Source organism: Marmota monax, unplaced genomic scaffold (assembly GCF_021218885.2).
Source record: "Marmota monax isolate L192 unplaced genomic scaffold, Marmota_monax_Labrador192_F-V1.1 WCK01_AAM20220418_F8-fsc00124, whole genome shotgun sequence".
Lineage (NCBI taxonomy): Eukaryota > Metazoa > Chordata > Mammalia > Rodentia > Sciuridae > Marmota > Marmota monax.
Genome location: NW_026692505.1, coordinates 2,411,837 through 2,556,015, shown reverse-complemented (window position 1 = coordinate 2,556,015; position 144,179 = coordinate 2,411,837).

Genomic DNA, 144,179 nt, shown 5'->3' with positions numbered 1-144,179 from the left:
TTCCATGCAATTTCCCTTTTCTCTCCCTTTCCCTCCCACCTCTCATCTCTGTTTAATGTTAATCTTCTTCTCATGCTCTTCGTCCCTACTCTGTTCTTAGTTACTCTCCTTATATCAAAGGAGACATTTGGCATTTGCTTTTTAGGGATTGGCTAGCTTCACTTAGCATAATCTGCTCTAGTGCCATCCATTTCCCTGCAAATTCTATGATTTTGTCATTTTTTAATGCAGAGTAATACTCCATTGTGTATAAATGCCACATTTTTTTAATCCATTCGTCTATTGAAGGGCATCTGGGTTGGTTCCAAAGTCTTGCTATTGTGAATTGAGCTGCTATGAACATCGATGTAGCAGTGTCCCTGTAGCATGCTCTTTTTAGGTCTTTAGGGAATAGACCAAGAAGGGGAATAGCTGGGTCAAATTGTGGCTCCATTCCCAGCTTTCCAAGAAATCTCCATACTGCTTTCCAAATTGGCTGCACCAATTTGCAGTCCCACCAGCAATGTACAAGTGTACCCTTTTCCCCACATCCTCGCCAGCACTTGTTGTTGTTTGACTTCATGATGGCTGCCAATCTTACTGGAGTGAGATGGTATCTTAGGGTGGTTTTGATTTGCATTTCTCTGACTGCTAGAGATGGTGAGCATTTTTTCATGTACTTGTTGATTGATTGTATGTCCTCCTCTGAGAAGTGTCTGTTCAGGTCCTTGGCCCATTTGTTGATTGGGTTGTTTGTTCTCTTATTGTCTAATTTTTGGAGTTCTTTGTATACTCTGGATATTAGGGCTCTGTCTGAAGTGTGAGGAGTAAAGATTTGTTCCCAGGATGTAGGCTCTCTATTTACCTCTCTTATTGTTTCTTTAGCTGAGAAAAAACTTTTTAGTTTGAGTAAGTCCCATTTGTTGATTCTAGTTATTAACTTTTGTGCTATGGGTGTCCTATTGAGGAATTTGGAGCCAGACCCCACAGTATGTAGATCGTAGCCAACTTTTTCTTCTATCAGACGGCGTGTCTCTGATTTGATATCAAGCTCCTTGATCCATTTTGAATTCACTTTTGTGCATGGCGAGAGAAAGGGATTCAGTTTCATTTTGTTGCATATGGATTTCCAGTTTTCCCAGCACCATTTGTTGAAGATGCTATCCTTCCTCCATTGCATGCTTTTAGCCCCTTTATCAAATATAAGATAGTTGTAGTTTTGTGGATTGGTTTCTGTGTCCTCTATTCTGTACCATTGGTCCACCCGCCTGTTTTGGTACCAGTACCATGCTGTTTTTGTTACTATTGCTCTGTAGTATAGTTTGAAGTCTGGTATCGCTATACCGCCTGATTCACACTTCCTGCTTAGCATTGTTTTTGCTATTCTAGGTCTTTTATTTTTCCATATGAATTTCATGATTGCTTTCTCTATTTCTACAAGAAATGCCTTTGGGATTTTGATTGGCATTGCATTAAACCTATAGAGAACTTTTGGTAATATCGCCATTTTGATGATGTTAGTTCTGCCTATCCATGAACAGGGTATATTTTTCCATCTTCTAAGATCTTCTTCTATTTCTCTCTTTAGGGTTCTGTAGTTTTCATTGTATAAGTCTTTCACCTCTTTTGTTAGGTTGATTCCCAAGTATTTTATTTTTTTTGAAGATATTTTGAATGGAGTGGTTTTCCTCACTTCCATTTCAGAGGATTTGTCGCTGATATACAGGAATGCCTTTGATTTATGCGTGTTGATTTTATATCCTGCCACTTTGCTGAATTCATTTATTAGCTCTAATAGTTTCTTTGTAGAGCCTTTTGGGTCTGCTAGGTATAGAATCATATCATCTGCAAATAGTGATAATTTAAGTTCTTCTTTTCCTATTTTTATGCCTTTAATTTCTTTCGTCTGTCTAATTGCTGTGGCCAGTGTTTCGAGAACTATGTTGAACAGAAGTGGTGAGAGAGGGCATCCCTGTCTTGTTCCAGATTTTAGAGGGAATGCCTTCAATTTTTCTCCATTCAGAGTGATGCTAGCCTGAGGCTTAGCATAGATTGCTTTTACAATATTGAGGTATGTTCCTGTTATCCCTAGTTTTTCTAGAGTTTTGAACATAAAGGGATGCTGTACTTTGTCGAATGCTTTTTCCGCATCTATCGAGATGATCATATGGTTCTTATTTTTAAGTCTATTGATGTGGTGAATAACATTTATTGATTTCCGTATATTGAACCAGCCTTGCATCCCAGGGATGAATCCTACTTGATCATGGTGCACAATTTTTTTGATATGTTTTTGTATCCGATTCGCCAGAATTTTATTGAGGATTTTTGCATCTAGGTTCATTAGAGATATTGGTCTGAAGTTTTCTTTCTTTGAAGTGTCTTTGTCTGGTTTAGGTATCAGGGTGATGTTGGCCTCGTAGAATGAATTTGGAAGTTCTCCCTCTTTTTCTATTTCCTGAAGTAGCTTGAAAAGTATTGGTATTAGTTCCTCTTTAAAGGTTTTGTAAAATTCTGCTGTATACCCATCCGGTCCTGGGCTTTTCTTAGTTGGTAGTCTTTTGATGGTTTCTTCTATTTCCTTGATTGATATTGGTCTGTTTAGGTTGTCTATATCCTCCTGACTCAATCTGGGCAGATCATATGACTTCAGAAATTTATCGATGCCTTCACTATCTTCTAATTTATTGGAGTATAAGGATTCAAAATAATTTTTGATTATCTTCTGTATTTCTGAAGTGTCTGTTGTGATATTGCCTTTTTCATCCCGTATGCTAGTAATTTGAGTTCTCTCTCTTCTTCTCTTCGCTAGCATCGCTAAGGGTCTGTCGATTTTGTTTATTTTTTCAAAGAACCAACTTTTAGTTTTGTCAATTTTTTCAATTGTTTCTTTTGTTTCGATTTCATTAATTTCAGCTCTGATTTTAATTATTTCTTGCCTTCTACTTCTTTTGCTGTTGTTTTGCTCTTCTTTTTCTAGGATTTTGAGATGAAGCATGAGATCATTTATTTGTTGGTTTTTTCTTTTTTTAAGGAATGAACTCCAAGCAATGAATTTTCCTCTTAGAACTGCTTTCAATGTGTCCCACAGATTCCGATATGTTGTGTCTGTGTTTTCATTAATCTCTAAGAATTTTTTAATTTCCTCCTTGATGTCTTCTATAACCCATTGATCATTCAGTAACCTATTGTTCATTCTCCAAGTGATGTATGCTTTTTCCTTCCTTCTTTTATCGTTGATTTTCAGTTTCATTCCATTATGGTCAGATAGGATGCATGGTATTATCTCTACTCCTTTATATTGTCTAAGCGTTGCCCTGTGACATAATATATGATCTATTTTTGAGAAGGATCCATGTGCTGCTGAGAAAAAAGTGTAACTGCTTGATGTTGGGTGGTATATTCTATATATGTCAATTAAGTCTAGGTTATTAATTGTGTTATTGAGTTCTATAGTTTCCTTATTCAACTTTTGTTTGGAAGATCTGTCCAGTGGCGAGAGAGGTGTGTTGAAGTCTCCCATGATTATTGTATGGTGGTCTATTAGACTCTTGAACTTGAGAAGAGTTTGTTTGATGAACATAGCTGCGCCATTGTTTGGGGCATATATATTTATGATTGTTATGTCTTGTTGGTGTATGGTTCCCTTAAGCAGTATGTAGTGTCCCTCTTTATCCCTTTTGATTAACTTTGGCTTGAAATCTATTTTATTTGATATGAGTATGGACACTCCTGCTTTTTTCCGAAGTCCATATGAGTGATATGATTTTTCCCAACCTTTCACCTTCAGCCTATGTATGTCTTTTCCTATCAAATGCGTCTCCTGTAGGCAGCATATTGTTGGGTCTTGTTTTGAGATCCATTCTACTAGCCTGTGTCTCTTAATTGGTGAGTTTAAGCCATTAACATTTAGGGTTATTATTGAGATATGGGTTGTTGTTCCAGCCATATTTGTTTATTTATGTTACTAAACATGGTTTGTTTTCCTCTTTGATTATTCCCCCCCCTTTACTGTCCTACCTCCCACTGTTGGTTTTCATTGTTATTTTCCATTTCCTCTTCCTGTAATGTTTTGCTGAGGATGTTTTGAAGAGATGGTTTTCTAGCTGCATATTCTTTTAACTTTTGTTTGTCGTGGAAGGTTTTAATTTCATCTTCCATCCTGAAGCTTAATTTCGCTGGATACACAATTCTTGGTTGGAACCCATTTTCTTTCAGTGTTTGAAATATGTTATTCCAGGATCTTCTAGCTTTCAGAGTCTGTGTTGAAAGATCAGCTGTTATCCTGATTGGCTTGCCCCTAAATGTAATCTGCTTCCTTTCTCTTGTAGCTTTTAAAATTCTCTCCTTATTCTGTATGTTGGGCATCTTCATTATAATGTGTCTAGGTGTGGATCTCTTATAATTTTGCACATTCGGCGTCCTGTAGGCTTCTAGAATTTGGGATTCTGTCTCATTCTTCATGTCTGGGAAGTTTTCTCGTATTATTTCATTAAATAAATTGCTCATTCCTTTGGTATGGAGTTCTATACCTTCCTGTATCCCAATGACTCTTAAGTTTGGTCTCTTAATGTTATCCCATATTTCTTGGATGTTCTGCTCATGGTTTCTTAACAGTCTTGCTGAGCTGTCTATGTTCTTTTCAAGTTGAAATACTTTGTCTTCATTGTCTGATGTTCTATCTTCTAAGTGTTCTACTCTGCTGGTAGTACTCTCAATTGAGTTTTTAAGTTGGTTTATTGCTTCCTGCATTTCTAGGATTTCTGTTTGTTTGTTTTTTATAACCTCTATCTCCCTGTATAGTTGATCCTTTGCTTCCTGGATTTGTTTGTGTAATTCCTTGTCGAAGTGATCTTTCATTGTCTGATTTTGCTGTCTAATTTCTTCCTTGATACTCCAGATCATCTGAAGCATATATATCCTGAATTCTTTATCTGACATTCCATCTGCTGCAGCTGTTACCTCTTCTAAAGTTGAGCTGACCTGCATTGCTTGTAGTCCTTTCTTTCCTTGTCTTTTCATACTGCTTGCGTTTCTTTCTTCTTGGTGAAACTGTTGTGTTTTTGAAATTTTCCCCCCCCCTATATATTTATGTTGCTCTTGTATAGTTGAAAATTCTCCCTTGCAGGTGCGGGCAGGGGCTCTGCTCTGCCCCTCCTCCAATTGGTGTGAGGTGTCTACCATGCCCGCGGACCCCTGGGCCTGATCCGCTGTTCTGTCGCAGGTCTGCCTACCTTGCAGGTGGGGGCGAAGGCTCTGCCCTGCCCCTCCTACCACGCCCGGGGACCGCTAGGCCTGATCTGCAGGTTGGTCGCAGGTCTGCCCACCTTGTGGGCAAGGGTGTCAGTTCCGCTCCGCCCCCACTCCAATTGGGGTCACTTGACCACCACACAGGCGAGCCGCTGGGCCTGATCTGGGCGCGGGCTAAGGCTCTGCTCTGCCCCTACTCCAGTTGGGGTGGAGTGTGTACCACGCTGGCAGGCCGCTGGGCCTGATCCACAGGTCTGTCGCAGGTCTGCTTACCTTGCCAGCGCGGGCGGTGGCTCTGCCCTGTCCCTCTTTTTTTTTTTTTTTTTTTTTTTTTCGACTTAAACTTTTTTTTTTTTTTTTTTTTTTTTTTTTTTAATTTTTTATTGTGGGTTGTTCAAAACATTACAAATTTCTTGACATATCATACCACGCCTGCAGACCGCTGGGCCTGATCTGCAGGTTGGTCGCAGGTCTTCCTACCTTGCGGGAGTGGGCGGCGGCCCCTCTCCTCGCCTCTGGCTCAACGACAAAGCGAGAGAGACTCGGGTATCTGTGACTCACCCTCCCTACCAGGGGACCAGCTGTTTCCGTCGCCGCTGGCACCGATGAAGTTTTCTCCTCGGCCGCTCTCCGATGACATCAGATCTCTGCCATGCTGGCATCCCCTGTTCTATGGCTGAATCCCATTTTCTTCTCTTCCAATAGGCGGAGCTGTGCCCTCTGAGCTGAGCTTCTGCCCTCTATGTGCTGACAGAAATCCCTGTACGGTGGCTCCTGGGAGTCTCTCAATCCTGCTAATGTGGATTCCGCTGGGAAGGAATTCTGTCGGCGGAACTCTGGTGATGTCACCACTCTGCTATGGCAGGCCCCAGGCTCCTTGCCAGAGTGTCCGAAGGGAGGGGTGGGACTGGTCTGTCTCTGGTTGGTTTCAGCTCCCGGTTTGCTATTTCATGAAGGCTTGGCGAGAGACCTCTTCCTAGAGTCCCTACACCACTCCTGCTGCGCTGCGCCTCGGAGGCTATCCGCCCTGACGCAGGGGCGGCGTGCAGGCAGCCGACAGTCGCCGAGTCGCGCGGGCAGCGGCTGGCGGGTCTGGACCTCTGCGCTGCGTGGCGGAGATTCACTCGTCTAGCGCAGACTGTCACCTCCAAAAATCCTTCCAATTCCCGGCCGGTCTCTCTTTAGTGGAATTTTGCTAGGAGTTTCTCAGCAGGTCATATCTAAGCGTATCCATGCGTCTCTCTGACCCCTTTGTTGAGGAGGTACTGAAAGCGCTGCCTCCCCTCTCGCCGCCATGTTGGATCCTCTATTCTCGGTTAATAGTAGTTTTATTATTAGAATCTAAGTCTGATATACCCATTAATTCGTTCAGGGAGAACCAAAATAACTGCCAATCCATTCATATATTTAATCTATAAGTATCAAGTATCTATTATGATCCAGAGTATGGACAATTCTAAAGATAACAATGGCTAATGCTCTTAATAGCATGCTAAGCCTTGAACATGTTACATAATTTATCTCTTTTAATCATTTAATTCTTGAGCTAGGCACTATTTATAAAGGGAGAAACTCTGTGAGGCTAAGTAACCCACTCAATGTCACACAGTTAATAAGTGACTGACTACAGATTTCATCCGTTTCCAACTTACAAACCCTTACTCTTGACTCTTGTGTTTTTTTTGTTTGTTTGTTTTTTGTTTTTTTGCATATTTCTTTCTTTAGTGACAGGCTCATTGGATTCACCAGGCTGCAAGTGGAGTGAGAGCAGGAATTACTGGAATTTAGCTTGACCAAAAAGACTCAAAAGCTGGAAGGGAAGGAATCAGATAGACAAAAAAGCAAAATATAGTGTGGTTCATTCCATAGAAGGATATGTTCAAGTTTCTCAAGGTGCCCAGGGAAAGTAGATTGTCTTTCTGCTTCCCCAGTCTTTTCCATCTCAGTAAATGGCACCACACATCCATCCATTTGAACCTGAGCATTATCCTGGATTGCTCCCCTTAGCCACCCTGATGGCCCTTGTCAGTTCTCTCCACTGTGCATCTTCGTGGCTCTGGTTCCCTTCACCTGCACTGATACTGCTGTCACCACTTTCCCACCTTCCCAACACAACCATGATTCTGTGAGTAGAATATTAAAATGCCTTCTAATTAGCTGTGGATCATCTTTTGTTCTCTGTACCTAAACCTTTCTCTGCCAAGCAACCAGAGTGATCTTTCTAAATTACAAGTTGGGTTATGCCTTTCCCTTGAGTCAAACCTGTAAATGGTTTTATACCAACCTTAGAATAAAAGCCATCTTCAGTACGTGGCCCACTGGCCCCTGCTTGCCTCCCTACTTCCCATCCATGCCTCTTTTGCCTGTTCACCTTGACTCAGCTACATTGGCTGCTTTGGAGTCCCCAGATCAAGCTAAGCTTTTTCACTTCTGGAGACTTCACATGTGCTGCTCACTGTCCTGATCTTGGCTTTTTACGTGGCTGACCCCAACTCATCTAGTAGTGTCAGTTTAAACATGAAGTCTACTGAGGGACCTTTGCTGGCACCTCAAAAAAAAAGTGGCCACTGTCCCTTATCCTCAGCATTTTTGTTAATTTGAAAACATATCTTTCTTTCTTTAGTGACAGGCTCATTGGATTCACCAGGCTGCAAGTGCCCTGAGAGCAGGAATTTCAGGAATTTATCTGCCCTCTGAATACCCAATACTTAGCCTGAGGACTGGAACATAGTAGATGTTCAGTAAATATTTGCCGTCTAAGTGAATGATGATTAATTTTTATTGGAAGGATGGAGAAGATGTCAGTCATTCTCACTTCTCTGCATTTAAATAGCTATGCATCTTTTGCTTTCATGCCCCTGCAAGAAAAATTATAGGTAGCTCATCATGCAGTTTCCTAGAATTGGAAAAGGCAAAGCGCAATGCTTGTAATGCTCACAGTTTGGGTGATTTGCCTTCTATATAGTCCTGCGGCCATGCATTATGGATGGTTCTCTTAAGTAAAAACTGCTGGAGAAATGAATCAGCAAGAGCTGGAAGCGTGCTGCCTCCATCCAGACACAGCTGTTTTCCTGGCTCTATTCAATTCCTACTCCCTGGCCACCTAATTCAACCAATCATTTTCTGGAGAGAATAGCACAGTAGTTGGTATTTAATAAGACACACAATTCTCTCCCAGAAACAAACAGGATCTGAGTGTCTGAACTAGATTTTTACTTCACTATAGTTGTTTATTATGAATCTAGGAATTATATGCTAACTATGTTGCCAAAACTCTAGCACAGTAAAAATCTAGAGCTGTCGATTGCTATTGTTGAATAACACATAACTCTCCACATTTATTATCTACTTCCTAGACTCTCCTCCAGGATACTGGGTATGGATGGGAAGAAGTAGAAGGGAAACCAACATTTGGGTACCTGTTGGTACAAGAAATTTACAAAAATACTTTACCTACACATTCTTTCTTTCATCTTCATAAGGAAAGCCTGTCATTATCATTTTATCCCCATCTTGTGTTAACAAAGCTGAGAACTTAATTATCTCACCCAAAGTCACACAACTGGTCAAAACAGATCTGGAATTTAAAATCCTGTCTATCTTCCTTGAACATGTATTCTCTCTGAGAAGAAAGTAAAATTTGTGTTTATTTTTAATTTTCTGGTTATTTAACTCAGTTCAAATTTTGTCAAGGAGAAACTGAAATTATGCCCCTAAGTGGTATTTCTAGAACATCTGAGTAGCAGCTGGAAAACATCCATGCTTGTCTTCATTCAGGAATGAAATAAATCAGGTAGATCTTAATATGGAAGTGAGTTTGAAAGAAAAATGACATGTTTTATCCTTTTTTTATTCAGGACTTTGGATTTTTTCAAAAGTGCTGATTTGTCAGGGAGCAATATATAATGGATGATTGGCCCAGGAAGAAGAGAAGAGAACTACAGGTGAAGTCAACCAGCACAGGGCAACAGTGACAGAGGATTGGTACACATTTTTTTTTTTTTTTTACCTTGAGACAAGTTGCAGAACAAATATAAACACCGTCCTATAGATTTTATGTACTACAAACACTTCTTTGTTCCAGTCGCTCCCAAACAGTCACCCAGCAGGGGAACCCTTTAACAACTGGCATGGTTCTTACTTCTGACCAGACACCATGTGTCTCCTAGCATGAGAGAGGTGGAAGTGGCCGTTCCTCAAGAGAAAGTCTTGTTAGGCATTTACTCTTATAGACAATGGGTATTAAAAAAATATGGGTGCTCAAGACAGGCAATATTAGGTTCCAACCTACTCATACACTTTCAAAGTTTGGAATGTGGTTTATCCCCTTTGAAACTCATGTTGACATTTAATCCCCATTATGAAGTATTAAGAGTATGGACCAGGTGGGACCTTTAAGAAGAGACTAGGGTTCTGCCCTTATAAAGGGATTCTGAAATTTATGCTATTAATGGATAAATGGGTTATTTCATGACCAGGTCTACTATTGAAGCCAGTTTGGCTAGGTCTCTGGAGTGTTACCAATCTCTTTCTGTTTGGTGCCCTGTGCCACTTCAGGTCTCCACCAGCAAGAAGATTTTTATAGATAGATGGGGCCCCTCAACCCTGAATCAGAACCATGGGCCAAAATAAACTTTATAATTTGCCTCCTCTATGCTGTTGTTATTAGCAACCATAAATGGACTAAGATATGGAATATTACTATGTTTAATTTCTCAGAACCCAGATTTCCTCACCTCTAAAATGAAAATGGCAGGTACTTCTTATCATTGTGGTGAAGGTCAAAAAGAATAGGGGCTGGGGATGTGGCTCAAGCCGTAAGGCGCTTTCCTGGCATGCGGCGGGCGCTGGGTTGAAGCCTCAGCACCACATAAAAATAAAATAAAGATGTTGTGTCCACCGAAAACTAAAAAATAAATATTAAAAAATTCTCTCTCTCTCTCTCTCTCTCAAAAATAAAATAAAATAAAATTAAAAAGCATAGTGAAGGGGAAGTACCTGGCACAGAGGATAGACCAAGTCAACGTCCATTCGTTCACTCCTTACTTGGGTAAAACTTTTACCTCTCGCACTTCCAGTTCCATCTCCTTGTGCTACATCTCTGCCCCTTCTAAAGATTCCATCTCTTCATTATCTATATGATGACTCTGGGGACTAAAATAAATATCAAGAGTATTTTCTTTTAATCAAGTGCCACATCCAGACTACAATTACTATTTGAAGAACAGGGTACAACCTGTGGATCATGGCAGCTCACCACCTGCCTCTATCTTTATGCCTCTTTTCTTTGGTAAGAAACCCATCCAGGCTGGGGAGCTGAGCTTCTACAGGCCTAGAGTTCTCAGAGTTTTTAGATAATTCTGGGTCTTAACTCTCTCCCCACTATCTCTCGTTCAGTCTTGAAGTTCTGAGTTTCCTGTACTTCTTCCTGGCTGAAGCCATGGCTAGGTGACATGGGAGACATTTCCAATCACGACCTGAAAGTAGCTTTCCTGGACAGAAGCAGGGGTAATCGTGTGATCCACTGAACTCTACAATGTTCCTTGGGCAAGGAATAGTATACAACTCACCTCAACCACTCCTTGTCATCATTTACTCTGTTTGGTGCAATGAAGGCCCTGGGGATGCAACAATAAATGATATAGTGTCTTACAGAGGAAACACTTCAGTCCTTATCCCCCATGCTCCCTTCCTGACCTGGCTGGTCATTCATAAGCCCAGTATTAGTTTTAAGGCTGGCAGCTTGGTTCTTCTCAACCATTGCCTTCCTTCTCACCACGTTAAATTTACTTGTCCTTTGACCAATTCGATTGGCTTCTAACTAGTGTAGTAATTCTTTATTCTCTCACTAGTGGCTATCAATGGCTTCCTGGGTATGTTCTAATCTGGCCTTCTGATATTAGCCGAACAAAGCTAACCATATTTCTATTGGATTATTGAGTACCTGAGAGTAATGTATTTTAAATCTCTATTACTTTCCTTGTGGTGTTTCTCAAACAATTCAGCCACTCTTTTGCTTAATATACCTTGGGCTTTGGTTTATTGTGTGCCTTGAAATTCTTGTGGTGGAAACTGAATCTCCCAAATCATCTGTTCATGGTATCTGGAGGTAGGATCTTTGGGAATTGATTAGGATTAGATGAAATCATGAGGTTCAACACTCTTGAGAAGAGGAAAAGAGCCATGGGCAAGCAAACTTCCTTTGTCTCACCATGCCTAAGTAATGCCCTGCACTGCCTAAGGACTCTGCAGAGAGTCCTCATCAGCAAGAAGACCCTCACTAGATGCAATCCCTCAGCCCAGGGCCTCCAGAACCATATGCTGAATAAATTTTATTTCCTTATAAATTACTCAGTCTGTGATATTCAGTTATGACAACAGAAAACAGACCAGGGCACTTTGCCTATCAACATTTCCTAACATATTTTTTTTTCTGAAAATCCAGCTTTAGTAATGAAAATATATCAAAACAAAAAATGTCAGCCTCCACAATTGCACGGGGTTTTGTCTTATAAAATTCAGACTTTACTCCCCAGGGGCCTGCAGTGATGGTCTTGATGATACACTCTTATTTTAGCTCTTCCTCCTTCCTTCTCTTACTTTCCTACCCTCTTTTATCATAATTTATAAAATTACCTTGCTAAACCCTTGCCCCAGTCCCTAATTATGGGTAAGCCCAAATTAAGGCAAAGCATTAAACATCCTAATTGATACATAGCATAACCCAAACCTGTCATTACACCAAATAGCTAATGTGATTTAATATAGATATATTGTAAATTTGTTATCAAACAGTAAAATGATTTCAAAACTTTTTCCATTAAAAAATTGGGGGTATTAGTAAGTCCTACTTCACAGAGGTTTCTGAGGATTTAAGGAGATATTTTACATCTACCACGTTAAAAGCAATTTAAAATGTTACCAATTACTGCTTACTTTTCACTATGAGATTAAAATGAATGTGACATATGGGTCCTTATTAACCTTGTTGACTGGCTCAAATATTCTTTGTCCTTTCAGCCAATTTTCAGTACATATGCCCCCTTCCCACTCCACCACCCAGCCTACCACATACACAAGCAAAATATATTAAAACTCCAGATGTATGCCACATCGTGTTACTTGGATAAATTTCACTTTCTTTTATTCTTTTGCCCAACATTTTATTTGCATCTATTTTTGCAGGAAAAGAGAAAGTAGAGAGCTGAGCAATCTTCGTGAGTGCTGAACATCAAAAGGTTTTACAGAAAAGAAAAGTGTTGAGAAAGGATTTAAAGGAGAATCAGGTACTGAGTGGGTAAAAGATCAAGAAGAGAGGGTTCATCTAAGCTTAATGGATAGCAATGAAAAAGGGAACAAAAGTAAGACCTAGATAAGAAGATTAAGGAATAGCCAAAGTTGGATAAAAGGAAGGAAATTAAATCAGAAATACAGGAAATCAGAGAAGATTTATAGGTAACTCAGAATGTCAAGAAGGCCTAAAATTGAGTCCAGGAAGGCTGTTTTCTTGGTAAAAAGTCAGAAGCAGTCATAATAGCAGAGGACACCAGAGGGATTTTAAATGTTATCTAGCCCAGGCATTCCGTTTTCAAAACAAAGAAACTGAGGCCAGGATACAAAGGCACTGTTTTCTCAAGGCTACATAATCACAAACTGCCCGACAAGAGCGAACCCAGGACTTCTTACTTTTGGCTTAGCGATTGGTTCTACTCTATTATTTCTGATAAAAGACCTTAATGAAAGGGAGTGATTTGATCTAACTGACAAATGAGGCATATGATTAGCAAATTAGATCATCTGAGCATTTAAAAAGATAATTATTAATAAATCTTGTTATAAACAAAGGTTTACTTGGCATTATTTATAATCACATCACACAAAAATTGAAAACAGATCAATTATTCAATCATGGTGGTGTGGTTAAACAATAATGTTGCAACTATGAGAATAGTCCTTTAAAAATAAGATTCCTAAAGGATTTTTATGACCTCAGAAGTTTATATGATGCTAAGGAAAAAATGCTAAATAGAAAATTATAGATGACCATAATTTTAATTATGTAGAAAATATGAATGGAGAAAAACTAAGAATGAACACACCTGAATATGCTAATAGTGGTCATCAGTCTCTGTGTTTTTCTAATGTATGAATTTTAATTTTTTATTTACAACCTTTGTATTATCCACATTTTCCAGAATAAAAAATCTATTGCTTTATTAGTTAGGGGGGAAAAAAACCCTTTAACTTCCTTTGCTTTGAAAAGTTTGCTTGCAAATTATAATGCATTTTTGTATTAAGGTCATGTTCTGTTTCTAATTTTATGATAAGTATGACATTTAAATATTCCTTTTAAATTCTACAGACTTTCTTAGAAAAATGACTCCTCACTTATGCAATTTGGATGCTACAAACATCCTACAAAACGTGATGTAGGGCTTACACAATAGACCTAACACATTCATTCACAAACTCATTTATTCAACCAGTATTTGCTAAGTACCAGCTTCATACTGTTCTATGAAAATGCCTTTGTCCTCTTTTGGAGTGGAGAAAGCAAGTCATGAACAAATAGACAAATTAATTTTAGAAATAAATGATGTGATAGAATACAATAAAATAAATCCTATTTATTTTATTGTATGATAGAAAGCAGCATACATGAGTGGGTATGCTACTTGATATAGTGAGGTCAAGCATCCTCTGACTTGGATGATGTGGTGCATCACCCTGATCCCCACTCAAGATTGCCAGGTCTCATTCCTCCAGCTCCTGGGATGTTGGCTGTCATGAGCTCACAGCTGAGTCACTCTGGAAACTATTGTTGGCTGAAGGGATCTGCTTCATCCACATTATTTCCCCTTCCCGGGGGCTTCCTGACTGATATGGCTTTGGATACGGGTCACTTACCTCAATATGACAATTCTGTATAGCTTGCTGCAAAGCTTCTTATAAGATGGGCTGAGTCCTCTTCTTTGAGTGCATTGCAGCTCTACTTCTCTATCTGCCCGAGCCTGCTTCCTTCTTCCCTTTCACAGGTATTATTCCCAAGAACATTCCCGAAACTCATCAGCACATCAGAATCTATTGTCCAAGGACCATGCCTGAAAGCAGCTTGTCCATGAAGAGAAAATCTGATTTGAAATATAAAGAACAAGAAGTGAGAAACTGATGTGACTCCATTTTAAAAAATAAATAAATAACAGCAGCTTCTGCCTCAAGGCCTGTCCTAAGGAAGGGGGAGTGACCCTTGTCCTTGGAAAAACTCACAGAGCACTCCTAAGCACATACCCACCCTGCTGAGCTGTTTGTCTGTAAATAACAGGAGAGATCTGCAGAGCCAGGTGTCCCTGACTCACTTAGGCTAGGTTAGGACCCATAGCAACCCCCTAGCAACCACCAATCAGCATGAGACAGGGAAAATATCTGAGATGCCAGATGACCCCCCAGTAGTTTATGGTGGTTGATAACATATTGGGAAACCATGTAGTTTAGCACATACACCCCTAGTGGCTTAAACCAATCAGTTCAAACGAATCCCCCTCTGTACTAACCAATCACCCCTACCCAACTTGTTCCCACCAGAGAATGTGCTAATCAATGTTAAGAGTTGTTGTTTGACTTTCCCACAATGTGGAATGATTTGCTGTGTGATGTTGTGAGTCATAGAGTATCCCCCCCAAATCAATAAAATCTCACTGGATAAGGGACCAGGACTCACTCCCTGGGACTGCTGCATCAGAAATGGTTGTGAGTCCAGGCTCCAGCTTGCAATAAAGACTCTTGTGTGATTGCATCAGATTTGGCTCCTGGAGGTCTACTGGGGGTCCCATGAATCTGGCATTACAGAAGGAGCCAGCCAGAGACAAAAATCCTTGAAACAAGGGGAGTTTGCAAATTTCAAGGAAAAGAAATAAAGTCAATATGGCCTTTCTTGCCCGAATTCACACAGCCAGAGATGGAATGATGGAATCAGAATTCAAACTTGTGTTTACCTGACACTGAAGTCTGAGAAATTATGAGTTTCCTACAAATAATATGGGCCTTTATATTATGAAGTGCAGATATTCTACCTTAATCATGAAGCATTAGCTCTGCCAATATAATCACTGAGTTGTAAGTTCTTTGAATTAGCTCCTTAGATACCTGTGTGACTTTGTTCTTAAAGTATCATTATTATAAGTATCTTAGTAGTTTAAGTATATTCAATTAAATGTTCTTTCATATTGTCTGCATGTATCAGTAGAAAGCATTTGAAAAATCATGAACACACCACTAATTCTACCTGCATATTGTTTGAACACATTCATATATAGATAATAACCACATTAGGTTCCTATTTTAGCCATGTTATTAATTTAAAAATTAACCCCGAATTTTATTTTCTCTTCCTAGGAAATACATTTTATAAATATTTTCATGGTGTACCAGGAATAATTAAGCTCCTTTGTTGTTCATGCTTATCAAAAGGCCACTTTTCAAAACTTAAAAAAAAACAATATACTAAGACCTGTTGTAATTTTGAGCCTTCACAGTTTTCTCTTTGCCTTCAGCAGCCTGGCATACTTCACATGAATTTATTAATTCATTCATTCACCAGTTGTTATGGTTTGACTACAAAGTGTTCCCCAAAAGCTTATGCGTACAACAATGCAGAAATGTTTATGATTAGATTCTGAGAGCTATACCTAATCAGTGGATTAGCCCATTTGATGGATTAAATATTTGAATGGATTAATAGATGGTGACCATAAGCTGGTAAAATATGACTGGAAGAAGTAAGTGACTGGAGTCATACCCTAGGGGGTTATGTTATCCCTGGCTTCTTCTATTCAAGCTTTCTCTCTGTTTCCTGGCTGTCATGAACTGAACATCTTTTCTCTACAATGCCCTTCTGCCATGAGGTTCTGCCTCACTTCATACTCAGAGCTATGTAATTGGCTGACTATGGACTGAACCCTTGAAATCATCAGACAACATACACTTTTCTTGCCTTAAGTTGTTCTTATTGGGTATTTTGGTAACAGCATGCAATGCTGACCAATGCATCCATTCATTAAACATTTTATTTATTCCATAATATTGGTATGGAATATTCCATATACCAGGCATAATACTTGGACAACAAATTCTAATGTGCTGATGAGTTTCCAGAAAGTTGATTGTGGAATGTTCTTGGGAATAATATCTGTGAAATGGATAAGGGAAGCAGGCTGGGGCAGGTAGAGAAATAGAGCTGAAATGCACTCAAAGCAGAGAAAAGATGATGCCAATGGAAGTGAGTTATGGTATCCATCCTTCCTTGGGGACTGGCATTTGTTTGTTCAATCGATTGTTTTGTGTTTCAATTGAGATGAAGGGAAGAGGGAATGGGACCAAAACCAAAGATTTCTTTGGGCACAAGCCACACTGCTTCCAGACAGTTTCATTCTCAGTAAAGCTGGTATGAAATTGAGTTGGGAAAAAAAAGAGAATTTGTTACCAATACTTGTATTCCATTGTATGTCTCAGAGCTACAAAATTCCAAAGGGCTCAGGAGGACCACCAAGAAGGGCTCAGTCCAGTGAAACAGCAAGAGACTATGGAACCTAGAGCAGAGGGCCACAATCCTCAGAAATGCTTGGCAGGCAGTTTGCAAAGTTTGAAAGTCAAGAATGGACTTGACTCTACACATTAGTAATCAATCTCAATATCTCCTCTAACCCGCCCTTCAACCTCTCTCATTATCTTACAAATAACCAGTAGAGTCTTCTGGCGAGTACCAGTTAAGGTCCTGTGGTTATTCAGATGGATACTACAAGTAATCCAAATCTGAGAATTAGTGTTGGTATATCAGCATTTATACTGAAAAAAAGAAGTCTATAACATTGAATTTATTTCAGATAGGCTAATATAGAGCAAAGTTCTGGGGGAAGAAGAAAGAGACCAAATAAAGTATTATTGGACAACCTACTAGGTATCTTAGAACAAGTCATCTTGCCTTTTTGGGCTTTAGCATTCTCAAATATGAAATGGGATAGAAGATGGGGGGAAAAATCAATGATCTTTAACCCAGTAGGCAAAAGGCTCAGAGCAAAGGGTGCATGAAATTTTATTAAAGTATATTTGAGAACCATTGGATTAATCAAAGTCTGAAGCCTACTGTACCCCTAGGGTTCCAGGAAGTCATAACATTTCTTTATTATCTATGCCCCATTTATCTGCCTTTGTTTCTATAAGATTCCCTAGAATCCACTATCTTCTGTTTCTTTCCTCTTCCCTATAGCAGTTTGAAGCCTTTAGTGTGCTGAAAATAAATTGTTAAATACTGATTTAACCATGTCACACTTTGACTCTGAACTCTCCAAGGCACCTGGGTTAATTGTGTTTCCATAAGTTTAAAAGTATGGATTTGCAAGGTGTATTGAAGTTGTTCTAGACACCAGAGAGGAAAGAAACAATGGAGCTTGGTGACTGAAGGGATCTGGTGACAAGGAGAGGGATGAGTCTAGGAAGTGAGTTTATTAATTGAGAAAATGCTGCTGCTACTTGTGGGTGGAAGTTGAGAGGGACAGCTGGTAAGGAAGGAAAAAGACTTATACCTACTGAGTCTTAAATGCCAACAACACAGATAAAGATGTGGGAGTTTTCTACAACTGAGGCATTGGAAAAAGCCAATGATTTATGGGGAAAGCAAAAGAACAGAATATTATTTACCGATTTATTTATGCTGTTCCTTAACCAGGTATGTTACATCAGTATTCTCAGTTAATGTTCACAGTAAGCTAATTGTTCTCATTGTCATTTTATAAATGGAGAAATCAAAGTTTGGAGAAATTCAATCATCTACCCAATGCAAAAGACCTAAATCATCTTGACATCAAGAAGTATACTTTTTCCATTTTTTACATTCTGCCCCTTGTTAGGGGCAGAATATATATAGTCATGTATATTTAAAAAGATATATATATATATATATATATATATATATATATATAGTCATGTATATTTAAAAAGAACTATATATATATAGTTCTTTTTAAATATACATGACAATAAATTGTATTTTGACATACCATACATATGTGGAGTATAATATATTCATATATTAACATAGGAAAATTATGCCCAATTCATTCTACTGTCTTTAATATTCCCATCCCCCCTCCCTTACCTTCATTCCCCTTTGTCTAACCCAAAGAACTTCTATTCTCTCCCCACCCTATTATGTGTTAGGATCACACATCAGGGAGAACATTCGGCCTTTGGTTTTTGGAGATTAACTCACAGATCTTAATAATTTTTGTATGTGTGATATTTGATTTGCATTTTAACAACTAGTTCTGTGTTCTAAATTATGCATTAAAATACTATTTATTTTTTATCTTGACACAGAGCTAGAAGCCACATTACAGTTTTGATTCACAAAAGGTTTAGCACTCTTTGGGAGATAGGATCTTTTTTCCATTTGGGATCCAATAAGATATAGAAATTGAGGCCTGTGTATACACGTGAAGATGGCTGGCTCCACCTATATATTCATCTATATATTCTTTAGAATACTTTTATACCGAGCATTCAGACTAGTGACCAAGGGCAGAAAACCAGGAAGGGTCCAAGGTACAAGGACCAGGAAGACTGTTAGGTTGGGGCTGCGACTTGGTGGCGACTTAGAACAAAGGAAAAGAACATCAATCAGGCACCAGAGGAAACGCCTGTCAATCAGTGAGATCTCCTGACTAACGCCTGTCAATCAGCAGGACCCCCTGGCCAATCCTGGAGTTCAGCCAACTCCGCTGACCAACTCCAACGGGATAAGGGACCCTTAAAACACCTTTTCCTGTCCCAAGCCCTTCCCTTCCTGCTGTAAGCCCCATAAAAGTCCAATCCAGTCAAGCTCCCACGTGGTTTCTCCTCAGACCCTTCTCCTGTCCCCTCTGTGGGTCTGATGGAGTTCCGCCCAGGAGTGATATCTCAATAAAGCCTCCTTCAGTGGCCTTTTTAAATTTGCCTCCTTTGGTCGCTGCCCGCCTCGCCTGATCTGACAGTTCCTGTGGCATTGGTTGCCAGAAAGGGCACACTAGTGCAGGGACAGCCAGAACCCACACCCTTGTCCTCCTCTAGTGTGAGAGTTTGAGGATAATTAAATTGCTTTTGAGTTTGTGCTTCCCTCCAGGACACCAATGCCTGGGACAGAACTGCTTGAGCCACTATTGCTGGCGGTAGCTTCTTGGGGCCCTGATTTATTTTTTATGAATTAAAACTGTAATCAAAATAGACCGTAATGGTGAATGTGCATAAATCTGTTTTCATGGCTTTGGCCAGTGGAACAGCAGCTACTGGGGCCTATATAAAAATCTACTTTGGGACCAATTGGGTGATACTTCACAAAGTACAGTACAAAAGGCTCCATTTTCTGATGGTGTCCCTAAAAGGAGCTCTGTAAACTAGACAGTAGAACTGAAGAGGATGCTCTCTTCCTGCTCCAGCAGCCATTTGTCTCATGTATCATAGGTTAAATAACCCCAAGAGAGTCTCATCCCACCCCCATGCAGTCTGTCAATCCTCTCTGGGCTGAGTCCCTACAACTTTATTGATTTATTTATTGATTTTTATTTTGTGGGTGTGTGTTCCTTTCAATATCCTCTCCACTTTGTCAGGTTAAAATCGTCTTCATAGACTCAGCTTGGTTATTGCGTTCTTTGGAAATTTCCTTTGACCTCTCTAGCTGAGGCTGCTTCAGTATTCTTTATGGTATTCCTTTAGCATCTCCTGTATCTCTCTAATATTAATTTTACTTGCTATGTTGTTTTACAAGTGTCTGTCTTTCTCCCAGCGTAGAGATCAATTAGTTGTTACCTGAAGTTTCCTTTTTTCTTCCTGGACATATCAGGGAAACTATATGTCCCAGTTTCCCTCATAGTAGATATGACCATAAGGGGAAATGGGTCAAGCCAACAGTGGCACCATCCATATCCACATTTATCTGCAGGCCAGATGCAGAGAGAGGGAGAACCCCAAGGTGCTAAGGATGATGAAGTCATTAAAGAGGAGAATCCTAGGGCTAGGATTCAGTGGTTGAGTGCTTGCTTAGCATTCATGAGACCCTGGTTTCATCCCCAGTGCCAGAGCAGGGAGCGGGGGGAGTCTGGGGTCCCTAAAATCTTAATTAAAAGACTGTTTCTCACTCTTTTCCATATTATGCTGGGAGTTGGACAAGAAACAAACTTCTAAAAATTTGGGTGTGATAGGATTTGCAGTAGCTAGTCTTCCCTGAATTATATGACCTTACAGGTACCTGGAGGGACCACAACATCTTTATGTGTTCACCAGCTAGCACAGTCTTGCAAATAGGGGCCATTTGATTAACAAGTGAGAAATGAGAGCATCTTAGTTTCATTTTCTTGATCAACTTTTTCACAATAAAAGATATCAAGTTAAATATTTCCAATTTGCATTGATGGTTTTTTGATAAACTAAACCGAAAACATTGTTTTTATTCTTATAACATGGTCTCTTAGACTCATTTTATGCACTTGGGACTTAAATAGTAAGTTAAATTGGAATAAAGAATAGAATATTGACCTAAAATATGATTGTTGAGGTCTCCTTCCAGATTGGCGTTCAACCCATTAATGAACACTACTTGGACATTCAGCAATTCAACCAGCAGTTAAACTAGTTAGCCAAACTATTGTCCCACTCCACATTTTTTTTTTCATTTAGTTAGCCAAAAAAAAAATGTCTGTGATACCTTGATTAGTTCAACTTTCTCATCTCTATAGTTTTCCCCTCATTTCCTAGCCTGGAAATTGCATACAAAATGCAAATTATGTTTGGTTTTGTTAACTCTATCTAGGGAATCCATTTTGGTTCCTGCACGTAACCTTTTATAAACTGCCCATGTAATGCTGCTTACTTTCCAATTTGGATTTATTTTCTTTCTTTTCCTGATTAATTACTCTGGTTAAAACCTCTAGTGCAATTTAGCAATGGTTAAAAGTGGACATCCGGACCTGCGACCGACAGGGAGAACAGGCCCAGGGGCCCGCCAGCGTGGTAGACAGATCACCCCAATTGGAGGAGGGGCAGAGCCGCAGCCCGCGCCTGCAAGGTAGGCAGACCTGCGACCAACCAGGAGAAAAGGCCCAGCAGCCAGATGGTGTGGTAGACAGATCACCCCAATTGGAGAAAGGGCCCAGCCACCGACCACAAGGTAGGCAGACCACGCTTAACGGAGAAGGGGTCCAGCGGCCCACCAGCATGATAGACAGATCACCCCAATTGGAGGAGGAGCACAGCTGCTGCCCGCGCCTGCAAGGTAGGCAGACCTGCGACCTGGAGAACAGGCCCAGCGGTCCCCCCCCACACCTGTGCAGTAGACAGATCACCCCTATTGGACGAGGGGCTCAGCCGCCGCCTGCAAGGTAGGCAGGCTGCGTGTCCTGGAGAAGGAGCCCAGCAGCCTGCCGGTGTGGTAGACAGAGCAGCCCAATCGGAGGAGGGGCCCAGCTGCCGCCTGCGCCTGTATGGTAGGCAGACCTGCGACCTGGAGAACAGGCCCAGCGACTCACCTGAGTGGTAGACAGACCTCCCCAGTTGGAGGAGCCCAGCCTCCCACCGGTGAGGTAGACAGACCACTCCAACTGGAGGAGGGGCCCTGCCGCCCGCCCATGCAGTCACCTGACCGAGCTCTTGACAAACATAAGACAAACATAAGGTTTCCCCAACACCCCAACCTCATCAAACACCTTATGAGAAAAACTGATGGAACTCATCTTGGAAAATCCCACCAACCCTTAAAACCCACCAACTGGTTGACTGGCGTGGCTACCAGTGCGGTTCTGCAGCGGATCACGCACCTGGCTTACATCTCAGAGAATAAGAGTAGAGAGGCCACAGGTGGAAGCTCAAGTCCTCTCACACTGACCACCACCACCATCCTGAACCCAGAGAGGAATAGACAACTCCACCAACTGGAAGAAATGAAAACAGTTCTGAGAGACATTTTTTTTCTTTCTTTTCCTCTCTTCTCTCTCTCTTTTCAGCCATTCACCCAGTCTCCTCTACCATTCCCCCTCGGGTCTTCGCAACCTCAACATATGTGAAACCAAAAATTGTACAGGAAAAAGGTCTTTAACAACTGAAACACCAGAATAATATACTATAGAGGAATTGCATATGCCCTACCTCCCTTCCCCCTTTTTTATTCCTTTTCATTTTTCTCGTATTTTCTTTTTCCTGTTCTCTTTTTTCTCTCGCTTTCCTTGTTATTTGATTTCCTCCCTCTTCCTCCCTCTATCCCACTTGCAACCCCCTAAATTTTACTATTCATAAGTAGGGTAATCGAATAAATATATATAGGAATTTTAATCATTACATTCTTCTATAAATTAGCCATCTATTGGTTAGAGCTATCCAAAGTTACTGTTAGATTAACCCCATACCCTCACTCCTTTCCCCATAAACATAACATCCTACACCTGAAATCCAGTTTTCTTCAAGCTACCAGAAATGGTATGCCTTTCATGAAACTAATGACTATATTTGTAAACGATAATCAAAACCAACATTTGTAGACATAGAGTCTAGCTATAAATGTAGTAATAAGGAAAAAGTGTGCTTAGAGGATGTATTATTGATATTGAGAACTGTTAACATTGTCTTTCTCCACAAAAGGGAGACTTTGCAACTATACAAGAGCAATATAAATATATAGGGGGAAAATTCAATAACACAACAGTTTCAACAAGCAGAAAGAAACGCAAGCAGTATGAAAAGACAAGGAAAGAAAGGACCACAAGCAATGCAGTTCAACTCAACTTTAGAAGAGGTAATATCTGCAGCAGATGGAATGTCAGATAAAGAACTCAGGATATACATGCTTCAGATGATCTGGAGTCTCAAGGAAGACATTAGACAGCAAAATCAGACAATGAAAGATCACTTCGACAATGAATTACATAAACAAATCCAAGAAGCAAAAGATTAACTATACAGGGAGATAGAGGTTATAAAAAACAAACAGAAATCCTAGAAATGCAGGAAGCAATAAACGAAATTAAAAACTCAAATGAGAATACTACCAGCAGAGTAGAACACTTAGAAGATAGAACATCAGACAATGAAGACAAAGTATTTCAACTTGAAAAGAACATAGACAGCTCAGCGAGACTGTTAAGAAACCATGAGCAGAACATCCAAGAAATATGGGATAACATTAAGAGACCAAACTTAAGTCATTGGGATACAGGAAGGTATAGAGGTCCAAACCAAAGGAATGAGCAATCAGTTCAACGAAATAATATGAGAAAACTTCCCAGACTTGAAGAATGAGACAGAATCCCAAATCCTAGAAGCCCACAGGACGCCGAATGTGCAAAATCATAAGAGATCCACATCTAGACACATTATAATGAAGATGCCCAACATACAGAATAAGGAGAGAATTTTAAAAGCTACAAGAGAAAGGAAGCAGATTACATTTAGGGGTAAACCAATCAGGATAGCAGCTGATCTTTCAACACAGACTCTGAAAGCTATAAGATCCTGGAACAACATATTTCAAACACTGAAAGAAAATAGGTTCCAACCAAGAATTGTGTATCCAGTGAAATTAAGCTTCAGGATGGAAGATGAAATTAAAACCTTCCACGATAAACAAAAGTTAAAAGAATTTGCAGCTAGAAAACCATCTCTTCAAAACATCCTTGGCAAAACACTACAGGAAGAGGAAATGGAAAATAACAATGAAAACCAACAGTGGGAGGTAGTACAGTAAAGGGAAAAATAATCAAAGAGGAAAAACAAACCATGTTAAGTAACATAAATAAACAAATATGGCTGGAAGAACAATCCATATCTCATTAACAACCCTAAATGTTAATGGCTTAAACTCACCAATTAAGAGACACAGGCCAGTAGAATGGATAAAAAAAGATCCAACAATATGCTGCCTACAGGAGACGCATTTGATAGGAAAAGACATACATAGACTGAAGGTGAAAGGTTGGGAAAAATCATATCACTCATATGGACTTCGGAAACAAGCAGGAGTGTCCATACTCATATCAAATAAAATAGATTTCAAGCCAAAGTTAATCAAAAGGGATAAAGAGGGACACTACATACGGCTCAAGGGAACCATACACCAAAAAGACATAACAATCATAAATATATATGCCCCAAACAATGGTGCAGCTATGTTCATCAAACAAACTCTTCTCAAGTTCAAGAGTCTAATAGACCACCATACAATAATTATGGGAGACTTCAACACACCTCTCTCACCACTGGACAGATCTTCCAAACAAAAGTTGAATAAAGAAACTATAGAACTCAATAATACAATTAATAACCTAGACTTAATTGACATATATAGAATATACCACCCAACATCAAGCAGTAAAACTTTTTTCTCAGAAGCACATGGATCCTTCTCAAAAATAGATCATATATTATGTCACAGGGCAACTCTTAGACATTATAAAGGAGTAGAGATAATACCATGCATCTTATCTGATCATAATGGAATGAAACTGGAAATCAACGATAAAAGAAGGAAGGAAAAATCATGCATCACTTGGAGAATGAACAGTAGGTTACTGAATGATCAATGGGTTATAGAAGACATCAAGGAGGAAATTTTAAAAATTCTTAGAGATAAATGAAAACACAGACACAACATATCAGAATCTATGGGACACAATGAAAGCAGTTCTAAGAGGAAAATTCATTGCTTGGAGTTCATTCCTTAAAAAAAGAAAAAAAACAACAAATAAATGATCTCACACACTTCACCTCAAAATCCTAGAAACAGAAGAGCAAAACAACAGCAAAAGAAGTAGAAGGCAAGAAATAATTAAAATCAGAGCTGAAATTAATGAAATCAAAACAAAAGAAACAATTGAAAAAATTGACAAAACTAAAAGTTGGTTCTTTAAAAAAATAAATAAGATCGACAGACCCTTAGCCATGCTAACGAAGATAAGAAGAGAGAGAACTCAAATTACTAGCATACGGGATGAAAAAGGCAATATCACAACAGACACTTCAGAAATACAGAAGATAATTAGAAATTATGTTGAATCCTTATACTCCAATAAATTAGAAGCTAGTGAAGGCATCCATAAATTTCTTAAGTCATATGATCTGCCCAGATTGAGTCAGGAGGATATAGACAACCTAAACAGACCAATATCAATTGAGGAAATACAAGAAGCCATCAAAAGACTACCAACTAAGAAAAGCCCAGGACCGGATGGGTATACAGCAGGGTTTTACAAAACCTTTAAAGAAGAACTAATACCAATACTTTTCAAGCTATTTCAGGAGATTGAAAAAGAAGGAGCACTTCAAATTCATTCTACGAGGCCAACATCACCCTGATTCCTAAACCAGACAAAGACACTTCAAAGAAAGAATACTACAGACCAATATCTCTAATGAACCGAGATGCAAAAATCCTCAATAAAATTCTGGTGAATCGGATACAAAAACATATCAAAAAAATTGTACACCATGATCAAGTAGGATTCATCCCTGGGATGCAAGGCTGGTACAATATACGGAAATCAATAAATTCTATTCACCACATCAATAGACTTAAAGATAAGAACCATATGATCATCTTAATAGATGCAGAAAAAGCATTCAACAAAGTACAGCATCCCTTTATGTTCAAAACTCTAGAAAAACTAGGGATAACAGGAACATACCCCAATATTGTAAGAGCTATCTATGCTAAGCCTCAGGCTAGCATCATTCTGAATGGAGTAAAATTGAAGGCATTCCCTCTAAAATCTGGAACAAGACAGGGATGCCCTCTCTCACCACTTCTGTTCAACATAGTTCTTGAAGCACTGGCCAGAGCAATTAGACAGACGAAAGAAATTAAAGGCATTAGGATAGGAAAAGTAGAACTTAAATTATCACTATTTGTGGGTGATATGATTCTATACCTAGCAGACCCAAAAGGGTTTACAAAGAAACTGTTAGAGCTAATAAATGAATTCAGCAAAGTGGCAGGATATAAAATCAACACACATAAATCCAAGGCATTCCTGTATATCAGCGACAAATCTTCTGAAATGGAAATGAGGACAACCACTCCATTCACAATATCCTCAAAAAAAAAAAAATAAAATACTTGGGAATCAACCTAACAAAAGAGGTGAAAGACTTATACAATGAAAACTACAGAACCCTAAAGAGATAAATAGAAGAAGATCTTAGAAGATGGAAAAATATACCCTGTTCATGGATAGGCAGAACTAACATCATCAAAATGGCGATATTACCAAAAGTTCTCTATAGGTTTAATGCAATGCCAATCAAAATCCCAACGGCATTTCTTGTAGAAATAGAGAAAGCAATCATGAAATTCATATGGAAAAATAAAAGACCCAGAATAGCAAAAACAACTCTAAGCAGGAAGTGTGAATCAGGCGGTATAGCGATACCAGACTTCAAAGTATACTACAGAGCAATAGTAACAAAAACAGCATGGTACTGTTACCAAAACAGGCGGGTGGACCAAATAGTACAGAATAGAGGACACAGAGACCGATCCACAAAACTACAACTATCTTATATTTGATAAAGGGGCTAAAAGCATGCAATGGAGGAAGGATAGCATCTTCAACAAATGGTGCTGGGAAAACTGGAAATCCACATGCAAAAAAATGTAACTGAATCCCTTTCTCTCGCCATGCACAAAAGTTAATTCAAAATGGATCAAGGAGCTTGATATCAAATCAGAGACACGCCGTCTGATAGAAGAAAAAGTTGGCTCCGGTCTACATACTGTGGGGTCGGGCTCCAAATTCCTCAATAGGACACCCATGACACAAGAGTTAATAACTAGAATCAACAAATGAGACTTACTCAAACTAAAATGTTTTTTCTCAGCAAGAGAAACAATAAGAGAGGTAAATAGGGAGCCTACATCCTGGGAACAAATCTTTACACCTCACACTTCAGATAGAGCCCTAATATCCAGAGTATACAAAGAACTCAAAAAATTAAACAATAAGAATACAAATAACCCAATCAACAAATGGGCCAAGGACCTGAACAGACACTTCTCAGAGGAGGACATACAATCAATCAACAAGTACATGAAAAAATGCTCACCATTTCTAGCAGTCAGAGAAATGCAAATCAAAACCACCCTAAGATACCATCTCACTCCAGTAAGATTGGCAGCCATTATGAAGTCAAACAACAACAAGTGCTGGTGAGGATGTGGGGAAAAGGGTACACTTGTACATTGCTGGTGGGACTGCAAATTGGTGCAGCCAATTTGGAAAGCAGTATGGAGATTTCTTGGAAAGCTGGGAATGGAGCCACCATTTGACCCAGCTATTCCCCTTCTCGGTCTATTCCCTAAAGACCTAAAAAGAGCATGCTACAGGGACACTGCTACATCGATGTTCACATAGCAGCACAATTCACAATAGCAAGACTGTGGAACCAACCTAGATGCCTTTCAATAGACGAATGGATAAAAAAAAATGTGGCATTTATACACAATGGAGTATTACTCTGCATTAAAAAATGACAAAATCATGGAATTTGCAGGGAAATGGATGGCATTAGGGCAGATTATGCTAAGTGAAGCTAGCCAATCCCTAAAAAACAAATGCCAAATGTCTTCTTTGATATAAGGAGAGTAACTAAGAACAGAGTAGGGACGAAGAGCATGAGAAGAAGATTAACATTAACCAGGGATGAGAGGTGGGAGGGAAAGGGAGAGAGAAGGGAAATTGCATGGAAATGGAAGGAGACCCTCAGTGTTATACAAAAGTACATACAAGAGGAAATGATGGGAATGGGAAAAAAAACAAGGAGAGAAATGAATTACAGTAAATGGGGTAGAGAGAGAAGAGGGGAGGGGAGGGGAGGGGAGGGGAGGGGTTATAGTAGAGGATAGGAAAAGCAGCAGAATACAACAGACACTAGTATGGCAATATGTAAATCAGTGGATGTGTAACCGATGTGATTCTGCAATCTGTATACGGGGTAAAAATGGGAGTTCATAACCCACTTGAATCGAAGTGTGAAATATGATATGTCAAGAACTATGTAATGTTTTGAACAACCAACAATAAAAATTTTAAAAAAAGTGGACATCCTTCTCTTATTAATAATCATAGAGGAAAGATTTTAATCTTTCATCATTGAACATAATATTACCTATGGGTTTTTCAAAAATGCTAAGGAAATTCTCTTTAATATTTAGTTGCCTGAAAGGGTGTTGGATTTTGTCCAACTCTTTATCCATTTCTATTAAAATAATTATGTGGGTTTTTTCTTTTCATTTTGTGTTACATCAATTTTATGTTGGACCACCCTTGCTTTCTTGGGATACATTTCACTTGGTCATGATGTGTAATATCCTTTCAATGTACTGTTGGATTTGATTTGCTAGTATTTTATTGGGATTTTTTTCAGATATATTTATTAAGAATATTTACTCTCTACTTTTCTTTGTCATCTTTGCTGGTTTTGGTATCTGTTCTGTAGTTTACTTGGTCAATTTTTCATTCTGAATGTCAGTAAAGACCCCCTCAATTGTCTTTACAAGTTTTGTGACTCCTCCCTCTTTCTGGACTTCATCTTCCTTAAACATTTTCTTTATATATCTGCCTCTATGATGTGCACTTATCACTTCCTTCACACATGCATTACATTAACTCTATACATCTTTACACACATTAAGTCTTCAGAGAGCTCCCTGTGCAACTGCTTGATTGTCCCCATTTCTTTCTCCTCAGAATCAATCATGACTACTGTCAATATTTCTTATGTTAAAACTTATAGTTTCTCCCTACACTTTGTGAGGGTGCAAATAAATGTGCTTTGCTCAGCACTTGTATATGCATAGCACACGACAAACAACAAACAAATAACAGCATCAGTTAAAAATGTCAAGAACTGTTCTAAGCACTTCCCAAGAATTAGCTATTTTTTTTTCTTTCCAGTAACTGGGAATCAAGTATTATAACTTTCTACCTGAAAAATATGAAAGTTGAGGCATGGAGATGTTAAGTAACATAACCTCCAGTGCCAAGAGTTTAGGACATGTCAGATAGAGGCTACATGACACCAGAGTTATTCTTTTAATGACTGTTCTCTACTAAATATATTAAATAAATATAGAGATACAGACCATGTGTTTGTTCACATATATACTCTAAACATTTTAGGATCTAAATTCCTAAATAAAGTTAAAAGAATATTTCTGAATTTTCCTATTATTCTCTGCCATCACTATTACAAAATCATGTTCCTCCTTCATTTCCCATCTTTATTAATCATATCCTACACATCCAGGCACTTAGATTTGTAGAAACTCCTTTCTTTCCCTCTGTCCTCTCTCAAACTCTCAGGATTAGTTATCAAGTTCTGGGAATCAGTGGTTCCAAGGTGGCATGTAAGACTCTTCTGTCAATCACCTGCAAAATAATTCATTATTGTTAATAATAAAATGCCAAAGTTATAAATGATTTACCTTTTAACAAGTACATAAAATAGTGGGAAGTCAAAATCAACTCTATAATTCATCATTCTCACTGATATGAATTCTGATTTTTCTATAATGCTAAAGGAATGGATGAAAGTGAGGTTAGCAAGCTGGAATTTGTACATATCACTAAATATACCCACAGGATTGAGCAGTGCAGATGAACTTTATCAATCATGTGTGACAGCTGGACAAAAAGGGTAAGGAACTGCTTCTATAGAATGAAACTCCACAATCACTCTCCCGTTTATTTCCTTTCCCTTTCATTCTCTTTACCACCATGCCTGGTTTGACTTTAGATTGGTTAGCTTACTAGTTGACCTCCCTGCCCCCTGTCTCTGTCTTCCATCCTATCTGGCAATCCATTGTTGACCCTGCTATAGACAATGGGGATAGAGGACAACTTTGATGATCCATCACTTCTTTGTTTACTTTACAATATCCTTTCAGGATTTGCAGCATCGATGAGGTGTCTCCATCAGTCTTATCTCAGGTGACATCCATTCTCCTCCTCTGCACACCAGCTCAACAGAACAACTAGCTTGTCTCAACTTTTTAGGTCATTCTTCTAAAATGTTCTTTTTCTGCTTTTTTTTGTTGTTGTTGTTTTAAATAAGAATCTGTTTCTTACAAGAGCTGGCTTGAAAATAAACTCTAAAGTTCTGTCCGTACTGAAATGCAAAGGTCTCCACAATATACTGTTAAGTACAAACAGCAATGTGTATAAGTGTGTACAAATGCCATTTTGGATAATAAGGGAGAAAAATAAGAATATATGTGTCTGCAGTTTTGCTTAGATTTGCAGAAAGAAACTCTGGAAGGACATAAAAGACTACCTGGTTTAGGTTAGTGGTTTGGAGATGACAGAGAAAAGAGGTGAGAGTAAGGCTTTTTACCAGATACTGGATGTATCATTGTGATCCATGAATGTAGTGCCTAATCAGAAATGATAATTAATGATGTTCTGCTTAGTCAACAAAACTTAGTCAACTAAACCAATATTCTGCTTTGTGTTCTCAAAACACATCCTATGCAACCTTTTCATATGGCATTAGATTTAAATTATTTGCATTTCTTTCTTGACTCTTGAAATATGCTTTAAATTGTCTGAGTAGATATTCTGAATTGTCTGTTGGTTTATTCTTCAATAATGCCCAGTAAAAAGGCCTTACAAATAATCAATGACAAGATTATTTCTAAACTTGGAAAAAGCTGCTCCTTAGCCTCAGTTCTGATGGATGGAGAACTCAAAGGATTCATCTTCTTACTAGTTCTAAAGAAGCAATTGACTGGGTTTTCCTTCTCAGTATTCTCATGTTTAAGGGGTACCTTAACAAAAGATAAATGGATATCCTGATTCATTGACCCTTTCACGCTTATTAACTTCATTTGTTCATTCATTCCCTCACTTACTCATTCAATAAATCTATATTCAGTGCCCAATTTTTGCCAAGAACTATGCAAGATATTAAGCTTTCAATATTGATAGAAGAAATACGTAAAGAAGGAGCAAGTAAATATAAAATAAATTTAAATTGAAACAGGAAGGCAATAATGGGTAGCAGGAAAAACTAAAATTTTGTTTGCAGGCTTTCTAAGCCCCACCATGAGCTTCTTTCTCTGCAGTGCCCAGTATTTCATGATTACTTTTTAATTTTTTTTTCAGTTTGGATTAAGCAACAGAAAGCTGTTTCACAGTTTTAGAGGCTGGGAAGCCAAAAGAAATGTGTGGGACATGTATATCTTGTGTCTTGAGAGGGCACTCTTCCTGGTTTGCAGATGTCCATTTTCTTGTATTTTGTTTTGTTTTATTTTTGTTTTTCACATGTTAGAGAATAATGAACAAGCTCTAGCATTTCTTTTTATAAGGGCACCAACCTCATTCATGAGGGCCACATCCTAATACCATCACATTGAGGGTTTGGATTTCAACGAGTAATTTCAGATGGAAACAAACAACCCTGGCCTTCCAAAATTCATGTCCTTGCATGCAAAATAATTTCATCCTATCCTAACAACACCAGGAATTTTAACCTGTTCTAGAATCATCACTGAAGTCTAAAGACCACAATTGTGTCCAAATATCATCTAAATCAGATATGATTGACTTTCAAGGTATCCTCTTTCAGGCAAAGGATAGACATTCCCATTCCATAAGGGAGACAAAGGAAAAAAGGAAGGAAGGAAAATTCCAAGGACATTGAAAACAGCAAGACAAGTGTGTGTGAGCTTTTGAGGCTTAGGAATAATCCCCTCTGCCTTCCAAACCCACTGGGGCAGCAGTCCAACCCTCTGTGGATGATTGAAGATAGTGATGTTCCAGTCTCTGCAGCAGCAGGGTTCAAGTGTCCAGGCCATAGGTGGCCCTTCCCCATGCATGAGTACTTTTTGTTCCTTTCACAAGTTTATCTTAACCCATTTGGAAAAAAAAATTATTAATAGTTTTACTTTGCTGTTAATTCAAACGAGCCCATTAATGGTGAAATCTTAGGGAACATTCCTAATAAACAAATCTAGAGATCTAGAGAAACCCAGGTGGCAAAGTTTCAGATTGAGCAAATCCTCAGAGTGTTTTCCATTTCTCCCGATTCTCTAGCTAATCCTGGCATATTTATCATGATTGTATATAAGGAGTTCACGTTTCAAACTTTTACATTTATTTATCCTTTAATTATGCCCCAAACTGGTAAAGACTTGCTTCTTAAATTATGGGAACACTGTAGCTTTATAAGTGGTTGATAGGAATGGCAGCCACCTCCATAACGCTGAAATCTTCAACCTTGGCTGCACAGTAGAATTATCTGGGGGGATTTTAAAACATATGATATTTGAGATCCACCTCTTATTTATTCTAATTTAATTGGTCTGGAATAGAAGAAAGGGATGAATAATTTCTAAAGGATGCCCAACTGATTCTAAGTTTCTGTCAAATTCAGAATCACTGTTATAAAGCAATTTATAAGTGGAAGCATGTGTCCTTGAGAAATTTATGATCTGCCTCAAGAGAGAGTACAATAAGAAAACTAGAAAAAGAAAGAAAGAAAATTGGATGAATTATGTTAATTAGACATACTTGAATGAAGATCAGAAAGATTCTTAATAGCAACAATTGTCATTCATTGCATTTGCTATATAGGTAATGAAAACCTGAAATACAGGCTTAACTTCCCTGTTTTACAAGTGAAAAAACAGACTGTTCAAGTTCAATGACATGCCATACACCCCAACACTAATAAGTGAGAACTAAAGGAATTGATTTCAGATTTTAGTCTAATCCTCTAATCTCAACTTTTTCCATTTTTCTAGAATAAGGCAGGCATTCATTAAACCTTTTTACTTACATTGTTTTACTTAATTCTTAGATCAATTCCAGCATCTTGCTATTGCAAAACAAACTGAATCAAGAGAATAATTTTCTAAAATCAGAAAGCCAGTAAATAACCAATATGGAGGGAATGTTTGAATCCTCCCAAATTCATCTATTGAGAATATAACACTCAAAATGATGGTATTAGGAGATAGGGCCTTGAAAGCTAATTAGGTTTATGATGGGATTAGTGCCCTTGTAAGAAGAGAAGCAAGAGAGATTGCTCTTCTCTCATTCTGCCCTACTTGGACATAATGAGAAGATGGCTTTCTTCACACCAAAAAGAGGGTCCACAGCAGAACCCAACCATGCAGATCGTGACCTGGGACTTACAACCTCCAGAACTATGAGAAATAAATTTTTTTAAATTTTTTATTGTTGGTTGTTCAAAACATTACAAATTTCTTGATATATCATATTTCACACTTTGATTCAAGTGGGTTATGAACTCCCATTTTTACCCCGTATACAGATTGCAGAATTACATAAGTTACACATCCATTGATTTACATATTGCCATACTAGTGTCTGTTGTGTTCTGCTGCTTTTCCTATCCTCTACTATAACCCCTCCCCTCCCCTCCCCTCCCCTCCCCTCTTCTCTCTCTACCCCATCTACTGTCATTCATTTCTCCCCCTTGTATTATTTTTCCCTTTCCCCTCACTTCCTCTTGTATGTACTTTTGTATAACACTGAGGGTCTCCTTCCATTTCCATGCAATTTCCCTTCTCTCTCCCTTTCCCTCCCACCTCACATCCCTGGTTAATGTTAATATTCTTCTCATGCTCTTCGTCCCTACTCTGTTCTTAGTTACTCTCCTTATATCAAAGAAGACATTTGGCATTTGTTTTTTAGGAATTGGCTAGCTTCACTTAGCATAATCTGCCCTAATGCCATCCATTTCCCTGCAAATTCCATGATTTTGTCACTTTTTAATGCAGAGTAATACTCCATTGTGTATAAATGCCACATTTTTTTTTTATCCATTCGTCTATTGAAAGGCATCTAGGTTGGTTCCACAGTCTTGCTATTGTGAATTGTGCTGCTATGTGAACATTGATGTAGCAGTGTCCCTGTAACATGCTCTTTTTAGGTCTTTAGGGAATAGACCGAGAAGGGGAATAGCTGGGTCAAATGGTGGCTCCATTCCCAGCTTTCCAAGAAATCTCCATACTGCTTTCCAAATTGGCTGCACCAATTTGCAGTCCCACCAGCAATGTACAAGTGTACCCTTTTCCCACATCCTCGCCAGCACTTGTTGTTGTTTGACTTCATAATGGCTGCCAATCTTACTGGAGTGAGATGGTATCTTAGGGTGGTTTTGATTTGCATTTCTCTGACAGCTAGAGATGGTGAGCATTTTTTCATGTACTTGTTGATTGACTGTATGTCCTCCTCTGAGAAGTGTCTGTTCAGGTCCTTGGCCCATTTGTTGATTGGGTTGTTTGTTCTCTTATTGTCTAATTTTTTGAGTTCTTTGTATACTCTGGATATTAGGGCTCTATCTGAAGTGTGAGGTGTAAAGATTTGTTCCCAGGGTGTAGGCTCCCTATTTACCTCTCTTATTGTTTCTTTTGCTGAGAAAAAACTTTTTAGTTTGAGTAAGTCCCATTTGTTGATTCTAGTTATTAACTTTTGTGCTATGGGTGTCCTATTGAGGAATTTGGAGCCCGACCCCACCGAATGTAGATCGTAGCCAACTTTTTCTTCTATCAGACGGCGTGTCTCTGATTTGATATCAAGCTCCTTGATCCATTTTGAGTTAACTTTTGTGCATGGCGAGAGAAAGGGTTCAGTTTCATTTTGTTGCATGTGGATTTCCAGTTTTCCCAGCACCATTTGTTGAAGATGCTATCCTTCCTCCATTGCATGCTTTTAGCCCCTTTATCAAATATAAGATAGTTGTAGTTTTATGGATCGGTCTCTGTGTCCTCTATTCTGTACTATTTGGTCCACCCGCCTGTTTTGGTACCAGTACCATGCAGTTTTTGTTACTATTGCTCTGTAGTATAGTTTGAAGTCTGGTATCGCTATACCGTCTGATTCACACTTCCTGCTTAGCATTGTTTTTGCTATTCTGGGTCTTTTATTTTTCCATATGAATTTCATGATTGCTTTCTCTATTTCTACAAGAAATGCCGTTGGGATTTTGATTGGCATTGCATTAAACCGATAGAGAACTTTTGGTAATATCACCATTTTGATGATGTTAGTTCTGCCTATCCATGAACAGGGTATATTTTTCCATCTTCTAAGATCTTCTTCTATTTCTCTCTTTAGGGTTCTGTAGTTTTCATTGTATAAGTCTTTCACCTCTTTTGTTAGGTTGATTCCCAAGTATTTTATTTTTTTTGAAGATATTGTGAATGGAGTGGTTGTCCTCATTTCCATTTCAGAGGATTTGTCACTGATATACAGGAATGCCTTTGATTTATGCGTGTTGATTTTATAGCCTGCCACTTTGCTGAATTCATTTATTAGCTCTAATAGTTTCTTTGTAGAGCCTTTTGGGTCTGCTAGATATAGAATCATATCATCTGCAAATAGTGATAATTTAATTTCTTCTTTTCCTAGTTTTATGCCTTTAATTTCTTTCGTCTGTCTAATTGCTCTGGCCAGTGTTTCGAGAACTATGTTGAACAGAAGTGGAGAGAGAGGGCATCCCTGTCTTGTTCCAGATTTTAGAGGGAATGCCTTCAGTTTTTCTCCATTCAGAATGATGCTAGCCTGAGGCTTAGCATAGATTGCTTTTACAATATTGAGGTATGTTCCTGTTATCCCTAGTTTTTCTAGAGTTTTGAACATAAAGGGATGCTGTACTTTGTCGAATGCTTTTTCCGCATCTATCGAGATGATCATATGGTTCTTATCTTTAAGTCTATTGATGTGGTGAATAACATTTATTGATTTCCGTATATTGAACCAGCCTTGCATCCCAGGGATGAATCCTACTTGATCATGGTGTAAAATTTTTTTGATATGTTTTTATATCTGATTTGCCAGAATTTTATTGAGGATTTTTGCATCTAGGTTCATTAGAGATATTGGTCTGTAGTTTTCTTTCTTTGAAGTGTCTTTGTCTGGTTTAGGTATCAGGGTGATGTTGGCCTTATAGAATGAATTTGGAAGTTCTCCCTCTTTTTCTATTTCCTGAAGTAGCTTGAAAAGTATTGGTATTAGTTCCTCTTTAAAGGTTTTGTAAAACTCTGCTGTATACCCATCCGGTCCTGGGCTTTTCTTAGTTGGTAGTCTTTTGATGGTTTCTTCTATTTCTTCAATTGATATTGGTCTGTTTAGGTTGTCTATATCCTCCTGACTCAATCTGGGCAGATCATATGACTTAAGAAATTTATCGATGACTTCACTATCTTCTAATTTATTGGAGTATAAGGATTCAAAATAATTTTTGATTATCTTCTGTATTTCTGAAGTGTCTGTTGTGATATTGCCTTTTTCATCCAGTATGCTAGTAATTTGAGTTCTCTCTCCTCTTCACTAGCATCGATAAGGGTCTGTCGATTTTGTTTATTTTTTCAAAGAACCAACTTTTAGTTTTCTCAATTTTTTCAATTGTTTCTTTTGTTTCAATTTCATTAATTTCAGCTCTGATTTTAATTATTTCTTGCCTTCTACTTCTTTTTTTTTTTTTTTTTTTTTTTAATTTTTTATTGTGGGTTGTTCAAAACATTACAAATTTCTTGACATATCATATTCCACACTTTGATTCTAGTGGGTTATGAACTCCCACCTTCACCCCATACACAGATTGCAGATTCACATCAGTTACACATCCATTGATTTACAAATTGCCATACTAGTGTCTGTTGTGCTCCGCTGCCTTTCCCATCCTCCACCATCCCCCCTCCCCACCTCTCCCCTCCCCTCCCCTCCTCTCTCTCTACCCCCTCCACTGTATAACCCTGAGGGTCTCCTTCCATTACCGTGCAATTTACCTTCTCTCTCCCTTTCCCTCCCACCTCTCATCCCTGTTAAATGTTAATCTTCTTCTCCTGTTCTTCGTCCCTACTCTGTTCTTAGTTACTTTCCTTATATCAAAGAAGACATTTGGCATTTGTTTTTTAGGGATTGGCTAGCTTCACTTAGCATAATCTGCTCTAATGCCATCCATTTCCCTGTAAATTCTATGATTTTGTCATTTTTTAATGCAGAGTAATACTCCATTGTGTATAAATGCCACATTTTTTTTATCCATTCGTCTATTGAAGGGCATCTAGGTTGGTTCCACAGTCTTGCTATTGTGAACTGTGCTGCTATGAACATCGATGTAGCAGTGTCCCTGTAGCATGCTCTTTTTAGGTCTTTAGGGAATAGACCAAGAAGGGGAATAGCTGGGTCAAATGGTGGCTCCATTCCCAGCTTTCCAAGAAATCTCCATACTGCTTTCCAAATTGGCTGCACCAATCTGCAGTCCCACCAGCAATGTACAAGTGTACCCTTTTCCCCACATCCTCGCCAGCACTTGTTGTTGTTTGACTTCCTAATGGCTGCCAATCTTACTGGAGTGAGATGGTATCTTAGGGTGGTTTTGATTTGCATTTCTCTGACAGCTAGAGATGTTGAGCATTTTTTCATGTACTTGTTGATTGACTGTATGTCCTCCTCTGTGAAGTGTCTGTTCAGGTCCTTGGCCCATTTGTTGATTGGGTTGTTTGTTCTCTTATTGTCTAATTTTTTGAGTTCTTTGTATACTCTGGATATTAGGGCTCTATCTGAAGTGTGAGGAGTAAAGATTTGTTCCCAGGATGTAGGCTCCCTATTTACCTCTCTTATTGTTTCTTTTGCTGAGAAAAAACTTCTTAGTTTGAGTAAGTCCCATTTGTTGATTCTAGTTATTAACTTTTGTGCTATGGGTGTCCTATTGAGGAATTTGGAGCCCGACCCCACCGACTGTAGATCGTAGCCAACTTTTTCTTCTATCAGACGGCGCGTCTCTGATTTGATATCAAGTTCCTTGATCCATTTTGAATTCACTTTTGTGCATGGCGAGAGAAAGGGATTCAGTTTCATTTTGTTGCATATGGATTTCCAGTTTTCCCAGCACCATTTGTTGAAGATGCTATCCTTCCTCCATTGCATGCTTTTAGCCCCTTTATCAAATATAAGATAGTTGTAGTTTTGTGGATTGGTTTCTGTGTCCTCTATTCTGTACCATTGGTCCACACGCCTGTTTTGGTACCAGTACCATGCTGTTTTTGTTACTATTGCTCTGTAGTATAGTTTGAAGTCTGGTATCGCTATACCGCCTGATTCACACTTCTTGCTTAGCGTTGTTTTTGCTATTCTGGGTCTTTTATTTTTCCATATGAATTTCATGATTGCTTTCTCTATTTCTACAAGAAATGCCATTGGGATTTTGATTGGCATTGCATTAAACCTATAGAGAACTTTTGGTAATATCGCCATTTTGATGATGTTAGTTCTGCCTATCCATGAACAGGGTATATTTTTCCATCTTCTAAGATCTTCTTCTATTTCTCTCTTTAGGGTTCTGTAGTTTTCATTGTATAAGTCTTTCACCTCTTTTGTTAGGTTGATTCCCAAGTATTTTATTTTTTTGGAAGATATTTTGAATGGAGTGGTTGTCCTCATTTCCATTTCAGAGGATTTGTCGCTGATATACAGGAATGCCTTTGATTTATGCGTGTTGATTTTAAATCCTGCCACTTTGCTGAATTCATTTATTAGCTCTAATAGTTTCTTTGTAGAGCCTTTTGGGTCTGCTAGATATAGAATCATATCATCTGCAAATAGTGATAATTTAATTTCTTCTTTTCCTATTTTTATGCCTTTAATTTCTTTCGTCTGTCTAATTGCTCTGGCCAGTGTTTCGAGAACTATGTTGAAGAGAAGTGGAGAGAGAGGGCATCCCTGTCTTGTTCCAGATTTTAGAGGGAATGCCTTCAGTTTTTCTCCATTCAGAATAATGCTAGCCTGAGGCTTAGCATAGATTGCTTTTACAATATTGAGGTATGTTCCTGTTATCCCTAGTTTTTCTAGAGTTTTGAACATAAAGGGATGCTGTACTTTGTCAAATGCTTTTTCCGCATCTATCGAGATGATCATATGGTTCTTATTTTTAAGTCTATTGATGTGGTGAATAACATTTATTGATTTCCGTATATTGAACCAGCCTTGCATCCCAGGGATGAATCCTACTTGATCATGGTGTACAATTTTTTTTATATGTTTTTGTATCCGATTCGCCAGAATTTTATTGAGGATTTTTGCATCTAGGTTCATTAGAGATATTGGTCTGTAGTTTTCTTTCTTTGAAGTGTCTTTGTCTGGTTTAGGTATCAGGGTGATGTTGGCCTCATAGAATGAATTTGGAAGTTCTCCCTCCTTTTCTATTTCCTGAAGTAGCTTGAAAAGTATTGGTATTAGTTCTTCTTTAAAGGTTTTGTAAAATTCTGCTGTATACCCATCGGGACCTGGGCTTTTCTTAGTTGGTAGTCTTTTGATGGTTTCTTCTATCTCCTCAATTGATATTGGTCTGTTTAGGTTTTCTATATCCTCCTGACTCAATCTGGGCAGATCATATGACTTAAGAAATTTATCTATGCCTTCACTATCTTCTAATTTATTGGAGTATAAGGATTCAAAATAGTTTTTGATTATCTTCTGTATTTCTGAAGTGTCTGTTGTGATATTGCCTTTTTCATCCAGTATGCTAGTAATTTGAGTTCTCTCTCCTCTTCACTAGCATCGATAAGGGTCTGTCGATTTTGTTTATTTTTTCAAAGAACCAACTTTTAGTTTTCTCAATTTTTTCAATTGTTTCTTTTGTTTCAATTTCATTAATTTCAGCTCTGATTTTAATTATTTCTTGCCTTCTACTTCTTTTGCTGTTGTTTTGCTCTTCTTTTTCAAGGATTTTGAGATGAAGTATGAGATCATTTATTTGTTGTTTTTTTTTCTTTTTTTAAGGAATGAACTCCAAGCAATGAATTTTCCTCTTAGAACTGCTTTCAATGTGTCCCATAGATTCCGATATGTTGTGTCTGTGTTTTCATTTATCTCTAAGAATTTTTAAAATTTCCTCCTTGATGTCTTCTATAACCCATTGATCATTCAGTAACCTATTGTTCATTCTCCAATTGTTGTATGCTTTTTCCTTCCTTCTTTTATCATTGATTTTCAGTTTCATTCCATTATGATCAGATAAGATGCATGGTATTATCTCTACTCCTTTATATTGTCTAAGAGTTGCCCTGTGACGTAATATATGATCTATTTTTGAGAAGGATCCATGTGCTGCTGAGAAAAAAGTGTAACTGCTTGATGTTGGGTGGTATATTCTATATATGTCAATTAAGTCTAGGTTATTAATTGTGTTATTGAGTTCTATAGTTTCCTTATTCAACTTTTGTTTGGAAGATCTGTCCAGTGGCGAGAGAGGTGTGTTGAAGTCTCCCATGATTATTGTATGGTGGTCTATTAGACTCTTGAACTTGAGAAGAGTTTGTTTGATGAACATAGTTGTACCATTGTTTGGGGCATATATATTTATGATTGTTATGTCTTGTTGGTGTATGGTTCCCTTAAGCAGTATATAGTGTCCCTCTTTATCCCTTTTGATTAACTTTGGCTTGAAATCTATTTTATTTGATATGAGTGTGGACACTCCTGCTTGTTTCCGAAGTCCATATGAGTGATATGATTTTTCCCAACCTTTCACCTTCAGCCTATGTATGTCTTTTCCTATCAAATGCGTCTCCTGTAGGCAGCATATTGTTGGGTCTTGTTTTGTGATCCATTCTACTAGCCTGTGTCTCTTAATTGGTGAGTTTAAGCCATTAATATTTAGGGTTATTATTGAGATATGGGTTGTTCTTCCAGCCATATTTGTTTATTTATGTTACTAAACATGGTTTGTTTTCCTCTTTGATCATTTTCCCCCCCTTTACTGTCCTACCTCCCACTGTTGGTTTTCATTGTTATTTTCCATTTCCTCTTCCTGTAATGTTTTGCCAAGGATGTTTTGAAGAGATGGTTTTCTAGCTGAAAATTCTTTTAACTTTTGTTTATCGTGGAAGGTTTTAATTTCATCTTGCATCCTGAAGCTTAATTTCGCTGGATACACAATTCTTGGTTGGAACCCATTTTCTTTCAGTGTTTGAAATATGTTGTTCCAGGATCTTATAGCTTTCAGAGTCTGTGTTGAAAGATCAGCTGTTATCCTGATTGGCTTACCCCTAAATGTAATCTGCTTCCTTTCTCTTGTAGCTTTTAAAATTCTCTCCTTATTCTGTATGTTGGGCATCTTCATTATAATGTGTCTAGGTGTGGATCTCTTATGATTTTGCACATTCGGCATCCTGTAGGCCTCTAGGATTTGGCATTCTGTCTCATTCTTCAAGTCTGGGAAGTTTTCTCGTATTAATTCATTGAATAGATTGCTCATTCCTTTGGTTTGGAGTTCTGTACCTTCCTGTATCCCAATGACTCCTAAGTTTGGTCTCTTAATGTTATCCCATATTTCTTGGATGTTCTGCTCATGGTTTCTTAACAGTCTTGCTGAGCTGTCTATGTTCTTTTCAAGTTGAAATACTTTGTCTTCATTGCCTGATGTTCTATCTTCTAAGTGTTCTACTGTGCTGGTAGTATTCTCCATTGAGTTTTTAAGTTGGTTTATTGCTTCCTGCATTTCTAGGATTTCTGTTTGTTTGTTTTTTATAACCTCTATCTCCCTGTATAGTTGATCCTTTGCTTCCTGGATTTGTTTGTGTAATTCATTGTCGAAGTGATCTTTCATTGTCTGATTTTGCTGTCTAATGTCTTCCTTGATACTCCAGATCATCTGAAGCATGTATATCCTGAATTCTTTATCTGACATTCCATCTGCTGCAGCTGTTACCTCTTCTAAAGTTGCGTTGACCTGCATTGCTTGTGGTCCTTTCTTTCCTTGTCTTTTCATACTGCTTGCGTTTCTTTCTGCTTGTTGAAACTGTTTTGTTTTTGAAATGGTTTTTTTCTCCTATATATTTATATTGCTCTTGTATAGTTGAAAAGTCTCCCTTGCAGGGTCTGGCGGTGGTCTGCCTACCTTGCAGGCGCGGTGGGCGGCTCTGCTCTCTCCTTACTCCAATTGGGGTGTTGTGACTACCACGCCGGCAGGTCACTGGGCCTGTTTCGGGCGCGGGCGGCGGCTCCTTTCTACCCCTACTCCAATTGGGGTGACGAGTGTACCATGCTGGCATGCCACTGGGCCTGATCCGCCGGTCGGATGCAGGTCTGCCTACCCTGCAGGCGCGGGCGGCGGCTCTGCTCTGCCCCTACTCCAAAAGGGGTGACGTGTCTGTCGTACCGGCAGGCCACTGGGCCTGTCCCGCTAGTTGGTCGCAGGTCTGCCCACCTTTTGGGCACAGGTGGCGGCTCTGCTCTGCCCCTACTCCAATTGGGGTGACGTGTGTACCACGCCTGCAGGCTCCTGGGCCTGATCCGCCGGTCTGTTGCAGGTCTGCTTACCTTGCAGGCGCGGGCGGTGGCTCTGCCCTGCCCCTCCTAGCACGCCCGTGTACCACGGGGTCGCTGTTCTGCCCACCTTGTGGGCACAGGTGGCGGCTCCGCTCTGCTCCCTCTCCAATTGGGGTCACGCGATTACCACGCTGGTGAGCTGCTGGGCCTGCTCCGGGCGCGGGCGGCTGCCCAGCTCCTCCCCTCTGGCTCGACGACAAATCGATAGAGACTCGGGTGTCTGTGCCTCACCCCCCCTACCAGGAGACCAACTGTTTCTGTCGCCGCTGGTATTGATGAAGTTCTCTCCTCCCCCGCTTTCTGATGACATCAGATCTCTGCCATGTTGGTATCCTATGCGAATGGCAGCATTTCGTTCCCCTTGCCGGGCAACCAAAGCAATGGGTGAGTCCTGACCGGCCCTCAGCAGGACCCGGACCGAGAAGCAGTTTCCGCGGGCTCCTTAGCCCTGGGCCAGGGCAGTTCCAGGAGCCGGAACTCGGCCGCTCCGTGCTCGGTGTATGCTCTGATAAGAGCAGGCAGCCTGAAATTACCTGTTCTATGGCTGAATGAGCTGCGGTCAGTCGAAAACAGGGATGGTGACGTCAGCTCTCCAAGATGGTGGCTGCTGGCCTCCTCTGTGGTCTGACCGGTGTGGAGAACCGAAATGGACCACTTCCTTCCCCCGTCTCGAACCCAGAATTCAGCCCTGAGTACGGTGCTTGCACGGCTGGCAGAAACTGCAGCGCTGTATCCCTGCGCCACTATCTCCTCCTCGTTTCCCAGCGCGCGCTGCAGACTCTAGCCGCAGGGCGATTTGCTGAATAAGCAGTGTTACCCTCCGTGCGACAAATCTCTTGCGTTTGAGTCCCCGTAGCCGATCCTCCTGCGATGGAAATCCTTCCTCCAGGTTCCGGAGCACCCCACTATTGCTGGAAATTCCTAACAAGATAGCCTTTAGCCGTCCTGACTTGTCATACTCCCACACAGTGACGTGGCACACGGGGGCAATGCACTCCCCTCGCTGCCATCTTCCAGCCTCCGAGAAATAAATATTTATTTTCTAAGGCATCCAGCCTATGCTAATTTTTATACCAACCCAGGCTGATAGTAATAAAACTAAAATTTAATCTATCTCTCTGATTCCAAAATTATGCTCTTACGTCCATAAGAAACATAGAACTATAAAAGATCTTTAGAAGTTTTTGTTTATATCTTAAGTGCTCAATAAAAACTCAAATAAAGATGATGGTCTTGAAATTAGAATACCAGGAGTGAAGACAGATGATACTAATAATGAGGTAGGGTGGGCAAAAAAAAAAAAAAAGGTATTTAGAAAAAGCCAGGATTTGATTAGTGAAATCTAAATGTTTAAACCTTAGACACCTCTTATATTCAGGACAGTAATAAGAAAGAAAAAGTCAAAGTAAAAAAGTGAATATGTCAGATGGTAAAGAAAGAATAACCAGAACTTTAAATCCCTAACTTTGGGGGCCATAGAAGCCTTGTACTGTCCATGGGCACTGTAAGTCCACTTAGGCTTAAAAAATCAGAGGTGGGAATTTTATTATATTCTATCAAGTTTCCCCATACATATGAACATTTGTAGATGTTTTTATATTGCTTCTCAAACTGGCCTCCCAGTTTGGGAGAACATGAAGCCATAGATAAATATGACAATATCCTTGAAGCATTCTTGATATTCAAATATTGAATTGAGACACACATTGGACTGGGATATACACAACCAGAGATATGAAAAAATCTGCTCTATATGTGTAATAAGAATTGCAATGCATTCTGCTGTCATTTATTTTTAAAAAATCAATAAAAAGAAGCAATAAAATAAATAAATAAATAAATATAAAAACAATCAAGACTACATTTACAAATGTATATGTCAAAATAGCTTGGATTTACAAGAACTAGGAATTTTACTTAATTAGTTTTCTTGAAAGGGAACCACTTAGGTAAAAAGTATCAGGAAACACAGGGATACAAATTCACTTTTCTGTGGACAACACATAATGTGAAAAATTCGTAAAACATTACTGTTAAAGAGGCATGGAGATCTTATACAATTGCTAACCAAAATCCCAGGTCTAGAAAGCCTGAAAAACCTATAGAATACTTGTTAGCCATGACAAAGTCATAATAAGATGGGCCAAAATCAGACAGAGACTTGACTTATAAAGTTACAGAAAAACTCCAGGTGAAGTGCGTACAGGAAACTAAACATAATGGAACAGGCTTGTAATGAAGATGACAGGATTCCAACTTTGGTTCCTGAGTGAAAAACTTTGAAATCACTTCCTTTTAAGTTTCCCTATCCATAAAACAGAACTGGCAAAATATCAAGCCAAACTGTTTTCAAAGATTTTGTGATGATTAAGGAATAAACTATAAGGTACTAGTGAATACAAAATCCTGGAAAATACTAAACAATAAAATATTTAGGAAAGCTGTGGAATTGTGTTTGCTTTTATCAAACTTGAAACCTGTAGAGCACACTGCTAGATTTAACTCCTTCTGAAAGTGAGTAACTGGTAATTATACCAAGAAGCACATACATTTTCCATCCATTACAGCAGAAACTTGCTGTAATTTCTCCCCTGTACTTGTGCTTCTTTTTCAAGAAACTTTTGGGGTTGTGGGAGATTTCAGTCATTTTCTTGTCACTATTATACACAAAAAATTGGTGCTACTTTGTAGCTTAACATAATCCCTCCATGGACATACTCCTCAAGGCTATAAATGACAGCTCCTATTCCCTCAGAAATTACATCACTATTCTTCATGTACCTTGTTCTGTACTTTGACCTTGGGTGACAGGCCCAAGGTCAAAAGAACAATGGGAATGCTTATTGTCACAGGATTAGGCAGGGTTAGAATTAGTTAAATATTTGTGCAAAAAGTCTTTATTGTTTAAATAACAGATATATTATGAAATAGAAGGCAATTTCACATGTACTTCCAAGCTAATCTATGGGCTTTCAAAAGAATAAAGGAGAAATATTCCAATGTGCATATATGCCACATTTTTTAATCCATTCATTTACTGAAGGGCATCTAGGTTGGTTCCACAGTTTATCTATTGTTAATTGTGCTGCTATAAAAATTGATGTGGCTGTGTCCCTGTAGTATGCTGTTTTTAAGTCCTTTGGGTATAGACCAAGGAGAGGAATAGCTGGGTCAAATGGTGGTTCCATTCCCAATTTTCCAAGGAATCTCTATACTGCTTTCCATATTGGCTGCACCAATTTGCAGTCCCACCAGCAACGTATGAGTGTGCTTTTTTCCCCACATCCTCGCCAAAACTTACTGTTGTCTTCATAATAGCTTCCATTCTAACTGGAGTCAAATAATATCTTAGAGTAGTTTTGATTTACATTTCTCTAATTGCTAGAGATGATGAACATTTTTTCATATATTTGTTGATTGATTGTATATCCTCTTCTGAGAAGTATTTGTTCATGTCCTTGGCCCATTTATTGATTGGCATTATATACTATATAATACACACACACACACACACATACACAAAATGTGGCATATATACACAATGGAATATTACTCAGCAATAAAAGAGAATAAAATCATGGCATTTGAAGGTAAATGGATGGAGTTGGAGAAGATAATGCTAAGGGAAGTTAGCCAATCCCAAAAAAACAAATGCTGAATATTTTCTCTGCTAGAAGGTGACTGTCTCATAGTGGGGTATGGAGTGGGAGCATGGGAGGAATAGACGAATAGTGGCAGAGGGGTGGGAGGAGAAGGGAGAAGGCAGAGGGTTAGCAATAATGATGGAATATGATGGACATTATTATCTAAAGTACATGTATGAAGTCATAAATTGGTGTGAACATACTTTATATATAAACAGAGATATGAAAAAATGTGCTCTATAAGTGTAATAAGAATTGTAATGCATTTGCTGTCATGTATTTAAAAAATAAAATCAATTAAAAAAAAGAATAAAGGAGAGACCTCTTATGGCAGGCTACTTAGCTGTGCCTTCTGACTACCTGCAAACCTCTACTGTAGGAAGCATTTGAGGGCAGACCCTCACCAGAACAGATGAATACTAACAATCAGGATCATCAAACCAGTCCCTTCCATTTGCCTCCATTTTGGATTTCCATACCCCTACCTGCTCACCGTGTCTTCTTGAAAGAACTGCTGGGGGTTTAAATTTTCTTTTTCTGAAGGTAGTAAGAAGATATAATTCAAGGTGGAACTGTTAGTGGTCATTTTGTCACCACAAGGAGAAATTGTGCCAAAGTATGGAATGATTATAGAAGAGGGATGAAAAGAGTATTACTCAGAAACCCGACAGTGATCACTTTAAAATCAACTTTGGTAATACGTATAAAATGCTTTTAAAATAGGAAATTCTGGGAAAATAGTAGTCGCAAGTTTTAATTAGTATAGTAGACTATAGTGTCTTTATACCTTACTTAGCACTTAAGGATTTAAATTATATAACTTAATGCATATTAGAACTTCTTAGATTATTTCAATTGATCATATATTGTATTTAGAATAGACTCCAACTCCTTGGATCTTTTTCTTGATAGGTCAAAATAATACTCTGTAAAGAGATGCCATACAGTACCTTATAAAATGATTTTAGTTTAACTGATATTTAAAAGATATACAAGGGAAAATAAGTGAGAATAGAACATTGTATTTTTATATCACAAAATTTGGGGTAAGTGTAACTTTTACCTACCTTTTTTCCAGCCCTATCTAATGATTTTTTTTTCCAAATTTTTCTTCTAAAACCATTTTCTTTTCCAACTTTCTGTAATTTCATTGCAAATGATCACCTGATCACCCCATAGCTGTAGGCTGGTCGTGTGAGGTGACCCAGTTCTTAAGATACAAATTGGGCCCAGAATGTCTTTTGAACGGCTGGGGGTTTAAATTTTCTTTTTCTGAGGGTGGTGAGAAGATATAATTCAAGGTAGAACTGTTAGTGGTCGTTTTGTCACCACAAGGAGAAATTGTGCCCAAATATGGAACGATTTATAGAAGAAGGATGAGAAGAGTAGGCTCAAATCAGAAAATCTCTGAACCCTCTGTTTTTTGCCATGACCAATACCTTGGATCATTTTGACCTGTGAGCCAATCGTTCCTTCTTTAATTTATCTATCAGGTGTGTATGTGTGTGTGTCTGTGTGTGTGTGTCTGTCTGTCTGTCTTATACTCACAAAAGAATTATTACAAAAACATTTATATACTCTTTGAAATAACTTTTTGAATATTCATCTTCTTTGTGAGGCTCAAAACTGTAAAGATGGGGCAAGGGATCACATCTGTCTTTTGCATTTTGTATTCTTAGCATTTAGCTCAACACTTACCATGTAATAGTATCTCACTGAATATTTATTGAATAAGAAATACACATAATAGAATACCTGGACCCATTGAATAAAAATTATGAGGCCACTGTTTTGGGTTAAGGTCCAGAACTAGGTCCCAATAGATCAAATTAAAAATAAAAATGTATGGAGTTGCTCAGAGTCAGTGTCCAAAACCTTCAAGAAATCAGGAGAGAGACAACTACCAAATTTTCCAAACAGGCCAGTTTCAATCAGCATGACAATGAGGTTCCCTCTTTGCCCCCCCCCCAAAAAAAAAGAAAAGAAAAGAAAAAATTAACCTGGAATAGTTAGATGTTAACAAAACAACTAATTTTTAATTGTTTCATCTTCCTATTTCACTTCACAAAGAACTTACCTTTAAAGGACCAATTTGTTCTTTCTTCATTTCTGCTTTCTTCTTCTGCTTTCTATCCAGAAAACCAATCTCTTGTGCTTGGTTCACTGTAACACTTATTCTACTTTATCGAATGGAGGGTTGTCTGCTTCTAAAATTTCAAAACAAAGACAATCAATTTATTTAAACTAAGTTTGCTTAATTTTCTTTATATACCTAAAGAACTTTTGTTTTAGAATTGGATTAACTGTCTAGAATGTAATTGTAGTATGATACTGATTCCCACACATATGTTGGCATGATAAGTGAAAGGTTTTGAAAGAGCAGTTGTCTCCAAAACAGATGCACTTCTTGCCACGCTTGATCACTTTGCCACTTATTTTTAGCACATACCACCTTATTAAAATTTTTAAAAACTCAATATTTTCTAGTAGTTAACATTACATTTTTAACATATTTTTTCTCATAAAGATTACAAAAATAAATTTAAAAATGTATTCTCTACTTTTTTTGTTTGTTTTTTTAAGACTGTTCCTTTCTTCTTTCGGTTACAATCTGGAATTCTCAAAAGTCTGTTAAAGTTTTATTTGACCAGCAGTGTTTGCATGGGACCTCCCTACACATTCCTTACCCTATCATCAACCAAGGTCTACCCAGTGTGACATATGCCTTAGGCTAATTTGCATAGCTGTGCAGTAATTAATGTTTATTTATCAGAGATTATAACTAAGAAGCACCACTAACTTAAATGTATTTTTCTTTTTGTCCAATAAACCTAAAAGTTTGTTGAATTTAGTAGTCATTTCTTCATTTACATTACCACATGTACCTCTCAATCACGTGCTATTGGCTACAGGGAAAAGTATAGAAGAATAAGTTTAAAGTGCAATAGATTGAATGATCAACATTTAGGTTTTGAGAAACTACTTCAAGAACCAGCCAAGAAATCAGCACCTTGGTTATTAATTAAATTGAAATCCCAAACAGAGCTAGTCAGAACAGGCAAAAAGAGAGAGAATGAGGGGGTGGGGGTTCACTATAGGGATTATTCTTGCATTTTTGCTTTAAAGATGATATTTGGTCCTCGTTTTATTGTTGGTAGAATGCAGCATAGGTATTCAACAGGTATTTAAGAAAATTGATTAGCATATTGATCACTATGGCTATTTAGGCTTAGCCCTGAAAGCTCTACATTCCTTATTAGCTCTAATCAGCATTCATTCTAAGTGTTATTATGCTGCCTTGTAAACAATATTGTTTTGCAACCTTAAAGTCAGTAATTCCATAGAAATTAAATTGGGTTTACAGTAAATCCATGATTACCATATCATCTGTGGAGTCTAAATAATGATGTATTTAGCTGTAGAATTGCATGTAAAACACAGAGCGATGATTACATGGCTGTTTGGGGTCTGGGAAAGAAAGGGACACCAAATGTTTTGATGGTTGAAGAGCTGTGAAATCATTTTGTTTTTAATGTCTCATTTTAATTATGATCCTCCAACATCCTGACTTTATTCTAGCTGCCTTAAAAAAGACCTGAAGATCTACTGCTAAATCTTGTGCCTTACATCATGTGTTTAGAGATTATTTTAATAATAGAAGATGTTAAAAGTAGAAAATCCATCTGATTTAAAATGACAATAGAAAAAAAAATCAACCACACTTGCCTTTAGCAAATACTCTGTCTCCGTTTTAATGGTTCTTTTATGATAGTGTTTAGGTTAAGTTTTAGGTAGGACTCCTGACCAAAGAATTTATCAATAAACATTTCATCCAAGGGCTTTGTTCTTCTAGTTTGTGTCAAGGTCTCAGCTACTGCTTGACTGCCTTAGTTTTAATCAATCCTATTGTCTGTTTTCTGTTGTTATGGCTGCATACCTGTGTCTGAGTAATTTATAAAGAAAAAAAACATTATTTTGGCTTATGATTCTGGAGGCTGGGAAATCCAATAGCATAACAGCAGCATCTAGTGAAGGCTTCTGTGCTTTATCAGAACATGGTGTAAAGTCTCACGAGGTAAAATAGAACAAGAGGGAGAGTTAGTCTCACTTTCTCTACTTATATAGCCACTGGTATATCATGAGGTCCCACCTGATGACCTTATCTAATCCTAGTTACCTCCTAAAGTATCATTAACACTTAACTTTAGGAATTAAATTTCTGACACATGAAATCTAGAGGACAAATATTCAAACCATAGTGCCAATTGCATGTTGCTTCCTTAATACAATCCAAGCTCTAAATTACAGTAATCATTGAACCTTAGAGTCAGAACTATAGAGCTATCTACAGAGATTATGTGATTGACAAAAGCCACTCCATGATTCATGGCACAGTCCCACAAAAAAAATCACGTATCCCTTCTCCTTGTCCAGTCTTACTGTAGTGCTAAAACTTGTAAAGAAACCAAGATGAGTTAGATGCCTCCTCAAAGAGCTCAAAATCTTGTAGATTGTATGAGATAATAGGAAGAGCCAAGATATCACTATAAGTCAAAATCAAGGAAGCTAATCCAGAGATAGCATTGTGTAGTAGTGAGAAACATGGAACTGAGATTTCAACAGCCTAGAACTTAAGCCAACCTCCACCATTTCTTAGCTGTGAACTTTTAGCAAAGCACATATCCTAATACTCATTTATTTCCTATAAAATTACTAAGTAGGATTATTGTTAGAATGAAATGGAGATCTTCTATGTAAGTTAGATTCTACATAGTGGTTGATACATGGGAAGAATTCAACGAATGTTACTTATTATTAACAGGAAAAAACAATTAGGAAAACAATAAGAGTGTAGAGGGTCAAAAAGATTACCAAATTAGTACAAATGGGAAAGACTATAGAAAGATGGCACTTGTGAGGCGTGGCAAAGAAGAGTCACGAACCTCACAAGGAAGATAAGTGAAGAGAGTAGAATCTTCAGTAGGATCGGAATATGTAAAAATAATAAGGAGAACAATGAGGCTCATAGTCAGGGCACACTGAACTCTCTTGTGTTCTGAATTCAGATGACAAGGAATGACAACCAAGGATTTACTGTGGGCTCTCCATGGCAAGGCTGCTAGAGAAGTGGGGGGTGGGGGTGGGCAACAATAGTGGGGAAGTAAGTTAGCACTTTCCAATAGTGGTCTAAAGTTCCTGGCTGTGGGTGCTGGGAGATACTTGAAAATTTTAAACAGTGAAAATGGGGTATAACTGGACACAAACTTTTGTCAGCCACAATGGGAAGATGCTGTATTAGAGTTCTCCAGAGAAGCACAACCAATAAGATATGTACAGATATAGGAGGGGATTTATTAGGGGAAATCGGCTCATGTGATTATGGAGGCTGAGAAGTCCCCTAATAGGCCAAGAAATCAAGGAAGCTGGTAGCATAGTTCAGTTCAAATCTGAAGATCTGAGAACCAGAGAAGTTAATGACTGACTACTCAGTTCATGCCAAAGGCATGAGAAACTGGAGGTAGGGGACACTGATGCAAATCCTGGAAAAATGCTTTGGCAACAAGACCAGGGTAAAGTCTGCCAGAAGAGTTCAACTGATGGAGACAAAGTCCTGGGTAGTGCTGTGGTCATGATTGGGGAAAAAAGAAAGAAAGAAAACAACGGAAGTAAGGGGAGAGAGAAAGAAAAAAACAGGATATAAAGAGAAAAGACAAGAAATATGGTGTCTTAACCTCTCAGACCCTCATAACAAATTATCCACAAACTGGGTGGCTTAAAACTGAAATCTGTTATAGTTCTGAGAGTAGAAGTTGACAATTGAGATGTCTATAGGGCCATTCTCTCTGAAGGCTCTGGAGAAGAATCTCCCTCTCTCCCAGCTTTCAACTGTTGTCAGCAGTTCTTTGCATTCTTCAGCTTTTAGCTTTCATCACTATAACTTCTACCTATATTTTCACACAGATGTCTTTCCTATGTGTGTCTGTCCTTCTGGATCAATATCTCCCTCCCCTTTCTCTTATAAAGACACCAGTAATGGGTTTATACCTCAATGCATTATGAACTCACCTTAACTAATTATGTCACAAAGACTTTATTTCCAAATATGGTCACAATTATAGATAGCAGCGTTAGGAACTGAACAATTCAACCCACTTTATGTGGTATCCACAGACTTGGAAAAAACTAAGATATAGGGAATCCAGAAATGGGTCTTTCCCATTCTGTTGTTTGCATGATTGTTTCTACTCAAAGGAATCAGAAGGGAAGCAGCCCCATCCCTTGGTTGAATCAGCTTTGCTCATGAGCAGCCTTCTACTGTTTCTCACTGAGGTCAGACTAATGACTGCTCCTGACCATAGCCATCCTATGTCTTAACTGCTCTTTTCATGCAGAGGACTAACACCAACCGAAAGAGGAGGCTCTGGAGCTATGCCAGATATTAGTCTTGCTTTTTTTACATGTCTATCTGAGCCTCAGTTTCCTTCTCTGTAACAAGAGAATGATGGATTGATCTAACAGTAAATGGTCTTATTTCAGTGCTTACAACATACGTAAACACTTGATAAATATGACCTGGTGTCATATAGTTATTAATAATTATTTTTATTACTTTGTTTAGTAATAGCCATCTTTGGTGATTGTAGTTTTTATTAGATTGCCTCCCAGACACCATGGAGACTTGACTTCCACCTCGTGCACGGACTCTGTGGGGAACCCTGGTACATTGTCAATGGCATGCTAATTTTGATTATCTGAAGTCCACAGCCAAAGCATGTGAAAAAAGGAGACAAAAGGTCCATTAACCCTTAGGCCATTTCATGACTCCAACACAATATCTGTATTTCCTTTTTCTCTTTGTTCCAAGAAAGTTTTATATGTAAAATATCTACAGACCATTAGATATATTTTTAAAATTCATAGATCTGATCCCATTATGATAAACTCCAGGGGACATTTGAAACACATTTGTTGTACTAAAATTTTGTTGTACTAAATGTTATTTGAAGCCTAAACCATGGCTGAGAAATATATTCCTGAATATATTTCTATAAAAGCAGTTGCTGTAATGGAGGGCTCCATAAGCATCACATTAAAGGATCTCATTGCCTCTTCCTCCCACCTGGTGTATTTCTCAGTGTGATTCATAAGCACTTAGAAAAGTTATTCCAAGACAGTGCCACTAACACAGTGAAAATCTTTGGTTAGTTCAGTTAGGCTGGTGCTCCTCAAGGACAGGGGATGCATTTTATACATCTTAGTATCTTCAGCTGCCTGCCAGGAACTTTGAGGAGAATCAAACATATTTGATAAATAAATGAATAACTAAATGATGAGATGCTGAATAAATTAGCTCAACTTAGATAAACCCTCATGAGGCTACACCCCAAATTTGTTCATTTATAAACACTCACCCAAAGCATTATATATATACTTAGTACCAAAGAAGAACTGGCATCCCCCAAGAACAGAATGTGCTCAGTGAATCATCTGAGTATCTGCAGGCCGATCAAGATATTATTGCTTCTAATTTGTATTCCTACAAGTGTTTAATTTTCCCCCCATGCCTGACTTGCAAGCACTCAGGTGCAAAATTTGTTCCTGTCTTTAAGACCATCTTAATAATTACTCCCCATCAGAATCTTGGAACCAGAATCCCCCACTGATGGGTACAAATGAGGGAGAAATATGTCAGCACACATGGGCACTGGCTCATAGCAATGAAGATTTATTTGATCCAGCCAGCCAAGTGATCACTAGAAGCAAGCAATTAAGAGAATGAAATTCCAGGGTGGTTCTGCCAGAACTTCTTTTGTTCAATAGCATACCTCAGCCCCATCTATAACAAACCATAGAACAGTGAACAGTGCATAGTCCAGAGAACAGTGCATTTGTTAACCCAACTCCTGCTTGAAGATGTTGACCTTCAAAACATTGAGACTTTGGAGCTCAATTTTTGTTCATAAATGGCTTTAAACTTTATTTTTGTTGCTCAGCCGATGTCATTGGGATTTATTTGGCTGCCAGCTCTGAGTTGCTATTTGAAAAGAGCAGTACCATATGCAGCACATGCATATTCAATGGTGCAGTTCTTTTTCTGGGGGGAGGTGGGGTGCCTGGACTCATGGCTCACAATATAAATTTGCATCCCGCTTTGCATAAATTTGCATGTAGACTTCATAAGCCTCTAATTTCAAGTATGTAAAATGAAATGAATCAATGCAATCTACTGCAATTGTTTTCCAAGGCATTAATCACATGAAATACATCCCAGCTTTCCTTAACCAATTAATTTAATCACATCCAAGGTTAGGAGAGACAGGAAAGTGGTGAATAATGGCTGCTAAGTGCCTGGCCTAGGGCTGAAAGGATATATATGGACTCAACACTTCTCCAGCATGTCTCCCTTGCAACCCTCATGTCTCTTATAGAAGATTTTATTTTAATCTTCCCTGCATTTATTTTATTTCATTGCCCCTTTGTAAACAAAAAGTAGACATCTTTATCCCATGACCTCAGGAGTGACAATGTCTTATTCTAACCAATGAAATGAAGGCAGAAGTGATGGGTGTCCCTTCAAAGGCAGAAACTTTAAGAGCTAACATGATTCAATATCTCATTTTCCTCTGCCACAATATAAGCAATATGTCATATTCAGAGTGCTCTACTAGTTTGATCCTAGGATAAAGGCAAGAGAAGGGGAGCTCCTATTGACCCCCACAGTGGATGTTCAGCAAGAGAAAGAAATATACTTTTGCAGCAGCAGCTGACATTTTGAGGTGGTTGGTTACTACAGCATACCCTCAACTCCCTTGATTGACAATGTGTGTCCTGAATTAATACAATGATCTATAATTTGATTTCAGAGGTTAATATTAGTTTTGTTTATGTGCACAGAATTAGGGTGGATACAAAGTCGTGAAAGATATAGTCCGTGTAGCTAATAAATATAAAAAGTGGTTGGGGATATGATGTATACGTTCAAGCTCAATTAAATGTCACCCTACTGAAAGGAATGCATTCCCTATTTCAGCAAGATGGGATAGACTCTCTAGATTTCTTTGGGTTGGTAAATCCATAAAGATTTGGTATGTATTTCAGAGTCATACCTCTTTGCAATGCCTTGGAGTTCTTAATATTCCACTGTGGGAAAAGTCTCAATTAAATGCTAATTTTTAAATACTTTCCTTAGTACCTTCCAATCCACTATTAATTTAAGAGTGGATGAACTTGAAACCACAGGAGGGTGCACAGTGAATAATCAAACAATGAAACCTTAAATCTGAATCTGAGAAACCAGAGCTTTCTGTATTTCCAAAGTACAAAAGTGTGTGGGACAACTTAAACATAAATAATATAGGAATACAGATTATAGAAACACAGGGTACAATGTCCTTTCAGCCAACCAGTGCTAGTGGTTTTGCTTTTCCTTCCCCACAATGCCAGTCTGCAAATTTCAAATGTGGAGCAGTTTGACTCTGACCCTAAGAATGCAGAAAGTCAAGGGAGGAAGATACATAATACTAAAGATTATTTTTATTCCCATAATGAAAAGTTTAGAAGTATATATATGACAATTCCCCAAAGAGAAGGCGTCATAAATCACAAGCACTTGGTTTCTCATTCTTTCCCCTAGCGCGAATAGCCAAGAAATGGTTGTATATTTTGCAAACTATTCTGCACTAAGTACATTATTATTTATGCTTTCTAGATTACATGGTAATCATCCTTGACTTGAATCTACCTCCTGGCCAGTATAATCTCTACATAATTAGTGGTTTAAAAATCGCTTAAGAACTTTTTTTTTTTTTTAAATGTGCAGAGATAACAGAATAGACATTCTTTATTTTTTTTTTATTTTATTTTTTTTTAATTTTTTATTGTTGGCTGTTCAAAACATTACATAGTTCTTGATATATCATATTTCACAATTTGATTCAAGTGGGTTAACAGACCTATTAGAAGACATGATTTTTCCTTAGAGAAAGAAAAAATATTTATAGAAATTTTGCACTGTATGAAATGAACCAAGAAAAGAAGATAAACATTTATAATGCCCAAACATAAGGAAAATAAAATAGAGAGAGAGACAGTCTATCCAAAGATTGGAGGATTAATTCACTTCCCACAGTGGCTCAAAAGTCCACTTGCATTTGGATACTCTTTGGGCAGGAGATCTTCCAAATGATTGAGATCCTTCTGGTGCTTCTCAGTTTAAGGATGCTATAAGAATGATATTTCTTCATTAAATCAATTTCTTGCTCATAACCAGAACCAGGATGATTGGAACTGCTTATGAAAATCATTTCCTGTTCTCCCTCAGAAATTTCAGAATCAGACAGAAAGAGCTCATTCCTCATATCAGTTAACTCACCTTTTCATGATGGGATATAGCTCAATGATAAAGCACTTGCCTAGCAAGAAAACTGGTCCTTGGGTTTGAGGCATTTAAGCCAGAGAAGGGGTGAGTAGGGACATCACACAGAATAGAGGCTTTTAAAATGAATGACTTTTTAAAAAACTTCTTAGATCTTGTTATTAGACTGTGTTCTTCTACAATTAAGTAAATTCTATCCTCCCCAGGACAGTGCCTGAGAGTGTTCCAACGATTTTGTGGTCCTACAACATTCCTTCAAGAAGAAAGAGAATTTCCTGTGTCAGTCCTTGATGCCTCTCAATTGTCTGAGCTTTGGTCATGCAGTGATATGGAAGCTTTTAGTTGTCAACAAGGGAGGAGAAGGGGTTTGAGGGCAAAAGTCTAATTTGGTCATTAACCTAGCCTTTTTTGTGAAGGCAGGATAGAACACAAGTGACCAATCTTATTCTCTTGCAGCGTTTTTTTTTCAATTGTATATTCCCATTTGAGATTTTAGGATTCTAACAGAAGCAGGACTTTTCTCAGGTTTGGAAAAGAAAAAGTGAGGCAGAAATATTGCCAGTCTTGGGACTGAGAAAGGACTCTGACTCTCAAGTCTGCAGATGAGATTCTCCCTGCCCCTTGGATCAACAGAGTCCTCCTTTGGTGCTTAGGAATTTCCCTGTTCTTAATGTCTTTCAAATTTTTCCTATCACTTTGCAGTCAAGTTGATGGTAATTTTCCACTGGTTTGCAAAGATGCTTCAGATGTGACCTATGATCTCAATGTCACCATAATTTAGCCATCCCTAATGTGCCCATTCTTTGGAACGTCAACTTTTATTGCTATAATAATTTTCACATTATTTATAAATAATATAGTGCCATAAATACTGACCTTCAAGGCCAGTACAAGATGTTTTTAATCAGGCTTCTGCCTGGTTGAGGTGAGATTCCAACTCTTTGTAACATTTTACTGCAGATAGCTATGTAAAATTCTCTTAAAGATGTCTAAGACATTTAGGGACATGGGTATTGTGAAGACATAAACGTCATATTGTAGGACCTAGCACAAGCACAGTGGAACCCCACTGTGACCCTGGTGTTATATGGCAAGGAAAATCACTGACAGATTTTGCCCTTAGGTAAAGAGCTGTATACAGCAGAGCTGTGGATCACCTCAGGAGATTATTTCTAGGGAGGCATTGATTTGACCCTTCAGGGGAACAAAATCCATGCCATTTTAAAGAGGTACTACTTTACCTTATTCTTTTTTCCCCACGAAACAGGCAATGCTATTTTCTACTTTACAAAGGAGAGGGGGGGCAGAGGGGTGAGGGTTGGTGGGGGCAGGACAGAGAAGAAAAAGCAAACAAACTTAAGATTTAAAAATATAACCAGCTCTGATAATGCTTCAAAACTGATAAAGTAATTATTGGTGAGAAACTCTCTTTAGAAGATTCTGGGCAGTTTTTTGAGAAAAGGAAATATTTGTGCTTTATCAGTTGTCAGCAAGAAACAGAATTATACAGATGGGTCAACTGAAGAGGTTTGAATGAGGGCACTCTTTGCGTTCAGAGTGAGCAAGTTAAAGTGACCGAGGAGGGAGGTTGGGGCACCCAGCGATAAGCTAAGCAGTAGTGGAAAGTCCTTACCCTTCCTACACTCCAAGGGCATAGGAAAGCAACAATGCTTCTGAAGTCCTGTGAGAGATGAACCTATGGAGGAGGAGCCAATGTCTCTTATCTTGAAGGTCATAGACATCACCAGAACCAAAGCATGGAGTAGTGAGGGAGCAGGAAAAAAAAAAAAAAAAAGGCTCTGCCTCTCTGTCCTCCCACCCTAAGAGACACCCTGCTGTTTCCTCTCAGGAGCTAAACTCAAAGAGTTCCAGGGAATTGGGTGCAGTGGTCTGCAGTTTCAGGTTTGTGGAACTCAGAGAAAGGCAGAAAGTGAGTTGGGTGAGCAAAGGGGAAGAGCCCTTGTGTCAGGGCAGCCTACCTGTCCACCAAATTTTCCTTCTCTTGTCTTCAGCAGGATTCCATTTTGTTGTAAGCAATATTGAAGTCTACATAGGCAAACTCTGGTGGCAAATGTGACCCCATGATTTTCAATAGGACTAAGTATGTGCCACATGTATGCTTAGTCTTATCTAGCTTTGCTTACCATGAAATCATGAAGGTTTTCTTTTTCCTACTTTGATCCCTTTTTAAAAAATGCCTACTTCTCATTTCATTATTCATTATTATAAGGGGAGAGATTCCCTTATACCTGCTTATCCAAAATTTATATATTTATAAAAATACATATATAGAGATGTATGTACATAGAGACATATACACATATATGTATGTATGTGTGTGTGTGTATATATATATATATATATCTGATAGCATTACAAATGTTTCATCTGTACACGTTATATATATAATGGGCACCAGTGATTGTAGTACATATCAAGAGATGCTACCAGGCATAACCTGTCTTCACTAGGGGATGAGGGACCACCCTGTTTGGGTGTTTGGCAGGGTATTTATGGGTGAGGTATTTATCTGCCTTGGTGATTTCACAAGGGCCTTCTCCACCAAATATTCTATCTCTACTGAACATGACATGTCCACATGGAGAAAAAATGAAAGTAAGGACTGATTCAATAAGCAGGCCCCCTTCCACAACTGGGAAGGTAGAAGGAAACTCTGAAGTAGCAGGGTGGTGCTAAAGGAGGGCATATACCTTCCTACCAGGATGGGAAGGGCATGAACAGAGGAAGTAGTGCCCATGATTCTAGAGCTCCCACTGCTCCCAGGTCAGGAAATACTCCGAAGGTTACCTGGTGGTGGCTGGTGAGAAGAGAATCTACCTTAGAAGCAGCCAGGACCAGAACCCAGTTCTTCACGGGGTGACAATAGTCTAAGCTTCCAGGAATACTTGATTTTTCTCCTTTGTAGCTGGGAGACTTTGTACAAGTAATTTTATTCTCTGTCTCAGTTTCTTCATTGCCCCAAATGTAAATAATATCTATCATTTACAGGTTATAGAAAGTAATACGAAAGCATGCATAAAGCACTGAACATACAATGGGTATCCAAAAGACAGTAATTTCTTTCTCTACTTTTTAAAGTTTAGACCACTCTTCCTTTCTCTGCTGTGCAATTTTGATATACTCAAATGGGGACCAACCACTTTCCTCATTGGATTAGAGGAGAAGTTAGAGTCTTCATTCTTCATGTTTGTGTTTGCCATTTCAAAGTTCCCTGTTTCTAACCAAACGCATGTCATAAAAATAATTAAAAGGGAAAAATATGCTCAATTAAAAGGGGAAAAATGACACACTATATATCAGTGAAGGGAAACCTTAATTTCTTAGTGGAAAGAGAAAAGGAAAATCTAGAAAGAAGAGAGGGGAAAAAAGAGAAGCAGAGATTTTTATCAATCTGTGAACATGTCATTTTATAAGTCAAAGTGAGGACAAGAATAAGTGCTATTATGGCAATTTTCAGTCTGTTTGCTATTTTGATTGCTGTGAATATGCTGGGGAATGGCAAGTGCTTTCTAAAATGGCATGTATTTATGTACTGATAAATAAAGCAGCAGGCAAATCTGGGGAGTCTCAAAACCAGCAGGGTGTTCTCTCTAGAGTAAGTTCTGAAGCAGCTACGGCAGAAGACATGGGTCTTGTGCTAGCAGCCTCATACCAAAGGCAGAGTATGACCATCGGCAGCTCACATCAGCTGTGTATTAGCTCCCTACAGCTGCTGCAACGAGTTATCAAAAAATAAATATCTGTAATTGCTTTTCCATTGTCTTAAAACAACCCCAAATTTTTATGTTATAGTTCTGGAGGTCAGAAGTTCAAACTGGATCCTTAGGACAGCATTTATTATGGGAGCTTTGGAAAGAATCAATTTCCTTTCTTTTTCTACCTTCTAGAGAATGCCCAAATTCCTTGGCTCATCCCTGTCTCCTCTGCTTCTCTTGTCACAGGGCCTTTTCTTTTCAATATTTTTTTTAGTTGTATTTGGACATAATACTTTTATTTTTATTTATTTTTTATGTGGTTCTGAGGATCTAACCCAGTGCCTCACACGTGGTAAGTAAGTGCTCCACCACTGAGCCACAACCCCAGCCCACCTGTCCTCTGATATGCCTCCCGATCATATGGGCTCTTGTGGCGACACTAGGCCTACCTGGATACTGCAGGATAATCTTCCAATCTCCACAGCCTTGTAGTAATCACAACTGCCAAGTCCATTTTGCAACATGAGGTAACATATTCATAGGTTTCAGGGATTAGGAGGCAGACATATTTAAGGAACCAATATTCAGCCAGCTCAGACTTATTCTCCAAAGGCTCATGGTCGCCATTGCCTCTAGAATAATGTGAGAATGAGAAGCCTGGCACTTGAGTCAGAATTCCAACGAATCTTGCCTCCACCCATCTCCAGAGAGACGTTCTTGAGTAAATTAATGGTGCTCGATGTATATTTCAACACATACATACAGTGTGCACCAGTCAAATCAGGATTATTAGCATTTATCTCTTATCATTCCTTTACATTTAGAGCCATTAAGCTCCTCTCTTCTAGATCATATATATATATATATATATATATATATATATATATATATATATATATATATATATTCATTCATTCAGCTATTTTGAATTATAGTCATCTCACTGTCCTGTAAAACATCAGAACTTGTTTCTTCTATCTAACTCTGACTTAGCACCTTTATCCAACCTCCTTTTATCTACACTCATCACCCACCCTCTCTAGCCTCTAGTAATCAGGATTGTACACTCAGAGTGGCCTTGTTTAGTTTTCACATAGGATAGAGAACAGCAGTACTTGTCTTTGTGTGTCTGGCTTATTTCACTTGGCATAATATCCTTCACTTTCAGTTTGTTTCAAATGACAAGATTTCATTCTTTTTATGGCTGAATAATATTCCAGTGTGTATATATACCACAGTTTCTTTATACATTCATCCACTGATGTGCACCTAGGCTAATTCCATATCTTAGTTATTATAAATACTGCTTCAATAAACATTGGAGTACAGGTATTTCTTTACTATATTAATTTCCTCTGGATGTATACATAAAAGTATGATAATTGGATCGTACAGTAGGTCAATTTTTAGTTTTTTGAGGAACCTCCATACTGTTCTCCATAATGGCTGTGCTAATTTACATTCCCACCAATAGTGTATAAAAGTCCCTTTTATCCCATCATTGCTAGCATTTGTTACTTTTTAATAATAGTTATTTTAACTGGAATAAGATGATATTTCAATTTATATCTGATATACATTTCCCTAAAAGTTAATAATATTGAGCATTTTTATATATTTGTCGGCCATTTGTATTTCTTAAGAAGTAATTATTCAGATCATTTGCCCATCTTAAAAATGATTTATTTTGTTAAGTTTTTTGTGTTCCTTAATATATTCTGGATATTCATTGTCAAATGAATAGTTGGCAAAGATTTTCTTCTGTTCTATAAGTTGTCTTCTCCCTCTGTTGACTGTTGTGCAGAAGCTTTTGTTTGATACAATACCATTTGTCTATATTTGCTTTCATCAATCAAAACATCATTGACTAAGATAATGTCTTCAAGTGCTTCCCCTATGTTTTCTTCTAGTAGTTTCATCTCTTACTTTTAGGTCTTTGATCCATTTTGAGTTCATTTGGATAATTCGACTTACTATCTTCTTACTTTTATGCCTTTTTATTTCTTTCTCTTAGCTAATTGCTTCTTACTCTCACATTATTCTAGAGGCAATGATGACCCTGAGTCTTTGGAGAATAAACCTGAGGTGGCTGAATGTTGGCTTCTTAAAGATGTCTGTCTCATAATCCCTGAAACCTTTGAATATATTACCTCATGTCACAAAATGGACTTGGCAGCTGTGAAGGCTTAGAGGTAGGTGTTGAGTTTAAATCCTCTGGATATCATTTTTCCAGCACTATTTATTGAAGAGGTTGTTATTCTATGATGTATATTTTTGATGCTGTTTAGCGGGGAATCCGTTGGCTGTACATATGCATGGGCTTATTTCTAGTTTGTTTCATTGGTCTATGTGTCTATTTTTATGTTGTTACCTTGCTATTGTTATTTCTTCTGTTGTAGTATACCTTGAAATCACGTATTGTGATGCCTCCAGCTTTATTCTTTTAATTCAAGATTGCTTTGACTATTCAGGGTATTTTTGTACTTCCATGTGAATTTTAGGATTGTTTCTCCTGGTTTTGTAAAAAACATCTTTGATATTTTTCTGGGGATTGCATTGAATCTATAAATTGTTTTAAGTAATCTGTACATGTTAACAATATTAATTCTTCTAATGCATGAATATGGGAGGTCTTTCCATTTGTGTGTGTGTGGTGTGTGTGTGTGTGTGTGTGTGTGTGTGTGTGTCTTCAATTTCTTCTATTAGTGTATGGCAATTTTCACTGTAGAAGTCTTTCACTTCTTTGGTTAAATTTATTCCTACACATTTTTTTGGAGCTGTTGTGAATGAGACTGATTTCCTGAATACTTTCTCAGCAAGTTCATTATTGGTGTATAAAATTCAATTTATTTTTCAATGATTTTGTGTCCTAAAACTTTACTGAATGTTTATCAGTTCTAATTGTCTGTTGGTGTTCTAGTTTTTTTATTTCTAGAATTATATCAAGGATAATTTGGCTTACTATCTTCTTATTTTTATGCTATTTTAGTTCTTTCTCTTAGCTAATTGTTTTAGCTAAAACTTCTAGGACTATGTTGAATAAGAGCAGTGGAAGGTAATATCTGTGCTCCAGATCTCAGAGAGGAAAGACTTTTAGCTTTTTCCTGTTCAGTATGATGTTGGCTATGGGTTTGTAATATACAGCTTTTATTATATTGAGGTGTGATCTTTGTGTGTTTAATTTGCTCAGGGTTTTTACCCTGAAGTGATGGTGAATTTTATCAAATGCTTTTTCTGCTTTTATTAAGATGACCATATGATTTTAAAAACAATTTTTTTAGGTGTAGTTGGACACAATACCTTTATTTTATTTTATTTATGTGGTGCTAGGGATAGAACCCAGAGCATCTCACATCCTAGGTGAGTGTTATACCGCTGAGCCACAACCCCACCCCTAATCATATGATTTTATAATCCATGCTGTTGTTGTGATCCATTACATTTATTGATCAGCATATGTTGAACTATTCTTACCTCCCTGGGATAAGTCCAACCTGATCATGGTGAATGATACTTTTCATGTGTTGTTGGATTCAATTTTTTAGTATTTTGTTGAGATTATCACATCCATGTTTATAAGGGGTATTGGCTTATAGTTTTCCTTTGTTTTTTTGTTTTTTGTGTGTGTGTACTTGTCTAGTTTTGGCATCAGGGTATTAGTGGCCTTGCAGAATGAGTTTGGAAGGGCTTCCTGCCTTTTAATTCTCTAGAATAATTTGAGAATAATTAGTGTTAGTTCTTCTTTAAAAGTTCGATAAATTCAGCAATGAAGCCATCTAGTCCTGAACTTTTATTTTTGTGATATTTTGTATTACTGATTTAATCTTTTTACTTGTTATTGGTCAATCCAATTTTTATATCCTTGTGTTTCAATTTTAGGAGGTTATATGTGTCTCAGAACTTATTCATTTCTTCTTCATTTTTCCATTTGCTAGCATATAGTTGTTCAGAAAAATCCCAAAGATCCTTTGTATTTCTGTGCTACTGGTTGTAATGTCTTTTCTTCATCTTCAATTTTACTCATTCGGGTCTTCTCCTTTTCTTGCTTAGTCCAACTTAGGGTTTCTCAATTTCATCAATCCTTTTAGAAAACAGTTAAACTATTCATTACATTGATTTTTGTATTTTTAGAATCTATTTCATTCATTTCTGGTTTGATCTTTGTTATTTCTTTTCTTCCACTAATTTTGGGTTTATTTTGTTCTTGCTTTTCTAGGTCCTTGCGATACATCATAGGTTGTTTATTTGAAATCTGCATAAGAAAGAAGCAGGCCAGTGGGTCAAATGATGTAGTAGGGAATTGGGTGGGTACTTGACAGGCTCCTCAAAGATTTATAAGGGACTGATTCCAGGTCAGACAGAAGTGCACCAGTGGGAAGTGAGCCTGCCCCAAAGTAATGGAGTTCCTGAGCCTCCAGTACAACTTTTTATTTTTATATTAGAAACCATTTATTTGCTCATTTATTGATAACTTTATTGATTCTGGAGAGGTTTCTGAAAACAAATAAACAAGCAAATTTACAAAACAGACCTAATATTTACCTTGACACAAAAAGCAGCATTTTGCTGTCAATTATATTTATCCATCCATAAAACTTTTTTTTAACATTTCTTCTGTTTCACATCCTGACTTAAAAGCTCTAGAAAGAAAGAGGGGGACAAAGAGAATCAGGGATTTGTGAGCATGTTATTTTATAATATAATGTGAGGAAACAGTCAATGATAAAGCAAAGATGGAAGAAGTGCAGCCCTTAGCTGAAGAGCCCAGAGTCTTGCACAGGAGATACATATATACACAAACACAACTGACTATGAGAGGAAGCAATAGGTTCCTTTCCAAATGGTCACTGCTTTCCCATTAGCTTTGCATAAAACCCTCTGACTCTGAGATGGTGTTAGCTACCCAAGTGGAATACTTCCTAGGAAAGTTTTCTGAGTTCCCCCTGAGAAGGTGGAACTCAATAGAGGAACTTGGGTGCTAAAATAATGCTGAAGGTACAGGTGCAAGAGCATATGAGACAGTGTCCAGCAATTGGAGATCACTAGTAACTCCACAGCAGCTCTGCTAAGAAACCACGTTAATCCCTGCTACTCAGGTTAATCCTATCCTGTCATGCAATCTTGAGTCCCTTGAAACTCAACTCAGTGAATAGACATTACTTTCCTTTGTTCATATATGAATACACAACCAGCATAACTCCACATTATGCACAACCACAAGAATGGGAAGCTACACTCCATGTATGTATAATATGTCAGAATATATACTATGTATAACTAAAAAAATTAAAATTAAATGCTGAAAAAAAAAGAAAGAAAGCAACTCAACTCATCTCTTCATGCTGTCACAGCAAGCTTGGCAAAACCCTAGCTGTGGGCTTTTAGGCACATACTGTCCATTCCTCCTTCTGGATGCCTTTGTTCTAAATGCCCATACCGGCTGATGAGACATCCTTTGAACTTTGACTAGAATCAGATTCATGGCTAATAAGGATCAAAGTGACCATAGAAACCACCACAGTTCACAACTTTATCCACAAATATACTAATATACGTTACAGAGATGGTTAGTTTCAAGCATGCTAAAAATAGTGCTCCAGTTTTGAGTCTGGTGGTCTTCACTTCAGATTCCTTCTCCTGTCTATACTGTAAATCGACAGTCAGCTAGAATCTCTGAAGTGATTTCAGTACAGTACTTTTTAGTGATCTGCCATTTTGGATTATTCATGTCAGTATTTTCATTGGATGAATAAAATGGAAAAACAACTAGGCTTCTTTTGGAGGCCAAGACACTCTCTAGTGATAATAAAACCACTTCCCTTTTCTCGTGCATGTAGATTTGTAACTACCTCCTGGATAGAGAGAATCCTTTCAGATCTAAAAGCACAAAGCCTAAAACGTAGTTCTTAAATTCTGAACCCCAAACCAGCAGCATCACCTTGTAATTTGTTAGAAATGCCATTCTTGGGCCTATCCAGGCCTATGCAATCAGAAACTCTGGTGGTGTGGCCCAGGCATCTGTGTTTGAATAGGGTATGATGATGCAGACTCCAGTTTTAGAATGCTCACCTAGAGAAAGCAGTGTTTTTAAAGGTAGACCTCAAGTTGGCCTTAGAAATGCCCAGTGGGCATGTATGTAGTTACAAGGTAATGATGCAAAATAATTTTTATTACTCTAAAGCATCAGCAATTCTTTCTCAAAGAGCAATGAACTCACAGACAAAATCAGATGTGTGTGAAATGTAGCATTTAGCAAAAGCTTGTCTAGATTTCTTTCATGTGACAGGCTTGCTGAGACACAAGCAGTCCTGGCAAGCACACTATGTGGCTTAGAACTTTAAAGAAAAAACATTTAATTTATTAATTTTGAAACTAATTAAAGTACAAAAATATAGTATCCCAAACTGCATAAGACATAGGAATAAAGCAGCCCATAAACACCAGATTGGGGACAAAAGCTGTAAGAATACCAGATATCACATTTTCACACCACCTCCTCTTGCTATCAAATCCCCCAGCAGGGTACTGCAGAAAAATTGCCTGTCAACAGACTGAAATGAAGAGCATGTGATCTCTGGTATAATTTCCTGGTAATTCAATTTATACTAAATGCAGAAAGAGCCAAGGAAGGGGGTGGGAATGAGAATAGAGATTGGTCACATACATTAGAAAAATTAAATTCTTCCACTTCCAAAAGGGAATCACTCATACTCTGGTTCTCCATGACAGAAGTACATTTGGCTATGATTCCTAATGTGCAGTTTGTGTGAGACCTCAGAAGTGAGATGCCAACTTGTTGTCTCATCTCCCCAGGCTTAAACTCAGGGCAAATCACCAGCCTTTCTTTGTCTCAACCAATCCTGCCTTGTGTACCACTTGCATCCATAGTGATCTCTGTGAGGAGGTGTAAAAGTCTCATTGCAAGTCAGGGTATGTTTATTTCTCTCCTTATTCTTAGCTCTGTGATTGTTGGAGACATTGTGGGTTGTCTATACAACAACCATTTCCCCATTATTTCTTGCTAAAAACATTCTGACTCTGTTGTTTCTTTCTTTTTTTTTTTTTTTGCTGACTTTGTTGATAAGGGAAAATTGAATTTTAAATGGACCAAAAGACTATGAATTGTTTTCAATTGAATACTTAGTGCTGTCCAGAGCTTACTCTCTCCTGTTAATTGTCTTTGAGTTATTTAAAAATCCTATAGATATAGAAGTTAACTTAGAGAAAACTCATGGCAAAACAACATTTCTTGTTTATGGATATGCAAATAAATTTGATGAAGGTTCAAATAAATTTCTTTACGTGGAAGAAGCTAGTTTTTCATCCATTTAAATAAATCCATTTCATCAATCACAATTATCATTTCTGGATTCCATTTGGAACTGATTGCAATTTTTTTTTGTTTGGTTCCCTTGTTAATTAAGGGGTTACATAAAATCTTGGACACATGTTCATTTTACGCGTTTGAGAGTCATTATTAAACTTAAAAACAATTACATTTTAACAATGTACTCTTTCTCCTTCCTCTCTCTTTCTCTCTTCTTTTTTTTTTTTTTTTTGGTTCAAGGATTGAAACTAGGGACACTTAACCACTAAGCCACATCCCCAGTACCTTTTTTATATTTTATTTAGAGACAGGGTCTTGCTTAGGGCCTCACTAAGTTGCTGAGGCTGGCTTTGAATTTGTGATCCTCCTGCCTCAGCCTCCCAAGTCACTGGGATTATGGGCATGCTCCACAGAGCTGGATCTTAACAATGTATTCTATGATAATACACCCAGGAATGTGTGTACCTTCCTAATTCTAAAGGGAAAAAACAGATAAATATAATACAACCATAATAATCTTATCTCTTTTTTGCTTCTTATTGGTTTGGAGGTGATCATGTGGCCACATTTGGTTGATGAGGAGTTAAGGAAAAGGTTCTGAAAGAAGTTTATAAGTCTGACAAACAAAAGGAAATTTGGGTCCCAAGAGTGGAGAACAGGAAATCCCTCTTCTCTTTTGCAGTTAGATGTTGTCATGAGAGACAGGTTGTCTGGATGTGTTATGGTTTAGATGTGAGGTTTAGAGATGAAATAATTGGGTTATGAGAGCTTTAACCCCATTAGTGAATTAATCCTTGATAGAGATTAACTGAGTGGTAACTGAAGGCAGCTAGGGTGTGGGTAGGGAACATAACTTTGGGATATGTATTTGCCTTTATTGAGCAGAGCTCTCTGATTTCTAACAGGTTCCTGAGCTGCTTTCCTCTGCTGTGATGTGTGGCTTCACCTCAAGCCCTGAGGAATGGAACAGGCCTTCTGTGGACTGAGACCTATGAAACTGTGAGCCCCCAAATAAACTTTTTCTCCTCTAATTGTTCCTATGAAGTCTTTTGGTTGCATCAGCAAAACAACTGACTAAAAGAGGATGTAAATGCTGTCTTTAATAACAGCAGGAGAAAAACCAAAGAGAATCTCAGGGAAACCATTTCTGAATCCTTACATCACTTATTGAGCATCTGAATCAATCGATCAATTAACCAACTCAGTAATTACTCTCCGAAGAGAAGTTTTTGGTTATGTAATAATCTCTCCATTATTACTTTGGATATCTGTAAGCATTCTAACAAATATCATCAAAGATTCAGAAAGGAAAAGTACCCAGGAGATCTGTCACATTCTGAGGTCTTATATTAGTCACACGTACAGTGGTAGCAATGGAGGGCAGAAAAGAGTGATTGTGGTGAGTTGAGAAAAGGAAGGATATTGAGAGACAGTACAGAAAGGTGGGATGTGATATAAGATAGGAGTGGCAGGAGAATTGCAGCAGATTGGTAGTGCTATGGCTTTAATATCTCTGCACCACCCCAGAAATTTATATGTTGAAACCTAATCCCTATTGTTGAATCCAGATCTCCTATTCCCCATATGACACTGTCCTCAACTGTACATGAAATTAGATATGTCACATTGGCAGTGGTCCATACATCATTATCTTCTTCATCATTCCCATTTATTGAATGTTGACTTCATGTCAGCAAATTTGATAAACATATTATCCCACTATTTACATTATGTTATTTAATTTACACAGCAATTGTGTGATTGGATGTGACAGATCATTGCAGTCCCAATTTGTGTTTGTCTTCCTGTTTCTACTCCCATGAATAATCAGCTCTCTGGCCCTGGGCTTAGCCAGTGGGACAACATGACCTGGGATGACCAGGCAACAATAGCATGGCAAAAACAGAAGATTCTAAAGCCCTTGCACATGGAAGCTTGGCTTTCCTAGGAATCCTGAGATTGGTACTTGTTTTAGTCAGCTTTTTTTGCTGCTGTGAATGATCTGACCAGAACAACTCTAAGAAGTAAAATTTTATTTGAGGGCTCACAGTTTCAGAGATCTTGTTCAATAGAAGGCTGGCTCCATTCCTTGGGGCTCAAGGTGAGGCTGAACATCATGGCAGTAGAGTGTGGCGGAGGGAAGCAGCTCATATCAGGAACCAGAGAGGAGAAAGTTCACTCTCCAGATACAAATATACCCAAAGCCATGCCCCAATTCCCACCCCCTCCAGCCACACCCTACCACGCCAGTTTATCCCATCAGGGACTAACTTACTGGTTGGGCTAAGGCTATGACCCAATCATTTCTCCTCCAAACTTTCTTACATCGTCTCACATGAGAGCTTTCAGGGGACACTTCACATCCAAATCATAACAGTACTGTGTGAATAAAACACAAATTAGCCCACTTGAGACATGTAGTACATTCATCCCAGTGATAAGAACCAACATCCAGCACCAAATAACAGCCAGCACAAATCACCACACATGTGACCATTGTAGAGCAACCAGCCCCCAGACCCCTTCCAACTGTTTGTAGCCACATGCATTATTAGTTCAGGTAAGGCCAGACAAAATAACAGTTAAGCTGAGTCCAACCCAAATTTTCAACTCTTAGAACTATAAGCCAATAATAAAACATTAAGCCACTAAACAATGGGCAACAAAGTCTAACTGACACACTACAATAAACAAAATCAACGTTCTAATTTTGCTGACAAGGAAATCTAAAATTCGGGACAATGACCCAAGGTCACACAACTAATGAGGGCTATTTATGATTCAAACTCAAGCCTATTAAACTTCAAAGCCCATGACCCCCCCAGACAATATATTCAGAACAAAACACTGAGTGCCAAGGGCTGGAGATGTAGTCCCCAAACCTTCTTACTTCTCTGAATGACACTTTGTGGACATCTCAGCCTCAGTTTTGTCTCTTTACCTAATTGCTAAGTGAGTAAATCACTAGCCTGTACCAATAGTTTTAAAAAAAGTGAAAAAAATGTGTCAGTTTATGATCCACTGTGAAATGTAACATTTCCTATTGTTTTTATTGTCCTATAATTTTACAGACAAAAAATTTATAATTTTAGACGTACATTTGGCCTGATTTCTAATAAAGTAGTGTCCTGGGGGAAGGGGGATCACGTTCCCTATGACTTTGTGACTCCACGCTTTTGCATATATCTATGTATTTTCCAATGATGTTTTCTCCACATGGAATGTTGTTTCCATTATATCCCAGTGCCCATCCTCTTTGCATAAAAAGGTTCTCATTCCAATTCATCCTCAATCCTGGACTTCCTGCGCAGAGTTATTGCCTCTCTTTTGTGTTTTGATGGCATTTCCCACATACCTCTATTACAGTAGTTTCAGCCCATAACCCTCTTCTCCACTAAACCCATGTCACATTGAATCGTCAAGATTTAGTAGGGTATCAAGCATATAGTGGTTTTAAATAAATTTTGTTGAATGAAGGAATGAAAGAATCAATCAATCAATCAAAAATAAAACTGTTCTCATTTCACTTCTATAGCTTTATCTCAAATGATTTCTCATCTTCCATTCTCTATTTCAACCAAATTGACTTATTTCTACACATAAACTTCTCTGAATGTGCAAAAAAAATGAGCTGGTGCCATGGTTTGTTGGCCTATCGCCAACAAAACTCATGTTGAGGCTTAATTCTTCAATGTGGCAGCATGGGTAGGTTGGGCCCAGCAAGAGTTGTCTGGGTCATAATGCCAGAGCCCACATGAAGAGATTAATGCTATCTCTGAGGAGTAAGCTCTCGCTCTCATGGAACTGGATTGGTTACTCTGAGAGCAGGATATTATAACACAAGATTACTCATGGTTTGTCTCCTTACGCACATGCTACTTACCCTACTACTTTTCTGCAATGCATAGAATAACACAAGGTCCTCAGCAGAAGCCTAGCAGATGAAGCTACATGATCTTAGAATTTTAGCCTCCAGATCTGTGAGCTAAATAAATCTCTTTAGTAATTTCACATTCTCATATGTGTTTCTTTATGTCAACAGAAAACAGACTAAGACATCTGGCTACTCATTCATCAAACCCATTTTCTCTTCTTCTTGGGTATGTATGTTTTTTTTCTTCTCACTAGACTACATTTTCTAGCATCCTTTGCATTTACACGTGGACATGTGACTAATTTCTTGCTAGTAGAATATAAACAGAAATTATTGGTACTATCTCCGGATCCAGCCCACAAAAATTTCCAAAGCATTGTCTTCCCTGTTCTTTCTCCTTTTACCAGCTTGGTTTAGGTATGCACAGTGACCTTGGATGTATTAAGGATTAGGGAGTCAAAAGGTGGAAATTACCTGTCACTTGTCAAATAGTTAACTAAATGGGAATATACATTTTGGACTTTATAGGCATAAAAATTAAATTTCTATTTTGTTAAGCCATTGAGATTTGGGGATTATCTGTTATGCTATCAATTTTACCTTAATGAATATACTAACCCTGTTCCCTGTAGTCCCTCTTTATTATATTCCCTTGTGTCTTACTTAGCACCTGCACACCCAATTGTATTCATTATTTGATATATTTTATGACTTCTATGATCTTTCCAATTGGCATTGTCCTTTCTCTGAAATACTCTTCACATCTCTTAAACGTACGCCAAGTTCTGCTTGCATTATCAATATTTAAGTTATTTTTCTAAATTAAAAAATGCTAAAATTCAAATGACTTCATGACATGAGACTTGTCTCACTCATCTGTTTTCTCTATGGCACTATAAAACCTAACACTGAGCAGACTCTTCAAGTACACCCAGCTTCCCTCTGCCTTCTCCATAGGCATTTTTCCTTGTCATTCTCTAAACTATTCAGTGCCAATAGATCTTTCATGAGGGCCCATGACCAGAATGACTCCACATCCAATATTTCAGATGTGGCTCTCTCATCAATGTATTGGGCACTGGGGGTTGATGGTTCTTTAATGAGAGATAGATAACACCTTGATTGCATCTTTTTCCCCTAAGCTAAAAAGTGCCTCTGTCATTTTGGAAAAAGTTAAATCATCAATTTTCAGCTGATGAATAATAAATTAAGAATTTTATAGAATAGAACCCATTCTGAGGGTTGGCTTCATCTATATAATTTAGTTCACAGAGCTCTAGTGGGAGTTATTTGAGGATGGAAAAACTAAATATAATAATTCAGAGATTTCCTGCAACTACACTGAGGACTGTAATATTTAGAGACAGAACTCAGAGCTTTAAGCCCTCTGAGAAGAAGGAAGATTTAAATTCCTCTAGAGCATTTATTTATTTATCTAATTTTTGCCTTTTTAATTCTTTAAATGGAGATGAGTTTAAGATAGTCTGTGCCCAAAGGAAACTGGGTTTTGGTTTTTGACATCTATACATCTAACATCTATACAAAGGTCCTCTGATTTTAGGTCATATTTTTTAAAATGAGCAGAAATAAAGGATTCTTTATTTCAATACAATATAAAAATCTTACAGAAAATTCCTATTTTGATTTGAAATTTAAGAGAGTTTTATTTTCTCATTTTTTGATGTCCTCCCATATAAGCTTCTAATTACCTCCTATTAGGGCCTGGAGTGGCGGGGGGATGCCATGGGATGGAAAACATAGGTACCAGATCTCAATAAGACCATGAGAAGCCCAGGAATTGTGCAGTCAGACATGGTAAATGGTAGGTGACAAGCAAAGTGAATGCTAATAAAGTTCAGTAAGTCTCAAGGTAGATTATACATGGTGGAACTATTTGATAAATGGAAAAGGAATGCAGAATAATGATTAGGAAATAGTTCCATAGTTATGGCAGAAAAGTCCCCAAATCTTCCACCAAACCACATTGAACTGAGAAAAGAAAAGAAAGGCTGCAAATATTGCTGGAGGAATACATTATCTACCAAAATGAGAGCATTCTTTAAAGATTTTTTTTTTCAGGGAAAACCAAGTTCAAAATCATATTCTTTTTTTTTCTGTGTCTTGCTTTGTTTCTCTACCATTCCTGACTTATTTAATAGCAATCAGTCCAAAGCAGTTCTGTGATGAAGAATGCATTGTAGTAAGAGTGCTGTCATCAGGTCTGATTGTAACCCCATCTCTGCTCTTTAATTACCAGCTCTGTGACCTTGGTGATATCCTCATCTCTCTAGACCTCAGGATTCCAAGGGGTTTGGTTGTCTGATCTCCTGAGTCCTTCCCAGTTCTCAAGTTCTGTGAACTTCTGATTCTTCGCTTCAAAATATTTTTCTACCCTAATTTATATTCTTTAGTGTCTATCACAAGTGCAGATGGATTTCTAAGATCTGCCAGCCTCCAGAATTCATCACCCAATAGAGAAAGCTGGCTCCGGAGTCAGGAATGAATAAAGACCTAGTGCTTGAAGTGGCCTAAATTGAGATGAGCTAGTAGGAGTTTTTTAGATGGTCTGACTGCCCCCTTCGTGAGTTGGAGCCCCAGAGCATCTTAAGGCTGGCTGGGCACTGAAAATTTAAGAAGTCTAATACTTCTTTATGAGACTCTGAGCTGATAAATTATTTATAATTTTCAGTAAGCTTATCTCAAAACCAGCATGATTTAATGTTTATATTTATAAAAAAGAAAAGTACATTTTAGGTCAGTGTGTCCACAGGGGAGGTTGTCTGTCAATCTTTTGAGTACAACTGGTTTTACCAGATATAATTTTCCTGGTTCATTTACTAGGGATCATAATGAAACCTTAACATTGTGTGCTAAAAAAAAATGTGACTTGGTAATAAAACTTGAGTATTTCTATGTAAATATTAACCAGGTTCTAGAGATTACTATATAAATCTTGAAGTTAATTTTACTAATTTACAGGAATTTATATGTTCTGGATGTACAGATAGCATGACCACTACATTATTTCTTTCCAAATTATCAGTCAAGGTTGTACAAGGAGCAAAGAATCATAATAAAGGAATAAATATAACAAGTTTGTCAACTGAAAAAATCTTGAAAAGCTTTCTTCTAGCACAAAATAGATCTTCCAATGGGAATATAATAACTGGTCTTTGGTACTTACAGATTTAATACCTCTGGTCTTGATTATTGTGACCAACCACAAGGACCTCTCTGTAACTGGAGGTATGATAAACAGGACACAGAAGAAAGGCATCTCATCCCTGATTTTTCCCAGTGTAATAGGTATACCATTTTTGGTATGCAGGATAACTTTAGAAACCCAGTCCATATGGCATACATAAGTGACTCAGGTTAACATCTAAGTCACCCTGAGTTTAAGTTAAAAAACACAATATTTCTATTTAATAGATCACAAATACTGAAGAAGGAATATAGATATCAAGGAAGGAAGTGGTAATGAAAGTTCAAGGGGTTAATGTGGAGAGGATTAGGTCCTAGGGATAAGAAAGGAGATTTTTTGGAACAATGCTGATGAATTACCTAAGTATTTTGTTAGTGCACATTCTGATTTAGTGGTTCTGAAATGGGTTGAGATTCTACATGTCTGACAAGCTTCCAGATTATATTGCTCTGATTCAAAGCCATGCCTTATCTAGCAAGGAAGGTTTTAGAATCTTCTCACTCCATCGGAGTGTAAATGGCTTTCAATGAACTGGACATGAAACTTTTTATAATATTTCATTTTATAGTTTTGTGTTTAAAAAATGACATGGTTTTATACCTACCATGGTGATATCATTTTATTTCTATCTAAATAAATTTTAGTAAAAAATGAGTTGCTTTCAAAGTAAATATTCAGTAAATACTAGTATAGGTATACATTGTAATAGATATGCAACTGATATAAAGACTGACAGAGAGTAAACTACACTTGTTATCCCATTATTTAGATCATGTGGTCTTGTTCTCATTTTAACATAGGATCTTATATTCTAGCTTTATGAAATTGATACTTTTAATCTCCATCTTAGAGATGAGTTAATTGTTGAAGCCATTTGGTAATTTCTGAAAACATCAGGACATCTGTCATATTTAACATCCATTCATGGAGCATATCCACCCTTTCTTCCTACACTCTGCTGCCTTTGGGCATTCCTTTCCCTTCACACTTATGGTTAAACAACCCCCTTTGTTTGACTCATTCATCATTCAGATGTGCTAATGCCTTTGATAAGAATATTTTCTCTATCTTGGAAATCACTACATATTCAAAGTGATTTCCTATATCTCTGTCCTTATTCATTAAGTGTTGATTTTACTATTGAATACTCAAGGCACATTATTTTTTTTTTTCAATTTCTTGTGAGGTAACTCTTTGTGTCTTCCTTCTATTGGACATTTTGGTCTTAGCTAAATAAGTTGCTTATTTAAAACAGATGAGGGATGACAGAACTACAAGCAAATTTTTAAACTTGCAGTTCTCTCAGTGGATAATAATAACCTATCCTGACAATATCTGTGATAATGACCGCCTTATGCTCTCCCTTTGTAATAAGATCTTGTTCCTGAGCTAAGGCTCTGTATGCAATAAGGGGAGATTGACTCCTAACAATTGAAGTCATCAATAAGTTTGATCTTATGTTCTTAGAAACCTTGGGGTGACTTAGTTTAATTGGGAAAGAGATGCTGCTGACATAAATCCAAACAAACTTACTGAGGAGCAAAGTCATTAAAACAACCCATGTGCTTAGATACAAACAAAAGAATGTGGGGAAAAATAATTCCACAGTAAAGGGTAATAAACATTTAGAAGAACTTACATAAACAGAGATGGCAGATACAACTTGTCCAAAAGATAGAATTAGCAAGTGAGCTTATTAAACGGAAAAAAATGGTAAGGAAATCAACTGCAAAAGAAGGATTGAAATAAAGTTAAACATAAAAATGGTCATTTTCTTTTTCTCAAGTGTATTTATCTTTCTTGTTTGGTGTATGGAATCTGCACTATAGCTGACTTTCAGATTATATTGCTGAGGGTAATAAAATGTCATATAACTCTCAGGGCAAGTTCATTTACCCGCTAGGTTTATCAATAAAAATGAATGGTAGGATAGCAATATTATGGTAGTAGTAATAGGAAGGTTGCTTAACCAGATGACCAAAAAACTGGATTCTAATACAAAATTTGCCACTGACAAATATGTCTGCTTAGGATTTTGCTTTTCTTGTTGATAAAACCATATTATATCAGTGATCCTAAGTATTATTATAACTTCAAGTGATTTAACTCCTAGTCCTTAACTGCATCAGAGCTAGAGCTAAATCAGATGCTATCTCAAGGTCTCTTCCAAAAAGGAGCTCTAATTGGTAATTATATACAAACAAAAGTATCCCTAAAGAATTTCTATCCTTGCAAATATGTTATGCCCTAGATAACACATACTGATAATAAGGAAATCAGTTAATTGTTCTTATTCTTTATCAGAGAGCCCTTAAGATTATAAGGTAAGGGTGACTTTTTCTTCAGGTCATTACTTTGAATACATTATCTCTATCCATCTATCTACAATTGAGTCTAAAACAGCATCATGATAGATCATGTCTATTGATCCAGATTAAGTTGGGAGGAAAGATGTTAAAGAGAGAGAACAGCTGCCCTTTGACTAGATTGTTCCCAGAAGTTCAATTTTGTCAAACTTTTTGGATTAAGATCGACTCATGTTAATCAAACAACTGATTGATTCACAGTGATAAATTGTGAATTCAAAAAACAAAACAAAACAAAAACCTCTCAAGAAGTCTGGAATACCTAGGTTAACTACTCAAAATATTCTCTTCTACAAAGACACCTAAATCCTATGAGGTTTTTGCATACTTCGCTTAGAACCAGAGTAAAAGGAGCCTGATAATTTAATGTCTTTCAAAATTCGAAGTCTAGACACACCCATTTCCCTGTAAGTAGGTGAAGGTTAAGTGGATATATGTATCACCTAGACAGACTGCTCTTCTCTGGCTAGGTCTAGAGACACAAAGATTTACTCTTCCTCTCCACCTTCTTTTTTCCTAGTTTTCTTAAAAACCACCAACCCTTAGCTACCATAGCATTGCCTCTTCAAACAGAGAGCACTATTATTATTTAAGTTAACTCTTTCTAAAATTCTAACTTAGTCACAGAACAAAGCGTTGGGCATCCAAATGTTATTTAGGAAAACCCTTGTGGAAGCATTGAACCTGTACTTGGTGAGTTCAGGATTATAGAAGATGCTGGCTGGGTATATTATACTTCATAATATAAACGGGCTTGCCATGAGGAAGGAGGAGCATCCCCCAGGATCTATTTGTAAACTATTCTATTGATGTACTTTTATTCCTGTGCAGAAGCTTTGAGGATTCTCAGAACTACCTAGAACCAAATGGTATTTCAAGCATCCTTGTGATCTTCAGCCCAGCAGTGAATTATCTATAGTATCAAAGGGTGGCTCTTTGTCAGCACTGCTGAGTTAATTTTCTCTTGCTGACTGAACAGGCAGAGATGAGTCTGTAGGATCTGAAATTCCACGTTTGAAGATGCAACTTCAAGAATAAGTTCAGATTGTGCTGTTACCTCATAGTTACTCCAAAAGCTGGAGAAAAACATCAGAGCAGCCTCATTTCATTTCCAAAAGTGTTGGTTGTAGCAATCTCTTTGGAATCTATCCATGAATCTGTTCACACTTCAACCGTAGGACACTCCTTCCTCTTCTGCAGATCATCTTTTATCATCTTCCCCATGGTCTTGCTCACCCAATCACAGCCATCCTGTTAATATTTCCTGGAGATAACAAGGGTGCTCCCACCATAGGACTTTTGCTCTTGAAATTGCCTCTGACACCTTTTCGGCTGTCCCATGAGTTGCTATTTCACTTCATTTATGCTCACGTGACCATCAGGGAAACCTTCTCTAATCACCCCACCTGAAATCCCATTCCCACTGCCTCCTCAGGCTCTATCCCTTGTGCTTTATTCTTCTGCAGAGCAGTTTTTAATCAATCAATGGAGGATAATTTTTTTCTTTGTCTTGCTTTTTCAACTACAATATAAGTTTCATAAGAGCAGGAATTTTATTGAGTTTATTTCCTATTTATCACAAGCACTTAGAACTGTTCCAGGTATATAATAAACATTCAACAAGTATTTGTTTAAAAAAAGCAATGAAAAAACTTCAAATTGAGTTCTGGTCTGTTGTATTGATGGAAGTTAGCAGTTCCTGGAGGAACTGGAGGAACTTAAGAATATTCCTTGGAGGAACTTAAGAATATATCAGATTCCATAGCTCTGCCCTAGATCTTGTGAGGCAAAATGACTGAGGGAAGAAAACTCAAGACATGTAATTTTAGTAAGCCTGTTTGGCGTATAATGTGTAGGCAGAACCAGTGGTATAGGTCATGAAGAACCAGTGATCTAGGCCACAATTTCAGAAATACAGGAGACAACATAAGGTGATAGTTCAATATCTATAGAGATATTGAAATTAGCCTGGATTTTACTTCCAACTTAGCCAGTTACTTGCATTTACTTATAGTTTACCAAATCTTCACAAGTTTCAGCTTCTTCTGCTTAGGTAAACCACAGTATCATACCATGTCAGACACTTACACTGTGGGCATGTAAGAGACAGAAAAATAGCAGATCTTTCTGCAAGGCACAGAGGAGTACAGTAGGATCAAAGTAGAAATGCAGAATATTTTAGCACCAGTGCTGCATTACAGCTTTGCCACATCAACCCAATGGTGGAGCATAGACTATTTCTGGACCCTTTTGTTTAACAGCCTGTGAACCATGATGTAGTATCCAATGGCTTTATAGTAATAACAGGCAGGGCAGGAAGCCTATGGATGAATGGAGCTATATCTGAATTGGGGTCTGACATCTAGAGTCTAACTATATAGATGACCCTTCTTTATCAAATACTCAGGCCATGGAATAAAATCATTGGACATACTTGCCCATGGCTGTGTTATTTGAACTGGAACATAATGTAGGAAATGAACATTGCTTCAAGCTTAATTCCCAATTTCTGACACTATTATCTTTCTCTTTAGTTGGAGCCTTAGGAAGCATTTCACTTTTTATTACTTCTTGATAGAAAGTCTCTATGAAATCTGCTCTACAGATTATTGGAGGTGTGAGCAACCCTGTTAGCCAGTAATGGTAATAGTATTAACCGTAACTAATGCATTTGGTATTAGTGAATATAATACTAGTGTAATTCCATAGCGATCCTGACAATCTTTTCTATTAAAACTCCATTGGATTTCCATACATCAAGTCTTAGTACAGTCTCACAGGCATATATATTACATGACATTATTTATTTATATGAATGTGCTTAGTAAAAAAGGGTCTGACCTGCTTCCTGATTTTTTCTCATTGTTAATCATGTGTGTCACATATCACAATTCACATTTGTGCAGTGAAATCTGAGTTGTCTCTGGTTTACTGACTTTCCTAAAAATATGGAGTAGAAATGTCTTTTGAAGAAGGGTAAGTATGCCCTGTCAATCACAAAGTAGACTCCAGTGGTGCATCAGCTGTATCACGGTCATTTGCTAGTAACTGTATTAACTGTATCCTATATGGTTTGCTCCAATACAGTGTGGCTCAATTGCACAGAAAGTACCTAAAGTTGCAATCTGAATTTTTTAAAAAGTGCTTCTAGATGAGAAATTACTAAACATCACAAGAACGCATTTCCTGTGACCCAATTTGAGATCAGCAATTAATTAACTATACATAGAAACGTCACTTCAAGAAAATCCCTTGTCAATATTCTGAAATTTCTTTTATAGATTTGTGATTAACTTCTAATTATAGTCTAATTACCCTCTTCATTATCATAGAGGATCTTGTGTGTCGGCACAGAATCTATAAATGATGCCAATGAGACAAGTGTGGATGTAATATGCTCCCGAATTGCCTAATGTGTTTCCTTCTCTATGTGAGCAAAGAAAAAAAAGGAGGAAGACAGTCCCCATGTTACCTCGGCAGCAAAGCTGGCAGCTCGAGGATCCTGGTGTTAAAATGCAGTGACGGGCTGTTCAGCAACCAAGAAAATGATTCCAGTGAAATTTCTGATTTTACTTCAAAGAGAAGTTTTAGGGGATTGGGAAGGAGAAAACATGCCTTTGTTTTTAGATGATAGCTTTGAGATGGCTCACTGAAGTGGCTGGCTGAGAGCAGAAGGGTGGGGGAGGAGGGGCGGGTATCTATGAGAGCCAAAGATACAGTGATAGAGAAACAGGGGCAAAGGGATAGTGCCCATGTTGTTTGAGAGTTTCTCGACCATTGAACAAAAATATTTGTTTTCTCAGAAAATGAAATGGCAACTTCAATAGGGCAGAAGACAATGTTATCGCAACTAAGAGATCATATTTGGTGGCTGCTTTCTTTTTACTTGCATGCTACCTTAATAGATCTAATCATACTATTCCACAAATAAGCTTCCTTTGCTATAGTAAATAATACCATCATCCCCTTCTGCTCACTGGGCACAAGTCCTATTATTCTATAAACCTGAAAGTCACTTCTTGTTTAATTTAAGTTAACTAGAAAGACAAAGTACCCCCACCCCAGCTTGTGTTTGACCTAAGGAAACAAAAAGATTTCATCTCCTTTGGGTCTCACAGTACTGAATCAGAAACTTCCACTAACTGTGGGACACAATCACTGAGATGGTGGGGTACAGACTCAGGTATCATCCATCAGAATGTAATAAGTTTCCTAGGGGGGAGAGTTCTCCAAAGTTTGGTTTGTTTGCTGTTGTAGTGTGATACTTAGTACAGTGTCTTGTTCACATAAGATGTTCGATATTTTTGGATTAAATGTACATGCCCCGTTTTAGTTATCTGATGACTTTTCCGAGTTCCATTTTGCAAGGGGACACTCTATATGACAACAAAAATTCTTATCTTCTCTCTGCTCTCTCTCTCCCCCTCCTTCCCTATCTTACACACACACACACACACACACACACACACGACTCCCAGACTGTGAGATTTAAGGCTTTCTTTGTCTATGACCCACAATAATTTTTTATAAATTTTTGGCAGGAAAAAAATAAATAAAGATGTCTACAAGGAGAATGATTATCATAATGACTTATTAAGAAAAATCACAGAAGGGAAGAGCAAAAGCAGCACATCTGACAAAGAAACTTGTAATCTCTTCCTCTGGATCTATTCACTCTGTTTAAAATATTATCAGGTGACATTTCCTTGAATATTTAGAAACTGAAACCTTGAAGATAGGAACAGATGAACGACCAGCCCTTGGGCCATCCAGGATGTTTGTGACTTAAAGTTAAGTATTATTACACCCCACCAATGTTTTTATCCATCTTATAGATTTTCCAGTAATTATGAAGTCATTGGCTAAACACATTTTTCAAGCTTCGTGTAAAACATAGCTTTAAATTCTGACAATGACCTGAAGTCCCCTTAATCCCAAAGTAATCCAAGATCTGCCTTTTTTCTCCATGTTGTTTATTCATTTGATTTCTGTAAGAACTGATTAGCAGAAATTTTGTCATTATATCATAAAAGGTGGAAACATTAGGGGGCATAAAATGACACATCAGTGAGACTGTTGATGATGGCAATTGGTGATTCTCCATGTATATCATTCAAGAGGTAGAAGTCCCACAAGCTATTTCAGGCCTGAATGAATGATCCTTACTTGCCTCTTATAAATGCTTGTGAGTGATGTAATCCTTACAGAAGTTTAAAAGAAGGGTGTGGGAAAAGACAAGGACTGTTCCAGTAGAAACATACACAAATCGGTGAAGTTAATACAGTTTAGATGAAAGTTTGGTAGATCTGAACTTCTCTGAATTCCTAGGAGACATCGACCAGAAGAATTCTAACTTCTAACTTCCTGTTTATGACACCTAGAAGCCTCTACCTTGTCCATTGTGCTGATATCAGGGTCTGCCAGGATGACCTGGAGTCAGCTGAAGGGTTTGATCCTCTAATTCAGATGTTTAAAGGCACCAGGTTCTGAGACTCTTCTGGGTACTCTCCACAGAGGGAATCAGATGGGTCAGGCGCTGTGGCCAGAAAGCCTTCCTTGCTGAAGAGATTTTGTGTGTGCATGGTGTGGCTGACATTTGGTGTGGTGTCTCCCTTCACTGCGCTTTTACTGCTATCAAAATGCTTGTGATCGTTACGCTCTTTCTTTTGTCAATCAGTTTAATATTTTTGCCTTATCTATCTCTAGGGGAAGTTTGTTTCTGTTGGGTTGCCCTCTTATACCCCCTTTACTTCAGAGACAGATGGTATAAAATCCCTCTTTATTTCCTATCACAATTCCCAGACCATTGCTTCTCTTCTAATATGTGCATGTACACACACACACACACACACACACATGCATGCACACATGCACCCATATAGGTACACACACTCCTATTCATTCATTCAGAATATGTGCCCTGTTATTTGGTTTTCTGTTACTATAACAAATACCTGAGATAGATAACCTATAAACAGAAAAAAAAGTTTATTTTGACCCACAGTTTTAGAGGTTCCAGTTTATGACTGGTTGGCCCTGTTGCTTTGGGGCCTGAGGCAAAGCAGCATATCATAATGGGAACATATGGCAAAGAAAAGAGAGAATGGTCAAACTCCAATACGTTATCTTTTGGGGGGCACTCAAGATTCTAACTCTAGTGTACACATCCCGATCCTATTTTTAACCCTTCCTCCTGCCATTATTCACCAACTTCTAGTCATTACTTGTAGCCTAGAGAAGAATCTAGTCCTGGCTCACAGTTTTTCCCTGAAACTCAACTTCTTCACATTTGCCGATGACTTTGATGTATTCGTGAACAAATCATTCACTATCCTGTCTTCTTTGAACTCTCCAGCTCTAACAACTTTTCCTTTCATTTCAGTTCAAACATTTATTTCCTTCCTGTACCTTGTTTTCTCTCCAAACTGTCCCATTTCTAAAATCTCAATTTCAAAAATCCTTCTCTCGGACCACTATACTTTATGCGTGTATCACCCAGTTCAACAAAGTCTGAGTCCCCCCCCCCCATTAAAACAGGACCCTCAACATAGTGACAAATTCACATGGTCACTACTATTTGATCCCTCTTACTCAGCCCAGATTCCATGGTCTTACATTTTTATCAGCATTTTGCAAAAATATTCTATAACCTTTTCCTTTGCTGTCTGCATTTTAGTATCCTTTATTTCAGCTTCTAGGAAAAGCTGAAACTTTGAATAATTTCTGCCATTTCCCTTCTCTTTCAACATCCCACTAAAGCTCCCAACCACTAGTAAAGAACTCCTCATATCCTACACAAAACCAGTTTCTCTTTAAATACATTCTCTCACATCTAAAATCTACCTTCAATACTTCCTGGAAATCCTCGGATTCTTTGATACTCTCATTGCATTTTCTCTAAAACAAAAATTTAATGTCTTGTCTTCTTTATTCAAAACTCCCACTAACTACACCTTACCTTTACCCTGAGTTGATACCTTTTTTTAGGAATCTTTGAAGAATAGTAGCCATCAAGTGGGAGAAACATCTTTTCCTATCAGCAACACTTGCTCTCCTCCTTTGCCTCCTACTGTCCCTAACAGTGAATTTCAAGTTCACATCCTTTCTGGTTTTCTCAAGAACGTTGCTCTTCCAGTTTCCCATTGATTTCTTTCCATCTGCTTACTTATTCTTCTCAGCACACAAACATATTTTAGTACCTCCTGTCTTACACACAACACACACACACACACACACACACACTTCCATTGACCATATAGTCCCTGCCAGCTTCTGCCTCATTTATCTGCCCTTCCACCATAATCAAATTTCTTCAGAATTGTATACATTCGAATACTTTGTACTTCCTTAGAATACATTCACTATCCCGTTTCAATCTGCTGTTTGACCTAGTTGTACCTCCATCTTATCAAGGTTATCAGTGACTCCTACGTTGGCTCATCCAAGAGACACTCTCTGTCCTAGTCACACAGATCCACTTCACCATTTGGCATAGTTGCCATCATCCTCCTGGACTGGCACTGCACTCTCTAGACAGCAGCCTACCCCATATACAGGGTGTCTTCTTCCCTCCGTGACTGCTCTTTCTTTGGTTCCCTTGTCTCTTGTTCCACTTATTCTGTCATCTCAATGTGGCAGAGCCTCAGGACTCCATCTTGAGCTGTCTTATGGCTCTATAATATTTTCCAGGTGTACCATAAATCATTTAGACATAAGTATAATAAGTACACTATTGACCTTCACACTTCTATCTCTGGCCCAGGCCTATCCCTTGAATTTCAGGTTTAAAAACACCTCCAATTTATGATTTGACATTTCCACTTAGATAATTCCCAGATACCTTCAACACAAAAAATGGAATTCCCGATTCCTGGGTCAAAATGATTTCTTCCTTACTTCTACCTTCTCACTTGGAATGGCATTCATCAATACTAATAATCAAGCCAGGAGCCTCCCCACCACAGTCTATTTTCAAATGTTTTTCTATTGTATTTACAAACATAATTTACTTCCATCACCTTGGTCCAGGCCTTCACCAGCTCTCACATGAAATTCTTCAACAGCCCACAAACAAGTCTTCCCATTTGCAATCTTACTCTTCTCCATTCCCCTAACAACCCCAGTGACATGCGCCAGCATTTGTCACTTCCTGTAAAACATTTCTACTTCCTAATTGTGAAATCAGATCAAATTTCCTACCATTGCCTCCAAGATCATCCATGAGCTAGATAGACAGTTCCAAATATACTTGACATTATGCTGTGCCACACTGTGTTCTAATCACATCGTCTTCTTTCAATTCCTGGAAATTCTAAGCTTTTTATCAGCCTCAGAGCCTTTGTATATACTCTGTCCTTTGCTTGGAATTCTTTCTATAATATTCTCATGCTTCACATGGTCCCTCCTATCCATCCTTTAAGGCCATCTTAGCTTCCATGTCTGAAACTTTCCCTTAACTCTTCTATCTAAAGCAGCTCTCTTTCCTCACCCCATTCCCCACATCCCTCTAGCTATCTCAGGCCTTGGTTGACTTCCTTGTATTAGCAAAATTTGTGGTTCTATTGACACAAGGTTTTAAGTGTACTCCCTTGTGTTGAATCTGTTTCTTTATTACAATTCAAGTGCCTGATGGGAGAACTTTGACTTCTTCACTCACCACTGTACTCTTTGTGAGCGTATTTGGCATGTGTGAGGTTCTCAAAGTGTATTTTTTAAATTAATAAATGCATAAGTGAATGCATGTTCTTAAACAAAGATTGGAGCCATCCTTGCCTTTTCACAATAATCAGTTTTTGAGGAAACATTTTAAAAGCAACAACATGGGGAAAAAAATTGTAAATGGGATTTAAGGTCTCCATCAGATGAGTCTCTCAGATTTTCCCAAATGCTCTGTGTTTGTGTCTGGGGAGAAAGTGAAAAAGTATAAAGAAGCATGTTTGAAAAAGGATGGAGAAGTCTGCAGCCCTCTGAAGGAGGTATACATTTTTACCTTAGAATCACCTTGCCCCAGGTATGAAGGATATGCCTTTGGTCAAAAGAGTCCTTATTTTGGCCAGTGGTTCCATTTCTTCTTTCTCATCCCTTTTCCTCTCTTTCTGTGTCTCTCTCAAGGTAACAACCACAGAAAGGGCAATCATTAGAGAAAACAGACATGCTAAATCCATCTGACCAGGAGAGAAGCAGCAGCAAGAAGAAAAACAAACAGCAAGAGAAACAGAATAGGAATTCAAGAAGAAACCAAAACCAGGTTGCTGACATTATATTTCTCAGTTATTTAATTTTGAATTTGCAATTAAAACTATACTGAGATTTAATCTCACTCCAGTCAGAATGACAATCATCAAGAATACAAGGAACAATAGATATTGACACAAATATGGGGGGAAAGGTACATTTATACATTGATGGTGGGACTGCAAATTGGTGCAACTACTCTGGAAAGCAGTATGGAGATTCCTCAGAGAACTTGGAATGGAACCAACATTTGACCCAGTCCCACTCCTTGGTAAATACCCAAAGAACTTAAAATCAGTGTGCTATAGTGATGCTGCCACATCAATGTTTATAGCAGCTCAATCCACAATAGCTAAACTATGGAACCAGCCTAGGTGCCCTTCAAAAGATGAATGGATAAGGAAAATGTGATCTATATACACAATGAAATATTACCCACCCATAAAAAGAAATAAAATTATGGCATTTGCAGAATAAGGATGGAACTAGAGACTATCATGCTAAGTAAAATAAACCAATTCCAAATAATCAAAGGCCAAATGTTCTCTCTGATATGCAGAAGCTAATTTACAATAAGGGAGGTGGGCTAGGGAAGAACAGAAGTACTTTAGATTAGACAAAGGGGAATGAACAGAAGGGAGGGAATGGGAATAGGAAAGATAGTAGAGTAAATTGGATATGACTTTCCTATTTTCATATATAAATACACAACCAATGTAATCCCATATCATGTACAACCAGAAGAACGGGAAGTTGTACTCCATGTATGCATAATATATCAAAATACATTCTACTGTTATGTATAACTAAAAAGAACAAAAAAATGAATTTGCAGAAGACAACAAGGTATAGATGAAAGAGCATGTTCTGGTGTATTAGTTTCCTTTGACTGCTATAACAAATCGCCACAAATTTAGTGGCTTAAAACAACCCAAAATTATTATCCTAGAGTTCTGAATATCAGAAATCCAAAATGGGTCTCACTGGGCTAAACACAAGATGTTGGCAGAGCTGAACATTTTCTGGACTCTCAAAGGAAGAAAATGTCCCAGCTTCTAGAGGATGCCCAATTTCCTTCACTCTTGGCTACATCATTTTGACCTTGTCTTCTTTCATCACCTCTTTCTCTGACTCTGACCATCCTTCCTCTTGCTTAAAAGATCCCTTGCCATTCCCTCAGGTTCACTCAAATAAACAATGACAGTCTCCCTGTCTAAAGAGCCTTAATTTAAAAGCCTTAATTTGCAGCTGCAAAGTCACTTTTGCCATGGAAGTTAACATATTCACAGTTTCTGGAGATTAGGACCAGGACATCTTTGAGTAATTATAATTATTCATCGTATCATAGCTGGATTCCAATTTTAATTTTATCACTAACTCTTTGCACTAGGCACTATGCCAAGCACTTTACACATTATTTCACTTTATCTTCATGAAATCTTTGCACTATAGGTGCTCTCATCTGCACTTTATATATGAGAAAACAGCAACTTAGTGATATAAAGCCCCTTGGTTTTATGGCCCCATATTAGTAACTAGTAGAACAGAAATGTAAACCCTCTGCCTGCCTAAGACCAATTTAGCACACCTGACATCTATGTGGGTGAAGCTTCTGTTATTAACAGGTCCAGGCTCATAGATGATTCCACTAAATTCTAATTGGCATCCTTTTTTTCTTTAGATTATGAACCCCTCAGGCTTTGTCTTGATTGCTTTGATTTGCTGAGAGTGTTTCACTGTGATTTAGCACATAGTTATCACTGCATACAACATTTGTCAATCTATGTGGATTATATCTGACCTATGGCTAGAAATTGACTTTTAACCCTCCAGTGGGTTGTTGGTAGTTAAGTTATAATCTAAAAAAGCCAAGAATCTCGATTTTTAAAATCAACAATTGGATTCTAAAACCAGAGAGGTATTTTTCTACAATTTCTTAACCCTGTTTTCTAACATGTGGAAAGAGGATATGAATATATGAATGTGGGTGCGGGTGAAAGGGTAGGGAAAAGAGGGACGAACAAATACTAGTACTGGCAAAGAAGTGCCAGGGTCAGGCAATGGTCTATAAACTTGGCTAAGTGTATCTCTGATAATCATCCACACATGGACTCATATATGCAAAGAGAAAAAGATTATATAAATAGACTTACATGTTGCTGCAAATGTTTTTTGTGGTTTGGATTAAGAGTTTTTCATCAATTTCCTATCATTTAATTTTTTTTCAACTTTTTTTTATTGGTTCTTCTTAGTTATACCTGAAAGTAAAATCCATTTTGATAAAATTATGTAAGCATGGGATTTATCTTATTCTAATTAGGACCCCATTCTTGTGAGTCCTTAACATTTACTTTTTGACTTTTTTTTTTACTTTCTATCCTTTTGTGTCACCATTTCTTATATTTTTCCTTATTTCTTGCCTTGTTATATCAGATTATCTATTCTAAGCAATCTTCACTAGAAAAATAAAACATAATGAAGATACATGTTCATCATTTTTCCTTTTCTCTGAATGAAGTGTCTGTGAAACAATGTTTCTCAGCCCAAATCTCTGAAATGCATCTTTGCCTACAGCACTGGTGAATTTACAATCCGACCTCAGCTTCCACTGAGCACCATGGTACTACTGATGGACCACTCAATAGCCCCACACCACTGTAAAGGAGCTCATTGGGCCCTGAAAATGTAATATCATCATTTAAAAACTTCCGGGGAAAAGGATTATGGAACAAACAAAAAAGTAGATTCTTCATCCAGCCACAGCATTGAAAGTAAAAGTAGAATCTGATTTTTTTTTTTTTTTAGAACTGAAGAGAATCTTCTCTAAGGATTAAACTGGATGTCAATGTGTTCAGTTTTAACATTATAGTCACTAGTGTTAAATACCTGAGGCTAAATAAATGTTATGTGTCTAAGTCACCAACCTTAATAAAACTAAATACCTGAATAAAACTGAAGAGAAACTAGAATGGCTCTACACAAAATGGCTCTCCTTGTCATTCACTTTTCTACTGTTTTAAAACTAAATTTCCCAATTCTTTTTTTTATTGGTTGTTCAAAACATTACAAAACTCTTGACATATCATATTTCATACATTAGATTCAAGTGGGTTATGAACTCCCATTTTTACCCCAAATACAGATTGCAGAATCACATCGGTTACACATCCATATTTTTACATATTGCCATACTAGTGTCTGTTGTATTCTGCTACCTTTCCTATCCTCTACTATCCCCCCTCCCCTCCTATCTTCTCTCTCTACCCCATCTACTGTAATTCATTTCTCTCCTTGTTTTTTTTTCCCATTCCCCTCATATCTACCCATTCTAAAATCAGTAATATATTTCATAGATGAGGTCACTAATTTGGAAGATATTTTTATCGAATATTGTCAAATAGTGAATTTTGTTGAATATTTCAATAACTGTATAACAAGATAACTTAAAAAAAAAGCAAACTAAATTTCATTGGGCTGAGGTTGTGGCTCAGAGGTGGCATGCGTGAGGCACTGGGTTCGATCCTCAGCACCACATAAAAATGAAATAAAGATATTGTGTCCACCTATAACTAAAAAACTGTTTTAAAAATGTAATTTAAAAAAGCTAAATTTCACATAACTCTGGGTTTATTGAATTCATACAAAGACATGAAGACTGAACCAGGTAGGCATCAGAAGAGCTAATCTCTGGTCTCCTTTATTACCAGTAACTAGAAGTGTGTTATTAGGAAGGACACTTATGGTGGCTTGTTTTCTCTCTCTGTCGTATGAGTGTGTTAATCTAGATAAATATTAAGACTTCCTCATACTTACATCAAAAATGAACAGCCAATTTGCTTTAGCAAAGTGTTTATTAATATATACTTTCAGACCCTTTATTTTGTGATATTAATGAAAATTATATGAAAAAAATGGTTTTGTGTTTCAAATGTGGGGAATGTAGAGTTAAGATCTCTTAGCCGAGCACAGCAGCGCACACCTGTAATCCCGGCGCCTCCGGAGGCTGAGGCAGGAGGATCACGAGTTCAAAGCCAGCCTCAGCAAAAGCAAGGTGCCAAGCAACTCATTGAGACCCTGTCTCTAAATAAAATACAAAATAGGATTGGGGGTGTGGCTCAGTGGTTGAGTAGCCCTGAGCTCAATCCCTGGTACCAAAAGAAAAAAAATTGTCTTCTTATTTATCCCATTGATAGCCACTTATTAAGTGCCTACCACGCATTAGATGCTAACATAACCCATCTGTTGGACAAAACCAGGCATGGTCTTTTTCTTCATAGAGTTTATAGTATAAGGGGAAAGGCAGATATTTATCACATAATCATACAAATAAAACAAAATTATAATCAACCTCATTTGGAGAGGTTCACAGTGGTATAAACATACACAAGAAGAGGTTTAGATTTGGTTTCTAATGATCAGGAAGAACATCAGCTTCCATATGGCACTGAGAGTTGAATGAGTTTAAATTGAGGAGAAAATAGATAGAGATTGCTAGGCAATAAATATGTTCAAAGGCCCTGTGGTTGCCACAACATATGAGGGACTAGGAAAAATATCCCTAAAAGTGACAGGTCTATCACATTTCTCTCAATATTTACATAAAAACTTTTCTATTTTTTCCAGAAAAAAATACGAAGGAATCAGATATTGAATAACATTTCTTTAGAATAATGCAGTATGGGTTAGTACTGTCCTAGACTCTGCCTAAAAGGATTCATTTATGAAATGTAGAGTGACTCCTATTGTATGTGCTCATGAAATGAGCAAGTAGACCATTTTCCACATGTTCATAGGATCTCTTAGCTTTATAATACAGAAAAGAGGAAAAGATGATGGATATACATGTAGGTATGGGGAAATTTCTTAGGAGATTGTGGATAATGCCGGTGAAGAATTTTATGTATTTGTGTAAAGGATGCTTTATCTGAGACACACTCTAGTAATTTCTAAAGTTGTACATGGAAGCGTGCATGGGGGCAATGGTGAGGGAAAATGCAACAGTAAGGAAGAAAGGTTTATTTAAAGCTGACAGTACTTTTTCACTCTCTTCAGAGGTGGAGGACAAGCCACTTTTAAAGAAAAAATTTAAGGACAAACTTCATCATTTTGAAGGGAAAATGAGATTGTCTTTGATAAGCCACAATTCTCCTCTGGAACGGAAACAATTTCAATAATGAGGAGCTAATTGGTCTGTGTAGCATAAAATAATATCATTGTTATTAACACTGAAATGATATTATCCTTATAAGGAGGACAGTCTGAGATCAGGACTGCTTTCAGTTTCTAAACCAAACAAACAGAAACAGCCACAGTGGCTTAAAGTTAGGGGATCATTTTTCTCCAGTCGCAAGACCGAGGGTAGGCAACTATTGACTTTGGCCTAGTGATCTGGCAATTGTTTTCTTTAACTTTATTTTCCTTTCCTTTAAGGTCAGAAGATGATTGTCAATTATCTAATTATCACAGCTACATTTAAGGTTAAAGAGCAAAAGTTTTCCCAGACTTTCCCATCTCCTCCCCAGGGTGTTTCCCTTTATAGGCTAATGTTCAGATTTGGATCATAAGACTATCCCTAGCTATAAGAGAGGCTAAAAAGAGACAGGAGAGTCAAGACTGAGTTGTACCAATCTTTTTTTTTTTTTTAGTATTAGGGATTGAACCCAGGGACACATAACCACATCCCCAGTCCTTTTTCTGTATTTCATTTAGAAACAGGATCTTGCTGAGTTGCTTAAGGCCTCGCTAAGTTGCTGAGGCTGGGCTTTGATCATGCAATTCTCTTGCCTCAGCCTCCTGAACCACTAGGATCACAATTCACCACTCCCAGTTGAATTATACCAATCTTAATTCATCAGCAGAAGCTACACACACTGTTGCTCAACTAAATAGGTTTCCATTAGCAAAGAAAAGGGGAGATGGGTATTGAATAGGCAAATAATGATGCTTGTTCCAGGTAGGAATTTTCAAGAGTCTAGTGTTGACATTACTGTTGTTTAATTTCTTGTTTGGTCCTGGAAAGTTGATGTTCAGACTCCATCCACGTGAAGCAGGAAGCATTAAATCACTCCTGTTGGGATGTAAGCTGATTTCTGAAACAGGGCATTACTGCACAAATTCCCAAACACTTCCTTCCCAATGTTCCAACAGAGAACCTACTTCGTAAGTACTTTGTAGGAAGCCCATTAAAATGTACATTCTGAGTCCTCCCACACTCAGAGATTCTAATTCACTAGGTCTGTGTTTAACAGAGACATCTCTTATTAAGACAATATCTAGATGATGCTTCTGCAGAGGTGATTTGGTAAGCCTTGCAGATGAGGATTGAGTCTGACAGTGAGAACATAATGAGCGTTCAGCCCTTCTTCTCCTCCATGCCACACATCCTGATATTTAAATATTTTTCTGTTATCCTTAGGTGTTCAAGACAATCTTGAACAATCTTGATTCTAATCTTTGCTGTGCTGAGGAAATAGAGGGATAGTTGTGGGCCAAACTTAGGGAAAAGACAGTATAGGGATGAAGATTTAGAGCAAGGAGCAACTGCAGAGAATCAGTCTGCAATCTGGTGACAGACAGCTGGTTAAGGTGACAGGGAGAACCACAATACATTTGAGAAACATTTACACAGTCTTTTAGAATTCTCAGGTAAGTCTGAGAAATGGAATCAGAAAGGACTGTATTTCTTGGATTAGGAAGAATGGAGGCAATAAAGGAAAATGTGGCCCCCTAAGGACTAGAGGAAAACTGGACTCCTGAATTTTAGTAATGGTTATTAACTGGGAAGAAAGAAAAAAAAATGAAACAAGTATTGGATGAGAGCCCAACTGTGAAATGCATCTTCTGATCTACCATGGAAGGCAGGCATCACGGCACCCATTGGTATTGGTGAAGAAACTCAGGTGCAGATCAAATAGGTAAAACTACAGTGTTGGTAAACAGTAGAGACTGCTTTTAAGACAAGATCTTTTATTCTAGATCTTGTGTTTTTCTCATGACAACATTTGACTCTCTGCCTCTAAATCATCTTCTGTCAAATTAGAAGGTGACACAGTGAAATTTTGAAATTTAAGAATGAACTCTTCATCACTGTTGCTGTCACCTACTGAGATTTGTTCAATTTGTGTCTGATAATGGTGAAAGTACTTTCCCAACCCCCTTCACACTGTAGCCAACTCTGTGATGGATGCTCTTTATAAGGATCCTGAGAGACTCATCTGTTTACAGAAAAAAAATGAGGGAGGTAGAAGGTAATGCACAAGGAAGTGGCTCTGGGACTTCACGACCCAACAAGACCCTGCACAGATTATTAAACAGTTTCAAGTGACTTAACCATGACATGGAGCCTCCAGAGTACAACAGGATCATTGTCACATTGTCCCAGTGGAGGAAACTGAATGACTCGAGTACTCTCCAACTCTGAAAAAAAAATGAGAGGTGGGGAAAAATAGCAAGTGGTGTTTATTTGCCTGGACCACTGGGCCAGCCCGGTGATTGTGAATTCTCTAAGGCATCATTGCTGTACAACGTTTGCACAAATATATTTGCTTTGTTGTACAGCCAAGAATTGCAGAACAACTGGCTGAGACATTTCTATGGAGGAACAGGCTAGCCGTTAAAAGTAAGGCACTGTTAATTTCCCCTTTTATGCTGTTGCACACATTCACTGCCCCCATTAATCTGTTTACATTATTTAAAATAAATTTGTACAAGTTTAGCATATATAAATAGCATACAGAATAGACTAGGTTATGCTGCTGTAACAGATAAGGCTAAAAGTGGCACATAACAACCAATGTTTCTCTTTTTTCCTTCTATGTGACCATTGCAGGTTGGTAGTAGTTTTTTCTCCATAACATCCTCACTCAGGGATGGAAGATGCTAATTTTTATCATCTGGAATTCATAGGTCAATGAAGCAAATGGAAAGAGAGGCAGATACTTATACATGCTAAATTTTATTTTACTTAACATTTCTTTGGCCAAAGAAAATCAAATGGTCCCTACTAAATTCAAGGAGCTGGGAAGTATAATCCATATTTTTTGTAGAAGAAGAAAAAGGTATATCAGTGACAAATAGTAATGTCTGCTAATAAAATTAATGTGCTATATACAAAAGGCTATCCATTAACTTGATCCAATGTCCCATACAATGGAAATGACCTCAGAATTTGTCTATTTACAAATTAAGCTTTTCCATGGTGCCAGTTAAAGTGGCAAACTTTGAAAGCAAACTTTGCCACAAATAATTGTGTGAGCCATTGACTCCAGAAACATTCTTGGTAGAATTCAATGCACTGGTTTTCCTCCAGCACCACTCCTCTCAGCATGAATGGATGCACAATAACAAAAATCATTGGGTTATTTTCATCAGCATTCATATGTAAAAAGGACTATCTCTAATTTTTTAATCCCAAACTCACATCCGAACTCCCTTGCCATCCTGATTCATTCCCTGAACACAGGGATCAATGATTTAATACGCATCAGACTAGAGTGAGAGTGGTTGTTTCATATCACTTGGCAACTCTCAATGTTAAGTTTTATTGCTTGCTTCTTTCTAATTCAGAATTTCCAAGCTAGAGTAGATTTGTCAAAATGGGTTTCATTGAAAAGGACCTATTGACCGTTTCTCCATAGAGATTATGAGCCCTCCCCTTGCCTTCAGTAAGTATGGGGAATGTGGATGGAGTAGAGTTACAGTGAATTAGGAGATGAGGTTGAGCTGTGGAGTGATGGGTTTATCCTCCTTGGCACACCTTATATCTTATCCACAGAGGTTAAGGAGCATAAAAAGTATCTGTGAAACTTACTGGTTGGTGCCAAATAGGTCTTAACCCTAAGAGGTTCATGGGTTAGTGCCAAGAAGTTCATAGCCCTCTCATGGAATACATGGTTGTGTATGGATCTATCTATTCTCAGAAGAGACTCCTCGGCTTTCATCAAATTCTTAATGGGATTATGATCCACAAAATATAAAGAATCTTGGCATGAAGATAAAGAAGAAAGAAGGTCTATGCTCTCAAAGACCTGTGATTTCACATCACTAAAGGACAAATGCATGTTTCTTTATAGAATAGATGTGTTTCTAAAAGTCATGTATAAATCAAACTATTTAAACTGTGATGACACTAACATAAACTAAATAATCCTCTGTAAGGTAACCATAGTCTCTTATTTAAACTTTATGTACATTCTTATTTGTATGATATATAAGATGCTTCAGATAAATTTTATTTACTGGGTAGCATCAAATTACACATTACAATTCATAGAAAATACACACACACACACACAGACACACATACATTTTTCAGTGTCCCCAGGTCACAGGGCTGCAGGTGTGGCTCAGTGGGAAAGGCCTTGTCTATCATCAGGGATGCCCTGGGTTTAATCCCTAGTACTGCAAGAAACAATACAAAGCAAACCAAACTTACAGGTCACAGAGGGCAGTCAGCACTTTCTTGCCTTGTACTCTTCTTGCTCATACCAATCCCTTAAACCACCCTCTTCCCATAGTCCAGGGTACTGTGACAATTTTCTCACCACTATCTTAATGACAGGGACCTCCAGTTCAAAACTATAACATGTATAATATCAGATGTAAATATAATTTAATTTCTACATGATAGAAGATGGCAATGGTTATCTATGTTAGCCTAATTAAATAAAGAATATCTAGTCAGTTCCTTTCTTCACAGGCTTTGTATCTTACTTTAGATACATTTTTTTTTCATTTTTCTTTAGAAATTTAGACATAAGAATCATGGAACAGCAGAAAGAACAAGAAATTAAAGTCAAGAGACCAGAGTTTAATTTCTAGCTCCACTCTTCATCCATTCCATTCCATGTAAATTATCTTCTCTAAACCTGTTTTCCCTCTGAAGAATGAGTAAATAGTATGTAACCAGCAGCATAAGACTACCTAAAGAATTGTTAGTTTAAAGAAACTGATGTATTTTAAAAACCTGCCCATGGGCTAGAATGTAGAAAGTGCTTAAGTACTTAATAAACATTACTTGAATCCAATTCAACTAAAAGTTGGAATATTTTTAATTAGTCTAGTTCCCTAGTTGTTTCCTTTTGGTTCAAAACACAACACTTGAAAAGCCTCTTTTCAGAATTTTCCTGAAATATTTTAGAAGGGTTCTGCATAACCAGGATACAAAACAAAAACCAGAAAAAGTTGTGACTGTTATCACCCCACCTGCTCTTAGTCATACTCATCTATGCAACAAATGTTTCCATGTGGCATTAGAAAACATTGAGCTCATCATTTTTCTAAAATAACATACTAAAAATATGACAAAGATCCCTAAAACTGAGGAAGCCCTGAAAGTTCTGATTACCACCTAATATTGGTGTTTCACATGCCTCAATCTGTGAGTATAATATGCATATTGTTTTAAAATATACATTTATGATTCTGAATATTATCAAATTAATTGTGACATTTAAAACACGCTATTGTCAGTGCTCACAGATGAAGAGGCTGCTGCTTCTCCTATGCCGGTTGGTGTAGTCCTGCTTGCCATTCCTCTCTACTGTATCCACCGGTACCATGCTCCTGCTGTGCTGTGGACTCCATCCCAGACTCCAGGCTTTGGTTCAACATCTTCTTTGTCTCAGTGTCTCTACTCAGCTTCATAAAAGCCATCACAGAAATATTGGTGAAAATTTTTACCATCACTTTTTCAAATTTCCAAATTTCCTCAGGTACAATACCTTTAAATCCTCTTTTTCAGAAACCGACAGATTGAACTGCATTATCAAAAAGAATTTTTCTGTGTCAGGGTCTGAAAATTGGAAATGTCCTTCTCTGAACCTTTCTTCTGTATCTTTATTCCACTCATAATTCTCACTAAATCTGCCCCTTTCTCCCTTCTTGCTCAATGGTTCCTCTAAATCAGCTCATCAGAGACCAAAACTAAACCCTTTTCTTAGCTTTTCATAAAACCTCATGCAAACTGAGCCGTGATTGGCCATGTCAACAATATCCTCACCAACACTCAGGAATCCTCCAGCATCTTGAACTTCTGCTTTTCCCATTACCACCCCAGGGCCGTTTCCATCATCTGCGTTTTCATACCCACTTTTAGGCAACCAAGAATTTCTATTGGATCAAGTTGGTTGTGCCCAATACACTAATTAAAAAAAATTCAAAGGAAAAATAAGATGCTGTAAAAATTATTTCTCTTCTATTTTAAAAAATCCTTTCTAAAGAATAACATTAAGCGCCACAGACTCATAATTAACTATTATTTAGATTTGTCCATAAGTTTTACTGTTTTATGGTTCACTATTCTTTTCCTATAACACATACAGTATTTTTTTTCTTTCACAGATTTATGAATTATTTATTTTATAGTGGAAATATGGCATAAGATTTACCATTCTGGCCATTTTTAGCACACAGTTCAAAGGCATTATGTATATACTCACATTTTTGTGTAACCACCATCAATATTCAGAACTTTTCATCTTCCCAAACACAGACATTGTACCCATTAAGCAATCACTCCCCATCCAAGTTTTCCCCAATCCTAGGCAACCACCATTCTACTTTCTATGAATTTGATTACTCAAAACATTCAGTGGAATCATACAATATTTTTCTTCTTTTTTTTTTTTTGGACTGGCTTATTTCACTTAGCATAATATCTTCAAAGTTCATACAAGTTGCAGCTTGTAAACTTCCTTTTCGAGACTGAATAAAATTTTATTTTATTTATGTGTCAAATTTTGCTTATCCATTTAGTCCACCTTTTATTTTAATAGATACCACCTTGAATACTTTCATCCAATAAAGAACATGAGTCTGATACTTTCCTGAATGATTTGTGGTTTAATTTTGATTCTTTTTGGAAGAATACTGAATACTAGCTTCAAAGTCATGTCCTCACAATGTTTATACATGGTGTCATCTTCTGTCTTCACTTTATACCTCTCCCCCTGCCTTTCTCCTCCACTTCCTCCTTTTCCTCTAAAGGCACATTGTCTTATTCTTTATTTGTACATTTCTAAAATGAAAAATATATACACATAAAACCACACCTCCAATATTCTTTATAAGTAAGCCATGATGAAAGGGTTAGAGTTAGGATTAGGGTCAGGGTCAGGGTTAGGGTTAGGGTTAGGGTCCATTCAGCTCAGAAAAATGCTCTATTTCTTCCTCTCCATTGTCGTCTCTCACTCCTTCTAGACAGGGGTCCAAAAGACCAATATTAGACAGGGGATGTCATCAATGTCTTTTAATGTTTCCCTCATGATTTTTGTCCCTTTGGCAAAGTTAGCTTCATAATATGGGTGACATATTTCTTCATGATCCAATTCACTATATGTGAATATTTTTGAATGTTCATGTTTTTCTTATTTATTAAAGAGCACCTTATCATTTGCCAAAGTATATTAATTAGAATGTTAGAGCATTTTTCTCTTTCCTTTATTGTCTATGAATTCTTTTAGTTTTCCTATTTTATGATAGATGATAGAAGATAGATAGATAAATAGATAAAAGACAGGCAGACAGAGATTTAGGCCTGCGTTGTTTACATTAGATGTTGTCTTCAAGTCTGGTAATTCTTTCCCTGTCATATTTAAGAACAAGGCCCTGCCAGTCTTAGCACATGTCTGGTGGGCTTCACTGAAGGAAGCTATGCTTGTTAGCAGACTTCTTCAGGTGAATTTCCGCATGTTTAAAAAACATCTACATCTTTTCCTATGGACCAATTGGTTTCTCTAGAGAGAGATTTTCCAATCTCCTGCCTGGGTATAATAAGGGTCAAAGGGCCAAAGGAATAGTGAAGGGAGGAGGGGCGTAAGCAATGAGACTGGATGCCAGTGCTCTGAAAACTGAGGAGGAGATATGGTAAGAACAAAGGTGTGTCATTCTTGCCTATTGCTCTGGCTCTGTATGGAGCCATCTCTCCAGCTATATTAGGGATCTGAGGACCAGAGGTTTTCCAGGTCAGTTCTTCCAAAAGCAAGCCTCCATCTTCTGTCTGATTAGGGAAATATAGACCCACCACCATCACCACCACTTCTGAGAGCAGACAAGTGGATTTGGGTTCTGACCTCTTCTTAAACAGATGTTTAGCCAATCCTGTTCTCAGCCCTACAGCTCACTCCTCAGAGGTTTCTGAGGCTTCTTTGTGAGCACTGCTGGAGTTCTGGGTATACAAATGGGCTTTGATGTCTTCAGTTCCTTTTCTGCAGGATTCAGCATCTGCTTTCTCTACTCTGTCACTACTGACCCATCTGCCTCCCATCTCCAAAATTTTATTGCCATCTTTTTACTGCAATCTCCCCCTCTGCTCTGCTCTTTGTCTTTGTGGTTCTTATTTTGTATTCAGTTATAGTCATTTTGAAAGACTTTCAGGAGGAAACAGTGATAAATACTTGTGTTCATCCCTCCTCTTTCGCTGGAACCATTGATACAACTTTCTCCTATTTAGAGGATTTCCCTTTGATCAGAAAAACATTCAATGTTAATGCCAAAGAAAACAAATTATCTCTTTTCTTCTATTTCTTCCAGCCTATCTCAAATCTTTAATTTTGTTCATTTTATTAGATTTCTTATCCTACAGAGGTACTGGATTTAGGATCTTAAAATATCCAAATTCATCCCCTCTTTAAACAGATGCTCTCTCTACTGACTTAATTACCTGTCTTTAAAATAAATATCTAACCTGAGATGCACAGTTCTCTGCAGAAGTCATTCCAAGCCCTTTTTCCCCTTACAATTCACATCGAAATTCTTTCCAGTCCTATTTCTTAGTTCATAAACATCCCTTGAATGCAGCTGATCTCGCCATTTCTGTTTGCCTCATTCTTTCATCCTCCTTCATCTAATTCCACCACTCTTCATTTTTAAAACTCAGTTTCACATTTTAAAACCCAATTTCCAAAGCTAACTCCTCTAGAAAATGCTCCTCGCCGCCTACCCCCCCACTTTGCCTATCATAGCACTTTCCTGGATTTTTGTACTTTGTATCACACATCACCATGAATATTTGTTTTCATGTCTAACTCTCCAAAATCCCCGTGAATACCATGGCTTCCTCCCAGGCAGGGATGATATCACTTCTCTCTGGGGCCAAGCCCAGGGGTCAGACTTGTGGAGGACCTTAGTACAATATACTGCCTGTCTGAAAAAAGAGCATCCATGGCATGACATGTTAAAAGTGCTTTATTTGCTAGAGGAGGTAAAATAATAAGGGGATGTGATTTTTTACCTAGGTATAAAAATGGAAAAGGTTGAGGGGGACAGTAAAGCTGAGGCAGGTGTTACTGAGTTGGGGATCCTTGGGGTTTATTTAGGCAGCTCGTTCCCCCCAGGCACCATTCAGGGTTTTCTCCTAGACAGACATGTCAGAAACGCCATATGTTCTTATGAGATTTTATGGAGCTTACTTAAAGAGAGGGAACTTTAAGTGCAGTAGGAAAAATTTATTAGTAATGTTGTAAATAAAATATGTTTCCTTTTGCTTAAACGATCTCAGCCAATCTGTCTTGCTCTGTTGTCAGGCAGGAGTTTCCAAAGGAGGTCTCCAGAGAGTGCTTTCAGAATGGGATCAGAAATACATCTTTCCCTAGGCACCATCAACTTAGACACAGCCCCAATTTGGACTGGGAAAAAGTTAAATGTTTTAAAAATATGGCTTTTCTGATAAGACCCCAGGAGGGTCAATATATACATATATATATTTCAAACCAAATAACATATTTTCTCTGCTCAAGGAGTCAGCATTTTTCATGTGTCCTCCATGAGAAAGGGGCACCCACTTTACAAGCTGTGAACCTTTGCCCTGCTCATTCACACAGCGGGGCCGGTTTTGTCAGCCCACACCTGGGCCAGGCCTGCCTGAGAGTTGCTTAGCTAATGATGCTCTGGTTGGCAGATTTGCTTGGTGTGGAACTGACTTTCACAGATGGATTTTTTTTTCCTCTCTGAGATGACTTCCCTCCACTTCCAACTCTTGCTTCTTGATATATTTTGCAAAGAAATTAAGGATTTTAGAGTTTGGGAAGATGGGAGAGAAAAGGGGGTGGTGTGTGAACCAAAGTCCTACAGATGCAAATATGCACAGTAAATTTATGTGACTGTAAAAATTTCTTTCCCACTCTTGATGGTGCACTGGCCCTATAAACACCTGGATTTCAGATAGGGAAATAATAGCAACTGGCATTTACTGAGCATTTGTTACATGCCAGGCACTGGGCTAACTGCTTTCCCTACATTTCCAGTTTAAGCCTAAGAATAAACTGTTATTATCATCCTCTTTTATAGAAGAAGAAACTCAGACCCAAGAAATTTAGGAACTTGTTCAAGGTTATAGAGCTGAAGAAAGGCAGATCCAGTACTGCTATAGTTCTGAAAGATTTTTTATTCCCAAAAGTTTTATGTTGAGGCCTAATCACCAGGGTGATTGCCATGGTTTGAATGTGTTCCCTCCCAATTCCAGGTGTTGCCAATGTGCTTGTACTAAAAAGCAGGCCTTTAAAAATTGATTAGGTCGTGAAAGCTGCTCCCTCATTAATGGGATTTAGTCCTGGGGAAAGCAGCATTTGGTTTGCTTGCCCTTCCACCATCTGTCATGTGAGGACACAGCAAGAAGGCCCTCACCATACCAAATGCCAGTGCCTTGCTCCCAGTCTCCAGAACTGTGAGAAAATTATTTTTTTTCTTTATAAATTACCTAATCATGGATGTTTTGTTATAGCAGCACAAATAAAATAAAACAATGATTGGCATAGGAAATGGGTCCTTTGGTAGGTGATTAGGTCATGAGTGCAGAACATTTTTTAATGAGATTAGTGTCCTTTTGAAAGAGACCCCAGAGAGGTGCTTGCTTCCTACTACCATGTGAGGACACAATAAGAAAGCACTATCTCTGAACCAAAGAGCAAGCCCTCCCCAGACAATCTGCCAGAACCCTTATCTTGGACTTCTCAGCCCCCAGAGCTGTGAGAAATAAATTTCTGTTGCTTAAAAGCTACCCAGTTTATGACCTTTTGTTGCAGCAACATAGTTTAGAACAAACTAAGTTCTAAAGTTCTAAAACCATGATCTTCCTAATTACCACACTAAGCTGCCCAAGGAATAACTTTGAGAAACACAATTTTATTTTCCACATTGGTTTCTCCTTTCTTATGCCTGAGAGACAACACTTTCATAAGAAGCTCAAATGTTCTGGTATATGCCATGGCAAGTCCTTACCTTTATATTCCTTTACCTATATATTTCCTGTTTTTAAGGCATTCTCAGAAGTATCTCATTTCACCTAGTGAATAATTAAAGAAAATTCTGAGTTTATTTGATAGATAACACAACTGAATATTATTTGGTAAAAATGTCATCCAGATTCCACAACATTTTCTATTAGTACAGAGCACATTGGCATATAATAAGTGCTCAATAAACATTGGTATAATTAATGATATTGAACCAAAATATGCAATCCCAGCTGGGAATTCCTTGGATAATTCTTGAAGTCAGTGGGGAATCACTGAAGGATTAAATATGGAGAAAGATGTGGGAGAAGCACAGAGAGGCAGGAACATGTAAAAGAACCTATTGTGGTTATCCAGGTAGGAGATGAGGGCTTCCTAGAACAAGATACTATTGTGGGAATAGAGAGATTTAAATATGTTTGTGGGAACAGTAATGAGTGAGGAGTGACAGGACTTGGTTAATTATAAAGAAAGAAGGAAAGAAATGCTCATGGAAATGAATGTCTAGAACTTTGGCAAAACAAGAAGAATGGATGTTTTTTCCCCCATATGCTTTCTGCTTATTCTCATATTAAGGCAATCATACTGTGGTGACTAAATTGTGTTTCTAAATATCCATATCCATTATTAGAATACCATCTCCTTGTAGGTGGGGGAGCATGTTGAAACCATTGTCATATTCCTTAATGCTAAATGCTTGCTGTAAGCTGGGTAAGAATGAAGGAATAAATTAGACATGACTTGCCCTTGGGCCAGGTGAACATCAATTCCTTTCTTTACCATTTGTTCCTCAGGCCTTTCCCTGTACCAACTTAGACTTTTTGCAAGAATGAGATCCTTTAAGTTTAGATTCTGCTTGAAGGGAATTGCTATTATTGCCACAAAAATGAGCACAGGCATGGATGCCCAGGACCTAAATAAAATCAGCCTATGGACAAATGGTAACCTTAACTTGAATTGAGAATACAAGGCCTGAACTGGTCCTGAGGCTGCACGCCTTCAGATGCATCATATGCTAAGCTATAAATGAGTAAGGCGAGTCTGAGAGGGCTGCAGACAAGGAAGAATGAGAGGGATGTGATAGATGTTTTTTTCTAACATTTCTGTAAGGCAAAATGATCCACCCTCCTCACATTGTCTTGAGCTGAACAAAGGCTATGTGTGTGTGTGGACATGTGAGCACAGGTGTGCATGCACATATCATCCAACTCGGAAAAAAGAAATAGCAAATCTGGTTGGCCCAACTTCCCATTTCTCTAATTCTCTTAATCCTGCCAAATTCCTTACACATGTGCATTCCAAACACAAATGCACAGACCTATACACACAAGGTCATATTCTCCTTAAATAGGAAACAATGTGAATTTTCTTTGACAATTTGAAGTTTAAAATTGTCATGCTCAGGGTATATATTTTGCACAACCTTTATTTTTCTTAAGGTAGCAAACTGCAGCTCAACAGAACCGAAAAATTGCTTCTATTATATGGAGACTTCAATTTCTAATAACAATGCAATGGGAAATAATCATTTTCCCCTGCCCATTGAACATATTTACTGAGCAAAGCAAGATACCAACCAGTGCTTGCAGCTACTTATTCTGGACCAGGCCCAGCCAGACAGCAGAGCGAAGGCTGCAGAGAAGATGAAATGGCCTAATAACTGGTTTTTCTTTTCTCCCTGCACTATCTCTTGCTTCTCACCTCTTCCTTTTACTCTTTTATACAGAAAACTAACATTTATTCACTTGCCTTCTCTAGCAATGCTCTTGACACAAAGAGCCCAAGTTGCTTTATGGGGATTGCCTACTCCTCTTGGCAGATGCTCCTCACCCAGAAATCTCTACTCTAGAAAGCTCTGCAGGCTTATACTAATGACCCACATCTAAAATGTGGAGCAAGGGATTAGGATGAGAAATCAATAAATGTGACATATTTATCATCAACTTACCAGTCAATGTTACCAACTGAAGTGCAAAGTAGAGAATTAGGTCAGACAGGTATAGGACCAAATTCAACTCTCATATTCACTAGGTCTATGACCTAGGGAAAGTCACTTGACTGTTCAGAGCCCCAATGTTATTAACTATAACTGTATTGCAATAGTTATCTTTTTTGTATGTTGTATATCTGATACAATATAAGGTGTCTATTTGGTGAACCATTATTGGTAGCTGATATTCATATTGATATTATTATTATTATTATTATTATTATTATTATTAAATCAGGGTCCTCCATTCACATAGGTGACTCTATTATTTTCTGATATTGGCCTATTCCTCTCCCATCAGAATGGGTAGCTTGTCCATAATGTCCTCTTTAGCCTGCACCTTCTCCCACCCACCTAGGTACCCAACACTGTGCTTGTGAATACATGGGATTGACAAGAAGATGACTCATTGTTCCTGTCCATAGACCCCAGAGTCCTCCTAGGACATTAAGATGATTCCTTTTGCACACAGCTCAGCACCTCCAAGGGGCAAAATCTTACTTAGCAATGGGGCCATAGAAAGAAGTTTACTTTTTCATTTTCTGCTGAGAAATGCTATAATTAGGTATTAACTTACCTGTGTCCCCTAAGATCTGCATTTTCATATTGTATCTCTAGGAGGTGGCATAAAGTTTGACATATAGTAGGTTCTCACTAAATGCTGAATTGATGATTGATTGATGATTAAACATCTTTCTGAGACTCCAGGAGTCATTCTCCTAAATTAGGAATTTGGAGACTAATTCCTAAAGAAAGATTGTGAGAATTGGGTAGGAACCCCAATGGTTTCTTCTACACTGTTTTCCCTACAGTCTCCTGAAATACCTACCAATTCCCCTATTGTTCTACATCTAGAGCAATGTTGATTAGGCCATTCATATACAATAACTGTTAAGGCTTTTAAGGTTGACACACTGGAGGTTATTCTATTCAGAGGCTGTATTGGCAAATTGTTTAAGCTGCCACCTGGTGGTGCTTGATTTATGGTCTCAAAATCATTCCCCACAAGAATGATTCACTGAATAATCACAATAGAACACATTTGAAACACAGGTTTGAACTAATCTAGGCTATATCTTTAAAAGTTAAGACAGTGAAAGCAAATTTTATTTCATTCTATTGCATTATACTAATTTAATAATCATATTAAGCACTTATTGAAGATACATTCATGATAAATAGTACCAAAAGGACTCAGAATAAAATTCTGAAACCATCTGAACCATAATTTTAGAGTCTTTCACTATTAGTTGCTTTCCTGTGCATTAGGAAAATTTTAGGTGCCTTGCTTATTTCATACAGTACTTGTGAGGAATCAATGAAATAATGATATGAAAGTGTTTACAATCTGAGACGTAATATGCAAATGTTAGTCATTAGTGTGATTCCTACAATCCTCCCCAGAGGACTTTGAGAGATACATCTCATTAGACAAATTTCTGTGTTTATCACTCTATTCTGATAGAGTACATGTGAAAAGATATGCAGCTTCCATGATACTAGCCATGACAATGTTAAAACATGAACACTCACACACTCTGGGCTGCCACAGACAGAGAACATGAGGCTGTCTGATGATATTTATCCACAGTAAGTCAACATAATTCTTCCCAAAGTAGGAAAAAAATTTTTCAATTTGGACTTTAATTAGGGAGTGACTCCTTCCTTCAAAGAGAATTTAAATTGTACTATTGTTTGCCATAGCATGTTGAAGAAGGATGTGTGCATGCCCACAGAGGCCAGGTTAAAAAGGCAGCAATGTGAAGAACTATGTTGTTATCCCCAATCAAAAAGGAAGGGGGAGCTTCTGCTTTCAACTACATTGAGAGTGCTAGACTTGATCCACCACCTGGCCAGGAACAACTAGAAAATATATGAAACAATGACTTTCAGCAGTAGATGACCTACAGCTGTGGAATGTCCTTGTCATAGAATAAACAATAAGTGGCATCCTAAGAATGACTTGGATTTGTGTCTAGAAGCACTTTCCAGCCATGGATATGGGAGGACAATCTGAGCCTTGAGTTGAGGAAAGAGAAATGAAAGTGGTGCAGGTGGAGGAGGCTGGAATTTTAGGGAGAATACTGGAGAGGACAGAGATACACAGAGAAGCAATCTCAGGAGCCAATATAAGGTGCCCTTACATCTGTTGCCAAATATTAAGCTGTGAATGTGTAGAGGGGCACTCCATGTGTCAAAGAACTACTTCTAGAGGCTGAACAATTTCAAGAGCTCATATAAAGTGGAAGGGGTGTGTACGTGTGTGTGTGTATGTGTGTGGGGGGGTGTTTATACACTCCCATGCACATGTATATGTGAGAAATAATATTGAACAGAGACAAGTAATCAAGCATGTGTCATCCTGGGGCATGCTGGTGTGTGACAATAATAAAATCTAGAAAAGTATCAGTAGCTTTCAAACCCAAAAAGAAAAACTTTGAACCAAAAGGATAGACTACTCTTTTGATAAGGATCAGGCAATAAGCAAGAACTCTTATATTTACTACACAGCACTACAGTGTGGAATCAGTGATTCCCACCAAATCTTTGGTTGGCTTCTTCAAGTCCTAAATTTTAATTATCAGGTAGTCTTATAGATTATTCTGGAATTATATGCCTGGAATGGTGGAAATAAAATAAGCACCCAACTGATCTTTAGCTGGTAAACATCAGTTCATCTTTACCAGTTACTAATCAACATGCTTTCATTTTAGGTAAAAGAGTTCTACAGTGTAAATTATAGAACACTGAAGAAGAAGACCTTAGAAGATAAAGACCTCCCATGTTCTTGGACAGGCAGAATTAATACTTTTGAATTGGCCATGCCACCAAAAGCAATATCCAATGTAATTCCAATCAAAATACCAATGACATACTTCACAAAATTAGAAAACGACAATTTTAAAATTCTATTTTGAAGAATAAGAGACTCAGGGTAGCCAAAGCAAGAAAAGTGAAGCAGAAGGCATCACAATACCTGATCTGAAATTTTATGGCAGAGCTTCAGGAACACAAACAGCATGGTATTGTCAAAACAGACGTAGAGACTAATGGAACAGAATGGAAGACACAGAGATAAATCCACATACCTACAGCCACCTGATACTTAACAAAGGTGGCAAAAATATATTTCTCCAATATGTATTTTCATTTTACATTTCATTTTATATTTCATTTTATATTTTTCTCCAAACGTATTTTTGGAGAAATATATTTTTTCAGCCTTTTTAATAAATGGTGCTGGGAAAACTGGACAGCAACATATAGAAAAGGAAAACTAGATCCCTATCTCTCATCCTGCACAAAACTCAATTGAAATGGATCAAAGACTTAGGCATTAGACCAGAAACCTTGCAATTGCTAGAAGAAAACGCAGCATCAACACTCCATCATATAGGTGCTGGCACTGACTTCCTTAACAAGATCCCCAAAGTGCAAGAAATAAAACCAAGGCTTGATAAATGGGATGCCATCAAATTAAAAATCTTCTGTGCAGCAAAGGAAATGATTAAGACTATGAAGAGAGAACCTACTGAATGGGAGAAAATCTTTGCTATCTATTCCTCCAATGGAGGTTTCATATCTAGAATGTTTAAAGAACTCAAAAACACCAAAAAAAAAAAAAAAGAATAAATGGACAAAAGAACTAAACAGAAACTTCTCAAAAAAAGAAACACAAATGTCCATCAAATATATAAAAAAATGTTCAACATCTCTAGCAATCAGGGAAATGCAAATCGAAACTATACTAAGATTTCATCTCACTTTATTCAGAATGGCAATTATTAAGAATATGAATAACAGGAGGAGAAGGAAAGGGAGGGGACAAGGGGGTAAAAATGATGGTGGAATGAGATGGTCATCATTACCCTAAGTACATAATAAAGATATGAATGGTATGAATATACTTTGTATACAACCAGAGATATGAAAAATTGTGCTCTATATGTATAATGTGAATTGTAATGCATTCTGCTGTCATATATAACAAATTTTTATAATATTTTTTTAGAAAAAGAATATGAACAATAAATGCTGGCAATATTTGAACAACAATAAATGTTGTAAGGAGAAAAGTACACCTGTACATTGCTGGTGTGACTACAAACTAGTACCACCACTCTGGAAAGCAGTATGGAGACTCTTCAAAAAACTAGGGATGGGACCACCACATGACCCATTTCTTGGTATTTTCCTATTTCTTAGTTTTTCTCAAAAGATCTAAAATCAGCATAGTACAGTGATACAACCACCTAAATGTTTACAGAAGCACAATTCACAACAGACAAATTATGGAATCAACCCAGATGCCCATAAGTAGATGAATGGATTCAGACATTGTGGTATATATACTCAATGGAGTTCAACTCAGCCATAAAGAAGAATGAAATTAAGGCACTTGCCAGGAAATGGATGGAAATGGAGAATATCACGCTAAGTGAAATAAACCAGACTCAGAAACTCAAATGGCAAATGTTTTCTCTCATATAAGGAAGCTAGACTAAAATAAAGAAAGCAGGGAGAGAAAAATAGGATATCATGAAAATAAAAGGAAGTAATATAGGCGAAGATTGAAAGAGTTGAGGGATGGGAAAGGAGGGGCAATGCAGAATGAATTCTTTAAAAATCAAGATATGTGCATATATAAATATGCTACAGGGAATTTCACCTTTACGCATGAGTAAAAGAACCATTTAGGAACTGGGGTTGTGGCTCAGTGGCAGAGCACTTGCCTCACATATGTGAGGCACTGGGTTTGATCCTCAGCACCACGTAAAATAAATAAACAAAATAAAGATTATTGTGCCCATGTATAACTAAAATATATATTTAAAAAAAGAATCAGTTAAATATAAATAAATAGATAAGCAAAAGGGAGTCTAGCAGAGTAGAGGAAAGAGAATGGGGGCAGGGTGGAATTCAGGAGGGAAAAGGGGGGATCATAAACTGAAAATGAATAATTGATTTCCCTGAATGTATGAGTTTGATGGGGTAAACCAAACTACTATGCATAACTATAAAGCTCTAAAGTTTAGAAGAAGGAAGAGGAGAAGAAGGAGGAGAAAAAGAAAAAGGAGAAGGAGAAGAAGAATCATCCCCACCACCTCCACCATCCTCCATTTTGAGCCCCTGACTCTTCTCAGGGAAAATCTGAATCTTCAACCACCCTGACTCTTCCCCAAGACCTCCTAAATCTGCCTGGAACCCAGGACCTTACGAATTAGGACAACACAAAACAGGGAACTTCTAAGACTCCCAAGACCTGTTTAGACTATTTGCTGTCCATGCTATCTTCAGCACAACTCTTGGCAAACTGCAAACTTACCAAAAACCTTCCTTAAAATGTGTACTTTATTTTGGATATGAGGTAGATTAAATAAACTTGCTAAGTCAATGTCATGCTCTAAATAGAAGATGATTCTGAACATTGCAGACCAGTTTAGGCCAGGGAAATGATTAATCTGTTTAAATATTATGTCAGCAAAAAGGAGCTGACCACTGTCTAGAATTTGGTCAAAATGTTCCTTAATAAAGGGACTAATAACAAGGGAGAACACCTGGTCAATGTGACTAGCCTGCTCCTCCAAAACACACAATTGTGTCTCCTTTGATAGTTGTCAGAATCCAAGCTGCCCTAAGCTTCCTTCCTTCATTAAACACTTAGCACATACTGTGGACCAAATATGATGCCAAGGTGTAGGGGAAAAGGGAGGGGTGTGTGTGTGTGTGTGTGTGTGTGTGTGTGTGTGTGTGTCATCTGTTTTCTTTAAAAGCTTCAACATGACCTATGTGCTATATGATCTTTAAATGACTATCAGCAGGAAATTAGGCAATTAAAGAAGTCATTGAACTGAGGTTGTCAAGAGAGCAAGGAGTTGGTCTGACTTTTACACAACTGTATCCTCAGCACATTGCATAGTTTCTGGTGTAGGAAAGGTGCTCAATAATTTTAGGTTATTTTCTCTGTCCCTATTTTTTTATTCTGTATTTAAACCAGTAGGTCTGTGTTACCCAACCATCCATCCATCCATGCATCCACCATTGAGTACCTCCCATACTCTTCATACTTTGTATAGTATATTGTGGGAAAAGACTCAGTTAAGGAAATCAAACCATAACTCTATGCGTGTGTGTGTGTGTGTGTGTGTGTGTGTAAAAAGATTTGTTACAGAAATTTGACATAGGTAGCTGTGACAGCTGGTGAAGCAGTGCCTATAAGACTGTGTAACTTCAAGACTCATGCTTAAGACTGAAGACCAGACAAGGGAAAGGAAAGATTTTTGTAAAATGAGGGAGAAAGTGGATTAGCAAGAAGACACAAGCACAAGCCAGAGCCTAAAAGAATGGACTGGAACCTGCCAGTTGTTGCTGCTGACCTTGATGGTGTGGTGTCCTATAGAAGCCTGAGTTCTTCATCACAGAGCTGAGCATACAGGAATCTGAGAACCCCAAGGAGGATCCATGAAAAAGGAAGCAAGTGCAGATCTCTCCATTTCTTGCAGATGAGCAATCATGTCTTTCATCTACAAAATGACTGCTGTGTCCTCCATCTTCCAAAACTCATGGATGGATCTCTTTTGTGGTCTACCCTAAGCAGAAACATTCAGGAGAGATATTCTGGAAAATGTACTTTATCCTAGCCAAATGACACTTTACAAAACCACCATGATAAAGTACTATTTAGTCTCACCACAATTCTAGGAGGAAAGTATTATTCCCATTGTACAGATGGAGATTGAGGTTGGAAAGTGTATAACCTCATAATTAATCATGGGCACAGCAGGGACTTAATTACAAAGTTTCCTTTCCCACTCCAGCATTATCAAAAAAAAAAAAAATCCAAACAGGTGCTAAAAGGAAATATGGACAGTGGACCAAAATGCTATTTCTGGAGATAGCAAAGCACAATAATGGGCACTGGGGAGGAGCTTATACTGCCAGGGCACACTTGTAGCTAAAATCCTAGCTAGAAAGGCAGATGTTGAAGGCACATCTAGTATGACAAAGAACCCCTTAAACAGGGATTCTATAAGAAGTCCTGCTTTGGAAAAATAAATACTAAATCTGTAGTAGGAATCAAGATGGGCAGAGACACTACACAACTGCAGGAGGCATAATTCATGTAGAATATAATGTGTCATTAGAATTGGGCAACACGATGGTTCTAAGGTCAGCAAGTCATATGCTGAACTGTTTAGCTATGCATGCACTGCAAAGAACAGTACCACTTCCAACAAGTTGGGGTAGTGTAATGAATAAATACTCGTGAGAGATAACTCTGACTTACACAAAGTAATTGCATATTAACCCATCCTACCCACCCAAAAGTACACACACACACACACACACACACACACACACACCCCACATATACCTTCCCCAGGAGAGAAAGATAAGAAGTGGAATGTCACCTGAATTTCTTCACACTCTTCGGCTACTGTTACTGCTAGTACTGTCATGCCTGTGTTTGGCAGGCTGTCTAGAAGTGAAGTTCTTGGTGGCAATTAAACTCTTTCAATAAGTCTCATCTTATTTTGAAAGGTGAGTCTCTTAATAGCATATTACCATGCCACATAGCTGCAGTTATTAGAAACTATCCATCTCCCATTCTAAGTAAGAACAGGATGGAAATATCTGCTAGAAGAGGAAGAATTGTTCCATTTATGGAAATGATGAATAGCTTCAAAAAAGTAGGGTCATTTATAACAATAGGTGTCAGAAGGCTTGGTGCATGAACAATAGACTGAGCTTGATAATCTCCGGAGGGAAAGGCCGGCGTTGTGACAGGCGGGCAGTCAGTTCCAGGAATGCTGCATTATTAAACATTTCCTATATCAGGCAAGCAGCCATTTACAGTCCTGAGCTCTGGAAGGAACCCTCCTCTGTTCATTGCAGCTGGCTGGAAGACAGAGGGGGAGGGGGAGGCTTGGAATCATCCTTTTAATCTTCAAACCCCTTGTATGCATGGGATGTATAACCCGTTCCACTCTCAGAATGAATGATCCATCCTACTTACCTCTCATGCACTCCTATTTGGGATAACATGTTACACTTGAAGAACTGAAAATGCTTTTCAAAAATTTGAAACATTTGTGCCTATTTAAAATCTTCCTGAGCTGTTCCTTTTCTTTTCTTTTTTTTTTTTTACTGGTAAATGGACACAATACCTTTATTTTGTTTATTTATTTTTATGTAGTGCTAAGTGAGGCTCCAACCCAGTGCCTCACTTACTGCTGAGCCACAACCCCAGCCCCCTGAGCTGTATTTTTTTGACCCTCTTAGGCCCAGGAATTCTAGGAACTGTCCTGTGCTCTCAGTGAAGCATTCACATGGTGGGATTAAGAAAAGAAATAAAGACTCCCTCTCTGGAAACCAGTCCACAGATTTACCTTCTAAAGCTTGCAATTTGTGTATGATCTATCCAGCACTACCATGCTGCTGAGACTGTCCTTTATTTCACATAAGGAAAAATATGAGAGGTTCAAAGGGGACAGGAATAATCTGTTCTCTCTCACAACGGATGAACAACTCCTCCAATATTAGAATCATTTTAATTTTGTCCTACTCTAACTTCTAATGATTAAAGGAGAGAAGGCTCATTAGATATATTGGACATAAAATAAATCCAATTTTATTATTCTTTTCAAAGTTGTCCTGTCTTTGAAAATGTAAGTAGGAGCATAGGGTATCTCAGCATTAGCCATCTTTAGAAGCAGGGGTGAAGTGTGCAGAAGAGCAGGACTGTGTTAAACATTTGCTCATGAAACATTCACACATCACACATGGGTTTGTTGCAATACCTCAAAGCTCACACATTACACAGTAGAATCACTGCCCTCTGGAACTGAAACCTATAGGGGAATCATCCAGTGCAGCCTCTTCTCATGTATATAGGAACTAATAATTTAGGCCAACTAACTTAGCCAAAGACACCCAGAGACACGAGAATCCCAGGCCAGGGCCTTTCCTATGCACTTTATTGAATCCCTCTAAGTTGGGAACCATCAGAAGCTGGAGGTCTTTAAGATAAGAACAATTCACACTTTTCCTAAAAGGAAGGTTAAGAAATTAAGAAACAATCTTGAAGCAGGACATTAAACTCAGTTTTCTCCTCTAAACTTATCACCACCCCCCAATACTATAATGTGATATTTCAGATGTTTAACATTTTTTTTCAGTTGAGTTCTGCTTCAAGGGACAGAAAAATACAGTTGTGATTCAAGATTACATTATCTATTTTCTTCCTTAAGAGAACTAAATAAGTGATTTTTACTTTAAAGGACCCGACAACAGTGGCTCAAACAGCATATTTAGATCAAAATATAAACGGGAGAATCTACCTGTCACACTAGACACCATGATTTTGATCTGTCTCCTACGCTTCTTCTATATCCCTTTCCTGATTACACTTGCTGTCCTTGATGTCTCTAATAAGAGTTTAAACTCATAGAAGGATTTTGGAAAATTCAAGTGCCCCTATAGTGAAAAACATAAAAAGTATTTAAGAGCTTCATTAAAATTTAATTGACACACAATAAACTAAACATATTTAAAGCACAAAATTTGGGAAGTTGTCACATATATATGGACGAGTAAAAGCATTAGTAGTTTCAAGATACTCATATCATCCTAGTCTGAGATGCCTTTTAAATATTTTTGCCCTCAAGTGACTATATGACTTGATTAATCAGAGATAACAGGTATAAAGCCAGGGCCTTATATCCAACCTTGATATCAGTGTCCTTTCTGTCACTAAGTTATCTCAAAATTGGTGCTCCTGGCCTTGAAAGGGGCCAGATCAGCCAGCCTAGATAGATAAATGCAAATATATTGTCATTATGGAAAATAATCCCAACACAGCACAAAGAATGGGCTGACAAGTGCTAATGGCTAAGAGGCTAAATTGTCCCTTCAATGAATAAAATTATATTTTTTATCTCTATTCAGATGAAGTTCTGAACAGGTATTTTTATTTAGCCTATCTCAATCTCTTCAGTCTATTACCACATGCTAATGAATTATTGATGGAATAAAAAGGTCTTTTGAGTATCCAGGAAGTAAGAAGAGGTGTTTGAAATCTATGCTTCACAACACCAGGTCCTATGCCCTACAGATGGCTGGTAAATGTTGTCGATCATCTGAGTAATAGTTTAAAGCATCTCTAGAGACTCCTTAGGAAAATAAAATCTGAGATCTCATTTTTATACCGACTTGAGTCATTAGCACAAATGTTGGCAGAAGAAGAAAAAAATCACTTGGGAAATGTTCATTGGATAATAGAATTGTTTATACATTTATCTCTGACCTGATGCCAAAATCCTGGTGGAGTCAATCAATGAAGAAAAACAGGATGGATGATGGATCTTGAAGCAATGACTGAAGGAGGGAATAGGTTTGTGTTCAGTAAAGGGCAAAGTGATGAGTTAGGGCCATTATTGACTTTGGAGGCCTTTCATGCCTTAAGTATAACACTTTGGCTGTCTAATTTGGGGTAGAAAATAAGCTTCTATTTGGATGAGACAGGAAAGCCCTTTCTTTAGGAAACTGGGTATTTTGCAACCACCCCTCTAACATTGGGGTGATGATGAATGTCAGAATGACTGAGAATTCTAATTTATAACCCATTTGTTTAGAAAAATAGCACTATTATCAATGCTATAGCACAACCCTTCCCATCTTCACAGCCATAGTGTAAATTCCAAAGGATGAAGTTTTACAGTTAACTAGGTATGACTTTCTAGATGGCTGTTGGTGTCAAGACTTATGGCCATGCAAAGGACACCTGTACACATGTAAGTTACTTGAAAATACACCAAGAACAGCAGAACAGAAAATAATGGGCAGGAATAGATAACCATTATTCATATCTGAAGGAATGGACTGTGTTATGTTGTAGATGAAATCATCTGGCTCTGGTGACAGCCAACTTCCCAATAGTCTTTCACGCCATACTTCACCCAGAGCTTCCTGTCAACACTCCTGTGTCTTGGAATGAGTAAGGAAATATCCCTAGTGCAAACAGACAACATTCCTGCCCAAAGCCGTGCACATCTGCACAATGCAACCCATTCATGTTTATTCCCATGACACCCATCAAAGGACAATAGCTTAATGTAGTTCTCTGTGTGAGCTAAGCACATTTTTATCTCTGGCCAGGATTTGACCCTATAACAATTCTACTCACATTTCCCAGACTCTTGATATTTGTATGACCACAATTTTCCCCCTTATCACCCACTTCAGGTGCGCTGTGGAGATTTGAAAATATCATTCTTCAAAAATCTGCTGGCTAAGAAAATTTTAAGAAATTTGGTGGTCAGTTGACTGAAGTAATTAAAAAAAATATTAGGAAAGAAAGAAGGGGGAGTGTATAATAAAATAAGGAAAGCAATTCCATAGGTAAATTCTAAACTTCAAATTATTTTAGATGGATGAGTTATTGTAAACCAGTAGTAAAAGTCATAAAATACAGAAAGCTTTTTAGCTTAATGAAATTCACTTCCCGGGCTCTGCAACTTGTCTTATGTAATAAGTGCACTTGGTGGCAACCCATTTTCTAAGGTACAGAGAGGAAGCATCACAGGGTAAAACCAGTGAGCCATAGCCTAGAGCTGAAAAGTAAGCTTTGAGTGACTGCTTTTTGAGGGAATCTGGCTAAAATCAGGTATGGCTGTCTTTTTATTGCAGTGGACTTCAACACAAAGATGAAAGAAAGCTATACCTTGGACCAAAATGAAATAGATCACACTTAAAAGTGAACACTTAAAATCTTAATTTCTTTTGAGCAAGGTACTTGCATTCCCCAACATATCTCCCAGTACCACTGGCTCAAGAAAACAAGATAAACATCAAAACCATGACCACCTTGAAAGAGCTGGATGGAATTCAGTGTTTAAACTCTTTACTCATTCAGATGTCCTGTGTACCCACCAAGCATTCACTCAGGGTGAAAATTAACACCTAAAGCTTCACCTGCTTAACACATCCTCATACTTCTCCAGGTAGCAAGTATAATGCATTTTTTATTATTGCTTCTGGATCCAGTTATGTAGTGAAAGCTCCAACACATTCCATATTTTTAGCTACATATAAGATTAACTGGGAGAATGTGAAACTCTTGGGTATATACAATTAACTAATCATTTTAAGTATTTTAATTATAGTTTTAGTTAAGCTTTATTGAGAGTTAATATTTCCAATCAAGAGTAATAAAAGGATTTACAGAGCTAAAATTCAACCCCAAATAAATGCCAACAGCAGATAAAAGAGTATAAAGCAAAATCTTCAGAAATTATGCAATGATATGAATTTATCCTTTATCTAATTGCTTTAAATCTGTAGTCTATTGATCTGTTATCAAAGATAGCAAAAGAGGAAGGAAGAAAACGTTATCTTCCTAAGACCTGTTTGATTCGTTATCTATAATGGGAAAGATTTCCATAACTGTGCTTTCTCCTCAAGTCATAAGAAAGCCCTTTTCCCCCAAAGTTGATAGTGACAGAGCCCTAACCAGACCAATGCAAGTGGGAGACAGGCAGGTAGGCTTGTCTGACAATGGTGTCTTTCACATCTAACTGAACAACAGGGCTCGTTCAACATATCGGGCAGTCTGGGTAAGTGGGCTCTTTTGGGTGGTGTAACACCTTGCCTCCCCCAAATGTTCTTCTCCAACAGTCTTCCCCTGCCCCTCCATGCAGAGTTGTTCATTGGTCTATGGTTCCTAAACACGATTGCCCATCAGATTCACCTGGGGAGCTTGCCCAGAAACAGACTCCATTCTAAACCTACTGAATGAGAATGTCTAGAGCCATGCCTGAGAAAACCTATATTTTAATCCAGTTTTCCAGATGTCTGTGTTGCATTCAGTCTAGTTGATTCAACATTGGACACTACTGATCTAGAAAACAAACATGAAATATAGGGGGAAAAAAAGAAGAAGAAGAAGATACTGAACTGATACAGATAGAGCAGAGAAGGTTCCTATACTCAGCATAGTGACAGAGATGAGTTTATCAAACAAACTAGTTTTCTCTTTGAAAAGCTCACAGTATGTTTCTATCAAAGGAATAAAAAAAATTAAAAAAAAAAACAAACACCTTAAATTCCTCCAGGACAGGCAGATCTATAAATAAGTGAGGCCAGCTGAGTGGAACACACTGATCCCTCAGTCTATGCTTCCTTTCTCACTTTTTTTTTAAATTTTTTATTGTTGGTTGTTCAAAACATTACAAATTTCTTGACATATCATATTCCACACTTTGATTCAAGTGGGTTATGAACTCCCACCTTCACCCCATACACAGATTGCAGAATCACATCAGTTACACACCTCTTTTGATAAAATGTGGGGATGATAAATATCTCAGATCCCTCCTAGTTAATTAGTTCATTTACTTACTTATTGGTACTGGGGATTGAGCCCCGGGGTGCTTTACCACTAAGCTACATTCTTCCTAACTCTTTTATTTATTTATTTATTTCCTTTTTTTTTAATTTTGAGAAAGGATCTTGCTAAATTACTTAGGGACTCACTACATTCCTGAAACTGGCCTCTAACTTTCTATCCTCTTGCCTTAGCCTCCCAAGTCACTGGGCTTACAAGTGTGCGCCATGGCACCTGGTTTAACTCTTCTATAAGAGAAGCATGATGATAAAGGGCCATAGGCACTCAACCATAATGTTAAGAAGTAAGAGAGAGGAGGACACTTTGGCATACAAAGAGCTTCTGCCACATTTAAAGAGGGCAGTTTATACCCAGCTCTATCTTGCCAATTTTTGTGGAGGCAAAGTCTGTGTAAGAGGAACCAGGATCAGCAGGAGCAAAGGGAAGATTAAGGAAAAGCTAGGCAGAAGTGAAAAAGCCTTCAGTTCTAGCTAGATCTAACCTAATGGAAGGAAAGATTGTCCTAGTGTGCTCTCTGCAGGAAATCAGAGACAAATGGCCTACTGTTCATTATATTGACATTCATTCTGATGAAATAAACTGATATTTGGAATCAGCAAGAGGTACAGATGGAATGTCAGCAATCAAATTATGTATCCCTGTCTGAGCCTCAATGCTTGCACTTTTTAAAATGGGAGGTAATCTCTAACTTGTATGGTGTTTTGAGGGCTCTATGTAAAAATGCATAAAGCCGAAAGCACATTTTCTGATACACATAAACACTTGATGAATAAAAATTTTTTCATAGTGCACTCCAATATTATTTTCTTTTTATCCTTAGCTCTATGAAGACTTTAGAAAATGGGTTGCTTTATCCCAAGCCATTTATAAAACTGAGCCAATGAAGGGAATGCTTCCTTAGATTTTTGCAATCTCTCCAAAGATCTGCCAAATATTATACCTGAAATTTGAATAGCAGTCGGGCATTAGAATATATTCTGCGATTCCTTTCTCTTTTTAAATATTTTTTTGAGTTTTTTTTGTTTAAAAAGTGGTGATATCATTTTGGAACAAGAATTTATGATCTCATGTCTCCCTTGACATAACCTGGAATTTTTCTGGCCTTTCTCACATGACTATCTGATACAAATACACAGAGAGAAAGAGACTCAGACGACACATGACATCATTAATTATTACCAGGTCTCTAAGATTTGTTTTGCCTGTATGTTTCTTTTCATGATATTTTGGAGTTGTTCATAACTTTGTTCTTGTTCCTCTAACAAATAGAAGCCATAAAACAGAAGTTCTGCTCTCCTTCTACAGAAGGAGTAATTTCCCAGTTTGCTAACATGGGAAAAACCAATAATATTAATGCCTGTATAATTTACTTATTCACAGGCAGTAACTAAAGAACCATCTTAAAAATCGTGCCTGATGCATTCATATACAGGGGGACACGATAATACAAGGCCCTCCACACACAAGGAATCCAAGACTGCTTCTATTTAGGGATCAGTTATATAATTTATGTCTGTGTAACTTGTAACCTGACAATTTCTGTGAAGGCACCATGTTCATAATCAGTTGTGCTGTCCGTGTGTGCTCCACATGATATATACTTCCTAGATTTAGGACCTAAAAAGAAAAAAGTTATGTGGCTTTAGCTACAGATTCATGGGCAATATTGTAGTCCATCATTCTCATCTTTAGGAGGTTGGTAACCATCTCCCCTGACAGGATTGTCTCTAGAATTATATTGGCCCATGTCCAATGAAAACTTTTCATTCTTTAGAGTAGATCTCATTCATTTATAATTCATATACTTTTTTCTATTTGCAACTGACAATTTACTTATATTGCATACTCTTCCACATTGTGACAAAGACTATTGGCTCTTCACCAAAATGCATTCGCTATTCTTCCTGAGCCTTCAGCTAAACCACGAATTCTAGCCCCTGTTGGGAATGGGGTAGACCAAGTAACTGAGGTCTAGATCAGGCCTATAAAAAACATTCACACCTATCCCTCCCTTACCTAGTCTTTCATGTTGCATTTGCCATCCATAGTGATATTTAGAGGGATCTTGGAAGTCACACCTTGAAAAATTTAAGAATCAACATGGGCCTGAATCCCTGAATTTCTCCATGGAAGAGAGTTGCTCTAAAAATGTAAACACCTGTCCTGAACAAGAAATAAAATTGTGTATTCGAGGCAATGTTGTTGACAGTTTATTTCTGCAGCATTACCTACTAGCAATATGCAAATATATAAATACAAACACACACACACACATACACACCATACAGAGCTATTTAAGTGTCTAAATTATCTTAGCATATTTGTTGAAAATCAACTGGCCCTAAATGTACATCTATTTTTACCCTCTACATTGTTCTATTGATCTATATGTGAATTCTTATACCAATACCACTGCATTTTGAATCTTTTAGCTTTATATTAAGTTTCGAAATCTGTTAGTTCTTCATTTTTGTTCTTTTCCTGAAACTCCTATTCTAGTCCTCTATCTTTGCATATAAAATTTAAAATCAGCTTGCTAACTTTTTTTTGTATTTTTAAGCCTCATGGGATTGCATTGAAAACCTAGGTCAGTTGGGAAAGGATTGCTATTTTAAATATATATATATATATTTTTTTAAATAAATAAATAAATATTACAATCTATGAATGTGGTGTGTGTGTGTGTGTGTGCGTGTGTGTTTGTGTGTGTGTGTGAGAGAGAGAGAATCCATTTGTTTTATAATTTTCAGTATTCAGTATTACATATCATTTTGTTAGGTTGATCTGTATTTTAATGCTATTGAATGGACTTTTAATTTAATTTTCTAATTAATTTTGTCTATTGATCTTAAATCTTAAAAATTTGCTTTAATTTTGATTTTAGTAGTTGTTTTTTGGTGAATTCTCTATACATTTCCTATATGCATGATCATGTCATCCACAAATAAGAACAGCTTTATTTCGTCCTTCCCTTTCTTCCTTTCCAAACTGTGTATTTCTTGTTTCGTTTACTTGCTTCATTGAACTGACTAGGCCTCCAATGTGGTGTTAAAAAGAGTGATGTTCTGATCTTTGATAGAAAGCATTGAGCCTTTCACCATTGAGTATGATGGTAGCTAAAACGTTTTCATAGATGCCATAAACCACACTGAGGATGTTCTCTTCATTCCAAGTTTGCTGAGAGTTTTTATTGTATAAAAGTATGAAGTCCTTGTTAAATATTTATTCTTCGTGCATCTATTAAAAGATACAGTTTAAAAGACCTTTGCTCTATTATCATGGGGGGATTGTGATTGACTTTATTGTATTAAACATGCATTTCAGGCTTAGTTACACTTGGTTTGATGTGTTATCTTTTTAATATATTGTTTGATTAGATAAGCAAATGCTTTACTTCTGGTTCACGTCTGTTGGCCTTTAGGTCTAGTTTTTGTGATTGTCTGGTTTTGAAATAAGAGTAATTCTACTCATAAAACAAGTTGGTAAGTGTTCCCACTTCTTTGATTGTCTGAAAGTAAATTCTACAAAATTGGCACTACCTTTTTTCTTACAAGTTTAATAAAATTTACCAGTGAAACCATCTAAATCAGGAATTTAATGTGGGTTAATGAATTTAATTTTTCAATTATAAATCAACTTCTTTAGTTAAGTTGCTGTTCAAGTTTATTTCTTGGGTCAGTTTTGGTATTTTGGTCTTTCAAATGACCTGTTTGTTTACTTTTAATTGTCAAATTTATTAACTTACAAGCATTGTTTATATTTTATTACTATTCTTCCAATATCTAAAGGATCTGTAATGACCTTTTAATATTCACATGTGTAATAGCTTTGTTTCTTCTTTTTGCCTTGATCAATTTGGCTAGAAGTATATGAATTTTATTGTTTTTTAAATTTTTTTTTAGTTGTAGATGGACACAATATCTTTATTTTTATTTGTTTATTTTTATGTAGTGCTGAGAATTGAACCCAGGGTCTCACACATGCAAGGCAAGCGTTTTACCACTGAGGTACAACCGCAGTCCCAATTTTATTGTTTAAAAAAAAAACATTTTTGGTTTCATTGATTTTTACCTAATATATTTACATTTTCTTCTTCATTGATTTCTACTCTTCCTTTCTGTGTTTTTTAATTTATTTGTACTTCTTTTTCTGGATTCTTAAATAGAAGTTTAGGTCATGGCTTTAAGAGTTTTCTAATATAAACATTTAAAATTCTAAATTCCCTCTAATTTGTTTACCTGCATCCAATAAGTTATATTGTTGTATTATTATTCAGCTCCAAATATTTGTAACTTCTCCTATAATTTCATCTTGATCCAATAATTATTTAAGAATATTGTTTAATTTCCAAATATTTTCATATGTTTCTGGCCATCTCAATATTACTAATTTCTATGTGGTCAAAGAATATAATCTGTTTTTAATATTTGCATATTTATTGAAGATTCTTTATAGCCTATAGATGGTCCATCCTAATAAATATACTACGTGTTCTGAAAAGAATGTGTATTTTGCCATTGATGAGTATAGTCTTCTATAAATGTCAATAAAACAAAAAAGTTTTATTGAGGTGTTTAGATCTAATCTCTGCCAAATTTTCGTCTAGTTAATCTATCAATTCCTGTAAGAGAAATGTTAAAATTTCAATTATGATTTTAAAATAATCTGTTTCCCCTTAAATCCATCTATTTTTGTTTCATGTTTTTTGAAATTTTATTATTAGGTGCACAAATGTTTGTGATTATTATATCTCCCTGTTAATTGATCACTTTATCATTATAAACATTCTATTACCTTACCACATTTTATTTCAAAATATATTTTACTAGATATTACTATCATCTTCTCTATGCATACAGCTTGTATGAAATATCTTTTTCTGTGTCTGTATATTTAAAATACATCTCATGTGAAGAACATGAAATTGAATCTTTTGTATTTTTATCTATTTTTATAATATCTGTTCATTACAGTGTTCCATTAATATTTGATGTAATTATTAATATTGCTAAGTTCAGATTTACCATTTCATTTTTACTTTTAAATCTACGTCTTTTTTTACCTCTGTTCATCCTTCTCTAAATGTTTTAAACTCACTTTTTAAAGATCTTAGTTTCAATTTTGAGTCATTTCTCTTCAACTTGAAGAACTCCCATTAGCATCTTTTATAGTGAGGACTTGCTAGTAACAAATTCTTGGTTTTCTTTCATCTGAAAGTGTCTGTAGTTTGTCTTTATTCTTAGATGATATTTTTGCCAACTACAGAATTCTGGGTTGATGAAGTTTTTTTGATTTGCTTCTTTTCTTCCGGTCCCCCACCCCCATTCATCAAAGATATTCCACTGTTCAGCTTTTCTGGTTTCTAATAAGAAATAAACTGTTAATTATGCTGTATATAATTAAACTGTATATAGTATGTTTTTTATTCTGCTTTCAAGGTTTTCTTTTGTCTTTAACTTTCAACAGTATGACTATAGTATTCTTCAACAAAGGGTTCCTTATGTTATAATACTTGATGTTCATTTAATACCTTGCATCCATAACTACTTTAAGTTTGGAAAATTTCTAGGTTTTGTTTAATCAAATATTTTTCTCCATCACATTCTCTCTTTCTTAACCTCTGATATTGCAGTTACAAATACTTTGGGTTTTTTTGTGTGTGTTTGTTCGTTTGTTTTATCTAGTAGTAAACTTCTAAGACTTCATTATTTTAATCATTTTTGTCCTTTTTCTTTGCCTTCAATAATTTCTATACATCCACTTTTAAATTCACTTCCTTTGTACTCTCATGTTCATTCATATATTAAATACACCCAGTGATTGTTTGAACATTAGAAATTGTAATTTTCCTAGAATTTTTATCTCATTCTTTGTATTGTTCTTACTTCTTTTTAAATTTTTTTTGTTGTTGTTATTGATGAACATTTATTTTTTATATGTGGTGCTGAGGGTCAAACCCAGTGCCTCACATATGCTAGGCAAGCACTCTACCCCTGAGCCACAACCCCAGTCCTTGTTCTTACTTCTTTATTGAGATTTTTACTCTGCTGAGAGTTTGTGATTCATTGAGCATAGTTTAAATAATTCCTTCCAAATCCTTGTGGTAATTCTAATATCAGTTTTATCTCAAAGTTGAATTTTGTTTATTTTATTTTCTCTTGAGTATGTGTCACATTCTCTTGGTTCTAAATTGTATTTTAGAGATTCTAAATTGTATTTTTTTTCCAATTAGTATGAAATTGTTGTTTTGTCTTAGTGAAAATTTTCTTTTGGCTAGGCTTGAACTTCAAACTCTGTTTCTTGGAGGGCAGTTTTTCTTTCTTTTAGGTCCCTTATCTTTAGCTGGGTTGCTTTGAATCTGTTTCACACATGGGTAGGTGAAAGGTCATGCAAAGATGTGGGTAATCAGGGCTTGGGTGACTACACCCTGGATCTTTTCCTTATAGAATTCTCCAACTTTCTTCATCATTCATGGTTTCTAGGCTTTTCTTTTCATCATCCTCATGCTGAAGATATTCAGGTTATTCTGTGTATGTGGTGGTGGGGGGTATTTGTTCTTTTTAGATGTACAGGACAGTAGAGTGTATTTTGACATATTATACATATATGGAGTATAACTTATTCAAATTAGGATCCCATTTCTTGTGGTTGTACATGTTGTGGAGTTTCACTGGTTGTGTATTCATATATGAACATAGGAAAGTAATTTCACATTCATTATACTGTCTTTCTTATTTTTATCTTCCCTCTCTTCTCTTTATTCTACTTTCTCTAATCCAATGAACTTCTATTCTTTCCCTCCCACACTTTGTTGTGTGTTAGCATCCACATGTCAAAAAGAATATACAACCTTTGGTTTTCTGAGATTGGCCCATTTCATCATGATCATCTCCAGATCCATCCATTTACCAGGAAAAGTCATAAAGTCATTCTTTTTTATGGCTGAGTAATATTCCATTGTGTATGTATACCACATTTTCTTAATCCATCCATATGTTGAAGGGCACATAGTTTGGTTCCAGAGCTTAGCTATTGTGAATTGTGCTGCCATAAATGTTGATGTGGCTGTGTCACTGTAATACCTCCTTTGAGTATATACTGAGGAGTGAGATAACTGGGTCAAATGGTGGTTCTGTTCCAAGTTTTCTGAGGAATCTCCATACTGGTTTTCAGACAGGTTGCATCAATTTGCATTCCCACCAGTAATGTATGAGTGAACCTTTTTCTCCACATCCCACCTACATTTATTATTACTCGTATTCCTGATAATGGCCATACTGACTGGAGTGGGGTGGAATTTCAGTGTAGTTTTAATTTGCATTTCTTTAATGCTAGAGATATTGACATTTTATATTTGTTGATCATTCAGAGTTCTCTTCTGTGAACTTCCTGTTCAGTTTTTTTGTCCATTTATTTATTTATTTGTTGGTTGGTTGTTACATTTTTTAGTTCTTTAGATATCCTGGAAATTAATGCTCTGAGGATCAGGAGGCAAAGATTCTCTCCCATTCTGTAGGCTCTCTCTTCATGTTATTGATTGTTTTCTTTTCTGAGAAGAAGCTTTTTAGTTTGAATCCATCCTATTTATTGATTCTTGATTCTTGCACTTTAGGAGTCTTGTTGAGGAAGTCATTTCCTAAGCCAACTTGATGGAGAGTTGGGCCTGCATTTTCTTCTAGTTGGTGCAGGGTCTCTGGTCTAATGCCTAGGTCCTTCATCTACTCTGAGTTGAGTTTTGTGCAGGGTGAGAGATGGGGGTTAAATTTCATTCTGCTGTATACAGATATCCAGTGTTCTCCGTGTATGCTTTTACTTCTGCTGTCCTGTTCACCATGGAATGCATTTGGATCCAGTATAAGAGTTGCAGAGATAGAAACTTACCTGTACAGTTCCCATCTTCTCTTCCCCAAGAAAGTTTATTCTCTACCAGAACTAATCTGTTCTACTCTCTCTTCAGTTGGTACCTCCCAGGTACCTGTTCCATGCATTCATGGTTTAGAAATCAAAGGTATAAGTAGATATAATCTAGGGGTGTCCTCAATGGCTCCTTTCTTCTGTTTTCCCTCCACTCTCCTCAGCATTTAATTTTTGGCTTCATTTTTTTGTTTGTTCTCCAAACCTTAAAGATGGCAGTTTTTTCCACTTGTACCCCATAGTTCTGTGTACTGCAAAGGTAGCATTTAGCTATGATCTAAAAGTGATGGAAATGGTAACTGACTTGCACAGCATGCCATCTCCCTATCTGCAGGTACATGTACACTTCCTGCAAGAGTCTGTCTGCTTTTATTTGTTCTCTAGTACTGTCACATAGGTGCTTTTGGTTTATCAAGGTATATATTTGTTTTCTGTATGAAGCAATCAGGGTTTTCTCCATCATACTCTTAGGTGAAAACTAGTCTAATATCAAAAAGCATGGAATTTTAGAATTTAAGGAGAATTAAGAAATCATCTAGGTGATGAAACTTGGACTCAGGAAGATTAAGTGGTATGATCAAATTCACATGGCTGCTTAGTAATGAACACCATTAAATAAATCTAAGGCTTGGTTCAAATCTGAGTGTGCAATGTGTCCAAAATAGCATTATAGACTGTTTGGTTAAGAGGGGGCAACTGATAAAACAGGAAGAACTCGAGAACTTCCTTGGAAAGCACTAGTCTAAAGGAAAAGGAAGCCAAGATGTGCAGACCTTGTCCAGTGTGGTCATGGCAGGAGCAGAGCTTTCCAGAGAAGGACAGCAGTGCCTGGAAGATGTGGAAGCAGCTAGCTAAACGGGTCCAAAGCAAGGAAAGGGGGGTTGTAACTGACAAAATCTGTTTTTGAGAACTATGGTGTAAGTGTTTTTGTCCCTCCAAAATTCATATTGAAACCTGATTCTCAGTGTGACGATATTAGGAGCTAGGAGGTTTTGGAAGGTGATTAGTTATGAAAATGGAGCCCTCATGAATGGGATTGGGGCCCTTATAAAAGAGGCCCTGGAGAGTTGATTATCCTTTCTATCATACGAGGACAAACTGAAAAGGAAACAGAACCTCACCAGTCATAGAATCTACTGGCATCTTGATCTTGGAATTCCCACCCTCCTGAGCCACCACTCATAAATAGACTTCTGTTGTTTATAAGCTATCTGATCTATAGTCTTTTGTTATAGCAGCCCAAATGGACTAAAATATATTTTCTTTGAAAGAAAGGGCTTTTCTGGGACCTGCATTAACTGCTAATACCATGAAATATACATATGTATTTCCAGGGTGATCTAATTTCAAATTCTGGGTTGATGTGCACAGGTTACAAATACCTATTTACCAAATGATTGAATATAATTGTTATTTGATAAAATTATAGTCAGAAAATTATAGTCAGAAAACATGCAAGGGATACTGTTAAGCAAGTAGAATATTATTAATAAAGGCATAAAAATAAGAAAAAGGGCACACTGAAATAGTAGCAATGTCTTTTTATGACAATATTTGCCCATACAATATATCAACACTTTTAGGTCATGTTTGTATTTACCACTTTTTATTCTAATAGGTATTATTCTGCCAGCCAGTCGTCTTTATTAGTGTGAACAAGTTTCATCAGCCAACAAGAATAGGAAAGTAACAAGGAGACCCAGTCAAAGAAAGGTTAGAGAAGCATTTTCAGTATTTCAAGGTATCACTGTCAATTATCTACTTTTAATAAGAGTGCTATTGGGGTAGATCAATAAAACAACCTATCAGTGAAGCAGTGGGACCACTCTGGGTATGAAGAGAAGTTGAGGCAGGATTTGTGGATGTGTTGGAAGATGTTCTCTTACTGAGGGTCTTGAACACAAGGCCATCAATTCAGATTCCATCCGATATGCACTAGGGAAATCTCTGAATCCTCTGTGATAAATACCCTACTAGGAAATGAAATCTTAGAGCAGTGTTGTTCTTGTCAGTAACATGAAGGAAGGAAGATGACCCTGAAACTGTTCCAGTGACTTGTGTATGAGATGATGGGACCATGCCTGGCTTGATGACAGCAGGAATGAAAAGGGAGTCCCCAGGGTTGGGAGTTATGAACAGAATAATATCAAAATTAGTGTTGTCTAGTTCCTGGAAGTCAAGCTTCACATCAGCCATTTTTGTACCCCAGGAACCAGCAAAATTGCCAGTGCTTAGGGCGAGTGGCAGTTAGGAAGTTTCTAGAACATTTCTGTGCTCTTCTGTAGTCATTCTTTTCCCTTTCTTATGCTGAAGATGCTTTGCTTTTCACATGGCGCTTGTTTGTGAGCACAGAAGCCAGAAAATAATTAGGGGGTCTGGAGTCCCTGCCATGTGTTTGTTTAATGCTCTTAAAAGGGAACACATTTCAAAGATCCCCACATCCTTTGTTTCTGCCATGCTTTCAGCTTCTGTCTCTCTGGTGCCTCTACCATAGTTTTGTCATTCGTCTGTTCAGCTCTGCCTTCTTGTAGGAATTTTCAAAGCAAGACAGTTCTATCAACACCCCTGCTTCCTGTTAAATAAATATCTATGATGTTATTTTCTGGCAGCTTATCTGATAGTTCTGAGATCAGAGGCACTGTGATTTTCAGCAATAGGAGGTTTGATTCCAGTATGATATACAGTAGGGCTCGGGCTTCAGCAGAATCTCCCTGGTGGCACACTGCCAGCTAAGCTGGCCTCATCTGACTCCTCTCAGCACGCTGCCTACACATGCTCAGCAGCCATTAGCATTAAGAATATTCACACACACACACACACACACACACACACACACGCACACATAAAAGAACAGCCTAGGAGAATAAAACAATCACTTGGAACTCATGGGTAGAGAATGTATATTAATGAATATGGCCTCAGGTCCATTTAGTTTTGCTATCAAAGGGCCATCATTTCTGAAGGCTTATCTACCAGTAGCCTAAAATTCCCTTTAATGGGAATGGGTGTGGCTGCATGACTAACATTCTACCTACTGGCCTTGCAATACTGGCCCCTTTGCCATCTTGCAGCCATTATTTTGCGGCATCCACGGAGCTAATCTCACTTGTGTCAAGGACTATGTTTCATTACAGCACTGTAAAGGAGATTTTATATTAAATACAAATCCCCAGGTATATCAGGAAAGGAGCCCCATCAACAAACAAGAAGCCAACTATTGCTATGAAGGGAAGAAGAAACTGGATACATAGAAATATTGAAGGATGCTCTGTGGAAGAAGGTCTTGAGTACTGGGCCTTAGACAAAGAAGAGCTATTTAATGATTTATAAAGGAAACTATAAAAGAGTAATATAGTATTGGAGACAACTGCTGCTGTAGTTGGCTTTTGCATTCCTATGACCAAAATACTGACAAGAACAACTCAGAGGAGGGAAAGTTTATTTGGGGATGATGTCTTCAGAGATCTCAGCCCATTGATGACTGACTCCATTGCTCTGAGCTCAAGACGAGGCAGAATATCATGGGGAAAGGACCCAGCGGAAGAAAGCTGCTCAGCTCATTGCAGGTAAGAAAGTCAAAAGAGAAAAGGAGGAAGGGGCCACAGAAAGAACAACCCTTTCAGGGAATGCCCCCCAGTGACCCACCTCCTCCATCCATGTGCCACCTGCCTACAGTTACCTCCCAGGCAGTCCATTCAAACTAGGATGGACTGATTAGGTTACAATTCCCATAATCTAATCATTCTGCCTCTGAATATTCCTGTATTAATAGGAATTGGTGGTGGCACCTCATATCCAAACCATTATAAGCAACCACCATCCTACTCATTTTCCCTGATCTACCCACACATCAAACTGGGAAGTTCTGAATCAATACCACAGGATAGTTAGTAGACAAAACTAGCTGACTTCAGGTAATTGGGAATTGGGATACACAGGTCAAGACACTGAGACATGATTAAAAATTCATATAGCCTCAGGAACCACTTTGTGTTGGCCTTGATAAAGCCATGGGAAAGTATGGCAAAAAGATAAAATCCAATCAATCTACAAAAAGAGTACAGTGTAGATGTGTAGAGAGGCAGAAACCATACAGTTCAAAAATGAGAAGCAGAGATTCCGAAAGAATTTGCAGTTCCCACAAGAACTAGCTGTGTTTTCTACAATTGAGTTCTACTGGAAACCACAAGAAGAAATCCTTTTAACCTGGAATTCTCTGTATGGAGTTCTAGTCTTTAAAAATAAAATTTCATTAACTAAGAGGACACCCTGAATGTTATCATGGGCTATATGGAAGGTCAGAAAACCAGAAGTTAGTTCTCCCTCTGCTATCATAAGTTTCTGAAGGAATACAACTATATTTAATTAGCTATTTCATCCATCTTCAGCAAGCATCTTGACTGGTCATGGGTTTTACAAAGAAACAGAACCAGTATGTCAATAGAAAAAGAATATATAGACATAGAGAAGGAGAGATCCATTATAAGGAATTGATTTACAAGATTATGAAGGTTGAGAAGTTCTCACATCTGTAGTTGGCAAGCTGGAGACCCTAGAGAGTCAATGTATAGTTCCAGTCTTGAGTCCAAAGATCTGAGAATCAGGAAAGCTAATGATATAAGTTGCAGTCCAAAAATTGGCAGCCTTGAAACCTAGGAAGAACCAATGTTTCCATTCAAGTTTAAAGGTTAGAAAGACTATTGACCCATTTTAATAATCCGACAGGATAAATTCCCTTTCACTGAGCCTTTTTGTTCTATTCAATTCTTCGGTTGTTGGATAAAGCCCATTTACATTCACCAGGGAAATCTGCATTACTTAGCCTACCGATTCAAGGGTTAATCTCACCAAGAAATATACTTACAGGCACACGCAAAATAATAATGTTTGGCTATGCATCTGAGTATCTCATCTCCCAGTCAAGTCAACACTTTAAATTAACTCTCACACTTGTTCAATGCCTATGTGATCCAAAAATTTATTCCTTTTTGGTCTGTGTCATTAGTGATTCAGCCTCTATGGATTGTTTACAGTTTTACATTAACTTTAACATAAAACATGGAGGAACACTAAGAGATACAGAGAAAACCTCCTGCTTTCCAGATACATCATTCCCTGCCCTTATTGTATAGTAGCAACAGAACTGCCCCTCAACAGGATTAATCACCCTCTCTACTGCAATGACCCACTTCTTTGCCTGTTGGTTCACTAGTACGAAGAACCCAAAATGATCAGGAAAGAGTCTCAACTTTTGGTTTAGTGAATCATCTTTATGTCTTCTGACAAAAGTTAAGTAAGAAATGTAAAATGGCAGAGCCCAAAGTTGGAGTAACAAACTATGCCAAAATATTATTAGGGGTAACAGGGAAAACCATTCCCATTTCTACCTCTTAGGTTCCCTGGATCAATAAATCTTAGCTATGAAAGAAATAAGATGATATATTGTTCATTGATTGATAGTATAAACTGCATCCTGAATAATTTTACTCCAGCCCTATAAAATAATGCTACACATTTGGTGACATAATTGATTTTCACAAAGACATTCTGCTATCCTATCAGGTCTTTTGCTTCAGAGTGATGGATATCTTTTGACCAGTGAGTTTTGTATCCCTTTTGTTTATTAGTTCTTTTTAGTTATACATGACAATAGAATGTATTTCCAGATTATGCATACATGGAGTATAACTTCCCATTCTTTTGGTTGTACATGGTATGGAATAACACTGGGCATGTATTAATATATGAACATAGGAAAGTTATATACAATTTATTCTGTCTTTCCTATTCCCATCTCCACTCCCTTCCCATTGTTCCCCTTTTTGACCAGTGAATTTGATGTTGAATAATTTTCATGGATAAAAGTACTACTGTGTGAAAAACTGTATACTAAATCAGGCATTTTAGAAGTTTATTAATAGTGGTTTGGGCAGAATCATAATAGGCAGGGAAGATAAATCAATTTCAATAATATCTGTTCCTTCCACTGAGTACACAGTTCCATTTTATCCATCATGGAAGTAGTCCAATACAATCAACCTTCTCTTGTCTCTCAGTAGTGGTGACACTAAGTACTGGCCAAAGTCTCATTGGTCTTTCTAAGTGGACGTCCATGTTTTTGAGCCTGTGTATAGCCTTCATTTTTGCCACTATGGCAACCTTGATCATAAGGCTGTTAGACAAGAATAGAGTTGGCTGAGAAAAGAAATTAATTAAAGTCTACAACACGGATTATCTTGTACACTTGATCATCAAGATCTGCTTCTGCTGAGGATGCTCGTTGGTAAACAATCACATGGGACATATACATACTTTATGCCTATTTAGGAGAAGTCTGTTAACATACTATTTTGTGACTAACATCAAATTTCTTGTTGTGTTCCTTCTAAATCTCTGACTTTCCATTCAAACCATTTTCCATGACCCATAAATTAGCGCAGATTTATAAATCCAACCATTTCTTGTAGGCAAAATGAAAAACCAAATAGACGTATTACTTTAGAAATGGAGGAGGGGCAGATACAGAAACTTTTCCTTTTCCTTGCAAGAGATATTGATGCAAGACAAATCCAAATGGCTTTGGGGTTGCATCTTCTCCATGTGGAAGCATAGGAGAAAGTTGGCTTGGTTCAACTGAACCAGCCTACAGGGTAAAGCCTTTGGCTGACTCAGCATTGCTGGCAGTCAAGCTTGCTCATTTAGCCCACAGAGTCCACAGGAATTTTCCCTAGCTTGTTCCGAGATCTTTTGATTTATTGCCTTTTGTTACAAGAAACCAGTAACTCTCTCCTACTCTTAAGTTAAACTGATGATTGGGTACTTGAGCAGGTGGGCTGCTTTTCTACACATCCCAATTTCTGAATGAAGCAACCCTCTTTGTCCATCATGATCAGGTGCTAAGAGTCATGAGACTTCGGGAAACACTGTGTACTCTACTACTCTGAATATTTGCCCTCTCTAATAAGCTCTGTTTTATCTGAAATCCCTGGTACTATGCTGAGTGGCCTTCAACCTGGGAAATATCATGATACTTTCCAGACCACTGGATTCCTAAAAGCTTGACCAAATTTGCAGGGCCCTGCATTTCATGGAAAATATTTTTTAAACTCTGGCACACCTGTGTCCAGAGAAGTTTCTACATCTGCTCAATAGATCCAAGAAGCAAGGAAAAACAACATGGTGCTCTTTGAAATAAGGAAGCAAGGAGTTTCCCTAGGAAACTTTACGATTAAGAAATTAAAAGCTGATAGATTCCTGAGGAGAGCAACATATTACTAACTACCATCTGAAAGCCAATGACTGCTGATGATCTATATTAACTGATATGAAAACATTTGCCAAGTTAATAGCTTCATTCTCAGTGCTAGGGAATGTTTTGATTATAGCCAGTAAAGAAACCATATCTGGAATAGGCTAGAGTCCCTCATCACCTGATTAAGTATATGATAATCTACTGTCATACTCCAAGATTGATCTGTTATCTGCATAGTTCAAAGACTCAAGTTGGATAGGGATGTGGTAGGAACTCCCCCACACACATTTTTAATGTCTTTGATGGTGGCATTAATCTCATCTTTCCCTCTAGGGACACCATATTGATTTGGGGCTTCTGTTTTAGTAAACAAAGAGACTCTAGAGGCTTCATTTGGAACTCCATATAATAAAGCCCTATTCCAGATATCAGGGAAACAATACAGGGATTCTGTCAGTTTCTTGGTTGTCCATTTCAACTATGCATTTCTTAACAAAGAATATTGCTTGACAATATTGTCTCATTTGCCACTGAAAATAGATTAATCTAGTCAAGCAGAGTCTCAATTCTATAATGCTATCCTTAATGTTGTATTATTCTGGAACTGCTTCTAGGGGTACCAATGATTGTCTTAGTATCCAATTAAAGATTATATGGGATAAGGTATTTATTATAGGAATTAGACTTTACACAATTATGGGAGGAGCTAGACTAGTGTCACTCTGAGAGAGGGAGTAAACCACTCAAGGACATCACTAACCACCAGTCCTTCTGAAGAACAGGTAAAGGCAAATAAAGATTTCTTTCAAGGAAATCTGAGAAAGTAGGCTCATCCAATCACTGAAGTGGGAACCCAAATAGGAAACTCTTTGTGAAAACATAGGAGCTGCTATATCTGTGTAACTACCATTTCTGTGCACCAATAGTTACAGTGGCCTGGGATCTCCACTTCTGGTTATCAGAACCAGAAGTCAGAAGGAAGAACTGGACTTGGAGTAGAAGAAATCAAGACAAGCTAAAACTTCCCAGGAATTTCTTCATCTTTTCATCATCATATCTTCCCTTGAAGTTCTTCAGAGAGCAATGATTTTTTTTTTCAGTTTCACCTATAAAATCTCATTTAGGTTCTTATTCTGAAGAATTCAAACTTTGTGCTATAGTGGAAAGACAGTGCTGGGAAACAGTTCCCAGATAAACCACACTGACAATAGCACACTCCAGCATAAAAACAGTGATTCAGCCATGAAAAAATTATAGTGTGGAATAGAAGGAAAAGCCAATAGAGGAGGCTAAGAAAACAAGAAAATCAGGAGGATGTGGTTTCTCTTACACACGACTCATAGGGAGTGCCCTCAGAAAAGTCATTAGTGCAACTAAATTCAGATGAAGCATTAGAGAAAATGAAGCCTGAGAGCCAGCCAGAGGGTTTGGAAATGACTGTTGGCCTTCAGGAGACAGTAGAGCATCGATGGTGATGAAAACCTGAAGGGAGTGGTGTAAAGAGAATAAGTAAAGACAGGAGGAGGACAAACAATTATCACAAGGAGATTTGCTATAAAATGTTGCAGAGAAATGGAGTGGCAGGTAGGGCCTCTAGATCAAGAAAGAATTTTGTTTTCTTTTTTATAAAGATGGATCTGATAAAGTGCAGAAACAAAAATGGTAATCCATATAATTATGGGGCTGGGAATTGTGGCTCAGCAGTAGAGCACTTACCTGGCACATGCAAGGTGCTGGGTTCAATCCCCAGCACCACATACAAATAAAAATAAATAAAATACAGGTATTGTGTCCAACTACAACTAAAAAAATACTTTTAAAAATGGACTATATAAGAGAAGGGAAGCATGCGAGATGGGGGGTCATTGAAGGACTAAAGTTTTGAGTCAGCAAAAGAAAATGGAACCCACTACCAATAAACAGGGGTTTTCCTTATTAGGTATATGGACAGTTGATCAACTTTACCAGAAAGGAAGGCAGATAGATAAGCATGCACAGGTAAACTGGTGAATTTGTTGTCTACAAAAATATGTAGTCATTTTTTTTCTCATTCATTCCATATTCTCTATGAAATAAAAATCAGGGTTATTAGGTGAGAATAATAATGGAAGGGAATATTGGAAGCTTGCAGAAAGAGGTAAGTTAAGTTTAAATTAATATAGGGAAGTTGCACAGTTAGTAGTGCTAGACCTTCATTTAAGATTTGTGCATGTGAGCTTAAGTTGAGACCAGTCACATTATTTGTGTGTTCTTCCACAACCATTTTTGCTTCTTGGGTGAAGAAATTGGCTCTTGCCTTGAACTGACCTGGCTTTAATTTTTTTTAATCTTGTCTCATTTTTATCAAGATATACATTACATAATGTTTTTATCTCAATACAAATGAGGAAAAATAAAATATAAGTTTATTAGGAACGTGCAAAAATTTAAAAGCAGGCATGAGAATCCAAGACAGTAGAAATGAGGTAGGCTGCAGATTTCAACTCCTCTGAAGTTTGGAATCGAAGCAGTATGGGAATTGTGGGTGACGGGGAGAATGCACTGATTCACAATATTAGAAGGTCAGAGACTTGGAAGAACCTGGAAATTTGGGTTAAGTTTCGGAGGTTCTGTCCAGAGCCAGCTGACTCCATAGCTCTGGGCCCAAGGTAAGACAGAATATCATGATGGAAAGGCATGGAAGAGGAAAGCCAGGAAGCAGAAAGGGAGAGGGAGGGAAGCAGGGGTGGAAGAGAGAGAGGTTGTGGGAGAGAGAAAGAACTGGGCTTTATGTTTTCCAAGAAACAGAATGCTGCTTGCACTAAATTCTCAGTGAGAATTTATGGGTGAACACTAATGTACCTTATGTAATAATTGAACCAGGAATGGAAGGTCAGGACTCCAAGTTACTATCTCCACCTCTTTGGAACCATATGATCATCATCTGTTTTTTACATCATGTCTACTTTATTTTTCTCCCTGCCAAAAGGATTTATTTTTTCTTTTTGTGTAATTGACAGAAATTTGCTGTCTTAGCCTAGGAGGTTAACCTCCTAGTTCCAAAGCCCAGTAGAGAGCAACCTGACCCTCTATTATCAATTTCAAATTTCTAAGAAGGAAAATCAGATTAGCTTAGCTTGGGTCATCCCCCAGGAGAGAAACCTCTGTGGAGGTAAAGTGCAAAGATCAGGTAAATTAACTGATCCAAAATCTTTAAAAGAGTCATTTGATGTGGTCCTGAGAATTTGTGGTCAACCCAAATTTTTTTGGTGTGGCAGAATTGGAACGTTGAAGCAACTTTACATTTTCTAAAGATTCCTGTAATTAGATAATTGAATTTTAAAGGTGAGAATGGTACTGGAATTAGTGATTTCTGCTTTGCAGTGAGTCCCAGTGGGATTCCAATCTTGTGTAAGTACTGTTTCAAAAGATATGGAATAATTGTGGGACTGCAAAGAAATGAAAGCACCAGGGAGATGAGGCAGCATTCAAGAGTGGGCAGAGTGGGCTTTATTTTAGTGGAAGTTCCATGCAGGGCTAAGGGTCAAAACAGGTTAGCAGTATGAATGTCTCTTGTCATATACATTGATAGGAGAATATTTGACTTGAGTTTATCCTTTCAGTGACAAATGGCTACATACATAAGCTGGGAAATTTGAGTAAGTCATTACATGGGACAGTAGAAACTCCAAAATCAAATTAACCAAGTCTCCCGATTCTGGCCAGCCCTGGCCACTAGTCAGTTGTATGATCTTCATTAACCTGACCCTTAAAGAACATCATATCTGCAGGGTTCCTGCAACTCCAAAACTACTGATTTGAGGAACTCCTAAAGAAAGTGGCCCAGAGAGTGTGAATAACTACAGTAATATATGACCTATGGATTTTTATGAGCTCTATATTTAGATCCTCAGTTCATACCTAATTTAGAGATCTCTTGCATCCAGCAATCTCCAACAAGAAGAATAAACATGACTTTCTGAGTCAGTGAATGCTCGCATGATATTTATGAATGAACAATAAATTTAAACGTTGGAGAACACTTGCAGTTGATTTAGATTAATAGCAATGGGACCACATTGAATATTTAGGAAGCAGAAGCTCTTTAAAAGTGCAAATAAATTTTATATGATCAGTATCTTGTTTTTTTATTGCAAACATTATTAGTAATAATAACACAAGAACATTCTTCAAGTTCCATGAGAGTGAGGGTTTCTAGTAGGTATGATACTGATTTAGCAAATAATGACACTGATTCTCTAAGGCATGGAAGGGCAAATGATAGATATTTTAGTGGGATGGGGATGATTTGGGGATCCCAAAACACATAAAGAAATATCTGCTTACACAACCGTTGAGAAATGCAGATGTATAACTATACCAGGTTGTTTTTATTTTTGAATTTTTTAAAAAAGCTCCTCATGATGCACATGAAAATCAGACCATATGTGATCTGAAACAACAAATTTATCCTCTTGGTTATAATCAGATTCAAAATGATGTCTGCCCAGCATCTTTGCTATTATTAAAGACAACCAGGGTAAGCCAGCTCCACAATATTTCTCAAGAATATAACTTCCAAGTTAGAAAGTACTCACTCAGTAGTCCTTTCCCTGTCTGAAGTTAAAGCTGGTGAAACTATTAAGTGTCAGAGTTTTCATGGAAAATACCCTGAAATATGTAAAGTGGTGTTCAAAAGTATCTTGCTATTATTTAGACAGATGTGTTCAGTAATCTCATCGGGGTTAGAGTCAGAAGAAATTAGATATGTAAAGTGGCAGAGACAAGGAGGAGCTAACCCAGGACTGATAACAACTGTGTCAAAAGGTACATTCCTGGGAAGGTAGCCAGGATCCTGAGAAGCAAGAAAATGGAGAGTCTTTCAAAAACACTCCATTACAGTGGTAATTGAGGAATGTGCTGAAACATTGGATGGATGGGATGGATGTTTCAAACTGCTCTAGGGTAAGGAGAAAAGTGAAGCAATACTATAACATTGGTTAGGATGACTTGACTGAGATAGTAAATGATACATAAACATGGGGCAGGCCTCATTACAATCTCAAATATATAAGGAAATAAAGCTACAAAGGATTTTATCATTATAAAACTGAATTAATACCTGCCGCAGTCTGGCTGGGCACAATCAGGAGCCACTTGTCAAAAGAAACTAACTTTATTTTTAGAACCACACACGCCAAACAAAACAGCTCCTCAGGAAAAACCCTCAGAGCCCAACTGCCACCACCGGCTTCCCACAAGCCTCTCAACCTCCCCCACTCCTCCTGCTCTTGAGGCCGATTGGCTGGGTTGCTGGGCGAAGCCAAAAAAAGTCCCCCAATGAGCAGCTCCATAGTCTGAAAGGGCAGGGAAACAGCCCAATGAGCATCACCGCAGAGGAGCCAATCAGCTAGAAGTTGCTGGGGCGCTGTGAGCCAATCATCAGCTGGCAGTCTGAAAGTTTGCTGGGGCCTCTTCGGCTGTGGCTCTCAACAAATACCCACAAATCAAGGTATTATTTTTCTTAGTGCTAGTCCAACTATGTTCTGGGCCACCTCTATACATGTGAAGATAATTACCATTCCCTGCCAAGGAGAGGAAATCCTTTTACAATGTTGGGCTAAAGGCAGGGACCCTCAAGACACTGAAAATGGTTTCAGTAAGCCAACTCTGAACAGAGATGAGGGCCATCATCATGATGATAATGATGAAACTCAGGGCTGTAAAGAAAGACTTATGGGCTTGCTTTATTCCTTTTCTGATGAAAGAACAACTTTTCACACCCATGAAGGAGATGAACATCTAACTTTATGATTGGCCTAGGTCCCAGGAATGGGAAAAAGTATTTGAAGAATTTCTGGTCATGAGAGAGTTTGATAGAGAAGAGTTTGAATGAAGTAAATCTTTGCTAGTTTAGATTTTTAAATTTCTCTTTGTTCTTTTTTTCCCCCCAAAAGTCCTCTTTCTCAGTCCATAAAGAGAAAATATTTCACTGTAGCCCTCAATATCTTCCTGACTTGATAACCATTCTGCCTGCCTCTTTCTTCAAGGGGCAAGTCATGATCCTAGCATGACCAAAGGCTTTACCTTGAGAAAGGCAGCACTCAGTTGGAAAGTCTTTCCTCCCCATCCCTACCCATGCACCCTGTGACAATTCCACAGCCCAAACTGTGAGTCATTTCCTATAAGTCCAAGGAGGTATGGTCTGCAGTACTTGATCCAGGATAAATCTCTCTTCCTTGTACTTTGTGGTTACTTCATAACCTCTTGATGAGAGGTTGGGTAAGCTGATCTAGTTATGCAATTCCAAAGGAAAGAAGTTAGGAAAAAAATGTGAGGGTACATCATCTACTGCTGATTTTCAAAATTAACAAAAGGTGACGCCAAGTCAGTGGTCATGTGTATTCATGTCCAACCAGAAACTTTTGTTTCTGCATCCAAGTATTTGCTTCTTGTGATGTGAACCCTGTTATTAAATACTCCACTCGTTCTGCCTGAAGAGTTGTTTTCTATCACCATTTTGGGGTTTGGGCGTGTTTTTCCTCCCATGTATTAGAAAAACTTTTTTACTAGAAGTAATTATGTGAAGTCCATCCCACAGATCCATGGCACCCATGATCCACTCTCCTCTCCCAATAGTCAACATTAAATTTTCAACTCAAAGGTGCCTATGTGACTGCAGAGGGACTCTGCCACTGACCTTTTTGTTTCTGTACCTGTGAAACATAAGCATGCATGCACATGTGAACACACATACCATACAGAGCGCTTGGCATGTATTTTATAATTGATCCCTCCCTAGGGCCCTGTGAGCTAGACACTCTTTTTATGGTCTTCTATAGTTAAAATCCAAAAAACCAGTGTGTCATGCCCAAGATCACAGAGCTAGCAAGAGGTAGAGCTGGGTTTGAAACATTTTTCTGTTATTTTTCACACAATCCAAATTGTCTCTCTGCAATATTGTTCAGCCTCTTATTTTATAGAGAGGTGAAACCAACTTTCACAGGAGCCTAAGACTTCTTGAATTCCTGACTGGAAATTTCTCTCTGATTCAATATTGCTTTCCTCATGCTTGTTTAACTGTTGAGGTTCTTGGAAAAGAAGTGTGTTGCTACCACTGAGTTTCAGCGTATGTTACTAAAGACCGTTGAAAGGTAATTAAATAGAACGTCTATCATAACAACAGCCATGTCTACATGCACTGTCTAGCCCACATGCATTACAGAAAGGTCTAATCCCAGAAAAAGACATATTTAACTCTGTGATCCACATCACAGGAGGCCTGGCCAGGTGTTCTGACAGATTTGGAGAAAGAAACTTGTTCCATTTCTTCTTCCTAACTACCCTCTGAAAAAGAAGTGTTGCTTTTCTTGAGTAAGACTTAGCACTCTTGTTTGAGGCCAGAGGCTGTCTCTGAGTGATGCCAAATGGGACACATGTTGAGTCAGCTGAATGACTCCTCAGGAAGCATGGAATGTCCTGAGAGGTGACATCGCGTCCTGCAGTCAGAAGGGAATTGTCCAAGTTGAGCTTCTCTGGAGTATGTGTATGCATTACAGGAAACAAGAGGTATAGGGAGAAAGAGGACAAGAACCATCTGAGGCAAAGAAAAGTCACTTCTGCCATGTGTTTGCCTTCAGGGAGTTCAGAGTTTGTGATTCTCTCAGCATTTTTGTTGAAATTTTTATTTTGGTATATAAAATCCCACAAATAAGTGGGCAGAGCAGGATATGTGGGGGCATGAGACAAGAGTTAACTTTAAGAGCTGGAAATGTTTACATTATGGAAGCAATGACTTGTTTCACACATTTTGCTTATTTTTATTTTGTTTTAAAAGTGTGCTTATGATAAACTCACTATTTCTACAGGCCACGTCAAGTGCTAAAACACATATTTTACTCTGTGCTAAAACCACACATGTGTACACATTCAAGGCTTTCCATAATCCAACACAGCCTGCCTCAAGTCCCATCCTTCTGTACCATACACTCCAAGAATCCTACATTCCAGTAAGATAGATCTTCTTCCTGTTTCCTGAATGCCAAGGCTTTGGGATTTTTCTCTGCATCTACCATTTTTGCTTCTTTGGATGTTCTTTTCTCTTCTTCAGATAAGAAAAGTCCTACACATACTTCAAGGTCCAGTTTAAATAATACTTTTCTGTTAATACTTCTCCCCACCCCCCACTCTCCTCACTGTCCATCCATTCCCACTTCTTTCACAGATACATGCAGACGACCCTGAGGGATGAACTGAGAATGGCTGTGGATGTCTGTCTCTTCATTCATTTGATTCCACCTCTAGTCTGCATATTTTAAATTCCTTCAGAGCAAAGGCTTGTGTCTGTGTATCTTGTATCCCACCTCACTCCCACATGCTTCTTAATGCCTAAAGATTAGCAATTCTTTCAAGTAGATTTCTTGAGTAATGACTAAATTGATGGACTGATTGATTAGACTGAATGAACACATTTAAATATATGTTCCCCAGCTATAAAGATGAAAAATACCTGAAAGCAGGTCTTTGGCAATGCTTCCTGCTATAACCTCCCTTCTATGATAATGAGTGAAATCAAGTGAAGCAAACAAACATTTGAAACCTCTACCTTCCCGTTCAGCACCTAATGCTGATTATTTTCCATGTGACCCCATACATCCACTCTCTATCCTTTTCTGCCCTGCTCTAAACTTTAAAAGACTAAATGGTAGGAATTACATCAGTCAAGATGTTTTGTCTTGTAGCTCGCAATTAATGGGTTTAGCTAATGTGAGACACAGGCAGAACCTCACAGGACAAAGGGTAGGAGAAAAGAGAATATTTATCTTCCTCCTTAACTTTGCTGGAATATAGTTGGTCAGTGGCTGCAATTCTTTTTCTAGCTCACAGCTCCTATCAGGCAAACTCTCTTACATAGTGTATTATTTTCTATTGCTGCTGTAACAAATTACCACAATCACTGCGGCTAAAACAACATGAATGTATTATGTTACAGTTTTATAGGTCAGAAGTCTGACGCAGGCCTTGATGGACTAAAATCAAAATATTTGTAAGGCTGCGTTCCAAACTGGTGGTGATGAGGATAATTCATTTCCTTGCCATTCCAAGATTCTATGGTTTGCCCACGTTCCTTTGTAAATGGCCCCCTCCCTCCATCTTCAAAACCAACAACATCACATATCTCTAACTCTTCTTCCTTTGTCACATTTCTCTCTAACCATAACCGAGAAAGGCTCTCTATCTGGACCTAAGTTATGAGACTGGTCCCATCTGGAAAATTCAGAATAACACCTGCATCTCAAGGTCCCCACCCTTAGTTACATCTGCAAAGCCCCTTTTGCCATCTTAGGTAACATATTCACAGGTTCTGGGAATTAGAGCACCAACATCTTTTAGAAGCTATTATTCTTTCTTCTACACATGGGTTTAGTTCTTGTTAGTTCCAGTAACACTATTCTTATTTGTCCCTAGAAATGGCAATGGCCTCTCCATGTTGCTGATCCCTGGGTCCTCACCATTTCATGTAGATTTCCTGAGAGTTCATTCCACACCCTCAGCTGTACACACAGTTTCTTCATTACTGTCTCTCCAGTGAACCTTGTGAGCACACCATGATTCTCACCACCCTGACTGATATCTAGCTGGAGTCCTAGCAGATATTATTTGGTTTTCTGTTCAATGTTTATTGATGCTCCCATAGCCTCTGATAATGTTCAGCAGAGTAGGACTGATCAGCTCTGTGGGTGAATTGGAATCAGAGCCACCCACTGCTTTCTTTCCTTGTAGGTCTGTGTAGGAGAGTTGAAATAGGTTTTCATGCTTGGAAATACACAGAAGTGGCTCACACAGCAAAGCTGATAACTGGACAGACCCATTATTTTGTACTATTCAAAGATCATCTAGTTCTTCCACCACAGCCAGAAGAATGAGGGTAGAAATTTCTGCTGGAAAACCAAGAGTCAACGTCCTATTGAGTCTGAGAACAAGGCAAATGAGTTTAATCCAATGTATTCTTCCACTCCAAAGACTCACTCCTCTTTCTTCAACCTCAGCACAATTGCTTCATGGTTAAGAAAATCTGCTTTGATTAAAAAAATAATAATAATAATCTTGAGTTTGAATCCTACCTTTGTGTCTTAGATACACTATTAGTATCTCTAAGTCTTGGTTTCCTAAAACTGAACAGATTTTGTCCACAGAGTTGATGAAGAATTGAATGGACTATATAGAACATAGTGCATAGTGCATAGAACACTTAATAAATTATTCATAGTAGTATTAAGTTGTATCCAATCTTCAAGACCAACGTCAAATACTCTTCTCTACAAATTTTTCCTAGATTCCTCCAGACTTCAAAGATCTCCCTTTCCTTTAAATTTTTACAATCCTTAAAGCTAATACAGTAAATATTTAGGACTTATTTAGAGTGGTGATCATCATCTCCTCCAGAGATGCTTTGGCATCTCCCTTTGTGCCTCCTATGATAATCTTCTCTCCACCTAGACTGTAAAACTTTTGAGGACAGAGACTCAACCAATTGTTTACAAATACCACCCACCTCCACCAGTGCCTCTCTAGAACAATGTCTAGCACGCTGTCCCAGCATATTTATCAAGCTCACTTGTTGTTGTTCCCAAATACTTGTTGAATGCTTACCATGTACCTAGCATTGTTCTAGGTGATGGAGATATAGCCCTGAACAAAACACACACAAATGTCTAATCTCATTAAAACTAAATTTTAGTGTAAAATAAAAACAGAGTAAGACAACATGAATAAGATGGCTATTGATGAATACTACCTGAAAAATAAAGTGAGTTCTACAAAAAAATAATGGCAGAATTGGGGGTAGATAATGGCTGTGTAGAGGACAACAGGGTGGAGCAGGGCATCCTGGGCTTCTAGAGACATGCATAAACAAGAATGAAAGATGCAATAAGATTAGTCTTGATGGTCTCTAGTGAGGCTAGGAGTGTCCGGGTGGGAGGAGGAGATGAGTGTGTCAGACTGGGAAGAGTTGTGGAGTCCCCTTTTGTGGGTGAGGGTTCCCCTTTCATTCTTAATACTGATGTCAAG